We start from the raw sequence: 140,749 nt of genomic DNA on the forward strand, positions 1-140,749 counted from the left end.
AAAGTTTTGTTGGCCCTACATATTTAAGCTCGAAAAGGTATGAGCTTCTGCACCATTGGTGCTCTAGTTGACGTTTCCATTTTTCCTCTCTCACTAATGTATCTATATATATATATACTGGTCTAGCATAACGCGTGCAGTGTGTGTATGGACGCCTTGAACAATTGTTCAATTGTGCAATGGAACCAACTGTGGCTGGTCTTGAACTCGACCAAGTCGTCGGGGAACATGACGCATTTCGGGAAGGGGCGACCGCCCCCCCCCCCCGAGCAAATTTTCTCTATGATATCGTACTGCTTTGAAATGCTGCAAGCTCTGTGGATATAAATACATACACACATATACACATATATAAATTGTATATATATATATATATATATGTATATATATATATGTATGTATGTATATATATATATATATATATATATGAGGACCCTCCCTCTCATTTATCTTGAAATCCTGAACCCTAACAAATTGGCCACGTCTTCTTTCATCGTTCTGTATGCGGCTATTTTCCGCGGTACTGTAAGTCAACGGGAATGTGGTTACCCATGCAACCATATTCGTGAATTTTCATTGGCGTAATTTGATATTTATTCAGGTTAACCAGTAAAAATTATCACCAAACTGGCACTTTTGAATGAAACAAATGGGAAAAAGGCACATCTTATTATTTTGAAAAGATATATACTTGAGTTTTTCAAACTAGTGGGAGGAGAAAGGGGTGGGGCACCTGTCAACTCTGCCAACTCCCATGAAGTTTGTAAAATTCTTGACCAAACACAAACAGCTATAGGCCTACATGCATGATTTCAGCTTGTTCGGTGACGGATGAATTGGTTTGGTGGCGCTCCGCTTAGATAGTAACAAGACGCCCTCCCAGGAAATGGTCAAGGCCCCCCAGCACCACCCCCCCACTTAAGAAAATCCTGGCTACGCCACTGCTTGGCGCGGTATCTCAAGCTAACTGTTATTAGTTCCCGTATTAGCTGGGAAATGTCCGTCACTTGTGTTAAACTAAAATATCCTTTCAGTATAATGTTACATACTCAAAATCCAGGGTTTTACATGGTTCACCAAAAATACTTAATTTAGGCACAAGTATATGCACACAGAGATGCGAGTATTGGTATGACTTATCAGTTGTTTCTCGACTAAAAGTAAAACATAAAACAAAGCGTATACATGATAGGATCAGTTTGTCGTATAGAACAAGAGTATATATAAGCAAAAGATGAACGAAGACAATGCCTATAATCTAAATCTCTTTATCTTTCTTTTCTGAAGAGTGTCAAAGGGTATACAGAGCAATTTACAACATTCCCTCCACCATTTACTCCACCATTCTCTCCACCATTTCTATGTTCTGTGGTAGTCATGTTCACGTTCAAGTTTCGATCTTCGGTTCTTGCCCAAATCTGTCCAAGTATAGAGAACACAGAGAAGTTATTATTGGTATTGAACGATGACAATAACGGTATAAGTACCTACACCAACTTAGTAGACACTTAATCACGTGTTGCATATATTTGAATACCCCTATCAACATAATGGACTAACGTACAAAGCTTCGTGCACATTGGATTTTCATAGGGGATTACAAGGGCGTAGGAACCGAGGGGCTGGGGGGCGCCAGAGTGAAGGTTACTATATACTGTTTATTTGCATTCATGTTAATCCGTCTTAAGGTATAAACGTTTATTTTTTATTCACTTTAGTTGGATGAGTGCATTGCGCATTTGTGACGTAATGTAGGGACTGCGTGATAGAGTATGTCGGTACGGAATTCCGGGTTGTACGGTATCGCCCCAGCATCTCCCCTCTCTGTGACAAACGGCAGCAGAGGAGAGACCTACCAAACGTGAGACGTTTGCAACCCCCCCCCCCCCCCGCCACTGGTTTTGGTAGGGGCGTGAACCTTCCTTGTCGAAGGGCCAGAAACCCACGAAAGTTTATTTTCTATTTAAATAAGGTGACTTCTATGAAACGTTGCCATAGTCTTGTGATAGGGTGGTGGGGGGGGGTGGGAGGGGTAGAATCACAATAATCCAATAAAAATCAGAATTTTTCCAACACGGTGGATTCATAAGGAAGTGTGCCGTACCGCAAGTTAGTAGAATTGTTGGTGAGCAAACTGACCATAATTATGTTATGCAGACAATTTTAAAGTTAGTTTGTAATATTTTCAATTTTATTATGGGTTGTACAAGGAGATAGACACAAGATTTCGATTAATTGTAAGTTCGAATTTCGTCAAATCTTTTTATAATGTTAGAAATATTACAAATAGCCTAATATTAATGACTCAGAAATCTTGTCAAAAGTGCGATATCTTTATATCTGTTACAAGATACAAAATATCCAACTGTCATGTTTTGGACCACTGATTTTTCCAACTGTTGAAGATTCAAACCAATTAATTGGGGGGGGGGGGGTGAGACATCCCAGCATCCCACTGTAGGTAAGTATTAGTATTATTAGTAAAAGTATTATTGACATTTTTAAGCGAAACGAAAATGAATATAAGTAGAACGTTCTACTTGAACATGCTTCTAATCTTGTAACTTTAGGATACGTACTGACTGACATAGAAAATACAAATAGTCGAAATGAGGTGATTAATACATTTTGTAAAGCAAGTACTAAAGTAGGCCTATTTCACTGACCTGTATACGCATTAGCGCCCAACGAAGTACTGAGCAAGACAACAAGCATCAACAGGCAAGAAACCTTCATCTTAAAACGGCGTAGTAGTTACGGGAAGTGGGTGAGACGGCTGGTATATCAGACGGGAGGTCGAAGCAGAGCGCAAGAGTGAGATTATTGCACTTCACCGTCATCATTTATATTTATCGTCAAACAGCAGCGGAATACATAAGCCAATCACTGTCACGTTCTGGTCCCAACTGTATAGGTTACGTAAATTCCACTGACCAATCATAGAATAAACGAAATGGTTGGTAACTGCTGATTGGCTGAGGCAAGTAGCATTGTTTTCGAAAAGGTCAACCACTTCCCTGAATAATATGTTCAACACCGAAGAACCGTAAAACGTGTCTAAAATTTGACTCCAATTAGCAATTTGAACTGTTGGCCACGTTGTCAAAGTTAGATTCATTTTCATGCCTGTATTTCGTTCCATATCAATATTGTACGTAAATATCTACCGGCAAGTCTAACAATTGATGTATACACATAGGCGTACGAGGCGGGGGGGGGGGCAGGGGGGTAACCTGCCCCCCAAAATTTCCAGAGGACAAGAAATTCGGGCAAAAGTCCTGAAAAATTCGGGCAGCCTAAGAGGAGAAAATATATATATATATATATATATATATATATATATATATATATATATATATATATATATATATATATATATATATATATATGCAGTAGCTTGCCCGAATCTTTTTCAAATTTTTGCCCGACAATTCCGTGGAGAGTGTTTGTGACATTAATATTATATTAATATTAATATAGGCATAATGATTTTCTTTATTTAGCATCATGATGCCCGAATATTTACGTGTAACACCACCGTAAGCGCAGCTCATCTGGGCTACCACGCTTTTTGCAATATCGACCAAAATTATTAACAGAGAACGCCGCTCACAATTGTGGTGACATGCATGCATGGAGATTAGCAGTCTCTGAAGTGAATGACTAGAAGTCTAAAATGATCTTAAAAAATATACTGTCCTATTTTTCCCCTTCAAAGTGATGTTACCATTTTTCTTCTTCTAATTTACCAAATTTTGGGGAAGTGTAAATTTCTAAAACTTGAGATTAAAAAATAAAGAATGTTTAGATGAAACTTGCAAGGAGTTCATAAGTGCCATTTTCGGCAATCTGAGAAGCATTTCTTGCCAAAAAAATTCTAGTACGCTACGCGCCAACGGATGGTGGCGCTCCGCTTAGATAGTAATTCGCGCCCCCGGGTTAGAAAATCCTGGATACGCCCCTGGTTACTACCAGCAGTGAGCAATTCCCAACCCAACCCCCGGGCCTCGGTCCATTGTCAAACACTATCCGGGAGTTTTGGGGGCTTATATATGAAAAGCTCGAATCTTTTTAAAAGTCGGGAGGAGGTTATAAGGGCCAGGGCACACGACGACCTAGTGGTGCCAGTTTAACCGTCACCCTGACCCAATTGTAAATATGCTCTCGGAGTTGCCCGAGGGACCAGTGTATATGTTGAGGCCCGCGGGAAACTAAACTCGAAAAAAGACGGGCGTATCCGTCGCTGTATCCGTCTCCTAAAATTAACGGCATATGTCCAGGGGTATATTCGTCCGGGGGTTATTTATCCGGGGGGGGGGGGTAATTGTCTAGGGGGGTAATTGTCTAGGGGGTATTCGTCCGAGGGGGTAGTTGTCCGGGTGGGTACTTGTCCGGGGGGTTTTTGTCCTCGGGGGTAATTGTCCGGGGGGTTTCTGTCCGGGTGGTAGTTGTCCTGGGGGGTAGTTGTCCGGGATGGTATTTGTCCCGGGGGTATCTGTCCGGGTGGTAATCGTCAGGGGGGTTATTGTCTGGGGGGTAATCGTCCGGGGGGTATTTGTCTGGGGGGTATTTGTCCGGTCACGGGTGTATAAGGCCACAGTTACTTCCGGTGACGATGGCACCACCAGGTCATATGTTGGGCTTACCGGGGGGGGGGGGGGATTTCAAATCTAGATATAATAACCACACTAAGTCTTTCAGAAATAGTAAATACGAGAAGGAGTCTGAGCTGTCTAAACACATATGGGGATTGAAGAGACAAAAGGTAGATTACTCGGTTAGGTGGAACATAATTAGGTAATCCGACACTTATCAGCGGGAATCGGGTAACTGCAACCTTTGTATAGAAGAAAAACTGGAAATCCTACGCACAAGAGGTGACACGATCAATAGGAGATCCGAGCTTATTTCTTTGTGTCGCCATGGTAACCCCAAGCTATCGAACCGTAAACGGTTGAAAAAGAAGTAGTCTGTTTTGACCATCCAATGGCCTGAAGATCGTCGCTCTATGCGTGCGTGAAACCCAGGGTAGCAATATGGTGTAATTTGTATATCTTGTGTTATATGTGATAGCCTATTATTGCTCTACTACGGTATTGAGCACTTACTACTGATTACGTGTGATATATATATATATATATGTGTGTGTATATATATATATGTGTATATATATATATGTATATATATATATATATATATATATATATATATATATATATATATATATATATATATATATATATTTATATATGAGGATCCTCCCTCTCATTTATCTTGAAATACTGAACCCTAACAAATTGGCCACGTCTTCTTTCATCGTTCTGTATACGGCTATTTTCCGCGGTACTGTAAGTCAACGGCAATGTGGTTACCCTTGCAACCATATTCGTGAATTTTCATTGGCGTAATTTGATATTTATTCAGGTTCACCAGTAAAAATTATCACCAAACTGGCACTTTTGAATGAAACAAATGGGAAAAGGGCACATCTTATTATTTTGAAAAGAAATATACTTGAGTTCTTTAAACTTGTGGGAGGAGAAAGGGGTGGGGTACCTACCTGTCAACTCTGCTGCCAACTCCCATGAATTATGTAAAATTCTTGACCAAACACAAACAGCTATAGGCCTACATGCATGATTTCAGCTTGTTCGGTGGCGGATGAATTGGTTTAGGCTATAAATATTACTTTCCAATGTAGTTGGTACTTTGAAAGTAACGTCAAACTGGGTTAATAAGTTACATGCAAAGTGGTGACAGACGTTCTCGTGAAGACGGAAGGTTCTCGATCTATTCAGTACATTATAAACAACTGTGTATAGGTCTTGGCGCCAGTGGCGTAGCCAAGGGGGCATGGGGGCGACAGCCCCATGAAAGCTTGTCGCCCCCAGTCGCACTCCCTCTGGGATTTTGGGTGTCGAAAACAAAATAACATGTTGTGCGAAAATATATCATGACGTCTACAGTAGTCGCACTGTACTGAAAACACATGTTTATTGTTAACGACCGTCGAATGATATACTTTCTGCTCTAATAAATACAGGCGCGTAGCCAAGGAGGGGGGGGGGCGAAGGGAGAGACCACTCCTCCCCCTTGAGCATATTTTTTTGGTACGTTTTTATGATATCGCTAGTAATTTCAAAATAGAAAATGCTTAGATGCAACTTGCAAGGCCTGGGAAGTGCCATTTCCAGCGATCTGGGAGGCATTTTCGGCCAAAATGTTCTTGTACGCTTCGCGCCAACGCATGGTGGTGCTACGCTTAGATAGTTTTCAATGCCGAATCTACGGCTCTGATAATTTGCCTACAGGCTCACCCCTCCCTTGGCAAATTCCTCGCTCGACGCGCCTGAATAAATACTAATATAAACAGCCAATCAGGATCATGTAACCAGTTCTCATCAACTGATCAAACAAGCTAGTGGGCTATACTATACCCTAGTAGAAAGGTGGTTTCCAGGTACTGGAATGCCAAAGAAGATGTTAAAAGGTAAAAATGCTGACATCATACAGGTTTCTCACATCATTGATTGCGTCATTGCCTCGATACTCTGTTACATTTTCAATCGGGTTTTCACTTCTGGGACGTACCCTGATGCTCTTAAAACCGCTAAAAAACCAAATTTTCAAGAAAGGAGACAATACTATCGCATACCGGCCAATCAGTCTATCACCCAAATAATATTTCAGACGCAATCTTTGATGTCAGTTTGACATATAATTTGATCATTTCAGTATGCTACTTGCCTGAAAGCCCAGTCAATCTTTCCTTATTTTCCACGCGCAATTTGCAGATTTGTCGAAAAATGTCAATGCCGGTGTCAAACTCGCAAAAGATATGTCATGATATTTCAAATTAGCTTACCAGACTGTTTTTCTTTTCTATTTCACTAAACTATTTGATGACCATATCAAGATATGGGATCTCAAAATAAAGGATGTTGAGAAAACTTAAGAGCAGCTTACAAGGCCTGGGAAGTGTCATTTCCAACGATCTAGGAGGCCCTTTTATCTAAAAGATCTCGGTACGCTGCGCGCCAACCCATGGTGGCGCTCCGCTTAGATAGTAACAAGACGCCCTCCCAGGAAATGGTCAAGGCCCCCCAGCGCCCCCCCCCCACTTAAAAAATCCTGGCTACGCCACTGCTTGGCGCGGTATCTCAAGCTAACTGTTATTAGTTCCCGTATTAGCTGGGAAATGTCCGTCACTTGTGTTAAACTAAAATATCCTTTCAGTGATGTTACATATACTCAAATCCAGGGTTTTACATGGTTCACCAAAAATACTTAATTTAGGCACAAGTATATGCACACAGAGCTGCAAGTATTGGTATGACTTATCAGTTGTTTCTCGACTAAAAGTAAAACATAAAACAAAGCGTATATACATGATAGGATCAGTGTTTCGTATAGAACAAGAATATATATAAGCAAAAGATACAACGAAGACAATGCCTAATCTAAATCTCTTTATATTTCTTTTCTGAAGAGTGTCAGAGAGTATACAGAGCAATTGACAACATTCCCTCCACCATTTACTCCACCATTTTCTCCACCATTTCTATGTTCTGGGGTAATCATGTTCACGTTCAAGTTTCGATCTTCGGTTCTTGCCCAAATCTGTCCAAGTATAGAGAACACAGAGAACTAATTATTGGTATTGAACGATGACAATAACGGTTAGTACTTATACACCAACTTAGTAGACACTTAATCACGTGTTGCATATTTTAATACCCCTATCAACATAATGGACTAACCTACAAAGCTTCGGGCACATGGAATTTTCATAGGGGGTCAACCATTTCTGTATCAAACACAAAATATTTTAACATTAAAAGACATGTTAAGTTTTGTTAACTACATAATAGTATCAACGTTTATTAATTTAATAGTACCATACATTTTAATGTTCATTTGATGTTATTTTACCTGATGAATGTTTCTTCTAACATTGACAATAAAATACAGACCCTACGATTTTAGTAATGGCAACCTTTCTGAGAAATTACGGTCCAGCCGTCGCTGGCCAAATGATTTGCACTAAGTCGGCTTTGAGTACAGCGGTTCTTGATGTTGCTGTCATAGTACTTAACGACTTTGCGATCCGCGTTATATAGTCTTTGCCGACTTTGCAATTCGCGGTTTCTCTTACAAGTCTGCAAAGTCGGTAAGAGTGACTCCATAGTTTTTCCCTTTCGGGGACCTCCCCCACCCTCCAAAAAAGTTCTCTTGATGCTTTTCGGCACTTTTCCTGACATAGGAGAACACTCGGGCGGATTGATACAGGATCTATATGAAGTATGCCACCTTTGGAGTTGGCACCTAATGTATTATACTTACCTCACATAACACATGCTTCGATGCATTCGTTTTCTGATAAGAATTTGTTTCGGTTCCCCATACATCCTCCGTATACAAATACTGTACAGGAGCCATCTTGATATGTCCATTGTGGGAAGTAACCGAAGCACGGACCATGGTCAACAGGCAGAGAGCAAACTTCCCTGGGAACTAAATTTGAGACGGGATCATTTATTTAAAAACCAATCAATCGAAATCGATGGCAATTTAACATACACTATTTGAGATACGTGGACGAATACAATGCACGTATAAGATGCCATAAGTAATGAAATATACATCAGTTTCTGTCAAATGACACGGCGCCGTACTCTCATTGGATTAAAAAACGGCACATGTTCGAAACATTGACATACGACGAGTTTACTTGCATCATTCAGCTTCCAGCAATTCAGATTGGTAGAAATCGGAATATGTACAATAAAATTGGCATCTGCATGTCAGTTTATCGTGGAAGACATTGCCACACGTCAATCCCTGGGTGAAAGAAATTAACGGATGTCGAATTATATTGACATAAGTCAGTTTCTCATGTTCACAGTCAGTATCGAAACGTCTACATATTAACTCGTGATGTTACAGAGGTACTACCGCTGAGGCTAAGGTTAGGGTAGCTGTTCATGGAAGCCCGTCATTAAAACTGATTTCAAACAACCCTGGACTGTCTGGCCCCACATGGGCGGCTTGGCTGTTGTTTCGACCACGAAACTTAAAAGAGTGAAGGTTATATTACATACTGCTTATTTGCATTCATGTTAATCCGTCTTAAGGTATAAACGTTTATTTTTCATTCACTTTAGTTGGATGAGTGCATTGCGCATTTGTGACGTAATGTAGGGACTGCGTGATAGAGTATGTTGGTACGGAATTCCGGGTTGTACGGTATCGCCCCACCATCTCCCCTCTCTGTGACAAACGGCAGCAGAGGAGAGACCGACCAAACGTGAGACGTTTGCACCCCCCACCCCCCCCCCGCCACTGGTTTTGGTAGGGGCGTGAACCTTCCTTGTCCAAGGACCAGAAACCCACGAAAGTTTATTTTCTATTTAAATAAGGTGACTTCTATGAAACGTTGCCATAGTCTTGTGATAGTGTGGTGGGGGGAAGGCGGGTGGGAGGGGTAGAATTACAATATTCCAATAAAAATCCTAATTTTCCAACACGGTGGATTCATAAGGAAGTGTGCCGTACCGCAAGTTAGTAGAATTGTTGGTGAGCAAACTGACCATAATTATGTTATGCAGACAATTTTAAAGTTAGTTTGTAATATTTTCAATTTTATTATGGGTTGTACAAGGAGATAGACACAAGATTTCGGTTAATTGTAAGTTCGAATTTCGTCAAATCTTTTTATAATGTTAGAAATATTAAAAATAGCCTATTATTATTGACTCAGAAATCAGAATTTTCTTGTCAAGAGTGCGATATTTTTAGATCTGTTGCATGATACAAAATATCTAACTGTTATGTTTTGGACCACTGATTTTCCAACTGTTGAAGATTCAAGCCAATTAATTGGGGGGGGGGGAGTGAGACATCCCAGCATCCCACTGTAGGTACGTCCAAAAGTATTATTGATATTTTTAAGCGAAACGGAAATGAATGTATGTAGAACTTTCTAACATGCTTCTAATCTTGTAACTTTAGGATACGTACTGACTGACATAGAAAATACAAATAGTTGAAATGAGGTGATTAATACATTTTGTAAAGCAAGTACTAAAGTAAGCCTATTTCACTGACCTGTATACGCATTAGCGCCCAACAAAGCATTGAGCAAGACAACAAGCATCAACAGGCCAGAAACCTTCATCTTAAAACGGCGTAGTAGTTACGGAAAGTGGCTGAGACGGCTGGTATATGAGGCGGGAGGTCGAAGTAGAGCACAAGAGTGAGATTATTGCACTTGACCGTCATCATTTATATTTATCGTCAAACAGCAGCGGAATACATAAGCCAATCACTGTCACGTTCTGGTCCCAACTGTATAGGTTACGTAAATTCCACTGACCAATCATAGAATAAACGAAATGGTTGGTAACTGCTGATTGGCTGAGGCAAGTAGTGTTGTTTTCGAACAGGTCAACCACTCCCCTGAATAATATGTTCAACACCGAAGAACCGTAAAACGTGTCTAAAATTTGACTCCAATTAGCAATTTGAACTGTTGGCCACGTTGTCAAAGTTAGATCATTTTGTTTGTGCCTGTATTTCGTTCCATATCAATATTGCACGTAAATATCTATCGGCAAGTCTAACAACACATAGGCGTATGAAGCGGCGGGGGGGGGGGCAGGAAGGGGGACAGACTGCCTCCCCCCAAATTTCCAGAGGACAAGAAATTCGGGCAAAAGTTCTGAAAAATTCGGGCAGCCTTAGAGGAGAAAAATATACATATTTATGTAAATATGCAGTAGCTTGCCCGAATCTTTTTCAAATTTTTGCCCGACAATTCCGTGGAGAGTGTTTGTGACATTAATATTAATATAGGCATAATGAATTTCTTTATTTAGCATCATGATGCCCGCATATTTACGTGTAACACCACCGTAAGCGCAGATCATCTGGGCTACCACGCTTTTTGCACTATCGCCTAAAATTATTAACAGAGAACGCCGCTCACAATCGTGGTGACATGCATGCATGGAGATTAGCAGTCTCTGAAGTGAATGACTACAAGTCTAAAACGATCTTAAAAAATATACTGTCCTATTTTTCCCCTTCAAAGTGATGTTACTATTTTTAATTCTTCTAATTTACCAATTTTTTGGGGAAGTGTAAATTTCTAAAACTTGAGATTAAAAAATAAAGAATGTTTAGATGAAACTTGCAAGGAGTTCAGAAGCGCCATTTCCGGCAATCTGAGAAGCATTTCTTGCCAAAAAATTTCTAGTACGCTATGCGCCAACCGATGGTGGCGCTCCGCTTAGATAGTGTCACGGGAACTTTCGGGCACAAAAGTTTCTGCCCCCCCCCCCAAACTGAAATGGTCCCATACGCCTATGTGGATACAGTTCCCCGAATGACAAGATATGGAGGGTTTTTGCTGGAAATATCCCCCAAATCGCTATAACGACTTTGACGTTGTAACGGTTTGATCCATTGAAGCTTCTTGATGTTGATCCAAGGATTGAGTTCGTTGTCAGTTTACATGGGCAAAAAAAGTATAAAAAAATAAAATAAAAAAAATGCTGTGACAAAGGAAAACCTGATTTTTAAAACACTTTGATACAACAAAATATATGTCTAAATTCTAGCTACAACTGTCACATTGTTGATATTTCTTTGCTTGAAATTGTAAAAACCAAGGTCTGCGCTTTGAATTAAAATGTTAATAACTTAATTTCTCAATCAATTAAGAAAGTTATTAAACATCGATATCACCACGGCTTGGTTATGCGCAGGCAACCCCTACAAAATAGAGTAGTATTAGCGGCCCATGCATATACTACTAGCTATAAACATTGCCAATGAAGTTCATCAACATCTGAGAAGGGTAAATTGTGTTCGTTAACACAAAAACGTCAAGGAAAAAAATTTTTCGTGTCACAATGTGAGGGCGTTGGCAGTGGAATTGTGATCTAAGGATTACACGTTCGAGCCCTGGCCAGATTATTACGTTGTGTCCTTGGGCAAGGCGCTTTATCTCCACTGCCTCTCTTCACCCAGGTGTATAAATGGGGACTTGGGAGGTAACTTGTAAATATAGTCGTTTTCGCCGGTTTGTGGCTGCAACCTATGGGAATTCCCCCGGGGACACGTGGTTGTGGTGCACGGTGGTGCCCCAGGACAGATTGATTGAATTGTGCACACTTTGGTGTGTAGGTTACAAGTTACCAATGACCAGGGTTAAGTTGTAAAGTCGTGTGAGAGGGCCTTGGCCCTGAACAAGACTGTAAACCTAAATTATAAATTATATAAAAATTATTATAAATTATATAAATACCAATACACTTAAGGTGGCTAAACATCTCCTAAATTATTTCTTAAGGCATTTCATACATGTCATCAGTCTTAATGCTAGATATTTTTGCAAAGATTTTCATTCAACCAGTTGCGAGTGGAATGTGATGCTCTTTCAACCTTAGTTTGAAAGTGCGTAAAAGATTGCGTGTGAGTTGGAATGTCTGCATTTGACAGGGCACCATGACAATTTTATATCGAGCCTGCTATAGAGCTCAAAACCTACCCAATGACAAAATGAAGGTCTTACTTAGTCCTTCGTGATCACATATAACCTCACAATCTATTTGCAGCAATTAGCATTCGTGTCAGTGAGTAATGGGATCAGATGTTTCTTCATGGTTTCGTGTGCAATCCCCATCAATTTTTACCAGCAACAGGAAACAGGTCAGTGAACAGACTGTTGAATTGTTGGCTACTGGGATTTATCGAACTTGAATTAAATTCGTTTACAATTAAAGCAATATCACAGGCCGACAACAACTTTGTGCGATGAAAGTAGTTTAAATTCAGTATACCAATGTACTAAGTGAGTAACAGACTAAACTGCATGTAATTTTACAAAGTCGTAGCAAAATTTCCGCTTTCTTCGGAAAGCTTTTTGCAAATGTTGCAACTCAAGAGGAAGGATGAAAGTCCTCTCATCCTTTCATGACCATTTAATTAAGCTTGCTCCACAAATGGGATTGGGGGTGGGGTAGTTATATTACTTTTTCCTAAAGTAATGGGAAAATACAATTGACTAAATATTTTTCCATTAATGTGCTAAATTCTGATGTCAGAATTTTTAAGGAGATGCAAGTTTAAAGAAATTATGTCCACAGATATGAATAAATTAACTGCTAAATTATGAGGAGAAACAAAACTTGAAACAACAGAAAGACAAAAATAAGAGCAGAAAAAGAAATTCATAAAGTGACCGAAGACCAGTGGTGCATTGCTATGTAATTCTTCCACTGAACATTTTCAATACATCATTCTGTCTAACTTGAAGGCTGCCCTCCATTACAACGATTATACTTGAAATCTTACATAATTAGTAGAACTACCTGTCAAAGAAATTCATCTTCACAAAAGCAAATGCACTTTTCTAAAATGCTTTCCTTATTTCCAAAATCATGTATAAAAGAGGGCATTATTTTCAATGCATATTGGATTCTGTTCTCCCTGAATTTCTTTAATTTGGGAGTTCAGAAGGGTAAATTTAAAAAACAAGATTGATTCATTAATGAAGTAAAATCTACACAACATGTTTAAATTATTCTCATGACGTGTACGTAAGCATGTCTAATCCAGACACAAGCTTTCTTTCAATAGTTTTTTTGGCTTTGCTTAAGAAAGACTTTGTAAGATAAACATTGTAAAACTTGGGTCTTAAAGCAAATATTTGAAATACTACTGAAAGTATGGTTTGAAATACTTCTGAAAGTAGATGTTTGCAAGAAGTCTAGATTTCATATGTATGTTATTTATTATACACTGTGTCCTTTCACATACTGAAACCAAGACTGATCATTATCTTTTCAATATCCGAGGATGTCACTAAGTCTGAAGAAAGTTTGAGTCATTTTTAGGAAATTTGAAATGACCTTCAATGCATTTTTTCCCCACTACCAAGTGATAAACGTTGCCAACACTGATCAACATTAGATGCAGCACACATGATGAAGTTGAATTTCCAAAACGTTTCAAAGATGTTTAACACTGTGAACCCTTATAACCTTGGTGTAAAATATGACTGTCACTATTCCCATTTTGAGATATAATGTTAACAATGTTTTCAGCTTTCATCTCTGTTGACTTCATATTACATTTGACCTGCATAAAAATAAGAGTAATCTTCCATGCACATATTAACCTTGACCAAGTTTGGTCTTTGAGAGATACATATAGTTTTCACATTTTGGCAACTGCTTGCCTTAAATAACCATTGACCTCCACAAAAAAAAACATTAGGGATCTTGTACTCATTATAGGGAAGTCATATGTTAAATATGAGAACTCGTGAAGTTTCCTATCTTGAGATATTTTGCTTTCAAGGTTTTGAGGGTTTGACCTCTGATGACCTTTGACCAACACCAAATTGTGTAAAATCTTTACACTACATAAGATTATCCTACCATGCATAAATGAGCTCTTTTGAGTCCTGGAGATACAGCGTTTTTGAGATTTTCACATTTTGCCCTCTGCTGAACCCAAATGACCTTTGACCTCCACCCAAAACTACAGGGTTCTTGTACTAATTATGGAGAAGCCACATGTCAAATATGAGAACTACAAATGTTACCTATGTTGAGATATCATGTTACGAGCTAGGGCTTCACAAACACACACGCACACACAAATGCAGCACGATCGCAAAGGTCACTAGTTTAAAGAATCCCAGAGTGGAGAGGAATAAAGTTACATATTCCTAATTAACCTAGGAAATCTCCTTATTTGTAATCTCCACAGTTGTCTATGAACTGCTCTTCATCAAAGTTCTCTGCTTAAACATATTACTCTTAAGCATTAAGTCCAGAAGGCAAGGATATCTGTGTATATTTCTATTTGTATGGCACTCTCAACAAGTTGGCCACATTAATTACACTTATATACTTCTTATAACTACTTATCCTTCTTCTCATTCAAAGGCCTGGGCGTCATATATGATTTCACCACTTCAAGTGTCACATCCTTTCGTCTTTCTTGATGTTTGGCAACAAGTTTCTGTAGGATTGTGACAAGTTCTTTCTTGATCTCTCCAGTCAGTAATTTACCAGAACTGTAATCCTGCAACAGGAGGCAGAGAGAGAGAGAAGAAAATAAAAGAAAAAAGAGGAGAGGTATAAAGTTACTTAAATAAGGAATCCAAAGATGAGGGAAAACAGTTATGTAATTTAGGGACTCACGGTAAAAAGTTGGCTAAATTTACATAATTCAGGGCGATCCCCAGTGTGGAACGAAACACAGTTTACGTAAATATTTTAATGACATGCAAACAGCTTCCGTAAGTACTGATAAAAATTGTTTTGCAAAAAGGAGTAAACACTTCACTCCAGAATAAATAACTGTACATTAAATATATTTGTAAATTCATAAAACTAACTCTGTACCATAGAAAAAGGAGGGGGGGGGGGGGGGAATGCGATGGATAAACCATACCTGAAGATCAAAACCAACTCAAAATATAATCGTTTTACAGCAAACATCCTCTAAAATCCTACAGATTTTTTATGCTTTTAATATTGATTTTATTTTTTCATCCAGGTAAAATTACAAGCTATATCATTAAATGACATACTGCAGGATGAGAGTGGGAGACAAACCTGGCGAATCTGTTCCAATTTCTCATCATCTTCCAGAAAGAAGGTGAGATACTGGTATGAGACGTCTGATTCACAGTTTCCGCCCTTCTCTCTGTGTTCCTCAACGCTGGTGCCACCCCCAGAGAAGGCGTATTTGTTGATCTGCGGTGATTGCAAACAAACAAAATGACATTTTGACAAATTTCGATCAGATTTTTTTTTTTTAAATCTTTGTATGTGTAGAGCGAGCTTTGCTTATTGGACGATGCTGAAGTTTCAAGTGAATCAACTTTGGTGATTGGTCAATGTTAATTTAAGTATAGGTATCTAAATGAATCACACATAAACTAAATGCTTTATAAGTACACATGTTTTAAAACACCACAATGTCACTACTTTCATGTTAATCAATCCATTGCAATTAGCAAATTTTAGTTAAAAGAGATATATTTTTTCCTTTTGATATATTTCAAAGTATACAATAGTGCTCAAAACTGACTCATATTTATCAAAATTTGATGTTAACTTTCTCCAATTTCAAATGTTGCATTTTTAAGTTGTGCCTTAAAACTTTTAAACGTTTTGACTATATATAATAGCTGACATTATAAACCATTATACCTAAAATGATAATCTTTCTTGTCAATATAAAAAAAAGAAGATCATGTTAATTGATTGTCAGATTTCTCAATGAAGGGAAGAGTGAATCATTGCTGTCAGGTGATGATATACAGCAAGGCATAGGTTAATGCTTGCAATTTGCAAAGCAGTTTCAGTGGTTTGTAAACTTGGATGCTGGAGACATTCGACAATACCAAAGCTTTGCTTATAGAAAGTGTAGTATATTGATAAAGTTTGTGTATTGTGATGCAGTCTTCCAGGGTTCTTCAAAACCACCTGTTGGTCCTTCAGCTGACCTTATGACCTACATATCATTATACCAGCATGTAGCTATATCAATATGTATCATGTAAAACCAGTTCGGCATTTACTTGTTTAGAATAAAGACGCAAAACGTAAGTCCGTTCTCAAGTGTGTTTTGTTTTGCCTGTTTGGTTTGGTTAATTAAGTGAGTTAAAACAGCGGGAACTTCAGAAACTGTTGGACATCTTTGCAAGCTTTGTTCCCAACTTGGACACTCTTCAAATGTATTTGTTATGGCATTAACACATGCAGTATAAGTTTATGTAGAGTTATGAAAAGTTAATCTATACCGACCTTGGTTTTGATTTGTTTCTGTGTATCTGTTAGGAATATGGATGACGTTGGATCACTGGCACTCATCTTGCTCTGAGCTCCTTGGAGAGCGGGAAAGAAAGTTGAATGGATGAGAGCTGGCTTAGGGTATCCCAACCTTGGAGCAACATCTCTTGTCATCCTAAAATAAGGATCCTATTTAAATAAAGATGAGACCGAATGGAAAGCATGATTGAAATTATCTGACTGAACTTTTATCTTCTAATGATGCAACACAGAATCAATATTAGATTTAAGTCCCAAAATCACCTGCAAACTTATATAGGTAAATTAGGAACAAATTAAATGCAAAGAGCACAGAAAGGATTGCCAAAAATTAAATAAACTAGAGCACCAATGGTGCAGAAGCTCATACCTTTTCGAGCTGAAAAATGTAGGGCCCACAAAACCAATTTTGGGCCCATGAGGGATACCCCCCCTCCGTTAGCAGAATCCTGGCCACACCACTGGATATAATTCCTATTTTCCCCTTTAAATCCTATTTTACCCACTCTCTCAAACAATACCACTGACCTACCCTATTAAACTTTCTCCCCTCTACCTTAGCAGACATAACTTCACAAGCACTCCCTACAAGACATAACTTCACAAGCTGCCTACATACCTCAGGCTCAAAGACTTCTAAGAATCGGCAAGTGCTGATTGGCTATAGGCTCTCATGCTTACAGTTCAACAGTTAATAACAACTCCCAGTCCTGCTTTAATTCCACTAACAGCCACTGCAGAGCTTAACCACAAATGTAAACAAACACTGCAGAGACTGGGAGACAAATTAAAGGAGCTTTGGCAAAAAGTGAAGGCTCAGATTTTTTAAACAATGGGGATTAACTGTAATTAATTAACTTTTGACCAAAAATTTTTAGGCATCACCTTATTCATACACAATCCAACAATCATCAGTTCAACTTTGAATATGATCCATCAAAATCTTGAGGAGATTGAGTTATTTGAAAATATTACAAAGAATGACCCCCGATGACCCCCTAAATGACATTTGACCTCAATTTTCCGAACACCCCTCGTAACTCTCATCCCGAGGAACATTGTGACCAAGTTTCATTATAATTGGCCATACACTGTACGAACAGGAGCAATTTGAAAATATAGGGCCGCGGCCCGGGCCACAAAAGACCCGTAGTTGATCTTTGATCTCAAATTCATGAACACCCTGAAGGTAAAACTACCATAGTACTATCGTGACAAACCCTCAACATTGTACCATGGAATCTGTAGGAGAAGAAGCATTTTGCGTATTTCCACAAAATGGCCCATTACGGCCCACAGGTGACCTTTGACCCCAAATTTTGGACCATCTCTGATGGCCCTATACCCAATGGTCCTTGTGTCCAAGTTCCATGAAATTCCATCAAACACTGTGCGAGTGGGAGCGGTTTTACCAATTGTTGACGGATAGAGTGATAGACGCTGCACTGTAACAATAGCTCACACCAGCATGCTGGTATGAGCTAAAAATCAGGTCTTCTGCAAAGATTGGACCTTCCAGACCATAGTTAATTTTGAAATATTTAAAAAATCTTTGTTGAGTAGAGGCTGACTTACATAGAACTCAAATCGTTTGGGGGACAGATATTTTACAAGGTATTTGGAAGGTATTAAGAATAGGAGATGTTTGGTTGGATTTTCAATTCAATTTTACGGAGGCATAGAACAGCTACCATTAAAGTAATACCATACCTGAGCTGGTTATGCTACAAGCAAAGAAGAAATGAACATGGCTTGATGGCATTAAAATTAATTGCAAGACTACCTTGTTCCATTTATATCAATGTAACACTGAACCCACAGTTTTCTAACGAGCTAAGAATATCATGTTTGTCAAGAAAACTGTGTCAATTAGCCCCTGAAGAAGATCCTGGTATGGTTAAAATGGCAGGCTCTCCAACATTATAGCTAAGAATACAATAATTATGTTTCACAACTAACCTCCAAAGAAGATATTGGTAGGATTGAAAAGCCAGGCCCCCGAACACTATAGCTTAGAATATCAAACGTTATAGCTAAGAATATCCTGTTTTTCCATGTGCTTGTCAGAATTATCCTCTGAAGAAGATCCTGACCGTAGGATTGAAATGGCAGGCTCGCTAACATTATAGGAAAGAGTATCTAACATTATAGCTAAGAATATAATGTATTTCAACGTGTTTGTCACAAATTAAACTCTGAAGAAAATATTGGTAGGATTAGCACCCTAACTGTTATGATTAAGAATACCACTGTAGCAATTGTTCCGACACAGTCAGAGAAATGCTCAACGTGCATTCTTATTATTTGTTTAGTATTGTAACCATTTTAGCAAATCTAGAAATTTTGGGCTCACTATATAGTATATATAAGGTGCAGCCTGAATAGCAGGGTAACTGATCTTACCTATCAACGAGAAACGACAAATGAAGGTAAAAAATTTAATAATTGCTGATTGCTTTTGAAAAGTAAATAAAGGAAGACAGAAACCTAACCGTCATCACTGCTTTATTCCCAAACAGCTAGAAAAAAAAACAAGAAAATCATTCTATTTGGGACATATCAGAGGTATGATGTTCCTTCACAGTTCGTACACAAAACCTGATGACATAATCGACCTGCATGTGTGTCATTTTTAAAATATATTTTCTTTATTTATTACAATGTTTATCTTCTGTCATGGAGATGAGTTTTGCAAATGCTACAATCACCCTAAAACTCAAGTCATCACGTTGATAAACAGTCACACAGTTTGTAGTAAAGTTACGGTAACTTTCATGCTTACGATGGTTTTTTTTAGCTCAGGTTTATACTAGGAAACCAACTATCATTTTGCTTCTCCAACCAACACAAAAATGGTTTGCCAAAACAGGCACCTTAGTCAGAGGTTTGGAAAGCCAGGTCGGGCCCAGGGTACAGCAATGTCACCGGGCCCCAATCTTGCGCTTTCTTTTCTCCTGAAGTATAATATGAGAATGAACAATTCTTTGTCCCACATTTTCCTGGGTTTACCAATGACCTCTTGCCCTACGGTTGTAGAAACCTCTGATGCCCCCCACCCCACCCCCTCGTATTACAGTGGGTCTGGTTACAGAAACTTTTGCCTTGATGATATATTAACTTACCAATGCAATCACTATCTCCAAAGCCAAATATTCCCTTGACTTGATTAAATGTAACACATTTCTGGACTTTTAACATATTTCTGTAGAAGGCTGGACATGATCTATCAGGAGGAAAAAAAAACATACCACAGTTAACACTGTATGAAGCATTATGAACAAATCAGTTTCATATTTATGTAAAGACGCAATACACTATATAATAGCAAAGCTTCAACAGCTTGTTTCGCCCTTTTATGTTGAATGTTGAGACCGTCAATGTCTTCAGTGAGTGTTTCAGGATACAGTATCATACTGACCATTGTGGACATATGACAGACGAAGACAATAAATTATCAAATTATTCACATAACAAGGCAGCAAATTTGAAACGTTGTTGTGAGGCTGAAACATTTGACTTAATCGCACACTCAGAAACCACATCACTTTTCTTCGTATTGGGAAACAATGACAACTGTGAAAGCTGATCATTTGATGCGGTGCTGAACTTAAAAAGTTTGCTGGTTTGTCCCTTGGACAATAGGACTTTCATTGAAAGTTGTCCAACGAGGAAAATGAGTTATGGAATGAGATTGGTGTATTCTAACTTTAGCCTTCTGACACCATCAGAAAAACCTTAAACAGCAAAACTTCCAATATCAGAGTGTAACCTGACAAACTGACACAACGATATTAAAGAAAGAGAGTGACTAATTACCAGGTTGTTTGTGTATACATTTAAATCACAGGTGGGAAACTGAGAAAAAAGGGAAATTTCCCTAGCCTTGTTCCTTGTCCACAATTGAATAAATCAAGTAAACTTCTTATAGAAAATCTTCTGGATGCATTCAAAAGGAAACTTCTAAATTCACCAACCAGAAACAGTTAAAGGCACGTGCACACAAATGATCACGAGATGAACAGTAGTAACACATGGGTGAAAACAGACAGTTCATGGGATGGTGTATTTGTCATTACCAAGGGATATATGACTACAGTAAGAAGGATTCTGTAGGGTTCAATAGGAGGGCTTAAAGTTAAAGGGGGTTGGCCTACCAAATAACAATGCGACAAGAGCATAGTTTCCCCGTAGAATCATCCCATTATAAATCTGTGATATTCTCACCCAATATACTCCATATCAGAGAATATGAAGGTTTTATCCACGTCAAATCCCAGTGCAATTATGTCTTTCGCATTCTCGTATGTCAGCCGCAACGCTTCTTCGACTTTCAAATCTTTCCAAAGAAACTTTTCATCATCTGTCATCTGAATGACCAATGGTACATCAAACACTTCTTGAAGCCATCTACAAAATAAAACAGATTATATGTTATTTTATATACTTGTTTATTTTCTAATATTGTATTTATAAACATAGACAATCTCCCCCCCCCCCACCCCCACATGGCAGCAGCAGCTAAATAGCATCCAACTGAAAGTTTATCTCACATGATCTGGCCAGGACTCGAACCTGCAAGCTTTAGATCACAAGTCCACTGCCATAACCACTTGAACATAACACTATATTACAGCATATTAGATAGAGATAATTATTGAAACTTTGTTATTGAGCAAATTCCTGATTGATATTTTTTTTTGGCAATGATTGAGAGAGCAAAAAGTGATTGCAACATTTTTTGTTGTCTGTAGGGACCTTTATGGATGGATGTAGTTGCCTTTTTGCTGAAAACATAAATGGCACCAAAAGCTTTAGTTCATCTGTGCCCTTCATCTTGCTCTATGCTTGCGTCAAGACCATCATATGGTTTCCACTGTACATTCTTTCCAAACTTGAATAAACATCCAATCCTTTTGCAAATTGAATTTGGTCAGGCTAATAGAAAAGTTACTAAAACAAGTCAAAAGAAAATATTGGTCAATTCAAAAATCTATGAACAGCATATTCTGGACAATGTGTCATATTGGAAAATTACACTTTTAAGATACATCAATGGAATATAATTTTTTAAACTTAATAAGTAATTGCTTGTTTTTCACACTTCTGTGAACAGCTACAATAATTGATTAACTTTGTGAACAAGAATGGGATTAGATGCCCCAAGTGCATTGCATCTGAAGATGGTCCTCTGCCTGTGTACAGGAAGAAAGGCTTCTTTGTTTCGTAACAGTTGAGAATGAAATGAACATCTCTGGAAGGAACAAAGTTTTGTAAAACAATTAGTGGTAAAGTAATAAATTCAAAGAGAACCTCCACAATTTTCTGCAACATGATTTTTGTTTTGTTTTACCATTTATAAAGTCATTTATAACTAACAAGGCAAATATAGCAGGCAAGCAATTGAAAACCATTTTTACATTTCTACAAGGACAACGTAACAACAAAAACAATCGTGGTTTGGTTTTGCAACCTAAACATCATCTTTCTACTCTTAATATTTTACAAAATTAACAAAACAAAAGGAGAGAGAGACACAGGTGTTTGACATACATTATAACTTTGAAACAATATTTGTTGTACAATGATGGGTTGTAACACCTTTTCTTCTTCTGGCTATAACAAGTGAATGAATCTAAATTGTCATCTAACATTAACTAGTACAATACTAGAGAAAGAAAGGTTCCTATCCTGCCAGACTATATCAGTTTTGAAATTCAAACAAATCTGTTAACCTGGTCAATCAAGCAAGTTACACACAAACATTAGAATCAAATAGTTTACCTTTGGGAGAAAAATATGCCTCTCCTTAGCATGTGATGAGGTTTGTGACCTGTCACCTTTTCAAATCTGTCAAGAAGAGCTTGGTCTATCCTTGTGCTTCCAAATCTTTCTGTAGAGTAAACAGACATATACACCATAACAATGATTATAAACAAAGATAACACATATGCGCAAGACGGACTGCATTAATGCCTACATATGGCAAAATAGGTAAGTTTGATTACATATTTTAAATTAATCTAAACAGTAAAACTAGCAACTCCAAAAGAGATGAGGATATGATGAGAGTAGTGGGGCTGTGGGGGAGCGGTGGTATAAGCATAATTCTCTATTTGTTGACTGAACTGTTCTCATTAATGCCTCATTATCTGCAACATTCTTGTTGATACTGGCAGATCTCAAGAATGGATATGTTACACTTAAATTGGACTTCTCATGACTCATCTCATGTTTTCTGCAACACTCAAAGTTTTTTGAACTTCAATATCATAATTGTACCAAAATGCTGAGAATTTCAGGTGAAATTTGTTTCTTTAATCATTCTGGTGTATCTGTAGGGATCCTGATCGTCTGTAAGGACTTACTTATTAATTTATCATAATCTACTCCTTTCTCTGATTTTGATACCACCTCCCATGGGTTAACAATTTGATCGTCATCTTCAACAGCAGCCGGATCAGCCTCCGATTTCACTGTAAGGTCATTGACCTTGGCATCCAATTGGTCTGTCATCTCTGGTCATGAAAATGAGAACTAATAGAGAACCTTCTGATTGCTATCTGCTTGGTTCTTTGTTTCTGGGAAGAACAGAAAATTAATAGACCTTTAACATTAACACGTACAGCTTAAAATAGTTAATATTTTGATTTGATGCCAGGGATAGTAAGGGGGGTGGGCAGTGGGAAAGGGGTTTGTTCCCATAATTTGAAGCATGTGGCTCTGCAAATACCAGCTTAAAAGGACTCATTATAATACGTTTAGTAAATCCAAAGGGTAGTTGAAAAGTGGTGTTATTGTAACACAGTGTTTTGGACTAGTAAGGTAATAATATCAGTATTATTGTTTTATTATTTATTATTGTCTTGAACTCGACCGAGTCGTCGGGGAACATGACGCATTTCGGGAAGGGGCGACCGCCCCCCCCCCCGAGCAAATTTTCTCTATGATATCGTACTGCTTTGAAATGCTGCAAGCTCTGTGAATATAAATATATACATACACACATATACACATATATAAATTGTATATAAATAAATATATATATATAAATATATATATATATATATATATATATATATATATATGTATGTATATATATATATATATATATATATATATATATATATATATACAGAACTAGTATTGTTCGATATAGGTGACAAACGCCTACAGTGGAATTACGATCTTCCTTACCGGTTTCGAACCTCTGGACATACAATCAGCGTCCATAGCCTAGTGGTTAGGGTGTCCGCGTACAGAGCGGGAGGCCCGTGGTTCGAATCCCGGTGGAGGCTGAAAGTTTTTTCACTGTTCTTGATTTTCCAACTCATTACGATTTTCATTTATATATTTTCATTTGCCTTTGTCGTTTACCTCCATTGCATTAACATAAAGTCTGTTCAAAGTATCTCTTTCGAGATCCGGCTTTAGGAATCACAAATGATTTTCGAGTTGAATAGCATCATGTTTGATCTCTAGAGTAGGGCAAAATATGTCACCAAAAACAGAACTAGTATTGTTCGATATAGGTGACAAACGCCTACAGTGGAATTACGATCTTCCTTACCGGTTTCGAACCTCTGGACATACATTCAGCGTCCATAGCCTAGTGGTTAGGGTGTCCGCGTACAGAGCGGGAGGCCCGTGGTTCGAATCCCGGTGGAGGCTGAAAGTTTTTTCACTGTTCTTGATTTTCCAACTCATTACGATTTTCATTTATATATATATATATATATATATATATATATATATATATATATATATATATATATATATATATATATATATATATATATATATATATATATGAGGATCCTCCCTCTCATTTATCTTGAAATCCTGAACCCTAACAAATTGGCCACGTCTTCTTTCATCGTTCTGTATGCGGCTATTTTCCGCGGTACTGTAAGTCAACGGGAATGTGGTTACCCATGCAACCATATTCGTGAATTTTCATTGGCGTAATTTGATATTTATTCAGGTTAACCAGTAAAAATTATCACCAAACTGGCACTTTTGAATGAAACAAATGGGAAAAAGGCACATCTTATTATTTTGAAAAGATATATACTTGAGTTTTTCAAACTAGTGGGAGGAGAAAGGGGTGGGGTACCTACCTGTCAACTCTGCTGCCAACTCCCATGAATTTTGTAAAATTCTTGACCAAACACAAACAGCTATAGGCCTACATGCATGATTTCAGCTTGTTCGGTGACGGATGAATTGGTTTGGTGGAGCTCCGCTTAGATAGTAACAAGACGCCCTCCCAGAAAATGGTCAAGGCCCCCCAGCGCCCCCCCCCCCACTTAAAACAATCCTGGCTACGCCACTGCTTGGCGCGGTATCTCAAGCTAACTGTTATTAGTTCCCGTATTAGCTGGGAAATGTCCGTCACTTGTGTTAAACTAAAATATCCTTTCAGTATAATGTTACATACTCAATTCCAGGGTTTTACATGGTTCACCAAAAAAACTTAATTTAGGCACAAGTATATGCACACAGAGATGCGAGTATTGGTATGACTTATCAGTTGTTTCTCGACTAAAAGTAAAACATAAAACAAAGCGTATACATGATAGGATCAGTTTGTCGTATAGAACAAGAGTATATATAAGCAAAAGATACAACGAAGACAATGCCATTAATCTAAATCTCTTTATCTTTCTTTTCTGAAGAGTGTCAAAGGGTATACAGAGCAATTTACAACATTCCCTCCACCATTTACTCCACCATTCTCTCCACCATTTCTATGTTCTGTGGTAATCATGTTCACGTTCAAGTTTCGATCTTCGGTTCTTGCCCAAATCTGTCCAAGTATAGAGAACACAGAGAAGTTATTATTGGTATTGAACGATGACAATAACGGTATAAGTACCTACACCAACTTAGTAGACACTTAATCACGTGTTGCATATATTTGAATACCCCTATCAACATAATGGACTAACGTACAAAGCTTCGTGCACATTGGATTTTCATAGGGGATTACAAGGGCGTAGGAACCGAGGGGCTGGGGGGCGCCAGCCCCCAAGTGAAAAATGTGGAGGGGCGGAAGTATCATTCCTCCCCCCCCCCCGGTTCGCAAGTCAGAAAACCCCTTTTTCATTCCAAATGAGAAAAAAAATCTCATTTGGAGCACCAAATTGCATCTAAGGCCAGGTGAAAATACAAAATTAAGTTTACAAAATGGAGTGGGTGTTGAAGTGCGCTATATTGCACCAAATTGCATCTGAGGCCACCTGGAAATGCAAAAAATTCCAAAGGGGGAGGGGGACACCCCCTCCCCTTAGACCCCTCCCCCAGGCTGGCCATCAGTCTTCAGCCCCCCACTCAAAAGTACCTTCCTACGCCACTGGGGGATTAACAATTTCTGTGTCAAACACAACATATTTTAACATGCATGTAAGGACATGTTAACTACATAATATTATCAACGTTTATTAATTTAATAGTATCGAGTACATTTAAATGTTCCTTTGATAATATTATTTCACCTGATGAATGTTTCTTCTAAAATTGACAATAAAATACAGACCCTACGATTTTAGTAATGGCAACCTTTCTGAGAAATTACGGTCTAGCCACGGTCCCTGGCCAAATGATTTGCACTAAGTCGGCTTTGAGTACAGCGGTTCTTGATGTTGCTGTCATAGTACTTAACGACTTTGCCGATCCGCGTTATAGTCTTTGCCGACTTTGCAATTCGCGGTTTCTCTTATAAGTCTGCAAAGTCGGTAAGAGTGACTCCATAGGTTTCCCTTTCGGGGACCCCCCCCCACCCTCAAAAAAAAGTTCTCTTGATGCTTTTCGGCACTTTTCCTGACATAGGAGAACACTCGGGCGGATTGATACAGGATCTTTATGAAGTATGCCACCTTTGGAGATGGCACCTAATGTGTTATACTTACCTCACATAACACATGCTTTGGTGCATTCGTCTTCTGATGAGAATTTGTTTCCGTTCCCCATACATCCTCCGTATATAAATTCTATACAGGAGCCATCTTCATATGCCCATTGTGGGAAGTAACCTAAGCACGGACCTTGGTCAACAGGCAGAGAGCAAACTGGCACTTCTGAATGAAACAAATGGGAAAAGGGCTCATCTTATTATTTTGAAAAGAAATATACTTGAGTTCTTTAAACTAGTGGGAGGAGAAAGGGGTGGGGTACCTACCTGTCAACTCTGCTGCCAACTCCCATGAATTTTGTAAAATTCTTGACCAAACACAAACAGCTATAGGCCTACATGCATGATTTCAGCTTGTTCGGTGACGGATGAATTGATTTAGGCTATAAATATTACTTTCCAATGTAGTTGGTACTTTGAAAGTAACGTCAAACTGGGTTAATAAGTTACATGCAAAGTGGTGACAGACGTTCGCGTGAAGACGGAAGGTTCTCGATCTATTCAGTACATTATAAACAACCGTGTATAGGTCTTGGCATCACTGGCGGATCCAGAGCCTTTGTTTGGGAGCGGCCAAATTGGCATTAAAGTGATATGGGGGAGGGGTCTAAGGGGAGGGGGTGCCCCCTCCCCTCAGGCGCGGCGGAACGGAAAAATTATTGGGGGGCTAATGTGTGGAGACTATCTCAGCGGAGCGCCACCATCGGTTGGCGCGGAGCGTACAAGAAAATTTTGGGTTTTTTCAAACCCCCAGATGGCCGGAAACGGCACTTCCCGAGTGTTTTATGCTGCGAATACCTAGCCCTAAAATATGGGTCTCAAGTCTGCAATATCTTAGATTGAACGAGAAAGTCTGTAAAAACATTGTAATTTGTATTTTCGATGGTGTTTTAAGAGAGTAGCTATTACTCGTAGTGTACTCGCAAAGACGTTTTGAGTGTAGTAAGGGCAGTGGCGGAGCTAGGGGTATTGGTCGGGGTGGGGGCAAGAATAGTCTGTAGGGCGCTTTCGACACTATCTAAGCGGAGCGCCACCACAGGTTGGCGCAGAGCGTACAGAAAATTTTTGAGTAAAGATACTCTATAGATTGCAGGAAATGACCCTTTCCGGGCCTTGCTAATTTGCAGATAAACTGAGAATAAATAGGTGTCGTCGCCATTTTGTCGGAAAATTACACCAACAAAATATGACAAATGTCAATAGGTAGATGAGAGCGCAATAAAATAGTCAATAATCGCGAATAAGTAAAAAGTAGTGAAAAGCTGAAAAGGGCGCCAGCAGTCCATTTGAGTCCGTCAGGGGGGGGGGCATCTGCCCCCCTGGCTGTATGGACGCTCCGCCACTGAGTAAGGGGATGTTGGAGAACTGGCTGAAATGAGGCAAGTCATTATCCTAAGACGAAGTTGTGTTGCGCTTACCGGTACTCACACTCACTGCTTCCACTTTTCACGGGGCGTGAAGACGCGGTTGGGGTGACAATGTGGTCTATAGCCAGGGGACGGGCCGAGGGTCCCCCAGCATTTACGAAAATTTTTACACCTATATAGTATACGTGTGCATCAGACAGATCGACAAGTATGCATTGAAAAATGGGCAGATGCACGTTTCGGAGCCTTGGTAAATATTGGGGGGGGGGCTTATCATGCATTTGCCCCCTCAACTTTTTCATTGGGGGGCTGAGCCCCCCCCCCAAGCCCCCCCCCCCCGGTTCCGCCGCCACTGCCTCCCCTTTGGAAAATTTTCTATTGCTGAATGCCCTCAGATGCAATTTGGTGCGACAACAGTGTACAATGGTGATGTAAATTTACTTCTAAAAAAATGTTTCCCAGGTGTAATTTTCTAAAATATTTATGAAACAAAGTTGGGATCATCTTTCTCAAGAAATTTTATTTCTCATAGGTTATAAATTTCTTACAACCAGCCTGTAACTGCAAAATGGTGTTAAACTGTAAATCCTTATGCTCATACATTTACATAGCTCCCAACTCTTGAGAAGGCAAATGCTGGTCCATGACACGAATCGCCGTCCTGGGGGAGGGGTATAAGGGGAGGGGGTGACCCCCTCCACTTTTGATTTTTTTTGGAATCCTGGTAATGCCTACATGTAAAATGGTGGCACTTAGAAAGGCTTTTGTCACCCACAATTTTCTGAGAAATACGCATTTTTTTGTGTGTAACATCAATAAATTGAATAGTAGGTGATAATTCATTCTTTCCCGTGGCATGAAAATGTTCGCTGCTCGCCCCAATGAAAAGAAATATAGGCTAATTTGAGGTTCAAATGATGCTGTAAAGGAGGTTGTATACTCTATTATGCTAAATGCTAAAGAAATGATGGTTGCTAAGTCAAAATTGGATGCAATTTTTTTTTATGTATACTTGACAATTACAATGCGGTTTTTTCGGACGCTTGTGCGGGTCAGCGGGTTTGGGTGTTAGAATGCGGGTCTAATTCCCGCGAATTGCGGGTCAGTTGGGAGCTCTGCATTTAATTTTAAATCAGAAAACGAAAAGGTTTAGACTAGTCTACCACTGCTATTCCTCTCGCTTTTTTTAATTTCCAATCATATGATTTAGCGGATGTTCGGAAACACTTTTTGGCTCACCTTTGGGGGGGCCATGGCCCCCCTTGCCCCCCCCCTTGGATCCGCCAGTGCTTGGCATATATTTGAATACCCCTATCAACATAATGGACTAACGTACAAAGCTTCGTGCACATGGGATTTTCATAGGGGATTAACAATTTCTGTATCAAACACAACATATTTTAACATGCATGTAAGGACATGTTAACTACATAATATTATCAACGTTTATTAATTTAATAGTATCGAGTACATTTAAATGTTCCTTTGATAATATTATTTCACCTGATGAATGTTTCTTCTAAAATTGACAATAAAATACAGACCCTACGATTTTAGTAATGGCAACCTTTCTGAGAAATTACGGTCTAGCCACGGTCGCTGGCCAAATGATTTGCACTAAGTCGGCTTTGAGTACAGCGGTTCTTGATGTTGCTGTCATAGTACTTAACGACTTTGCCGATCCGCGTTATAGTCTTTGCCGACTTTGCAATTCTCGGTTTCTCTTATAAGTCTGCAAAGTCGGTAAGAGTGACTCCATAGTTTTCCCTTTCGGGGACCCCCCCCCCACCCTCCAAAAAAGTTATCTTGATGCTTTTCGGCACTTTTCCTGACATAGGAGAACACTCGGGCGGATTGATACAAGATCTATATGAAGTATGCCACCTTTGGAGATGGCACCTAATGTGTTATACTTACCTGGCATAACACAAGCTTCGATGCATTCGTCTTCTGATGAGAATTTGTTTCCGTTCCCCAAACATCCTCCGTATATAAATTCTATACAGGAGCCATCTTCATATGCCCATTGTGGGAAGTAAGCTAAGCACGGACCTTTGTCAACAGGCAGAGAGCAAACTGGCACTTTTGAATGAATCAAATGGGGAAAGGGCACATCTTATTATTTTGAAAAGAAATATACTTGAGTTCTTTAAACTAGTGGGAGGAGAAAGGGGTGGGGTACCTACCTGTCAACTCTACTGCCAACTCCCATGAATTTTGTAAAATTCTTGACCAAACACAAACAGCTATAGGACTACATGCATGATTTCAGCTTGTTCGGTGACGGATGAATTGGTTTAGGCTATAAATATTACTTTCCAATGTAGTTGGTACTTTGAAAGTAACGTCAAACTGGGTTAATAAGTTTCATGCAAAGTGTTCACAGTCAGTATCGAAACGTCAACATATTAAATCGTGATGTAACAGAGGTACCACCGCTAAGGCTAAGGTTAGGGTATAGCTGTTCATGGAAGCCCGTCATTAAAACTGATTTCAAGGCAACCCTGGACTGTCTGGTCCCACATGGGCGGCTTGGCTGTTGTTTCGACCACGAAACTTAAAAGAGTGAAGGTTACTATTACATACTGTTTATTTGCATTCATGTTAATCCGTCTTAAGGTATAAACGTTTATTTTTTATTCACTTTAGTTGGATGAGTGCATTGCGCATTTGTGACGTAATGTAGGGACTGCGTGATAGAGTATGTCGGTACGGAATTCCGGGTTGTACGGTATCGCCCCACCATCTCCCCTCTCTGTGACAAACGGCAGCAGAGGAGAGACCTACCAAACGTGAGACGTTTGCAACCCCCCCCCCCCCGCCACTGGTTTTGGTAGGGGCGTGAACCTTCCTTGTCGAAGGGCCAGAAACCCACGAAAGTTTATTTTCTATTTAAATAAGGTGACTTCTATGAAACGTTGCCATAGTCTTGTGATAGGGTGGTGGGGGGGGGTGGGAGGGGTAGAATCACAATAATCCAATAAAAATCAGAATTTTTCCAACACGGTGGATTCATAAGGAAGTGTGCCGTACCGCAAGTTAGTAGAATTGTTGGTGAGCAAACTGACCATAATTATGTTATGCAGACAACTTTAAAGTTAGTTTGTAATATTTTCAATTTTATTATGGGTTGTACAAGGAGATAGACACAAGATTTCGATTAATTGTAAGTTCGAATTTCGTCAAATCTTGTAATAATGTTAGAAATATTACAAATAGCCTAATATTAATGACTCAGAAATCTTGTCAAGAGTGCGATATCTTTATATCTGTTACAAGATACAAAATATCCAACTGTCATGTTTTGGACCACTGATTTTTCCAACTGTTGAAGATTCAAACCAATTAATTGGGGGGGGGGGGGGTGAGACATCCCAGCATCCCACTGTAGGTAAGTATTAGTATTATTAGTAAAAGTATTATTGACATTTTTAAGTGAAACGAAAATGAATATATGTAGAACGTTCTAACATGCTTCTAATCTTGTAACTTTAGGATACGTACTGACTGACATAGAAAATACAAATAGTTGAAATGAGGTGATTAATACATTTTGTAAAGCAAGTACTAAAGTAGGCCTATTTCACTGACCTGTAGCATTAGCGCCCAACGAAGCACTGAGCAAGACAACAAGCATCAACAGGCAAGAAACCTTCATCTTAAAACGGCGTAGTAGTTACGGGAAGTGGGTGAGACGGCTGGTATATCAGACGGGAGGTCGAAGCAGAGCGCAAGAGTGAGATTATTGCACTTCACCGTCATCATTTATATTTATCGTCAAACAGCAGCGGAATACATAAGCCAATCACTGTCACGTTCTGGTCCCAACTGTATAGGTTACGTAAATTCCACTGACCAATCATAGAATAAACGAAATGGTTGGTAACTGCTGATTGGCTGAGGCAAGTAGCATTGTTTTCGAACAGGTCAACCACTTCCCTGAATAATATGTTCAACACCCGAAGAACCGTAAAACGTGTCTAAAATTTGACTCCAATTAGCAATTTGAATTATTGGCCACGTTGTCAAAGTTAGATCATTTTTATGCCTGTATTTCGTTCCATATCAATATTGTACGTAAATATCTACCGGCAAGTCTAACAATTGATGTATACACATAGGCGTACGAGGCGGGGGGGGGGGGGGGCAGACTGCCCCCAAAATTTCCAGAGGACAAGAAATTCGGGCAAAAGTCCTGAAAAATTCGGGCAGTCTAAGAGGAGAAAATATATATATATATATAAATATGCAGTAGCTTGCCCGAATCTTTTTTCAAATTTTTGCCCGACAATTCCGTGGAGAGTGTTTGTAAAATTAATATTGTATTAATATTACTATAGGCATAATGATTTTCTTTATTTAGCATCATGATGCCCGAATATTTACGTGTAACACCACCGTAAGCGCAGCTCATCTGGGCTACCACGCTTTTTACACTATCGCCCAAAATTATTAACAGAGAACGCCGCTCACAATTGTGGTGACATGCATGCATGGAGATTAGCAGTCTCTGAAGTGAATGACTACAAGCTTAAACGATCTTAAAAAATATACTGTCCTATTTTTTCCCTTCAAAGTGATGTTACCATTTATTCTTCTTCTAATTTACCAAATTTACCAATTTTGGGGAAGTGTAAATTTCTAAAACTTGAGATTATAAAATAAAGAATGTTTAGATGAAACTTGCAAGGAGTTCATAAGTGCCATTTTAGGCAATCTGAGAAGCATTTCTTGCCAAAAAAATTCTAATACGCTACGCGCCAACGGATGGTGGCGCTCCGCTTAGTGTCACGGGAACTTTCGGGCACAAAAGTTTCTGCCCCCCCCCCACCAAACTGAAATGGTCCCATACGCCTATGTGTATACAGCTCCCCGAATGACAAGATATGGAGGGTTTTGCTGGAAATATCCCCCAAATCACTATAACGACTTTGACGTTGTAACGGTTTGATCCATTGAAGCTACTTGATTTTGATCCAAGGTTTGAGTTCGTTGTCAGTTTACATGGGCAAAACAGAATTAAAAAAAAACTGCTGTGACAAAGGAAAACCTGATTTGTAAAACACTTTGATACAACCAGTGTTTAGTAATATTTTAGCTATTCTTTGTGTCTATATTCTAGCTAAAACTGTCACATTGTTGAAATTTCTTGCTTGAAATTGTAAAAACCAAGGTGTTTGCTTTGAATTAAAATGTTAATAACTTAATTTCTCAACCAATTAAGAAAGTTATTAAACATCGATATCACCACGGCTTGGTTATGCGCAGGCAACCCCTACAAAAAAGAGTAGTTCTAGCGGCCCATGCATAGACTAATAGCAATAAACATTGTTCATCAACATCTGAGATGGGTAAAATTGGGTTCGTTTACACAAAAACGTCAAGGAAAAATATGTTTTGTGTCACAATGTGAGGGCGTTGTGGTCAAGTTGTTAAGGCAGTGGACTTGTGATCTAAGGATTACAGGTTCGAGCGCTGGCCAGATCATTACGTTGTGTCCTTGGGCAAGGCGCTTTATCTCCACTGCCTCTCTTCACCCAGGTGTATAAATGGGGACTTGGGAGGTAACTTGTAAATATAGTTGTTTCCGCCGGTTTGTGGCTGCAACCTATGGGAAGTCCCCTGGGGGACATGTGGTTGTGGTGCACTGCACGGTGGTGCCCCAGGACAGATTGATTGAATTGTGCACACTTTGGTGTGTATAGGTGTGACAAGTTACCAATGACCAGGGTTAAGTTGTAAAGTCGTGTGAGAGGGCCTTGGCCCTGAACAAGACTGTAAATCTAAAATTATAAATTATATAAAAATTATTATAAATACCAATACACTTAAGGTGGCTAAACATCTCCTAAATTATTTCTTAAGGCATTTCATACATGTCATCAGTCATAATGCTAGAAATTTTTGCAAAGATTTTCATTCAACCAGTAGCGAGTGGAAGGTGATGCTCTTTCAACCTTAGTTTGCATTTCCAGGTGGCCTCAGATTCAATTTGGTGCAATATAGCACACTTCAACACCCACTCCATTTTGTAAACTTAATTTTGTATTTTCACCTGGCCTTAGATGCAATTTGGTGCTCCAAATGAGATTTTTTCTCATTTGGAAATGAAAAAGGGGTTTTCTGACTTGCGAAGCGGGGGGGGGGGGGGGGAATGATACTTCCGCCCCTCCACATTTTCACTGGGGGGTGGCGCCCCCCAGCCCCCCGGTTCCTACGCCCTTCATTGCGTGTGATAAAGTGCACATAGCGTGAGAGCGTGTGAAGGGCTGGAAATGCGTGTCACACGCCAATTGCGTGTGAGTTGGAATAACTGCATTTGACAGGGTACCATGACAATTTTATATCGAGCTCAAAACCTACCCAATGACAAAATGAAGGTCTTACTTATTTCTTCGTGATCAAATATAACCTCATAATCCATTTGCAGCAATTAGCATTCGTGTCAGTGAGTAATGGGGTCAGATGTTTCTTCATGGTTGGTGTGCAATCCGTGTCAATTTTTACCAGCAACAGGAAACAGGTCAGTGAACAGACTGTTGAATTGCTGGCAACTCGGATTTATTGAAGAATTTGATAAATTCGTTTACAGCTACAGCAATATCACAGGCCGACGACAACTTTGTGCGATAAAAGTAGTTTAAATTCAGTATACCAATGTACTAAGTGAGTAACAGACTAAACTGCATGTAATTTTACAAAGTCGTAGCAAAATTTCCGCTTTCTTCAGAAAGCTTTTGCAAATGTTGCAACTCAAGAGGAAGGATGAAAGTCCTCTCATCCTTTCATGACCATTTAATTAAGCTTGCTCACAAATGGGGATGGGGGGGGGGTAGTTATATTACTTTTTCCTAAAGTAATGGGGAAAAAAACATTGACTATATATTTTTCCATTAATGTGCTAAATTCAGATGTCAGAATTTTTAAGGAGATGCAAGTTTAAAGAAATAATGTCCACAGATATGAATAAATTAACTGCTAAATTATGAGGAGAAACAAAACTTGAAACAACAGAATGACAAAAATAAGGGCAGAAAAAGAAATTCATAAAGTGACCAAAGATCAACAGTTCTTTGCTATGTAATTCTTCCACTGAACATTTTCAATACATCATTCTGTCTAACTTGAAGGCTGCCCTCCATCACAACGATTATACTTGAAATCTTACATAATTAGTAGAACTACCTGTCGAAGAAATTCATCTTCACAAAAGGAAATGCACTTCTCTAAAATGCTTTCCTTATTCTAAAATAATGCATAAAAGAGGGCTTTATTTTCAATGCATATTGGATTCTGCTCTCCCTGATTTTCTTTAATTTGGGAGTTCAGAAGGGTAAATTTAAAAACAAGATTGATTCATTAACGAAGGAAAATCTACACAACATGTTTAAACTATTCTCATGACGTGTACGTATGCATGTCTAATCCAGACACAAGCTTTCTTTCGATAATTTTTGTCTTTGCTTAAAGAAAGACTTTGTAAGATAAACATCGTAAAACTTGGTCTTAAAGCAAATATTTGAAATACTACTGAAAGTATGGTTTCGAAATACTACTGAAAGTAGATGTTTGAAAGTACAATTAAGTCTAGATTTCATAGCATGTTATTTATTATACAGTGTCCTTTCACATACTGGAACCAAGACAGATCATTATCTTATCATATCTGAGGATGTCCCTAAGTCAAAAGAAAGTGTGAGTCATTTTAGTAAATTATGAATGACCTTCAATGCATTTTTCCCACTACCAAGTGATAAATGTAGCCAACACTGATCGACATTAGGTGCAGCACACATGATGAAGTTGAATTTCCAAAAGGTTTCAAAAATGTTTAACACTGTGAACACTTATAACCTTGGTGTAAAATATGTCTGTCAATATTCCTATTTTGAGATATCATGTTTACAAAGTTTTCAGGTTTCATCTCTGTTGACTTCATATGACATTTGACCTGCATAAAAATATATAAGCATTTTGACAGCTATAAGAGTAATCTTCCATGCACATATTAACATTGACCAAATTTGGTCTTTGAGAGATACATATAGTTTTTACATTTTGGCAACTGCTTGCCTTAATTAACCATTGACCTCCTGAAAATCTTGTACTCATTATAGGGAAGCCATATGTTCAATATTTGAAATACTACTGAAAGTATGGTTTGAAATACTACTGAAAGTAGATGTTTGAAAGTACAATTAAGTCTAGATTTCATAGCATGTTATTTATTATACAATGTGTCCTTTCATATACTGTAGCGCTGAAACCAAGACAGATTATTATCTTATCATATACCTGAGGATGTCGCTAAGTCTGAAGAAAGTTTGAGTCATTTTAGGAAATTTTGAATGACCTTCAATGCATTTTTGCCACTACCAAGTAATAAACATTGCCAACACTGATCGACATTAGGTGCAGCACACATGATGAAGATGGATTTCCAAACGGTTTCAAAAATGTTTAACACTGTGAACCCTTATAAACTTGGTGTAAAATATGACTGTCAATATTCCAATTTTGAGATCATGTTTACAATGTTTTCAGGCTTCATCTCTGTTGACTTCATATGACATTTGACCTGCATAAAAATATGTAAACATTTTGGCCATTATAAGAGTAACCTTCCATGCACACATTAACCTTGACCAAATTTGGTCTTTGAGAGATACATGTAGTTTTCACATTTTGGCAACTGCTTGCCTTAAATAACCATTGACCTCCTGAAAATCTTGTACTCATTATAGGGAAGCCATATGTTAAATATGAGATCTCGTGAAGTTTCCTATCTTGAGATATTTTGCTTACAAGGTTTTGACCTCAGACGACCTTTGACCACCAAATTGTGTAAAATCTTTACACTACATAAGATTACCCTACCATGCATAAATGAGCTCTTTTGAGTCCTGGAGATACAGCGTTTTTGAGATTTACACATTTTGCCCTCTGCTGACCCCAAATGACCTCTGACCTCCACCCAAAACTACAGGGTTCTTGTACTAATTATGGAGAAGCCACATGTCAAATATGAGAACTGCAGATGTTACCTATGTTGAGATATCATGTTATGAACTAGGGCTTCACACACACACACGCACACACAAATGCAGTACGGTCGCAAAGGTCACTAATTTAAAGAATCCCAGATTGGAGAGGAATAATAATACATATCCCTTATTAACCTAGGAAATCTCCTTATTTGTAATCTCCACAGTTGTCTTTTAACTGCTCTTCATTAAGGTTCTCTGCTTAAACATAGAACTCTTAAGCATTAAGTCCAGAAGGCAAGGATATCTGTGTATATTTATATTTGTATGGCGCTCTCAACAAGTTGGCCACATTAATTACACTTATATACTTCTTATAACTACTTATCCTTCTTCTCATTCAAAGGCCTGGGCGTCATATATGATTTCACCACTTCAAGGGTGACATCCTTGCGTCTTTCTTGATGTTTGGCAACAAGTTTCTGTAGGATTGTGACAAGTTCTTTCTTGATCTCTCCAGTCAGTAATTTACCAGAACTGTAATCCTGCAACAGGAGGCAGAGAGAGAGAGAAGAAAATTAAAGAAAAAAGAGGAGAGGTATAAAATTACTTAAATAAGGAATCCAAAGATGAGGGAAAACAGATATGTAATTTAGGGACTCGCGGTAAAAAGTTGGCTAAATTTACATAATTCAGGGCGATCCCCAGTGTGGAACGAAACACAGTTTACGTAAATATTTTAATGACATGCAAACAGCTTCCGTAAGTACTGATAAAAATTGTTTTGCAAAAAGGAGTAAACACTTCAGTCCAGAATAAATAACTGTACATTAAATATATTTGTAAATTCATAAAACTAACTCTGTACCATAGAAAAAGGAGGGGGGGGGGGGGGGGGGAAATGGGATGGATAAACCATACCTGAAGATCAAAACCAACTTAAAATATAATCGTTTTACAGCAAACATCCTCTAAAATCCTACAGATTTTTTATGCTTTTAATATTGATTTTTTTTTTGTCATTGAGGTAAAATTACAAGCTATATCATAAATGACATACTACAGGATGAGAGTGGGACAAACCTGACGAATCTGTTCTAATCTCTCGTCATCTTCCAGAAAGAAGGTGAGATACTGGTATGAGACGTCTATTTCACAGTTTCCGCCCTTCTCTCTGTGTTCCTCAACGCTGGTACCACCCCCAGAGAAGGCGTATTTGTTGATCTGCAGAGATTGCAACAAACAAAATGACATTTGGACAGTTTGGATCGAATTTTTTATTTTTTTAAATCTTTGTATGTGTAGAGTGAGCTTTGCTTTTTGGACGATGCAGAAGATTCAAGAGAATCAACTTTGGTGATTGGTCAATGTTGATTTATGTATAGGTATCTAAATGAATCACACATAAACTAAATGCTTTATAAGTGCACATGTTCTAATACACCACAATATCACTAATTTCATGTTACTCAATCCATTGCAATTAGCAAACTTTAGTCAAAAGATATATTTTTTCCTTTTGATATATTTCAAAGTATACAATAGTGCTCAAAACTGACTCTTATTTATCAAAATTTGATGTTAACTTTCTCCAATTTCAAATGTTGCACTTTTAAGTTGTGCCTTAATACTTTTAAACATTTTTACTATATTAGCTGACATTATAAACCATTATACCCAAAATGATAACCTTTCTTGTGAACATAAAAAAATAAGATGATATTATTCGATTGTCAGATTCCTAAATGAAGGAAGAGTGAAATATCGCTGTCTGGGGATGACATACAGCAAGGCATAGGTTTAATGCTTGCAATTTGCATAGCAGTTTCAGTGGTTTGTAAACTTGGATGCATTGAGACATTCGACAATACCAAAGCTTTGCACATAGAAAGTGTAGTATATTGATAAAGTTTGTGTATTGTGATGAAGTCTTCCCAGCGTTCTTCGAAACCACCTGTTGGTCCTTCAGCTGACCTTATGACCTACATATCATTATACCAGCATGTAGCTATATCAATATGTATCATGTAAAACCAGTTCGGCATTTAAGTCCATTCTGAAATGTGTTTTGTTTTGCCTGTTTCGTTTGGTTAATTAAGTGAGTTAAACCAGCGGAAACGTCGGAAACTGTTGGACATCTTTGCAAGCTTTGTTCCCAACTTGGACACTCTTCAAATGTATTTTGTTATGGCATTAACAGATGCAGTATAAATTTATTATGTAGAGTTATGAAAAGTTAACCTATACCAACCTTGGTTTTGATTTGTTTCTGTGTATCTGTTAGGAATATGGATGACGTTGGATCACTGGCGCTCATCTTGCTCTGAGCTCCTTGGAGAGCGGGAAAGAAAGTTGAGTGGATGAGAGCTGGCTTAGGGTATCCCAACCTTGGAGCAACATCTCTTGTCATCCTAAAATAAGGATCCTATAAAATAAAGGTGTGACCGTATGGAGAGCATGGGTGAAATTATCTGACTGAATTTTTATCTTCTAATGATGCAACACAGAACCAATAATAGATTTAAGTCCCAAAATCACCTGCAAACTAATATAGGTAAATTAGGAACAAATTAAATGCAAAGAGCAAAGAAAGGATTGCCAAAAATTAAAAAAAAATCAGGTCTTCTGCAAAGATTGGACCTTCCAGACCATAGTTCATTTTGAAATATTTATAAAACTAGTGTTGATTAGAGGCTGACTTACATGGCACTCAAATCGTTTGGGGGACAGATATTTTACCAGGTATTTGAAAGGTATTAAGAATAGGAGATGTTTGGTTGGATTTTCAATTCAATTTTATGGAGACATAGAAACAGCGGCCTTTAAAGTAATACCATACCTGAGCTGGTTATGCAACAAGCAAAGAAGAAATAAACATAGCTTGATGGCAATAAAATTCATTGCAAGACTACCTTGTTCCATATATATCAATGTAACACTAAACACACAGTTTTCTAACAAGCTAACAATATCATGTTTGTCAAGAAAATTGTGTCAATTAGCCTCTGAAGAAGATCTTGGTATGGTTAAAATGGCAGGCTCTCCAACATTATAGCTTAGAATAAAATGTTTATGTTTTTGTCACAATTAACCTCCAAAGAAGGTATTGGTAGGATTGAAAAGCCAGGCCCCCGAACATTATAGCTTAGAATATCAAATGTTATAGCTAAGAATATCCTGATTTTTCATGTGCTTGTCAGAATTAGCCTCTGAAGAAGATCCTGCTAACAATATAGCTAAGAATATCTAACATTATAGCTAAGAATATAATGTATCTTGACGTATTTTTCACATATTAAACTCTGAAGAAGATATTGGTACAGTAGGATTAGCACCGTAACTGTTATGATTAAGAATATTACTGTAGCAATTGTTCCAACACAGTCAGAGAAATGCTCAAAGTGCATTCTTATTATTTGTTTAGTATTGTGACCATTTGAGCAAATCTAGAAATGTTAGGCTCAATGTATAGTGCCTATCAAGTATATGGGTAAAGTACAACGTAACAGACACTACGAGACAGTAACACAGACACAACGCAGACTTACTTGATCTATTGCACATGGTATAAGGCATGGTATCTTGCCAGTGTCTTTCTCTCCAAAAATGCCAGGAAAGGAATTGCTAAAAGAAGGTGCAGCCTGAATAGCAGGGAAACTGATCTTACCTATCAACGAGAAACGACAAATGAAGGTAAAAAATTTAATAATTGCTGATTGCTTTTGAAAAGTAAATAAAGGAAGACAGAAACCTATCCGTCATCATTGCTTTATTCCCAAACAGGTTAAAAAGCAAAACAAGAAAATGATTCTATTTGGAACATATCAGAGGTATGATGTTCCTTCACAGTTCGTACACAAAACCTGATGACTTGAGCAAGTCTTAATAGGACATAATTGAGCTGCATGTGTGTCATTTTTAAAATATATTTTCTTTATTTATTACAATGTTTTATCTTCTGTCGTAGAGATGAGTTTTGCAAATGCTACCATCACCCTAAAACTCAAGTCATCACGTTTGTAAACAGACACACAGTTTGTAGTAAAGTTACGGTTACTTGGTAACTCTTCTGTCGTAGAGATGAGTTTTGCAAATGCTACCATCACCCTAAAACTCAAGTCATCACGTTTATAAACAGTCATACAGTTTGTAGTAAAGTTACGGTTACTTGGTAACTCTTCTGTCGTAGAGATGAGTTTTGCAAATGCTACCATCACCCTAAAACTCAAGTCATCACGTTTATAAACAGTCACACAGTTTGTTGTAAAGTTACGGTTACTTGGTAACTCTTCTGTCGTAGAGATGAGTTTTGCAAATGCTACCATCACCCTAAAACTCAAGTCATCACGTTTATAAACAGTGACACAGTTTGTAGTAAAGTTACGATAACTTTCATGATTACAATGATTTTTTTTAGCTCAGGTTTATACTAGGAAACCAATATCATTTTGCTTCTCCAACCAACCCAAAAATGGTTTTGCCAAAACAAGCACCATAGTCAGAGGTTTGGAAAGCCAGGTCGGACCCAGGGAACAGCAATGTCACTGGGCCCCAATCTTGCACTTTCTATACTCCTGAAGTATAATATGAGAATGAACAATCTTTACTCCACGTCTTCCTGGGTTCCCAAATTGACCTCTTGCCCTAGGGCTGTAGAACCCTCTGATGCCCCTCATCTACCCCACCCCCTCGCATTAGGTCTGGTTACAGTAACTTTTGCCTTGATGATATATTAACTTACCGATGCAATCACTATCTCCAAAGCCAAATATTCCCTTTACTTGATTAAATGTAACACATTTCTGGACTTTTAACATATTTCTGTAGAAGGCTGGACATGATCTATCAGGAGAAAAAAAAAAATACCACAGTTACTCTTAATGAAGCATTATGAACAAATCAATTTTTCTATTTAAGTAAAGAAGCAAATGCACAATATAATAGTAACACTTCAACAGCTTGCTTCGCCCTGTTATGTGGAAGAGACTATAGTTGTCTTCAGAAGTTCAGAAAGTGTTTCAAGATACAGTATCATACTGATCATTGTGGACATATGACAGACGAAGACTATAAATTATCAAATTATTCACATAACAAGGCAGAAAATTTGAAATGTTCTTGAAAGCCTGAAACATTGTACTGTATCGCACTCAGCAACTACCTCACTTATTCCTTACCACATCACTTATTCATCACATTTACTTTCTTCATATTGGAAAACAATGACAACTGCGAAAGCTGATGATTTGATGTGGTGCTGACTTTAAAAACAGTTTGCTGGTTGTCCCTTGAACAATAGGACTTTCCTTGAAAGTTGTCCAACAAGGAACATGAGTTATGGAATGAGATTGGTGTATTCTATCTTTAGCCTTCTGACACCATCCGAAAAACCCATAACAGCAAAACCTCAAATATCAGAGTGTAACCTGACAAACTGACACGACGACAACAGAAGAGAGTGACTAATTACCAGATTGTTTTAGTAAACATATTTAAATCACAGGTGGGAAACTTAGAATAATGGGAAATTTCCCTAGTCTTGCTCCTTGTCCACAAATGAATAAATCAAGTCAACTTCTTATAAAAAATCCTTCTGGATGCATTCAAAAGGAAACTTCTAACTTCACCAACCAGAAACAGTTAAAGGCATGTGCACACAAATAATCACAAGATGAACAGTGGTAACACATGGGTGAAAACAGACAGTCCATGGGGTGGTGTATTAGTCATTACCAAGGGATACATGACTACGGTAAGAAGGATTCTGGAGGGTTCAATAGGAGGGCTTAAACTTAAAGGTGTTGGCCTACCAAATACCACTGCGACAAGAGCATAGTTTCCCCGTAGAATCATCCCATTATAAATCTGTGATATTCTCACCCAATATACTCCATATCAGAGAATATGAAGGTTTTATCCACGTCAAATCCCAGTGCAATTATGTCTTTCGCATTCTCGTATGTCAGCCGTAACGCTTCTTCGACTTTCAAATCTTTCCAAAGAAACTTTTCATCATCTGTCATCTGAATGACCAATGGTACATCAAACACTTCTTGAAGCCATCTAAAAAATAAAACAGATTATATGTTATTTTATATACTTGTTTATTTTCTAATATTGTATTTATAAACATAGACAATCCCCCCCCCCCCCACATGGCAGCAGCAGCTAAATAGCACCCAACTGAAAGTTTATCTCACATGATCTGGCCAGGACTCGAACCTGCAAGCTTTAGATCACAAGTCCACTGCCATAACCACTTGCACATAACACTATATAACAGCATATTAGATAGAGATAATTATTGAAACTTTGTTATTGAGCAAATTCATGATTGATATTTTTTTTGGCAATGATTGAGAGAGCAAAAAGTGATTGCAACATTTTTTGTTGTCTGTAGGGACCTTTATGGATGGATGTAGTTGCCTTTTTGCTGAAAACATAAATGGCACCAAAACCTTTAGTTCATCTGTGCCCTTCATCTTGCTCTATGCTTGCGTCAAGACCATCATATGGTTTCCACTGTACATTCTTTCCATACTTGAGTAAACATCCAATCCTTTTGCAAATTGAATTTGGTCGGCTAATAGAAAAGTTACTAAAACAAGTCAAAAGAAAATATTGGTCAATTCAAAAATCTATGAACAGCATATTATGGACAATGTGTCATATTGGAAAATTACACTTTTAAGATACATCAATGGAATATAATTTTTTAAACTTAATAAGTAATTGCTTGTTTTTCACACTTCTGTGAACAGCTACAAAAATTGACTCACTTTGTGAACAAGAATGGGATTAGATGCCCCAAGTGCATAGCATCTGAAGATGGTCCCCTGCCTGTGTACAGGAAGAAAGGCTTCTTTGTTTCGTAACAGTTGAGAATGAAGTGAACATCTCTGGAAGGAAGTTTTGTAACACAATTAGTGGTAAAGTAATAAATTCAAAGAGAACCTCAACAATTTTCTGCAACATGATTTTTGTTTTGTTTTACCATTTATAAAGTCACATATAGTTTACAAGACAAACATAGCAGACAAGCAATTGAAAACCATTTTTACATTTCTACAAGGACAACAAAACAAATAAAACTTTCATTCGTGGTTTAGTTTTGCATCCTAAACATCATCTTTCCACTCTCAACATTTTATAAAATTAACAAAAAATAATTAGAGAGAGACATATCAGGTGTTAGACATACATTGTTAGAGTTCAAACTTTAAAGAGGCCATGACACGAAAAATCCAACTCATCGAGAGTAACTTCCTCTGAATCTATGAGAAAATCTATGTTCAAAACTATCCTCAACACCTTGAAAACCTCAAGGACTAATTAGTAATTAACGTTTTAATATTCGCATTCGAAAATAGATATCTGAGAATGCGATTTCACAACAAGACAATGATGACGTCATGTTAGGAACACAAGTGCAAAGCCCAGGCATGTATCGGATGCGCGACGATCATACCGTTCCATATACACGCACATTTACACTGAGAGAACAACCACTGTATTACGCTATATCGTTAGAAATTTCAAGTTTGTTTTACAACTGTTGTAAACTATCCGAGAGAAATGCCGGTCCGTTGTGTTGTTGGGGGCTGCATAAATATCATTACCCATGCAATTAGCCTTCATCCATGGCTGAAGGACGAAAAAAAACCGGCGATTATGACCAAGTTAGTGCACAACACCAGCGCCGATTTCACTGGGCCTAGCCAGTATGCAGCTCCGAATGAAGCGAACACTTCACGGAAGCATACTACGATCCCTCCTTTTTGTTAAGAAATAAAACAAATGGACTTTAACGGTTCGACATAAAAGAGTCATTCTTCTGTCAAGTAATCCACAAAACACTACTCTGAAGACCAGATCGGGGAACAGGAAACCTCCAATGGGGCAAGTGGCGAGCCTTAGGAGGTAGCGCGCCGAGCACTAGTAGTAATATAGTAGTAGCGTTACTACACTGAAGTCGCAATAGACGAAGAGATTTTACTGCATCATCTAAATTAACACCCCCTTCATTGCTCTATTGTATACTAATAAGCTATGAGGTTAGCTTCAGAAGCGATGGGTTACATCTTCTTGTGAACAAATCTCTGTGCCCCAATTTATTTCTGGAATATGCTGGATCAGTTAGTTATAGCAATAATTTCTTATTCCTATTCCAGGAAAACCATTTTTATGTTGTGGAGGGAGTGGGGGTAATGGGGATGGGTCAAATAGGTAGGTAAAAAGATTTTATTCCAAAGGGTGTTTAATTAAATCTCAAAGCGATTTATTTTAAAGTCACAGAGCCAAAAATTCACACAACATAGTTCAAGTGTTAAATCATTGAACAAAATTTATTCAATATCAGTTCTAGACAGTCATTATGGACAATCTAAAATTACATTAACAACAATCATTGTATTATATGACATAAAAGTAAAACTACTTTTCATAAACATTATCATTCTTAAATTACACTAATGTAATTTGTGACATCAAAGGAGGTTAAAAGAAAACAACTTACATGAATTGTTTTGCTTTAAGCCTACAAAGCAGTTGCATGTCCATCGCTATCAATCGTTGTTGTGACAAATTAATTAGAATAATCCAGAAGCAAATACAATAAAGGGTTATTTAAACCAAGAAACAATGCACGAAGTAACTCACATGCAAAAATGTTACCCAAGCACGACGACACGTACAACACTGATGGGCAATGTGAAACACAGCATCACACGCATTAAAACAATCGAAGACCATTAACAGGGTGTACTGCTGAGTTTTTGAAGAAAGACTACAAAACAAACCAACTGCTGCTGAAGAAACAAAGTCTAAACATTCAAGAGTTCTGCTGCCTCCATTGGTCTTTATTATGACTTTTCTGTCAAATATCATTGGTGATATGGATATTTTGGCTTCCAGATTAAAGGTACGAATCAAACGTCTGGGAGGTAAATGCCCCTTAAAAAGGTCAATGCCCGTTCCCTTATGCACATATTATATGACATCACGGTCACGCCAATACTTGTGTCCAAATGCTTCAAAACATGCCTTTTCTTTCATTGTTGATGTTGGGTCTGGAAAATAACCTTTTCATCCTGAATTAAAAGTCTTGAATTTCAATATATCAACACTGAGGGAACCCTGACGGATTGATAATCCAACACAATCGTAGTTTAGAAAAGGTGTTTCTGGAGGAATTTCTCAACCAAGGCTTCCTATACAATGAGTTTTCTCCTGGCAACTTGAATCCAGTCTAATGACCATTGGCTGGAAAATCACTTCTGATCCTTTGGACTGCACATGATGGTAGCACAACCCTAACGTGTCTTGCTAGGAACCCCAAGTATCATTGAACCTGTTGACCGTAGGCTATGTATCTGTACTGCCTGGGAAAAATTTTATGAAAGTTCAAAATGTATTAATGTTGGCCCATGATGTCCACAATAACAAGCAGGCATACAATGTACAGTTATGGTTACATTTGTTGTGATTCATTTTACACCTTCCATGTATCATGAAACATTCTTTTGTTTCAGAAAATTGATTTGCAAAACTCCAGGCCAAAGTACTAGCCAAGTAATAATGAGTATGAAATAACACATATGCCTACCTAGTATGGCTGCATAATGCAACTTACAGTACATCCCCGAGCCAAACTTTCAGTATGCAACCAACCCTACTAGTACTACACACTCTACATATGGGTTGTAAGTTACCGTAACACAACGCACAATACGGTTTAGGGTGTTCCGCGAATTCCAACAACACATGCACAAAATGGACTGGATTTTGTTTTTAAATGCTTCGTTAATAAATTCTTACCACGTTGTATGTTCCTTGCAATGGTTTCGAACTGATTTCTTCTTCGATATCTTGTGGAGCTTCAATTTCGGCTCGTTTAACAGGCTCGAACTGATACGGTTCTAACACCTCCGCTCCACCCTCAACATTCGGTTCAATATTGGAATGATCATCGCCTTCACTCTCTGCTTCGAATATGAGAAAGGGCACTCTAATTATAGCCCAATTTCACTGCCTGGTGAAGAACCATTATCACTTTGAACTTCGGTTGCCGCAATTGGTTCTGGATCCGCCATTTTACAGGAAATTTTGATTTGATATCGCACTTGTGATCGGTGTTTTGTTTAGTAACTACTAGTGTACTTGTCTACTGTGTACGTGAATGGCATGTTCGGAGGATCGTAAGCAGCGACAACAAATGTGTTCAAAACGTGACGTCACATGACGTCATGCGAATCGGAAAATTTTCGAGTAAACAAAGTTTCAAACGCCGAAAAGGGTAAATTCATTCTCAATTTTCGACTTGAAAAATCAAGTTTTAAACTGGCAGATTGGTTGATACATGTTCTAGAGAACATCCTTTGATGGATCCCAAAAATATAGGACTTTGAAATTTTCGTGTCATGGCCACTTTAAAACAATGTTTGTTGTACCATGATTGGTTGTAACATATTTTCTTCTTCTGGCTACAACAAGTGAATCTAAATTGTCATCATCTAACATTAACCAGTACAATACTAGAGAATGAAAGGGTCCTATCCTGCCAGACTATACAGTATATCAGTTTGAACGCTTAACAAATCTGTTAACCTGGTCAAATCAAGCAAGTTACACACAAACATTAGAATCAAATAATTTACCTTTGGGAGAAAAATATACCTCTCCTAAGCATGTGATGAGGTTTGTGACCTGTCACCTTTTCAAATCTGTCAAGAAGAGCTTGGTCTATCCTTGTGCTTCCAAATCTTTCTGTAGAGTAAACATATAATTAGTAAGCTAGATACATATAAACCATTACAATGATTATAAACAAAGATTACACATATCATGCACAAGATGGACTGCACAAATGCCTACATATGGCAACATATGACAGTTTCATTGCATACTATAAATTAATATAAACAATAAAACTAGCAACTACAAAAGAGATGAGGATTTGATGAGGGGAGAGTTGTGAGATAAGCATAATTCTCGGTTTAATGACTGAACTGTACTCATTAATGTCTCATGATCTGCAACATTCTTTCTGATACTGGCAGATCTCAAGAATGGATGTTACACTTAAATTGGATTGCTAATGAGTTGTCTCATGTTTTCTGCAACACTAAAATGCTGAGAATTTCAGGTGCACTTTGTTTCTTAATCATTCTGGTGTATCTGTAGGGATCCTGATCGTCTGTAAGGACTTACTTATTAATTTATCATAATCTACTCCTTTCTCTGATTTTGATACCACCTCCCACGGGTTAACAATTTGATCGTCATCTTCAACAGCAGGCGGATCAGCCTCCGATTTCACTGTAAGGTCATTGACCTTGGCATCCAATTGGTCTGTCATCTCTGGTCATGAAAATGAGAACTAATAGAGAACCTTCTGATTGTTATCTGCTTGGTTCTTTGTTTCTGGGAAGAACAGAAAATTAATAGACCTTTAACATTAACACGTACAGCTTAAAATAGTTAATACTTTGATTTGATGCCAGGGATAGTAAGGGGGGTGGGCAGTGGGAAAGGGGTTTGTTCCCATAATTTGAAGCATGTGGCTCTGCAAATACCAGCTTAAAAGGACTCATTATAATACGTTTAGTAAATCCAAAGGGTAGTTGAAAAGTGGTGTTATTGTAACACAGTGTTTTGGACTAGTAAGGTAATAATATCAGTATTATTGTTTTACTTTGTAGTAGTATTTTGCAAGCACTCTTGTGTTGCACTCCAAGAGAGCAAATTTTTAACTTAACTTGTTCTTATTCTGTTGGTCTAATGCCTCGGTACAATTTCCATGAACTAATAATATATCTGCATTCTAAACCTTAGCTAAGTGTTATGCCAAGTGTCTCCTCCAACCAACGTTTCATTATATGATGCAATTTGATGAATTAGTTGTACCATATGTAGTATATAGACAATATTATCAACAGTGTAAGTTGTGGAATACATATGGGCTAATGTACACTACACCGTGGTACCAATGAGTGACCGAAGCTTAGCACATAGACCTAACGCAAACCAACAAAACACAAATAAATATGAAAACAATGTCTTACCAAGTTTGGTGTGTCGTGTGTCAGAATGCCAAAATAATTCAAACCAACCTGGTACATTTGATCATTACTTGGACAAGCACTTATACATACAAAGTTGGCTAAGCCTGTACAAACTTCGTACCCTGGTAATAATAGTGTATCACGACCGATGCGTTGTACACATGTTCTAGCGTAGTCAGTAAAAATGATGCAATGTACATATATGTTTGGCCATAACACTACTTCCAAATTAAGCTAACAATTAGATGCGAGATGAGACTAACTGAGCAACAGCATGTTGAAGGGTCACGGAGACTGAACTTGAGTCAAAATCAATTACAATGGTTCTATTCGACATTAAAATGAATTAAGTGACTCGTTGCAACACTGATATAAATTGTCAACGTCAACTTGAAACTGAAGAACAAAGTTGAAGGCATAGTCCGTTAACATCAAATCCGAAAAACTCGATTTTGAGTGACCTTTTCGATTTCTCCAACCGTGGGTCAAGTAGGCTACATGGGTGGGCATGAATATGCTCTACTCGTGGGCCACAGTGGCATTTGATACTGCCGTTTGCAACACTTAAAAGAATAGTCCAGGTCAAAATTTCTTTTTGATATGTAAAAGAGGAATATAATCTTAGCATTCTATTTATATTTGCATTCAATTCCTATGTACATTTTTTGAGGTATTGACTGTTGAAGTCACGGTTATGTTCTACCATAAGTGAACGTAAAGCAAACAGGTGTGATGTCATAGTTGCACACTGACAAATAATGTTTTGTTTTTTCTTTATTTTTCAGTCTATTAATTTGAGCTAGGATTGGATAGGGTTACTTGTTTTGTCTTACGGGTATGTGAAGTTTATAAAATACCAATACCTATGGTACATACTACAGTCACATTATAGATGCATCCATGATCCAATTGTGGAGTATAAAATAAGACGTACATCTGATTCACGAGATTAAAATGAATATAATTTCTTTAGTATTTCAGGAAAATAATATAATATTCAACTCCATACAATGGCGTGCACAAGGGGTAGGGGAAGGGGAACCATTATCCATGACTGCCATGACCATGATCATACATTTGCCTTTTTTTCGTTCAATGCGCATTTGAGCGTCGTACACGCCACTTTAAAGCACTGGCGCTATTTCAGTTTACAGTTTGATCACTGCTCGTACATAATTGATTGACCGACTGCTGCACAAAATAAATTGGTCAAGTTTTGCAGAACTGCTAGTGTTAGACCAGGCCGACAGAGAACAGGAACGCTGACGTGACTGGGTAAAATTATTACAAGGCCCACGTTTGGTCATCACTTACTTAAGAAAATATCTAACTGTCGAAGCTCGTGTTTAGACTTTTTGCAATATTCTCTTGCAAAGTATCAGCTCAGGAGAAACCTAGCCTAACCGCCCTAGGCTGTACTGTAGTAGGGCTAAAGTTAGGCCTACAGTAGGGTTACCTGTGTTTGTTAGAGTTAGGCTTAGCACTTGACTTGAGAATATCGCAACACAAATGTATAATGCCTCGTAGACCTAGACTCACTTAAGGCTTGGCTAAACACCCAGGCCAACTGGTTTTTTCATGTTATCGTAAAAACAAACCGACGCCTAGACAATGGACTTTGGCATGGTAGAAATAAGAATACGGTTATTTCGTGTGTTCCCTAAATTCGCGTAGCCTACTGTTATACCCATTAGTACATGTATTAACTATTATGTAATAACGTAGCTTCACAGATAGGCACTGTGGTTGCTGTGTTCATTAGTCAAAATTTAACAACATACTCAATCGCAATTTAATCTAGGCTTAGAGAGTCTTAAAGAAAAAGGCAAAAGTTCCCTCATTGACACTAGGCCTAAGTAACATCAATTTTGTATTTTGAGACACCCTCTGGGATGATTTCACCCATTAAGTGGAATTATACAGTAAACTTCAACTCATGCTCAAAGTTAGAGATATTTTTCCTTGCTTCATGCAGTTTGACAACCAACCTGTACACCTAACTTTTTTTTAAATATTTTTGTTTAGTTTGTGTAGTTCTGTGCTGGGATTTTCTATGGTTGAGCATTCCATGGGACATGTGCCCATCTTGACCCTTTAACCTGTTATGTTAAGTAAAATTCTCTCTATTTACGGTGGAATTTGGTCAAACCAATAATAAAATCATATCACTATAAAGGATAGCACTAAATAGCTTGACAAAATCAACGTGATCCTCATCATGGATATCCTTGAAAAGGACATTAATGCTCATGGTTACTATCGCAAATTGTCCATATACCATCACTAGTACTAGCCTAAATTTAGACAAGTTCCTAGCCCAGCTATGGATCAACAAATTTAGGCAACACATGTGCAGCTGCAGACTAGACACTGAAGTGTGAGGCTGACTTAGTTTTAGGCCTAGGCCACTGTGTTAGTCAGCCGTGTTCTCAAATTGTAACTTTTGTTGAATGCAAGTTTATTTATACCTGGGCATAGATACTGTACACAACTCAGAATTGTGTAGTTAAAAGGAGAAGAGGTACAAAGAATAGAATACCCTGCCAATTTGAATCTCAGTTGGCCTCTGGGGGCACACTAGGATGGAGGCACAGTGGACACTTTTTTTTTTTTTATTATTCTCAGTAAATGCAGTCAACATTAAATCATCAATACAGTTTAAGACTGCCACTGGGACTATACCCAGAACCAGGACAAAGTGAACTTATATTTTTGTAACACATTTTGTTTTCAAAATAAGAAAAATTTCATCTCTCCACTGGAACTGCGACTGAGCCTTCACCCCAGACTGGGGCCCATTGGAATTTTGTTGTTATTGTATGTATCATGTTGTGTTGTTTTCAAATGTAACTTTCATCTCTAACTGAGACTGAAAATTCTATGGAATCACCTACTTGCAGGTTAAAACTAAATATAGGCTAAAGCAAACTCAGAGAAATTGTTGTATCGCTTCAACCTTTAAAAAAACATAAACACCATAATACGAATAGTGACACTAACAACTGTCTTGTGTACAGAAGTCCTTAGGCACAGAAGTAAAGTTGATCTAGCTGGCTTGCAATTTTGACAGACAAGGAAAAGTTTGTTAAAACTTAGGGTAGATGGTAGACCTAGCCTAGCCCACCTTTAGCACATACAAACCCAGGTAATTAAACTAATTCAATTAGCAATATAACTTAAATATATATATCTCATACTACAGTCTTTCAGTTGATTCTATCATGCCATGGCATATATAGGGAGGCCTAGATTTAACCTGGGAGTTCACCAGTTTTACTTTAGACTTAGTTATTTAAGCAAAGCAAACCTACCAGTTTTCTTTTCTAATTAGGTAATGATTTTTAATATCATTTATTGATTCCTTGCCGGAAGCAGAAGGAATCTATGCGCGATGGTGATGGTGTGTTTATGTATGTGACACTTGCTGGTAAACATGGTAACTCAAAAAGTTAATGGTGGATTAACTTCATACTATGTATTTGGATCCATCTTTTTGAGTACATGTATCCAGTATTGTTTTCTGTGAAGTTCAATGGTCATTTGAGGTCAACAGATGTCACATCTGAAAACTTTGTGAACACGATAACTCCAAAAGTACATCTTTGTTGAACTTCATAAATGGTATGCAGATACAGCTTGTTGAGTACAAGAACCCCATATTGAAATTGCTGGAGGTCAATGGTCAACATTTTCATGCAAGTCTGAAAATTGTAAACACAAGTACATCTTTCTTGAACATAATATTACTTAATATGTAGATCCAGTTTGGTGAGTGCAAGAATCCTATCGAAATTGGTAGAGGTCACATGAGGTCAACAGGCATCAAAGTCTGAAAACCTTTGAAACAGAATAACTCCAAAATTAAAGGTACAATTAATCTGTGAATTCTTCAAAACTCTGATTTTCTTTTGGTGAACAAAGTTTGGTCAAATTCAGTTCTGTGAAGGGGCTCTATAGGTCTTCAACAAAACATACCTGGCATCCAGGTAATGAAAACTGCTTCAGAGTTCATACTCTTGCTTTAGATGTGCACTTCAACCTCCTATAAAGTTTTCTCCCTCTGAGCTTCAAGGGGTCAACAGGTTATCTCAATTGGGCCCAAACTGGCTGAAGGGGTCAACAGGTTTTCTCAAATGGAGGTCAAGGTGGCCATTTTCTCAAAAATATTTCACATCATATAAACAATGTCATGTAACTCTGAACAACTATTTTAAGAGATTTGCCAGCTCAAAGTTGGTAGACTATGTCTATATTTCACAAAGGAAGACTGTTCTTTCTGGATATTGAAACATTTTGGTTTAAAATTCTATACTGTAAAATCCTTCATGGGTGAATGACATGGTTGATCCCTTTTAAGGATTTCTACAAAATCTTTTCTGATTCACATTTAATTCTTGGACAAATTGAACACACTTGTTCTACGTAAGTCAGATAGTTACAGTATTTTGACTTTTGAGCTAATTGTATGGCAAGGAATCACAAAGCTAACTGGCTGTCATTGTGGTATAATCTGACCGTCACACATAATCTGCAGCCCAGTAAAATTATTACTAGAATAGTTAATTGATTCAGTGATTGATAATATTGCTTATCTGTTTGCTCTCTTTTGCTTGATTAGGTCAAGATGGTTCTCCACTTGGTGAGGGAGTTTTGGTGGCTTTCAGTTCCCTTTACAGCAGCCGCTATTGGAATGTATCTTGATAAACAGCAGTCTGTGAGGTACAGTGGTCTGAAGAACCAGACAAAACTCTACCAGAGACAAATCAAGGAAGGAGAAGATGTGTGGAAATAGAAGTATTGAACCAAACAAAACAATCTTGAAATAATATGTAAAATGTGTGGCTTCAGAGGACACCGATGAATTGAGCTTTCATAGTCTAGGAGTGGAGCTATGAAAGATTTATTACCATCACAAGACCTGTGGAATCTCGTGGGTATTTCTTGAGTGACAATTCCAGCTTGGCAAAGGCACAGAGAATGAAAGGCAAAAGGAACAAGAATGGATGGTTCTGTAAAGGTTGCAGAACTTCAGATGGCTTTATGCAATTGCACTTTATGCTGTTTTAAGTTAATCTTTCAATGTCAAAGAAACTGTACCAAATGAAAAGTTCAATGAAGAATTGATAGGGATGAGCCCCATGGTAGAAGTGCAAGATAAGATAACATAACATTGGACTGTTGGTTACTGGTTGGAATCCTATTCTAGCCATTACATTCCTTGTTTCACACACCTTTCTGCTCCTTTAAGAAAGATCTTCTGTACAGTCAAGTTACCTCAAATTGTATGTCAAAACTATCTTGTTTTCAAGTGTAAGTTTAATAGGCATGACACGTCATTACCATGATTGTATGCATATGCTTGACGGTGGATTGTGCTTCCTTCACATCCTCAAGATGTATACCCATTTATGAGGTTGACTGGAACATTTGCCTGGATATTTAACAAACCAAAATTAAATGCTTTCCTCTCAGATAAGGTCCTAATCCTATGTACCTGATTGCAGTGCTTATACCCCCCTCTCTCCACTTATTGACCCCCCCCCCTTCACTTATTGAAGTTTTCAAGCTATGAGCAGTCCTGATTATAGAAAGTTACAAATGTTCAAAAAACACTGAATTAACATGTACTTTCATAGTGATTTATCTATTGGTATGAATACCATAATATTGTTGAACTATGTATTCTTGTTCCTTTGTGTGTGGAAGACTAAAAAAAGAAAATAGAAAATATTTTAAGAAATGTTTGAGCATTTTATTGAAATGATCTTGCTACTAGAAAAGACCAAAGAAGAATAAATATTCACTTCCAAAGCAGGACTTGGACAGCTGTTCTAATGATTACAGTGGGTTAAGGAGACAGAAGTACCAATGGTTATACATAAAATACGTCATATGAAAATAAGCCCTCCAAAGTATGATTTATTAGTGTAACTGACTGACTGTTTTATCCAACATAACCTTAAAACAGGTTTACCTGGTAATCAGGTATTACAAGATAGCAAAACATGAAAAGTCGGTGATGAAATGTCTACATGAGACATACCTAATTGTTCTAGTCGTAACACATTCTACGCTCTACCAAGATTTTAAAATAACTTGCTGCATAGTTGGAAGGCTTGTGAAGTGAAGGCTAGCAGGGATATGATCTACCAAAGATTTGCCATATCAGGAACATGCTAGTTCAGGTTGTATTATTGGAACATGCTAGTTCAGGTTGTATTATTGGAATAATTTGCAACAGTTCCTTATTTTCTACTAGCTTTCTCAAATTGGTCACATAAATATAAAAACTTCCTACCAGTAAAAAATCTGTTAGGCTATACACGCAGATGAAATTTGCAAGTTAAAGTCCAAGGTTTGATTAAGGAAACTTTCTTGAAGAGGTGATAATGGTCTTTTATACAGCACAGAGAATACATTAGGCGGTAGGCTATGGAAGGTAGGTTCAACGCATGGAGAGTAGTTGTTTGCTTTTATATTTAGCTGATTGTTCAATCTGTTTTAAGGCAGCACCTCTGATCTTAGCATGATACAGTCTCTGTTGTAAACTGTCCTGTCTCTTGAGCTCTCCTCCATTCAGATTTCTTTCTCTCAGAGGGTGATGGCCATTCTCTTTACCCTGAGCAACAAAGCGAACTTTGCGCTTTCCTTTTTGATCGGCACAAAGGGCAACTGGATGTATCTCGTCCTGGAAATCTGAGCAGTGTACAAAACAAAAAATAAAATTGGTACATAACGAAACATACTTCAAGTAAAACGAACATTTCGGTGACTCATATTACAAAAGATGAGCCAGGGAATAACTTATCTGATATCTCAATCCACAAATGAGTTTAATTGCTGCAGAGATGTTTTGCACTCAGGCGTTCAGTATTTTATATTGAGCAAAATTTATGCATCTCAAAGTGCTAGAATAGTACCAAAGGTGCTGCAATTCCAAATTTCTTTGTATATATAATTGATTCTTGGGTTCCATCAAAAGTTCTATTTTGATTCTTAGAGATGTTTCATTTCAATTAATTTAAAAAATTTTTTTTTTTTTACTATCACTTTGTCAAGGTGGTAGACTAGCATTCGAGTTTAGACACATTGATGAAGCCTATAGTGAGCCTACAAATATTGTGAAAGAAATGGCTGTTCTGATGGATCTCCAACTTTCAGAAAGTCATTTGCGTCCCTCAGCTAATTCAGACTGTCACATAAAATACTGTGTAATCACAACGAATGTGTAGTCTTTAATTTGTCATCAGAATGCCAAAACTAAAAAGCTGAATATTTTGGTGAAGAGCTAATTCAGCTAGGAATTAGACCTAAGCCATAAGGCATTTAACAAACATAGCCCTGCGTTGCTAAGCAAGGATTTAACTACTTCTTAAAACAGCTGTATCATCCACTGCTCGCTTGTTTTTGCAATTTTGTCAAAAATTGTAAGAACATGGATGTTGCGATACAAATTAGTGGGAAATAAATTCCAACTTTATTTTAGCTCTTGAAAAGGTGTTTGGGTTAGAATTATTTTATTTTAAGGGGCTTGGAGAAGGATTTTTCTATGTAACTAATTGTTAAATGCATTGAGAAATCCGTCTAGATATCTCAACTTGTGTCCAGATTAATGCAATGGCGGGTTTGTCATTAAAAATCACTTGTACTGTAACAAGGCTAATCCTTTCAACCATTCCTCCCTCCCCTGCCCCCCCCTTCCCAATGATAGTTTCTAAATTCTAACAGTGATGTAACCATGTTTATCCTGGCAGTCCAATTAAGTTGGTTCACCCCACTCTTGGACTAATTTCGTAACCATCCCATTTCTTCAACTTTTGGAATTTGATATTGAATCAATGATAATATTTCACCGAAAGGTAAATATTCATGTTTCTAGCACATTGTTCTTTTGATATCAAACCAAAATAAGGTTGCAACTAATCAGAGGCCAAAATAAAACTTTCATAAGAGTATTATTGACATGTATAAAACAAAAGTGCAAAGTGTCAAACTTTACAATCCTCAAGTTATTAATGAAATTTGATATGACTTTGCCATCCAAAAACAAAAAAGTGATGAAAACTAAAGTAAAAACCTACTCCATGTCTTTTGACTGTACATGATAGGTGTTGGGAATTTTCAAATCCACAAAAAGACGAAAGGAATAACACAATAGAGAACACTGATTTCAACAAATGCTGCAAAATTACATTTACACAAATACAAAGCTAAATACAAGAAATACAATGATAAAGTAAAGACTGACAATAGGAATTAATCACATTGTGTTCAATTGCCCAAGAGTTGACATTGAACCAGATATTTAGTGTATCGTGGGATTTTTCATATTATCACTGAATATCTTATTGTAAGGATTTCATCAATTGATAAAGAAGATGAACAACAAAGGAAAACAAAGGAAACAAACCATTTAACAAAGAGTGGAAACAAAGCCACCTTTTACAAAGGAGTTCACAAGCAACACACATACATATATATATGTAACATATAAATAAAGCTATGTATTTGGACATTCAAGTTCTTGGAATTGGTTTCATATTCTATTTTGAGGAAAAATAAGAAGATACAAAAATTTACACAAGAATAAAGAAAATAATAATACTAGTAATAGCACCAAAAATATATACTGTATTTACTTGGTTCAAACTAATAGTCTCAAGAAAAATCAGAACTGGAGAAGTTATGAACTAAACTTTCACGCATCCTGAAAATGACTTTCAAATTGTCAAGCCTAATAATTTGATTAAATCACCTTAAAATGATGACTGGTCAACAGAATGGCAATGTCTTAGCGGAGAGTTGTGTTTGATTGGCCAAGTTTCCGGGACTTTCCGGGAATAGTGACCAATGTGACTGAGTTATGACAACAATGATTACACCTATGTTATTTATAAATTGGCTTATTTACATTCTTTTTTTGTGTGTGTGTACAAGGTGACAGGGTTTGACCTTCTAGTCATAGCAGGATCTTCAAGTGTATTCCGATGAAGTTCACAGATTTATGCTAAGATATGGAAGGATTGATTGTTGCTGCTTTTATCACTATTTAGATAAAACCTGTTTACAATTGAGGTGACTATTTTGATTAAATACGGTAGCGATGTACTATAATTGGAGGTCATATTTTTCAAATCAATCAAATCAAACATAACCAGTATTGTGAAATACAACACAAGAGATCATACAATCACTACAATAACCACTCTCCATCGGTAACCGTTTTCTTCAGTCAATGAATTGGTCAAATTTCGATGGGAGACACCAATACGATTGGTAGCAAAAAGCATTGATAGAAAGATCAGTCTACATACAGTCCCCACAAATAATAGTGTCTCGCATCTGTGAATTTATTTCTGTGAGCTGATCATTTGGACTCAAGAAAATAGGGAAGATCTACGAAAGGGTTTTGAAGATGGAGGTAACGGTCTTAGAGGTACGTGGTTCAAATCATCGGGAAGCGAACATAATCTGAAGGCTCTACCTGTCTGTTTGCGGAGCTCCATGACTCTGTCGTTGGTCTTCAGCTGCTGGTATTCCTTCAGCAATGACTCTGCCCTGTTTGGTGAAAAATGGAATAGGTCTGAGAGTGGGATAGTACTGATGTCCACTAGTTCAGATCACTTTGAAATTTTCAATACAAGAAATTAAACCAGGGAAAAACAATTTCTACAGTTTTTGAAATTCATTCCTTTCATTCTCACGCAAATGACAGATCTTAGGATTTCTTTGCAGGGAGAAGGACAACACAGATCGGAAAGATTTTTTTCCCAACCTACATCAATAAACACCGATGTGTACTATTACCCCGGACAACTGACACAAGACATAACTATTTATTGCTAATTGTATTTATATTGCTATTTTTAGTTACCTGGTGCAATTTTTTGTATTGTTTGATATATTTTAGGTATTTATTTCTGTACAGCGCTTTGAGATTTTAATGGAAAGCGCTTTATAAATAGCATGTATTATTATTATTATTATTATTATCTGTATACTCTTTGCTTGTCACCTGCTCAGCTTTTCTCGTGCCATATTTTCTCTCAGTTCTAGTCGTTTCTCTTTTGCGTCCAGTTCCTGCTGTCTCTCGTTGAGTTGAAACTCTCCGAGTCTCAGCTGTTCTTCCCTCCGGTGTAAGTCCTCTCTCTTATCTTTGTCATCGGACCTTGGGACTGGACTGACTCTCTTTTCCTCTTCTTTGGGAACGGAGGGTGCCTGGATCTTTGGATGGTGGAGTAGTTCCTCGATGGACGGTCTTAATATTGGCTGGGTAGTGTCACAAGAATAATTAACACTTATTTAGTTTGGATTTAAAAAACTTTGGTCATTATACTTATATGGTATTGATGCTTCAGCCAGAGTTTACAGAGAAAGTAGTAAACCCACTTCAGAATTGCTTGCATGACTGACATAGTCAAACTCAAATACTATTATTTTCGCAGCAATTGTTTCTGAATGTCTTTCTCTGAACTTCTTTTTACAATTTAATATCTCAAACCAAACATACTTCTACCCCCCCCCCCCCCCTTACCAAATGACAAAAAAATAAGGGAAGAAATAAAAAACACACCCATACAATACCCAAAATTGTTTGTGGCATTGATAGCTTCACAGGAGATGTGTGTGAGAATGTTTCTGAGAATCTCAAAATTGCCATTTGGTTTTGGGATTATAACTTCAATACGGAACATTTTGTATTCGACAAGCTTAATGTATTTATTTCCTTTTAAAGTTTGTGCCAGATTCTTTGAGGTTTCTGGTGTGACTTCCATGGACTAAACTGACCGATTATCAGTTAGACGAGGCTATTTTTCATGAGCAGATTACGTGTAATGTTAGCTTCTAGTTTCGAGTTATCGCAACTTAAGTTTTGAGCGCGATTTATCAAACTTCCAAAGTGTAATCGCGACTACTGGCGATTAATTGATTATGACTATCAGGTACTCACATTGACTCTTAGCATGGATGAGATGATATCGTTAAGTACATTAGAATACTGAGATGGTAGCCTCTTAAATCTTCCTTCTCTTATCTTCGTCGCTAATATCTTCTGATCTGGTGCAGTGAATGGAGGGCTGTGAAGAAAGAAGAAAAAAAGCTGTTTATCTTCCTTCAAGTTTCACATTTTTATTCAGTAATGTTGGTTTCCTTGAGAAGCTAACAATTTTTTGGTATATATATTTCTAAGCTTAATGTTGCATTCAAAGCAGCAATTTCCCAAATTTGACACATTTCAAGAAACTCTATATGCTCTGTTAACAGTCCCTATTAATAAACACATTCATCATTACCAACCTTTTGTTCTTTAAAGAAAACCATTAAACAACAGATCTATGGGCTCACTAATCTTTAAATATAATGGACAAACTTCTTCATGAAAGACAAAATCCTTCAATCTCAAAATGTTACAAACAAATCCTTTTCCCCATTAAGTGTGCTGAGAATTTGCTGCCCCACAGAGAAAACATCACTAAAAGAGCAACAGAGAATGGTTTATCCAATATGGCAATGAAAAATGGTCAAATTGCTTCACAAGTGGGTGGATGGATCATAGACCTACCATTATTTTTGTTTTATTTCAGTATCTTGAAAGTGATGGAAGGTGATACCAATGTATCATTTTACCAATTGATTTTAGTTACAATGCACTGAATTTGATGTCAACAACAAGTCGTCCACCAGATGACCTACAAATCTGATTTTGGTCCTCCTAATCGAAATTTGTTCGTCTCGGGCAACCTTAAAAAATTGCCATGCAACAGTAACATGGTACTTAATATTTCTTGTGTTTTCTAATCAGACCCCATTCTCATTCCAAAAATCTCAAATTCAATATTTGATATCTGTCATGCTTTTAATACTGTTCAGTAATTTAGAATAAAGTTGATACCAGTTTCAATAATTTGGGACAAACCTTAACGAACACGACTCATAAAGTAAGCATCCCAGAGACCAGATGTCAGACTTCTCGTTATAAGAGGCGTGGTTCATTTGTTCCTGGAAGAAAGAATCAAAGATACATATGATCAAATATATTAACAATGTTGAATGGAAGAAGAGGGATATGAAAAGCTCTCAGTGAGTGCAGGGTTCCCTCTGAATCTAAAAGATATATATAAACTCACCTTAAATGATCCTGCCATGAAGCCTAGACACCAACATTTCTATAACATTGATGGTTTTGCCACCTAGATTATATCCTTGATCATCTTTGTGCTTTTCAACTCAACTGATAATATATTTGATGTTATGTTATGTGGCCTTCATGCTTGTCAACATTCAAAGTAGGAACTGGCTCTTGATTGCAATAATTGACAAATGTCATCCAGCAAAGAACAACAAGTTGAGTCCTATACTGCATTACTACATATTATCCCAAAGACAATAATATCAATATAAACCAGTGTTTAATTGTTCGGTTGCATTGTACACCGAACACACAAACTATGATGATTATGATAACCTGGGGAGTAGTGAACAAAGTGTCCGTCATTACCCCACAATTTCTCACAAACTTTGCACCCAAGATAAGATTACTGTATCTGGTGAGGCAGGCATGAAGACAGAGACCTTTGTTGTCAATGTTTTAATAAAAGAAGAAAGCAAGTTACTTACTGGTGACATATAATAAGGCGTGCCAACAAAAGTCTTGGCAAAACTTGTTTCGTGATTTAGCACTCTGGCCAGTCCGAAGTCTCCGAGTTTGACGTTGTGTGTTAGATCCAAGAAAACATTTGCTGGTTTCAGATCTCTGTGTAGTATTGCTTTACCCTGCACTCTTTTATGACATTCTTGTAGTGCCAAAGTGACTTGCTTTAGGATCTTCCAAATGAAATCTTCTTCCAGAAATTTTCTGCAAAGGAAAATTTAAGCGGGCATCATCTAGTATTGCCTCCAAATATGCCAACAAATATGACAGAAGGGCCACGCATGTAATACATTTCATTCAGATGAAGTTATTGTATTATCTAAATTTAACTGTTCCTCTAAGTTTCTCAAATAATTTGGAACAACTGCCATTTAGGGACTTTTCATATATTTGTTTTCCATTTTGTATGTTTTTGGTACCAGTAAATAGCCTGAATTCTGAGGTGTGCATACTGTACAGTATAACAAATCTGTGATGTAAAATGTTACAGGGGGTCTCATTTTTTACTCATCAACCACTGCAAGACAATTATGACAGAATTCTCAAACACAACGGTTTTGGCTCCTTGTCCCTTGCAGTGACTCACCTATCTTTCCTGCACTTTGTGATGAGCGAACCAAGATCACCACCTTCGCAGAACTCCATGATAATGTAGATGGTGGTACCTGCTCGGTCCACAACTCTGTCATAATACCTCACAATGTGCTCATGTTTCAATCCTCGCAGAAGATTCACCTCTGACACTAACAGCTGCTTTTCTGCATCTGTCATTGTTCCATAGTCTATCTCCTTCCATACTAGAACCTAGTGAAAATAACAGACTGTACATGTTAAATCATTATAGACCCGGATCAGTGTTTAACAGACCTGTGAGAATAGGAAACTATACGTAAACATTTAAAATTAAGCCTCCCGCTGGGGTGTGCTGGTCAAAAGTGTGCTGATAAACATGATTAGAGAGCAGGTTTAACAACGCAGAATGTAAGACTTTCAGTTCATACTTTATCACGTTTGTGTTCATAATGAAAAGGTCCTATAGTCTATATTCACACATTATGTCAGAATTCCAGAGCCAAATTTTACCAAACTGTATTTCATACTTTTACAGAATTTTTAACCTTCAAAGCACTCAATTTCCTGTAACGAGTGGTAAATGTTGTATAAATGCATTCTTTAAAAACAAATCAATTGATCAGTTTCCAGCACAGCTTGCTTGAAGCCACAGCTTGCTTGAAGCCATACTATGCTTTGCAGAATAAGAGTCCAAATGAGGTCTACTGCTTACACTGTTACAGGATAAAATTTTACTTTTTTATATTTATGGTGAAATATGGAAACAGATCATGAGATCTATGTTACTTTGCACTAAAATGATGACCCTGTAGAAGCAGGATCACTACTGTAGCCTTTGGATGCCTGCTGTGTCAACAACTCTTAAGCCCATCAAACTAGAATAAGGTCTAGGCTACTAAGTTTGTAGCCTAAAGCATCAAAAGGCCTTAGGCTATGATGTATTGTTATTAACACTCACACTTTCAATATGAAGTTTACCATATAGTCGTTAAGGATTAGACTAGAGAAGGCAAGAAGCTTGCACAATAGAGTAGTATTAGGTAACAAAGTGGCTATTGTTACGACTAGTCGTAAGAATAATTCCCTACTACGCATGCGCAGTTGCTATTTTCATGACCAGGAGTACTATTTTTACGACGAGGAGAAACAATAATTTCCGGTTAGGGTTAGGGTAAGGGTTAGGATTGAGGTTTAGGGTTATGTTTAGGGTTAGGGTTACCCCTACTACATGCGCAGTTGCTTTATTTACTTTACTTCGCTTGAATTTGCCTTTGTCGTAAGAATAGTTTATAAATAATTGTTACGACTCGTCGTAAGAATAGCCACGGCCATTAGGTAACGTTCTGCAATTAGACTTAAATGGTTAGGATTACACTTAATTATAGGCTATATGGTGCAACTTGCAAGCTCATGACATTTTCTAGTGTAGCCTACATTAGCATCTGTGATTAATAATAACTAACATGTGGGTGTGCCATTCTACTAATACTGTGTAATAATTTAGTAATAAACCTAGTACGTAACAGATTGGTGAAGCGCTTGTGATGTTGGTATCGGAGGTTAGGCCCAGACTAGCCTTACAAAGGTAAGAATGGATGTTAGGTTTAAGCCTAGGCTATCCCCAAACGTTAGGGTAGCTAACCAAATATTTACCTTTCCGTCCGTTTTTCTGCGAATTTTTTTACAAGTTCCGAAAGTTCCGCTGCCGATGCCTGCTATAACTTCGTAGTCACTTAATTTTGATGACGGCATTTTATCTCTGATGAAACTTCAATGAAATCCAAGTAATATTCCTTTCTGGACGTCTTAATTGGTAGTAGTTAGTGCTTTGCAGTATATATATGGTATGGGCCTAGGCTATGTTAAACAAAAACTGTGTTGAATCTTTTAAATATCCCTCTCGTCGTCTAACTAAAAAGACGGCGCTATTCATTTTTAAGTATTTTTTCCTGGCAACGCCGAACCTGTTGCCGTTGCGTACACAAGATCTATCGTTAAAATTAACAAATTTAGGTTTTCATGAGGGCGAAAGCTCGGGGAGGGGATGGGGCGAGTCTCAGAGACTTTTAATAGTCGCAAGTTCATGACCTTCCAGTAACACAAAAACAGTGATCGTTTCTGTAGAACATGCCTATATGACCGCGAGAATAGGCGAAAACCGTCCACACATTATTTGTACCTGTTCAATATTTGATAAGCATCTTTATTGTCTACCCTTCCACTTATGCAATTCTTTAAATTATCTTTTGTGTTAGAGATACACTGCTATTTTTGAGCTCAAAAGCACTTTGGCAGTGTATATATATATATATATATGTAGCCTAGTAATGAGATTTTTAACGCAAGATTCTGAATACTCCACACGTTAGATTATTAATTAGTGTTAGACATCAGCTGATTGAATGATTACCAAACATTTGTCTTTTTGTTATTCATGGTTAAGATTCAAGTTAAAATTAATTGCGTAAGAATTCCAAGTAAGAAATAATCCTATCGATATGTTTTGCTTCTGTACGAAAACCTCAGTTGTCATAGAAAGAAATAAATGCTGTAAGATATTTTCTCACCATATGGCAGAGCTCTTAGGATCACTTTCCTTTATAATCATTGTAAACATGAAAAAATCTTTTGTTTTCGTGGCCTACGCTTGAAACACTGTCTCTAGTTTAATTGAGACTTCCCCCACCTTACAAAAATGTTAAAGTATTTGCCAAGCCCGAACATCATAAGTGTACGCATTGAAACAGAAATACTGTTTTTGACATTGCATTAACAAATGTAATAAACTAATGGATACTTTGTAGTGAAACGTGACAATTCGTAGTGATTTTATCCTTGAACAGTCAGTGTATGACCAGAGGCTGAATAATTGTGTTTCATATAAACAGTGGAAAGCAGGAGGGGGGGGGGTAGGGGTGAACACATTTAAGATATGATAATGAATAGAGGTAGACACTGAAGACTAAGGGGGAAATTATATTGACAGTGTTATTATTATAGCAACAAAAGTATTTCCAGTTTGCTCATGTAGTCTTTGTTAGCTTCAAAATATAGTGGCTTATATACTCTGTCTATATGAAGGTCTATGCCAGTGTTGTGTGGATCAATTCGGGGGAGAATGGAAAGTAGGGATATATATATATATATATATATAGATAGATAGATAGATAGATAGATATATATATATATATAACCTTACCTGCTTTCATCTGTTGAATCTCTCGAAATGTCAACGTATCCCTAAACACCTTATACGGTTAGATTACAATCATAAAGTCACTGCGTGATATAACAATGTCTAAATTGTCTATAAAGCTGTTGCATTTGATTAACACTTGTGTTATCATGGAAAAATTTACTTTAACTTTGTTTTTCTCCCTGTCTTCAGCAGCCTGCACCCACGCCCCCCCCCCCACCTCATATAAATGAAACAACCACGAGCAAAATTAATTCAGTCTATTGAACAAACCTTACTTATAGCTATACAATATGAGAAACGGGATTATACGCGCATCACAAACTGAAAATTTTATAAAGTGGAAGGGTGGACAATAAAGATGCTTATCAAATACTTTTAAATTACTGCTTGCTGTATCACTTATTCCGCCTCAGCGAGTATATACTGTGAGAGTAATTGGCATTAGTATAGAACCGTCTGCATGGCCCTGGGAAGACAGTCGAGTTGTAAACTGACTTTGTTAGTATCACACGATAACACGGTAAACATTTTAACAATATTTGACGTGTTTTCAAGTTACGCGAAACGCAGCAACTCGACTATTTGTTAGTTATGGCCAATATATAATAATATTATCGTCGCTGATACTTGTCAACTCAACAACAACAACAACAAAAATCGACTTGTTTTTATCTACCGTGCAACACGAAAATTAGGCCTGTATGTTTGTCATCTAGCAAAAAAGATCGTATTTTTGACGTATTGTCAAATAACGTGCGTAACTGGTCGTCAACGCGACAAAAAATATACAAATTTGTCGAAATATCGCGTTATAAGAAAAAGCTAAATCTACAGCTCGCATGTCCCTACAGAACCGCACCGTGGTATATATAGGATTGCCTCCAAGACACTGATTTGTATAGATTAAAGTGAATTAGCATAATATATAGTTCAGCACGCATTTTAGGACCGTAGGTGTACGAATTTGGTTAGACATAATAGCAGCACGATATCAGCGTGATAAATTGACTGGAATTTATCTACTGTCAGACATTTCCCATGCATATATAGTTAATTATTAGAGCATATAATGATTGGTATCATCAAAATATAAACGGGTTCATCCATTGAGAAACTTATTCATGTTTTATTGATCTCGTCAATTGTTAATTTGCATCGTGTGAGACAACAAGCCGATCAGAAATCGAAGTGTATTCCCTTTTAACTTGGATTAACTAGTCAAGACGGTTGGACAACAGGAAACAGCAATAGCCTATCGCAGTCTCTGCTATAAGCCTATGTCCAAATGGTATAACCTGCAGTATCATACATGTTATCAGTTCCACACTAATTATTACAATACTGGGGCTTCGAGAACAGTCCAACCCGTCAAAGGATGCATACCAGTTGCGTCCGCTGGATTTCAAAGATACAGGAGGAGTGGAATATACCCCTAGACTGACATAGGAAGGGCATATTGAACCTTTATGGAAGGCGAAGAGAAGGTGTATGGGTAGCCCTGTTCACATGAGCATATAGATATGTTGCTGGATCAACTACCCAGTCACTTGGCTCTGATGTTCAATGGCGGTACCAGCCTAGGCAATCTGGGAGGGGAAACTTGGAGGCAAGGGAAATTTTGGGGTGCAAAATATACAACACTGATATGGGGAGCGGTCCTAGTAAGGGGAGGGGGTGTCTCATTTGGGAATTTGTCTACAAATAAAGTGACTTAGATACAAAATGGTGCTATCATTTGACAATTTTTCACATAGGGCTTTCTAACCTAAAATATTGCAATTTTATGGCGAGCGAGAATTGTTTTCGAAGTTTGACAAACTGAGTGTTACGGTACGTTGCACACACCTCACACTAGATATACAATCACACTGTGTCATACTGCCTCATACGAAGCTTTTGAAATGTTGCCTACTGTATAGGTCCGCTATTGTGGACTATACATTAGTATACATACCCACTTGTAAGAGTCGTGACCTATAGTGTAAACACCTTTTGTAAACATGTCAGAGAATTAGTGGTCTGGTCTACTTTGGAAGTAGCTACAAGTTTATGGTTTGTTTATAACTGGCAGAGATAACATAAATAAATGCACAAAAGGCATCATGATCCACTTGGTAGCTGTGTTTACTTATACATATGCCTATAGCCTAGGCCTATATTTTGGATTAGTACCATACAGATCTGGGTGGGGATGAATGGTTTCAGAGTCTAATGCATTGTATTGGAAGCTGTTTCTCATACAAAGCTAGCTCTATATATTTTGGATAAGTAAAATTGAATGATTGAATGGGGAGGGGTAACCTCCCCCCCCCCCGGCCCCGGGTAGCGCCGCCACTGCTGATGTCGAAACTGACGTCTGCGTTATAGAAATATTTGACCTGCAATGAAGGGTGGAACTTTATCGAATCAAAACTTAATGTTGTTGCGATATTAAGTCACCCACCCTGTGGCGACCTTCTAAACTATAGAAATACTGTACAGTTAATTCACAATAAAAAACGTTCCCACGTGCATGCAGTTCACCTTGACTTTCCGTCTCATCTGGGAATTCATTTCGCTGGCAAGTTGGGACCCTTAATCCGTGAACGTAATACTATACTGCGAACCTTTTATCGAAAGTGCACATGGCGAACACTTTAATGGGCAGAATTGACAATAATGTTATTGTAAATCCTAACAGGCCATTTCCCCTATTCGTTTCGAGGTAGTTGCTCAAGTTACACAAACATCTTTTTAGAAAGCGACCAAAGTTCAAACTGCTCAGACGTTACAGTGCACAATTGTATACAGGCTATAGGTATATGAGCATCTGCCATACACCTTGCTGCATGTAATGGTATAGACCAGGAGTACATATTATTTGTGTTATACGGGAGTGTCGAGTTCTTGTGTCAATATAAATCTTTTAGTATGAAATTCTGCATGTTTACAACGTTTTGAAGTTCGAAAGCTTGAAAAGCGAGGACGGGTCTTCTTATCAAAGAGGTCAAGGTCGGTTCGGCATTGAGGATGTTAACGTTGTGTATATTATAAGAGCTCACGTGAAATGCTCAATCATGTACCGGTATTCACTTGCTGTAGATTAATAATACCCTTGCTGTAGAATATTGTGTGTTTGGATGCTCTATATACACGGATATCTGACGTCATAAGCTGAGGGCGACCTATCACCTTTAACGTGAACTTATTTACGCCGGATGGTTTCCAGATCAAAACAACGGACGGCAAGCCACATGTTTTCCATGCAGTCGTTTTTCGCTGTTTTTACCTCATGCATATGGAATAAACTCCGCATTGACTATACGTCATAAATTGTAGTACTTCATGAAGTTGTATATATTGAGATGTTTTCTCAACTGTTCACCATATAAATTCTGAATTAACCACACTGGGAACCAGCCAGATAACTTATGCGTTTAATTATAGCATACGACTACATGCACGCACGCATTAACCCGTCGATATGTCATCGCCATTTATTGCTAATTCATAAAGAAAATATTTACGGTAGCATAGATGAACTGAGCTATACTCGCTGTAGGTAATTATATCAATGATTTTATGATCTTAGCGTACTGTCTTTATTATCTTGTATTAAAATTTACTTTTTGAATTCCATCTACATGCAATGGTTATATAATATTATATTTCATCAGGACAAATTGATTCCAGCTGAGAGCTGTCGCACAACCTTTACGTGGAGGTATTCATTACCCGTCGATAGCTAATAACTTGGACCGTTTTTACGCAATGGTTAACTACAAACAATACAGGGGAAAATGAACGCGACCCAATGACCACAGTACGTGATTCTTCGAATCCATCTTTACATGAAAGTAGGCCTAGGGCCTATACAAGCGTACCATGCATGGGTGCATAGCGTTGTTGAAGTTGTGGATATGTTGTGCATGGATATCTGTTGAAATCCAGTAACTTAGTGGAAGTCAAGTTTTCACTATAACACCCCCCCCCCCCACTCACATTTTACTTCCATTATAGTAGAACACTGCATATGCTGTAGCCTGTCATCACCTATCGGTCAAGCCACCCTGTCTTACAATTTGTAATTTGAATTTTTCTTTCGGCAAGCTTTCCGCGAAAAGTACAATGGATGGCTTACGTTGGCCACTATAGTACTGGACTTGGGAAATGTTTATGATTGTTATAACTTTATTATTTATAATATGTTGAAAGCAATGAAACAAATTGGCTAGAAACGCCTGTACCAGCTGTACGGGAAGACCTGGCGGCCGGAAGTATATTTGGAATATTCACTAATGATACATAAGCACATATTAAACCTGTCAGGTATTTACGTCTCTTAACACATTTAATACGGCGTCATCATTTCCAAGTCGAGACCTTTCCACTGACGCACTGAATATTTTAACGGTATGTCAAGCACGCAGTTTGTTGGGGGAACTACGAGGGGAAGGCTTTCGTAAAACAGAAGCTCCTTAACAACAACCTTTTCATTACAAGTTTACGTATAGTAATTACTATGGATATAGTATACCCTGGTAATTGACTCAAAACAATCCATTGAACAACTTCAGACTTAGCGCCAATCGGTCTGTCCAGTGAAGTTCACTCAACCATTCTTCGCTGTATGATGAACAATTGATATTCTTTGCTGCTGATATTACGCAATCTGATATATAGTCAACGGATCGAAGACCAATATATAATTACTGGACTCCATCTGCTTATTTTAATTTCATCGAGGTATAAAACAATCATTGTTTTCAATACCCGTGGATTCGTATGTGTATACACCGCATGAGACAAATCTTGTTCTTTCGAAAATCATCAGACCGATCGTCTATATCTGAAGCTACTCCGGCTAATAGCATTCTGGAAACAATAGCGGGTTGATAAAATCAATGTAAAAAATATTGCAACTATACTTACAACAAAACCGTGTGAAAAGTTAGTGGATATTCAACAGATATTGATTAAAACGATATACTATAACAGCTAGACGAGCTCCGTTTGGATTGTGTGACATAGTAGTTATAAGTCGTGTCGCGGACGATTTGTCATGTTATATGACTTTATCTTTACATATATATGTATATACATATATTTATAGTTGAATGTGTAGCCTATATATTGTATTGGTTTCTCGTACACCGGTGTCACGCTTTGGTGTTAAGTTCGAAGTGACATGAGTTATGCCTACACAACTCACAGCGTGTTAAGTTCGTTTGTTCGTGGACGGTTTTCTGTTACGGCATGTCTTTTCTCTGAGGTAACGCGTATTCACATAGGACAGGTTTGTTTTGAAGTTGGATATCAGAGTTCGCTTCGCTGTAGCCTAATTGTCGAACATTTCATAACATTTTCATGACCCTCGAGTTTCGGAAGGAAACCGCCTACGTGCAAGTACGTTTACATTCTATGCTGATCAAGGCCTATCATTCAAATTGCGGAATCTCTATAAAACAAGACGTTTGCATGGATGCCGCGACGCACTCGGCCCAGATCTTATCCCGCCTCCGTTGGCGAACTGAAAGAACAAGACAATGCGCGGGCTGTCGCCGCGGCGGAGGCGGCCGCGGCACTGGTACCGAAACCACCATTGGACCAACAGTTCAGCGAAGAAGGAGTCGAGAAACGGATAACATTCCCAACACAGGTACGTTTCCATTCAGCGGTGAGGCAAGAAGACAATGTGGAATTATACAAACTTTTAGAACTAAACGGAAACATATTAGACGTAAATGCTACCAACCATCAAAAGATGACCCCGCTTCACCAGGCGGTGGCCAATCGAAATTTAGATACAGTGAAGATTCTTCTCTGTCATGGTGCCGACTGTAATATTCAAGACATTAGGGGACATTCTCCACTTCACGCAGCCGCAGCTAGTGGTTTTAAGCAAGCTGTCAGCTTGATGATTCTCTTTGGCGCCAATTTATCGTTGCTAACTAATGACAGGTTACTTCCGGCCGACGTTGCTAAGGACACGACCACTACCAATATGCTTATGAAGGAAATGTGTAGGCAAATTCAGCACGAGCTGTTCATGGACAAATATGGATTTATCTTTCGAGGAATAGAACAATGGCAGAGGTTTTCGTCTTTTTGTTGTGAAGTAATTTTCATTACTTGGTCTACATTAAAATCTTTTGCTCTTGACATTTATAATCGTGCTAAAGACGATGGGGGAGGGGATAACACGTAGGCTAGTGTATGCTGTTGTTAGCTCTTGAAAAGTGCATGTGTGTGTGATTTACGGAAAGTCGAATGGTGGCTGTGGCTAGCTAATTACTTTCGGTTACGTAGACCAGTTTAAATATCATCAGTAGCCTATAAACTGCCACAAAATATGTTAGAAAGTGCGGTTATGGTCACCAATGCACAAATAGGGCAATAAAAACGTTACAGAAATACAAATTAAAATTGTCTGTTAGACTCGCCTGAGCTGGGCGCTAGTACAAAATAAAAGTGTTTCCTTGAAAGGGTCCAAGCCTCACGGGCTTTTAAAATGTCAGGAAAGTCCTTTATACTCAAAGCAGTTAGCATATCAACTTTGATCATAATTCTTTAAGATCTAAACGCAATATACCGTGCAGTTTGAAACTTAAAATAACCTAGGAAATTTCTCTTAGATTCAGCAACATAACAACAACACCGATGAAAACTTTGCAATATAGTACTGTATTCAATACCAGCCACACTATATACTACTGTTACTGTTGACCGATATAGCAATATAACGCAGTATAGAATTGTGATTTGAGAAAATAATCAAAAGAAAAACAAGACCGCCCTGTTTACCGTACGGTTTAAAAAAAAAAACTTCTTTATACGAATTACAGTGGTATACGCTTCTCAACACATAAGAGGGCTTATAGGCTAGTATAGGCAGAGGTCAACATCCTGACTGTTATCATCGGCCTTTCCTATAGCGCGCTAAGAATGACTTTTCAAAAGTACTTTTTTCTGGAGGACCTTTAACCTTTTCCACAGACTTCTAGGAATGTTAAACTGAGATAATAAACTATCTCTGAGATAGAAAGTGCTGTTGAGAGTGGTATATGACCGTAAAAGAAGTCTATAAAAGTTTTAAGTAAGCGGGGTTATTTGTTTGCTGACTGTTTAGACCATTTGGATGTGATATTGATGGCTTGAAACACATTCCCAGGAGTATGCTCATTTTCCTGCATGTATTCAACAAATTAAACTGTAATACAAAATGTGTAATACGTTAACAGAGTGGATGGTACGTTTGGTAAATTCAGATTTACCAAACCCGAGTATTTCAAGATTTCAGTTTATCAAACTAAGTGTGACCCCCCCCCCCCCACCCTAGATGCTTCTCCAAATTTAAGTATTGATTTCAGTCGGTTCTCAGCAAAGTTTGTCGCCAAAACACCTTTCTAGTGAACTAAACATTGTTATGGAATATTATTCAACGACCATCGAAAAAGGTATGAAAATTAACTGAAGTAGCTAATTTAAGCTGTAACACAAAGACCAACATATTGTAGTACACTGAGACTGAGACGAATTGATGTCTGATTTTTGTTTACGGAATTGTGAACGATTCCATATAGACACAGGTATAATTTAATGCACCAATACTATTTTATTGATATATACCACAAATTCTTTTCCATATAAAATTCATTTAAAATGACACATCTGTGTAATGCACTCTGCAAATGATTTTGTACCATTAACGTTAAAAAACAACTCCCCCCCCCCCACACACACACACACAATCACACACCACAACCTTCCATAAGCCCTAAAGAAAAGAGTGCTGTGGATTTGTTTATACAGTTATTTCGCTTTTAACGATAGTCAGGTTTTAAACAAGCTCAATCAAGTTCAATATTTTTTTTATTAGGCCAGTTCCTCTCTGCAGGCCCAATATTAACGTTAATTTAGTGTTTTTCAAATTATAATAACTCAACTACCCAATGTTCTTTTAACTTCAAATAAATAAGAAAGTATTGGATGACATTCAATGCAATTTGCCATTGACAAGATTGAGGCATTACATGTCTTATAAATTAGCTGTATTGAGTTTTGTTTACATCTGAGAAACTGACGTCATGATCTGCGAGTTAGACTTATATCGTATAGTCCAGTCACTTTAATCAATGTGCCTCATATGTTATAAGAGCCATTTCTCGAAAAAAAGAAAAGTGACATGTGGAAAAACGACATGGACTGTACTTTCAAAGGTCTACACTGACATATTATATCAAAAATGAATTTTTGTGCCTATAAAGCATCTACCTGCATCTACCTGCATATAGATAAAGTAATAGTTGAAATTTCAACAGTATTAACCACAAATATGCTAGTAAGTCAGAAAATGGTCACCCATGGTAATATTTCAACAATCGTTTTACTGCCCTTCTGAAAGCAGTTACCCTAGCCGGGATACATAATTGTGTATTTTAATAATAGCTCTCAATGTCTGGGAAAGATATGACGAATCAGAGCCTCTACGAAAGTACTTTTGACACTTCTAGCAATGTTGAGTATTCTAGAATCTCTGGTCACTCAATATGCTGATGATCTGTAAACTATTCTCTCATCATGTGTACAACAGAAAGAAATGTGCAGTTGCTTTCTCGTACTGTCGAACGTTATATGTATGAGCCCTTATAGAGTGCATGATTAAAACTGACCTGTTCGTTTATTACTCTAAACTTATCATTTCTTCTTACCACAGGTTGTTCAAGGTTGACATTGAATACTTTTATTGGATATTCCTGATCACCTCTCCATGATAGGCTTTAAAAGGGGATAAAATAATTAGTATCAGTTTTGAGGGTTCTTCTAGCATTATTTGAGTATTTTTCTGATATTTGGCCAAACATATGCAAGCCATTATATGGTACATATATATGAACTATATTTGTTTTACCTCTTAGTTTAATTCATTTTTTATTTCATTTCACGCATAACCTTGCCGTAATTGTCAATTATAAAGTTATAGTCAATAATTAGGTCATATACGGCATAGCTGGATATGAGAAAATCTTAATATAAGCAATTGAACACAAATATAAATAGAACCAGAATGCAATGGTCTTTTAGACTAATTATACTGGTTAATTGATGCGGGAAAAGAATAAAGAGTAAAATATAACAAAATCTCAACAGTTATAGGAATGTTAGAATTCCTTGTTAAACAAGATTGGCAAACTCTACCGTTATCTGTCTCCGTGGGAGTATATATATGTTATCAAACTACTTAAGGTCTATAAATTGTAGCAGAAAGGATCGTCCCTTGTCAAGATTGTAGACTGGCTCGCTCAGTTTATGTTACCGTTCAACTTTGCAAAAAAAAGGCGATTTTCATCAATATTATGGGTATATGTGGTCGACCTGGGTTAGATATATAGACACAGAGTGAACCCATGACGTCATATCCATGTTCGTAACCGTACCGTTAACAATTTTCGGAGGGTTGTGGTTATATTCAAATGTTATTTTCTCTTAATCTGTAATCCATACAGTCACATGAGTATCAATATATGTTTTGGGTGAAGTGTTTTATTTTGCATTTGTCGAGTTATTTGCGACTTAATATGAAGAAGAAAAAAACGTTGGCAAACAGTGAGAGAATTTCGGCAGAATCGCTCTGAACTACAATATGTATTGTAGGTTGCTGCATCTACATACTGCCTTCTTTTGACAAAATGTGACGAAGAAAGAAACAATATAGGCTAAATGGAGTTTCTAATTTAATTATTTAATTTTCAACGGTAACCAGCGAAAAACATTGGTTGGAACAAAGGGCAACGAGAGAGCAAAATTCATCTATGTCTTGTTCGAGGAACGTAAAGGGTATTGCCGGTATCGGGTGCTGAAGCGCAAGGCCTGTATACCCGAAGTACAACACAGTGGGTCGGTTTTCTTTTATTCGTGGGCCAGTTGGAAATGTTAAGCGCGCTGGATTTAGCCAACGGGTCACTTATTGAGAAGATATAATTGCCATAGGCTACACCGACATGCAATCATCCAACTAAGATTAGCAACGTGCAAACAAACAAAGACTACAAGTACCGAACGAACTCCCTTAGAAACATTTGAAAAAAAAAATCCGTGAATGACCGAGCAAGTGACTTGTAATAGACTCTTTTAGCTGAGTCAAATATGAAACAATAGCTTGAACAGCCTCTTTCAAAAATTAGAGTATATTAATAAAAGGGATCACAGGTTGTGTACCAGTCAGGGGTGCCATGCCACAACTCCCCACCCCCCCCCACAAAAAAAACATAAGAGGAGGGTGGCTCGCTTGCGTACAGTTACGGATGGAGGTAGCCACTTGGAAAAGAAGCCCCCGAATCTCATTATTACTAATGTATTGCCCAAACATTTCAGGAAAATATCCGATATTTTTGCCGAAATGTATAGCCGAGTATAGAAATATAGTCTGTTTGGCAATAAGGTTTGACAGCTATCTGGCAACTCTGATCAGTGTATGAACTACGCCTAGGCGCATACCGGTTGCTAATCGATAGGATTGAAGAAATAAGAAAAAACAACAGTAAGTTTAGGGATTTAAAAAATATATAAGATATTATAACTCTAGAAAAGGACGCTAGTGGCGCAAGCTATAGAGGAAAGGTGACATTTTCCCCTATTTTTGTAAATCATTGTGGTAGTTTATGCCAATTTAAATTGTCTACTAAAAATGAATATTTTGAACAAACAATAAGAAAAATTAAGAAACATTCACTGATGAATGACAATTCCTAAACATAATCAGTTCAGAGCTTTGCCAAAGATATCACCATTTTGTATCTAAGCCACCTTACATAAACTTTCACCCCTCCCCTAAGACCCTTCCCTTAGACCCTTCCGCCCAGGACGGCATCCCCTGCACGGGGTTACAAAGGAAGGATCCGCCCGGGTGCCAACTATATTCTAGGTACGCGACTGCATCGGTATAAACAGCATGCCCTCTCATATGCTGGACTTTCCGAACCCGCGTTTGTATGATGATGTTATATATGTGTGTTTACGTGGTAGGGGCAGCGTGTAGGTTATAGTTTGAACTGCTTCAACTAAATGGAGTCAGGTGGTTCAAAACAGGACTGTGCAATAGCAGAGATTTTAGGCAGGCAGCGAGAGTGGGTGCTGAGCGGTATAACAAGTTGAACGTGTATAGAATAGTAAACGTCTTCTACTGCCAACTTTCACTCTTCTAGCTTCCAAGAGGAAGTTTATAATAGAGAAATTGAACTTTCGTTTTCGTTAACAATTCATATAAATATCATTGCTGTATAATATCCCGTCATTTTGTCTGTCTGTGAGTCCTGCGGATTTATCTTACTGCATAAACTACTGACATAAAAATCATGCACTGATATCTTAAAAGTATATGACCCATGCATTCTTGGTTCCCGTTACATAGGCTATACGTTTGTTTTGCTTCCCGAATAACGCCCAAGGGTGCATCCGAATTAAAAGGATTTCGTATATGCACAAGGACTTGTCATTGTGCAAGTTAGGAATGCTTATAGGTTGCGCTTAAGGCTATCCTAACGTTGAAATACATAATATCTTCTAATACGAGTGTTGATTGACTTTGTATATTACATTTCGCATCGGGGAGTACAAAAGTTTACACTTTGTCCCTTTTTCAATCACTCAACGAAATGAAAAATACATTTTGCCGTCAGCAGTCACTACAAAATGCTTTTAAAAGAGCAAGAGATTACATGCGGATACAGTAGGCTAGGCCTTTATACTATACTCAGCGATTTTTTTTAGCATGGCATATTACTTGACACCGACAGGTTGGTACACAATTTATAAACCCCTTTTTATAATTGCTGTGCTTAATTTTTGCTTTTTAATGAGACGGCTTTTTGTTTTTAATAAGAGGCACACAACAGTGAACGTTTCTACAATGTATACTGGTTGTACATGCGTGTTTAAGACAACTAAGATGCTTGCACGGAGTTCAATACGTATAGTGATGATTATACGTATATTGCAGTTTCTTAGAAATTGGCCCCGCTGGATCACACACGGACACAAATGATGGCATACCGATATATAAACATACAATTTCTTTAAATCAATCAATTACACAAACGTTCATTTAGCAAATATTTGTTTCCGTTTTATTACATCCTCATTTCCAGTGATATTGCTGGTATTGATTATAATTTATTACGTACATATAGTATAGTGAGTTTATATAGACAAAGGACCATATATAGATTGGCTCATGACTGTTAATTCACGTCAGAGGCAGCGCGCGAACTGGAACAGCTGTTCATCATTTAAGATTTGTACTGTATATATTATGCGGTTTGTTTTTTAATCAATACATTATATATGTACTGGTGACACGACAAATAATTAACGGACCGGTATATGATGACGTTAAAAGTATGCACCGTATCAGCAGCATATGTCACAGTTCTCATCAACTTGGTAATCGTGTAGTATCAACAGCTGTTTAATACTGAGTGACCAAAACTCCAATTGACGACATTCTTTTATAATGTTTTACGTGGTGGTACCATATAGGCCTATACCGGCAACCAGCGTTTTCGTCCTCCGCGACTTTATCAACGCACTCTTGAAATCGAGATGTTAATTACAATGAAGATTGATCAAGGGAATTACCTGTCACTTTTCATTTGTAGTAAATACTGGTTATTAGTTATCAATTATCTGCCTCAATCACCACAGAAGACTTGTTGTGCGTGGTATTATACTGCTCATGATTGCCTCAACATGTTGTCAAGGCTGTGGAGAGACCCACGCTAAACGAAATGTCAAAGGTCACATTACTCAACTCGATATCAAGAAAGAGTTTCACCATTTTTCTATCAAATGACAAAACAAGAAGAAAACAAAATAAAATAAAAATTAAACACTGCGGCATAAGCAACTTTTTCTGCAGCTATATACGCAATGATATTGAACGGTAATATAAAAGCGCAAAGAAGAACAGTAATTGGGAAACTAAAGCTAAAACTTAAACTGGAGTATATAAAATAGCTTGGTGCAAACATATTGAAATATGCTAAGATTCCTCCGTGCATGCGAACGAGGAACGCAAATATATACCGATTGTTAACATTTTAGGTTTCGGAATAGCGAGTGGTAAAAGAACTGAACACATCACTGTCAAATAAAAGCATATTTTCAACCGTTTATAAGTGTTCAACATCAAAGCAAACTGACTCACGTGCCTTATATCTATACAAGGCCACTGAACAGAATTTCGCATATAAGTTCATTCAATTTATGTATCACAACCTATATGTGTTTTACAATCTTTGGAAAATGTCGGGATGTCTTGAAAAATTATCAGTAAGTTAATATTTAACATGAGCACGCCATAGTAAAAATCAGTATGTTATATATCAATATCTGTGTATCAGAAATAACATCGACATGTTACGTCACGGCTTCAACTTAAGGAGCCGTGACGTAATATGTCGATGTTATTTCTGATACACAGATATTGATTTATAACATACTGATTTTTACTATGGCATGCTCATGTTAAATTACCCTATATTCATACTATTGGATAGCATGTCAAGAATAAAACTGAGAGTTTTATTCAATCGAAGAAACGAATTTTGGTTTGAAGCTATTGGCATTCATAAAAGGTGTCATTCGTCTCCCAAGTTCAGAATGTGTATGAATATGCCCGAAGGAAATTCTGTAGGCCACCTTATAGAATTTGACACCAGCATGAGTACGATATCACTAACTATACCAGTACCCTATATATATCACTGGATTTTATGCATGGCTTAACTGCAGTGATTCCCCATGGAAGGAATTCTTCGCTTGAACGAAATTGAAAATGGAAATACCAACGATGACCAGTGGCGTCGCCAGACAGTCGGAATTGGAGAAGAGGGCGCGGAGGGGGACAGCAAAATGAGAGCAACATTAGGTCGGCATCGAATGCACGGTAATGCAAGACGGCGTTGGGTCCAGGGGCACACCACAGGGCACCTACCCTGGGTCAATAGAAGTCAAAGATTAGTGTACCTTCCTGCCTGTTTTCTTTTTTAAAGGAAAATGACATGCCAAATTTCAATGGGGGTCCAAACATATTTGGAGAGGGGCATGTGTCTCCATGCACACACCCTTGCACATGTCACTGATAAGCAAGTGATATACTTAATGGGCAGGCTACAGTACATTGTTCTGTGACTGTTATCCAATGCCTAGGTTCTTAACCTTTGCCTATCCACCAGTACTGCTATACAGTATCCACGGAACCATACTGGGACAATTAAATGAACTTGATCACGTACCCCTGCACCCCCCCCCCCCCGACATTGCTAGTGTTATTAATAACCTTTGTCGTTCGACGTGGGAGAAGAATCAACAAAGATAAATCGTAACAAAGAATACATTCTGAAATTCGGCGTGTCAGGTTCATGTAACACCCGTGACATTACCTCCTAGGCACGATTCAATTGAACAAGCGTTTTAACGAATGCCTAGATATATTCAATTTATGTCCTGCCGCATTAGATAAACATTCCTAGCTACTTTACCTTCGAGATAAACAGAAAACTATAAAGAGAAGTGTGAAAGTTAATTTCAACTGTATACATATACATTCCATCGAATGACATAAAGCATCATGCGAACATTTGCACTTTTTATGACAGACGGATGCTCTTGAGATTGTTATTCGAAACATCGTATAATACAATCCCCTTAAATCAAAGCGATGTTCTTACCGGTGAACATTTTTAGCAGCCTATTAGGGTGTCATATCTGTTACCTCACGTACAAAACGCAGGTGAAGAGGTCTTATACATGAAAAACGTTGTCTGTTGTAAAGGAAGATTCCCCAAATATCATGGCTGTTTCATATACCTTTACTTACATATGCATATTATGTGCATTCCGTATACACTTAATTGGAATTTTTTGTATTCTTCTGTCTGCCAGTGGGGGTGGGGTGGAGAGGGGGGGGGGCTGAGTCGCCAGATTTTTTGTGGGGAATGGGGTTTAATCTCTGGAGTAAACGTGGTTGCGCCCCTGGCTTCAAATACATATATAGCAACCGTCAACATTTAAAACAATGTAATCCATCGACCTATAATTACTATATAGACGCGACCATTGCTTACAGATTAAAAGAGAAACGGCACATGACGGTTTTTTTTTCAATATCAATTTGCTTTCTGTGGTTGAGGAACAATGACCTTTTGAATCATGTGGAGACATACCTTTCTTTGTAGGTACCACTTCGCCCTACCTCTTTAAAAAAAAAAAAACAGTAAAAAAAAAAAAACTATTTTGTACCGAGTTACAGTCACAAAACAGGGCATATATCATAACAATAGGCACATGAAGAGGGATGGAGCATTAAGGGCAGCTTTCCTATTAAGCCGGAGGAGGAGGGGCGGGGGCATGAGTAGGCTTCTGCCTCCTCCATTTGTGTATGTAGAGATGGCACTCCACGGCAGACCTGGATCATTCAGCTGGATCCTCCGTAAATTAAGATTGTGCCAGGAAAATGAAATGATAATATTTGCATATACTCCATAATCTGCCCAATGTTCGACGGACGTTCTCTCCAAATTTCTATGAAAACTCAAAATGTCGCCGAAACACCTAAAAGTCAACAGATTCATGTGAATTTTCCGGTTTACCCTCAATTTCCACCCAACAATATACAGGAGGCATGCATGTCTCCGCCTTAATTAATGTCGACTATATTTCTACAATTCAAGAAAACGCTTGGATTAAAAAGTCGACCTTTATAAAAAAAAAAAAATTCTCGAAAGTACGGAGGGAATATTAGACGAAATTTGAGATGAGAGACAATATGAAGTCCTGCACCACCCAAAACGCACCTATACTTCAGCCTTAAAGTAAAGTTAGTCACTCACTTAAAAGCAATGGGGGGGGGGGGGGGGATCAACGCAAAGCGTCTGGCCTATTCCAATGCTTGCTTATGGGTTTTGTGTTCATTGCTGAGCTCTGAAAAAAAAAAAAAAAATCGAATTACAAGAAACAAATATTACAAGGTAACATGGTACCAAATCTTAACATGGAAACAACTGCTGTTGAATCAATAAAAAAAAACCACAATGTCAAGTCGACTTTACATAATATACTAATAAAGTATAAAGAACAAGTAACCAGCAGCTCCCTCCATAAACATTGGCTGTGCGGAAAACGAAATGGCACTGCGACAAAACTCAAAGACGAAAACTGCTTTAGTCCGAATTTATTTACGTATAGTTTTTAAAAATATTTCGTGAGAAAATATACATAGAACCATCCCTTTACTTATGTCAAAGTCAAAATTTGGAGATATGATAGTTGAGTTTACCAAAAATGTCGTTGGTTGCAAGGAGACTAATATGAAAGTTTGAATGAGGAGGGGAGGGGGAGGAAGGGTTAGTCTGGAGAGAGGATTGAAAAGGAAAGACTGAAAGGAAAGAGAGAAAGAAAACTGGTGGCCAGTTTGGGTATCTTCGACAGACGAATTTCACTTTTTTCTAAACATTACGATGGGACTAGATGGGACATAGAGAAAACTTCAACACACTGTGTGGATGGGGTAGGGGAGGGTTACCCAGCCCACGAAATAAGGAAGCAGGGACGTAAGCCAGTGGACTACAAGTTAGCATATTACGACACGCACAGTTCAACAGAATGTGCAAAGAAATAGACTAAAGCAGGTATCCCATTCTGGGCAGCACGAGGATAAATTTTATATCCGGTTCGTAGAAATTCGCCCAAAACCTATCGATTCCTGGACACAGCTGATGGTTTAGTTAACGCTCAAAATGTCATCATTAAGAGACTTTGAGGTATATTTGGCTATTAGGTGATAGTCCATATCTTTCAGTGACACATATATTCTCGAAATGATCATTGTCACTCTGAAAATGATCTGTCATGATTTATCGATCACCATTAGGGTCCTTTACGTACATAACACATATCTATTGTAGTTTTTCCCGTAGGCCTATGCTTTAGACTAAGAATTGCAGTTATTTAACTTTAGTTTAAGGCAATATATAAAGGCCTAGGTGGGCGAATCGCATAAAGTAGTTAAGTCTGAGAAATTTCCCCAATAATTGTTATTGTATCTGTACTACCAGAGTGGGCATGGACTGGTTTTGTGTTGTTCAAGTGCTACATTGCACGCTAAGGCCTTTCCTTGAAAGCGTACACTTTTAACAGAACTAGGCCCTAACCTAGGCCTAGAACACATCCAAAATATGGATGTGAAGCTATAGTGTAAGCAGGCAACAATTTAATAGATTTGGATCTCTTGATGCAGAGATCTTTCTCCACAGTGTTTGTCTACACAATATCTCTCAGTTTATTTGTTTCAACATCAAAATACCATCAGTTGAACCTATTGTTTACTCATTTCCATAACAACAAAAATTAATTACTGCTTGTGAAATTAACTACGCTTTAATTTCAGATGAATGTGGACTACTGTGGTTTTCCCAGTGAGCTATAATTCTTTATCATCCTTAATAATGGTGTTTATGAGTATACAAGTTATTACAACTTCAAAATTTTCAAGAATTTTTTTTCCATATCCTCTCTCAGAAGTCAGACACAGACTTGCAAGAATAGAAGGCTAAGCATATCATAATTCACATAAAATCATATCACTGAACACTGTGATCTATATTGGTGTGATTTTGCTGTGGATATTCAATAATTAGATGCCATATATTTGTCTGCCAAAGCAACTTGCCCACTAGGCTTATATCCCTTTTGAGATCTACCATCAAAAAACTAAAAGCTTCATTCATGATTCTACATGAATATGTTACAATGTACACTCTTATTGTTTATCATTACAAGGGTGGTCGTCTTCAGTCAGAACTGATTACATTTTCTCAGTATACCTGTTTGTCCTTTGAATTTGAGTAGCACACCAAGTAGGCAACATCTGATTCTTTGCCTGAGAATGAACGTAATAAAAGAAATCCTGTCAAATTGCTGTTTCATGTGTTTTCTGCTTTGCTATTAAGTTTATTGTTCAGTTTCATTTATTTGATTACAGAATCCTGAGTTTGATTCCCAGCAGTATGTGGAACAATTGGCTTGGCGTGTCATGGGTGGAGATAGGAAAGAGGGTCCAACCATGTTTGATCCTCACAAAATGCTGGAATCTTTTCAGTACAGCATTGAACAGCTGAAAAAGATGAGTGAAAGAATGGACGATAAGATCAAAAGACTAGAAGATGATCTGCAAAGTGAAACAAAAGCTCACAGTCAAAGGATTTCACAATTACAAGACTCAAACAAGGTTTGTTTCTGGCAAAAGATGTCAATTGTATGATCCCTTTTTTTTCTTCATAGTCCTTTTTAAATTGCTTATTTGTGATGGTCAGTGTTAATAAAAGATGTTGGTTGCATTTCTGAACTATTTCAAGTAACATAAACAAGTGTGACTTAATAACAAGGTGAAAGTTGCGATTGTAAAAGTAGGGTAGAAGGGCAGTCCACCATGCAGAATAACCTATTAGGAAGTAAGGCTGTGTTTGCAATTGTAATTTAGGACAAATTTTGTATGTGTTAGTATACAGAGCAAGTAGTTCAGGGGTGTAGGTTTATTGTAAATGTTTCATTAGTATGTAAGTTGCAAATAGATCTTGAAAAAGTGTTATGTTCAATAGCTCAATATTATCAGTTACAAGAGCATTTAAAGTCAAGAAGGTTGGTGAAATTTGACTTGTGTGCAATGTCAATTTAATTTGATATTCTAGTAATAGGAATGACTAAGATGTTGTCTTGCTGGTTTGCATCTGATAAAATTAAACTCAAATATAAGCTCTCCTCTTTTGTTTTGTTTTTGTATTTTTTTGTCTGTTTTCCCGACCTTGTGTAGTTTTGGTAAACAATTGATTTTTCTGGTTATCTTGATCACAGACGGCTTTAGCTCATTTCCAAAAATTAGATGACCGTATCAACAGTGTAGCCACAAAAGTAGTCCATCTTGGAGACCAGCTTGAAGGGGTCAACACTCCTAGGGCAAGAGATGATGAAGCACAGAAACTCATCAAATATTTTGCCAAATTCACAGAAGAAGGTCCCTTGGTTGATGAGCTGTTTAATGATCCATTTCAGGTATGGTATAAGCAAGTCTTTCAAGGCCAATATTAGAAACACTCTCAAAGAGAGATTGTGATTTGGTGTTGTACGGTATATTGTCTGCTTTAGGGGAAACCTTTTGTTAAGATCTCAGTTTGTGTTGGGATGTGAGAATTTAACATGCTAGCTCATTAAAAATATGTCATGAAAGTAAATGTGATACTTTGTATACGGCTCTCTGGGAGTATGATCACCGGAAAAATTTGTCATGTCAAATTCAATTATTTGTGTAACAACCATTCTATCCTATTTTATGGCCCCATGCATGATTGGACCTCTAGGCTCTTACATTGTAAATACAAAATGAAAAAAAAAAAATCCAAATCCAAAGCAGTGTTGTATTGAGCGTATCTTTCAAACTTTACCAGCTCCAGCAGTAATATCCCTGTGCTGGTTATTTTTGTTTCAAACTTGTGCTTACACCTTTTTCATCCAATGAAAGAATATATGTCTCCCAAATAAATTTATTTTTTCTGTGGAAGTCTTTTTTTGATATAATCTCTATCAGTTATTAAGGTAACAATGATAGTTGGATTTATGTAAATCTTAATGTTCTTCTTTCCCTTAGCAGAACAATCATGCGTCATTAACTCTGAAATCTCTAGTATTTGATTAGTATATAATTATACTATAGAGTGTGCTTTGTATTGTTTCTTCTTTCAAAGTGGAAAACTGAGCAGCTGTTCCCCTTGTTCAGGAGGACAGCCCTACGTAGAAGAATTAAATATCCCTCACAGCAGGAGGTATATGATACCCATATGAAGCCTCTTGTATTAATACCTTTAACATTTGCACGATAGATAACACTAACCATTCACAAAGAACTATAAATTGAATTGGTGCATACTGATTGGCAAGACACTATGAATGGTCATTTTGACTCAATAGTTGTAATCCACCAAATTGTTAGAAGCAGTTAAAATAGTGTCAAGTAGCAGCACAGGTACATAAAAAAGCCAGTCAATTTGGCTTTAATGTGTCTTAAAAGGTTTGGGTTGTAGATGGCCAATTTTTGGTCTATTCTTGATATCTTTGTTTTCATTTGAAGTGTGTAAAATATGGATAAGATAAAGTTGAGATTGGTTTTAAGCTTCAGCATTAATTATAAACTGTTGTATAAGATACAAAGGAAAAGGAGATGTCGGAAAATAGTTTATTATTATCAACAGCATACTGCTAAATATTGGAATTCCACCCTACAGTACGTACTGATGAACTATTGATGATTCTGCTGCATTGTATGGGGCTTCTCAGTCAGCTGTCCTTGAGTTAGAAACTTCTCTGCATGCTTGTTTCCAAGTTCTGTCTTTCGAATATGAGTCTTCGTTGAAATTGGAAAAGAGAAAGAAAGTGTTTCAGACATTTTGTTGGTTGTTAAAATAGTTTAAATGTCAAGCACTTTTGCATTAAGTCTTCCTTATTGGAAGGACAATAGCCAGTTGGAAGGGCACTAGTCTTTAAAACTGATAACTGGATCATGCATGTTCTCAGTACATCTGCATGTTGTACATCCAGTTTAAAGGCGCATTGAAGACTTGCCCCAAACCGTGTGCGGCCATTTGAAAAAGTTAATGGTTGCAAGTGATGTTTTGTTCGTGTTGCTACAAAATGCAGACATTAATGAAACGTGATACCTTGTTATCTTTAGCTGGACCTGAGCTGTCCATCGCTGTATCGTTTATACACTGTGCTGTGGGTATTGACTGCAGCTGTATGTACTGACTGTACACTAGTGTCTAATTACCGACGGTAGCAAGCTGTGTGTATTTTCTGGGATCGATGGTGGTGTCTAGTACTTCTGTTACACCTCATTCGAAACTAGGTCAGATTACCGGCATTAGACGTTTCTTTTTGCGCGAATCTTCACACCCTTTAATCTAATAATGGTGCAGATATCTAACAATCTAGAGAACATTATACATATAAACTGTGTAGTTGCATGTTAACCTATGCATGGAACCAAGCTGTTCTTCAGTGTCACATTCTGTGCATGTTTGTTTGTGCTTGACCGCATTCACATGCATCATATAGTTATCTGTCTAGAGTTGCGAATAAGTAGTGATGTAAGTACAGCTAACTACCAGCGAAGAAAACAACACCTTTCTGGTATTCAACATGTTTTACTGTTTGGTATAGAAACTATACTGGTACACCAAATTTGCAAAAATTTGATATATTTGCAAACCACCCTCTGTGGGCCTCTTGTCTGAAAAATTTGTGAGAAGTTTCATCCCTCTTATCAAATTTTCGAGTGTGTGGATGACTACTTGAACAGTGAAATTGTTTTATGGAATAAATAAAAGATGTGAAAGTGCAATATGCTTTGAAAAAGGATAGTATCGACAGAAGAATTTGCGATAAATGTAATGTGCTGCTGTAAATTACATTCCTTTTCTGAGAGTAGCTCTGTGTGTGTTTGTAATGTCAAATTTTGAGCAATCCTATGGATTTGAAAACACGATATATTGCTACCACGTTGCTACATTGACACGATGGATGCTTTAACTTGATTGTGACCTGTTGAGGCTTCCCCTTATTAACATAAAAGTGTATCTAGCAGTTTCAAGGAATTCTTCTGATCTGAACTTTTGACTTAGCTTTGTCCATACTGTTGGCTTGGTCTATTCTTATGGGTCTTTTGTCTGTAAAGTCCAAGTCAGGTTTCTTTCAAAATAGACATACTGTAAATGTCAGACAAGACTGTTATCAGGCAGCAGATAATACTACTACTACTACCTGCTTAAAGAGATACGGAATACATGCATGGACTAGACTGTTTGCATGCTACTCCACTTAAAGACAAGTGTCTGCCTGTTCTGAAGCACGCCCTCAAGACCCTTCAGACATTTCAGCCATTGTCCAGCCATTGTTGAAAGGGATAATATACAGTAATGCTGACATGCTCCTCTGACTAAAGACAAATCTATTCCTGTTCCTAACTATTTGCAACATCCTGCAGACATTTCAGGTTTGTCCAGCCATTGTTGAAAGAGGTGTCAGGTATGAAATGTCACCATAGGACATAGGACATAATTTCAGCTATCATGAGCTGTTTTATTGAGAGAAATGTGATGTGATGCTAGCATTTTTGAGATGCTATCCTAACATAAGACATGCATCTTCCTGTTCCTAAAGCATGCCCAAGACCGATAGGATCTTTCAGCTATATTCAGCTGTCCTTACTCATTTTATTAAAAGAAAGAAGACTGAACAGTGAAAGCTTAAATTTGGATAAACCTAGAAAGGTCTATGTATGTTTATAAATAAGTAAAGAGGAAGTAATGGACAAAATATAGAAGCAAGTATTCAGTATTATATTCATCCAATAATTCAAAATGGTCTTTGCCGGTTTACACTGCGGTATCAGAAATGGATACATGTGATCCTTGGAAAGAGTTTTGTTTCTCAAAGTCTAGTCAAACATTTGCCCTTTATCTGGGAACTATCATCTGGTGTATGATAGGACTTTTTAGCCTCATTTTACTGATTTATATCAGACATTTATCCGACATGTCTTTGCATAGTCAAATGATGTGTTTCAACATTTTCTAAAAATTTGGAAAAAAAGATGAAAGGTAGATAATGTAAATTATTAATTCCTGAATATTTTTTGGAAACCATTGTTTTTGTTACCATAGAGAATTTGATATGCATTGTTATGAAATTCAGTACTGCCAAATCATGACGTGGCAATTCATTTAATCCTGGCGCTGTATCACACAATGCCAACAACTAAGATTCTATATTAACTGCAACACTGCATAAATCTCACCTAGACATACAAAGTAAGATTTAACATACAGTACAATGTGCATACATAGTATTACCAGATGCTTGATGATTAATTCAATATTTCATACAATTTCATACAAGTACAAATATTTAATATTGTGTAACTTACTGTAAGGCTGTTTTAGAGTATTGAATATTATTAATGGTAGCTAACGGGCTAAGTCATATTTACTGTCATAGTAATACATCAACCCTCATGTCTTTAACCATCTGCTGTTAGTTAACGGTAGCACAGCTGTCTAAATTGAACAACAAATTCAATTTGTAATAAGATGAATTGCTATACAGTATTTACATTTGTTTTTTATCTGATGAAATGAAATCTATTGTAGCTCAAATTTCAGTGTGCTTAAAGGTCCACGAACATCTATGAACGACATCATTCTAGTCACTCTAATAGGCGTTAGAAATCATAAAAATACTTGCAACTCCCATCAAAAATTGACCATTTACAAGTCTTTTCTTAATTCTAGTTTAATTCTAGTAATTATGCACATTGATAATGTAAACAGAGTTACTGCCTAAGTTTCTGTTATGCTATTCCTTTGTTTTTACAACCTTCATTTCAAGGACACTGAACACAAGTTTGTGGCCTCAGTCAGTTTTTGGAAATATTTTATTGTCTTCTTTAAAAAGAGGTACATTACATTAATCGATTGATCTATGTGGGCTAGTAACAAGGGTTAACTTATTAAGGGCTAAAATAAGAAATTTTGGTGAGCGCAACACTCTATGTCATAGTTTTCACATATTTAATGTGTTTCCCAGATTTATCAAAACTTTCAAATGTGTATATCTTGAAACTTTTCAAAAAACAATTCAGATTTTGAATGAGATTATCACACACAACCAATGTACTGAATATGGAGCAACTTGGCTAGGTGTTCATTGTACTTTAATAACATATTGTGCGATATCTTTTGTATCAAGTCAAGTATCATCCTCCACACATGCAGGGTGGGTAATTTCTTGCTGAATTTCCGGTGAAGAACTTTTGCTAGTAAACTCAACTTTCCACTCTTGTTTATGTGAAGTCACGGGTAAACTGAGCACTTGCAATACAAAAGCCTAAATCAACAATGAAAATTCAACACTCTGTTGATATTTTATTTATGTTCATTGCTTTTGTAGTACCTCTTGGTTTTTTTTTATAAGGTGATGATTTTGTCCAAACCATTTGGACCTGATAGTAAAGTGGTTGCAGGAATGATAAAAATAACAAGCACTCAGTGGTATTAAGAAATGTGGTGAAGGAGACAGACTGATAGAAAGACTGTGCTATATTTGGATTAAATATAGGAAGATCATCGCATTTCTTTAGATATATAGGGGTCTACCAAGCATTTATGCAGACCCTTTTGTTGATTGAAAGGGGCCTCCACCATTCATAGTTGATTTTATATACACATGATAAGTGTTTTTTTTTCCTTCAAATTATCTGCTATCTATTTGTATGCCCTAATTGGAATTCTTTGCCTGTGTACATCAAGTGGATGCACTTCTTGTGAGGGCGCATTAAATGAAGAAGCCTGTTCTGTTTGGGGTTCCATTCAGGTTTCAATTCTCTGAGCAAATTTAGAGTATCTCTTCCTGTCAACAGGATGCTAAAAATAACGTCCAATCCTACATTAAAGTAATTTGATCATGTATTTTTTCACGTTAACCAACCTACACACTCAAGATTATGTGATTGGTCTGGTTGCAGAGCTTTTCATTGGTAATATTTTGAGAATTCAGATTCATTTTTTTTTTTTTTGTATTTTCAATCAACTTGATCAGATACAAGATGCTGCTGATGTTATACAGAAGTTGCAATTAATTAGCCAAGAATTGCCACAGGATCAGTAAGTATACATTTACGAGCCCATAGTTTGTTCAGATATGTGAAGCTTTCAAAAGAGAGATTCCCTTGTGGAGAAGTGATGATATACTTTTTAACAACTTTTTTGGTCTGTGATCTGATCAAAAAGATAGTGCACAAGTTTTGAGAACGTTGATATTTGTACTATTTTGTAGCTTTTTTGTATCATCTGGCATTTTATATGCACACATAAATGTGTGTTTCAAAAAAAGTTCAAACTTGGTATGGTGATGTAACTACATAGTAAGTCTACTAGTTCTTTGCAACAACAATTTGTACCTCATTAACATTCATTAGTGGGTGGGGTTTAATGGTAAATCATCAAAAACAGCTTGTAGACATGATATATCAACAAACATATGTTGGATCAATGTCTTACTTGGTAGGTAGATGTCCCACGATGTGTCATTATGCCCTATTGTGTTTGGTTCCTACAGTAGCTTGTGAATATGAATGAGTGGTTGTGTCTTAACATAAAATTGTTAAATGTCAATATCTCTTGAACCATATGTCCCAATTAGTTCATACTTTGTGTGGTGATGTAACTACATAATAAGTACTTGTTCTTAGCCACAACAATTTTTCTCATTAATATTCATGAATGGTGAGGCTTGATGGGAAATTGTTAATAACAGCTGGTAAACACGACATCTCAGCAACCACATCTTGAATCAATGTGATACTTAGTAGATAGATGTCCCATAAGGAGTAGATGTGACCTATTGTTCTTGGTTCTCATCTCATGAATATTAATGAGTGGGCGAGACTTAACATAGAATTTGGTTCATATTGGTATGGTGATGTTGGTACATGTAAATAAGCACATTTTCATGTCATCTCCAACCTTAAGTCATTAATACTCATGAAATTGCAAGAAATGACTTTTAAACACAAGACAAGAACCCACTGTTCATTGGTTTTCATCCTTGACATATAAGGTTTGTCAAACTACAATCATACAATCAAACATGCTGTTTTTTGTGGGTATATTATTAATATTAATCAGTGAGCATAAAATTCTTAATCAGATATCTCAGAAATTATGTGTCGAATTAGTTTTATACATATATACATGTAAGGATATAGATACATGCTTATGAGATAATAAAATTTGATCTTATTAATATTCATGCATGTATCTGGTTTTATACTATGTCACTAACTAGACATTGTCAACATGATAACTGATTCCTGATACCTTCCTTTATGTTTCCACATTAGTCAATAACAATAGATAATCCTCTTCATTTTGGTGTGCCCAAGTTCATGAATATTAACATGTATAGTATAGCTTTCTGCACTATGAATATGTTTTGTCATCGGAATTAACCATTAAATGTTTTCATTTTCTGGTCTTTAACAGTGTTGGTCTGATGAACTTGACTATTCAAGTTTTGTTTTGAATATGATTAAACGGAAGAATTCTCATAGTTTTAAGTTTTGCTTCGTTTATGTAAATCATAATTATATGAAGAAATATAGGTTGATAATACAATCTACTATTCATCACAGAATGATTCATTTAAAATTGAAAATTTCCATTGATGAGTCTAGAAGAGGATGTCATTAAATTTTAGTGAATAATCTGTTAATCCTTAGGTTTGACAATATTATAAATAAAGACATTTTCTTTCCTTTGCTCTCTACCTCTTTCCCCCCTCACCCCCCCCCCTCTGTGGTGTTATCAATTTTTTGGAAGATACAGTAATCAGTCACAGAGTACATGTTGGTGACAGTTGTTTATGAGATATCCATCAAACTAACAGAAATTCTGAAAGCTCTGGATATCCAGGAAGTTTTGAATCAGGATTTCCCAAATTGACAATATTTGATGACACCCAACATCTGCAGGATCTAATCAGGATGGTCAATTGTCCATCAAATTGAAGAAATTAAATTTGTTAAATCGTAGTCAACTCGAGTATTTTTTTTTTTTATATTCCCCTTGCTAGTTTGACAAAGGGTGGAGGAAGTGTCTTTGTCACCAGAGAAAGTGAATTAATGGTCAGAGAGGAAATAACGATGATAAAGGATAATAACTGAATCAATTGTTTGAGAGAGGGAAATTAAAAATTGGCTCTATGTCTCCGGTTTCAATCACCTCACAGCATGCATACAATTGACACACACAATTAAAACAGTATACACAATCAAGTACAGTCATATTCATCATACGAACTGAATATATTAAATATATCCAGTTTATTACAGTACAACGGAGGATGCATGAGCAATTTGATGTTTTCATCGTGGAGAAATGGAACTAATTTAGACTACTGGTGCTGGGCAAAGTACAAAAACTGTTATATAACTGTGGTTGCCTTTATTGTACTTTCTTATTAAAAGTGTTTGGATGAATTCTTAAATACCTTCAAGAGACTTAAACTTGTTCTGTTATTTAAACTTTTTCGTGGATAAACCAATGTTTTCTGTGTTGTGCAACGTCTGACATTATTTGCGTGTCTTTTAATCTACGCCAGTCGCCTCTTGATAAACCCTATTGTTGGGAGCTGCTTTACATATACATGTGCCTGTGAATTCTGTGTTACAGTTCACTTAATACAACAACAACAACAATTTTTTTTTATAGAAAATATGGGTCCATTGGTGCAAACTTTCCTCAAATTTGAGTTGCACATTCATTAATTTTGTGATATTTGCATAATACATCTGTGTGGATTAGCTACATGTCACATATTGGTGTAATTAAGTGTGTTCATTTCAGCTTGTCCATGTCACACCACATTTACAGCTTATATGGAATAGCTGCAAATAGTGTTGTATGTGAATAGTGTTGCTAACTTACTAACTGTGTATTTGTGTGCATTAGCAATACATCATATCAAGTGCCACATACAAAGTATAGCACATTGGATTCTCTAACTGATCTGTTACACACCTCACTTACAGTTGTGTGTATTAGCATACAGTAATCTATTATCCATGTAACATGTGACTTAGAGAACATTTGTGTCCATTAGGTTTCAGTGTCAATTACAGAACATAAATGTGCCATTTTTGATGCATAGCCTATATCACAGTGCACATTACAGCTGATGGTTCACTTCCATACACTAGTCTGTACCAGTTAACTTTTGAAACATATTCAGATTGCCTCAGATCTGTACCACATGTCCACTGGAAATAGGAAATGTCTGCTTTCATTAACAGCACATAAGTGTCACACACGACATAAGTAACATTTTACTTATTGCTGGCCTCAGTTTATATCTTGCCTCTAAAGAGCCTCTTACTAATTACCTGCTAACTTTAGCAGGTTTACACTGAACCCTTGGAATAGTTTTTCCTGTTACTCAGTCATCTTCCGACAAGATATTTTGATGTAGTATGCTGATGGCAACTTTCTTGACTTCCTGTCTATGAGCAGGCAGACCTTAAGAGGATTCGACGTATATCAGTGCTACTATATTGCCGAGTCGCTTCGAGGTTCGCCATGTAATCGCCTTGTTTTTCTGTACTTTCTTCTTGCAGGTTTGAGAAACCTAAACGAAGAATACAAGGTTAGCATAATTTTTAGAAGCCTATTAAAATGGATTATTTCAATTTGCAGACTTTGCCATTGAATATCTCTATCATGTGAAAGTGTATGTAACCGTTTTTTTCTATGGGAACGTTGATACAAACGTTATAAATATCATAGTACCATGTATATGATGATCAGGAAATTTTCGAAGAGGGAGAGAAAGAGTTCAAAGAAAGTTTCTGAACCGTCCTCACTTCAGAGAACTCCAGAGGTACGAGATGGCCGTGGTAAGTTTAGAATGAGCTTCATTCAAATGTGGATTCATCATGTCAAAGTTGTGTGATAACATATCCTCATGTAACATGGCAGTATGAACTTGCTTGTATCTGCAAAAACCAGCTATACTTTGTGTCTCTTGCATATTTTGAACAGTACTCAAAAGTTACATTTGCTACGTATATCAGTGGTAGCCTAGCTGCCAGTTCGGTGTAAGGATTCTCAAATAATTTCCCTGGGAGGTCCAGAGAGGAAAGCATTGGTTACAGAAAAGGGCCAGAGAGTATCAAATTCTCACTCTGCCTAGATTGAAGGATGTTACAGGTAGGCCAATGGGGGTCCTCAAGACTAAGGCCTTAAGAGTCTGCAGGGAGACCTAAAGTGGGAGATGGTGGCCTACTTTTCATTTTCATGGGCCCAATTGAAATTTTCACAGGCTATATTTGGCCTACAGGCCACTTATGGAGATCTCCTGCTTGACTTCTATATAGTGTTGCCTGGTGTACATTATAAAGTTCTGCAAAAGTGTCAGGAGTCATATATGAAAACCAGCACTAATTCAGTTTTATTTTTCCAATATGATGATATAGTTAAAAAAAAATCATTTATACCTTTGGATGTTCTCATTTACACAAAACAAAACCTGTTGACAAAAATACTTATCTAGAAATATGAAAGCTTGTTTGCATCATTCACTCATCCAAGAGGGGTGGGGGGGATAGGAAGGGATAGGGTAAATGTGGTGGCTAAGAGAGATTGCCCACTTCAAATTTAAATTGTTTCCTTGGTTAGAATGAAATTCAAATTGGTGACCTCATAACTAATGGTTTTCTGTCCCAAATGAGTTGTTCAGCCGAAAGTAAGGACCAATGCAGCATTACCAAGCCACTTTAAAAGTCTGTTTAATGTTTAATTCATACCTATGAGGTTGTTACCGTTAATGTTTAATGTTACAGTTAATGTTTACGTAACTCCTTGAAGTGTCACCTGTTTCTTGCATTGCAATGATCACTCTCGAAATCCAATAAATGTTCAGTATTGTCATAACTTCTAACCCTGGACATAAAGCCGATTTCACTTTTGTAGATAGCATCCCACCCTTCCTCCCCCCCCCCTCCTTTTTAAGGCCAGATAAAAGACTGTTTTGCTGTCAAAAGTTATAAACATTCCCTTTGTCTTCTTCAGAGAAATATAACAAGATCGAGGAAGACCTGATTGCGGAGTTCCGAGCAGCCTACAGAAGTGGCGACAAGGGCAGGATGAAGGAGCTGGCCTCGATATTGACTCATTTCAAGGTGAATAGAGTAATATGGCACAGACAACAGTAATATAGGGTTGTATATATGTACTCCAATGCTGGAGAGTAGAACCTTTACTCATTCCAGCTGTACTCTAAATGCTGGAGGGTACCTTAAAGAATTTTTACTCGTGCAAGGCTGAAAAAGAAAAGAAAGAAAGATTACGTTCTGTGATATTTCATCTGTTTGACTGTAATTGTAATGTAATACATGTAAAGCACCTCAAAGATAAAGGACCCTAGCAGTGAGAAAACAGTTTTGACTGTGGAATATTGTTAAATTGCTTTTAATTTGTTATTATGGGTATATGGAATTAGCAGTAGTGGAAAAAGAAGGAAGGGGGTGGACTGGATAGAAGAGGTTGAGGGTAGGATTGTAAGCAGTGAAAGCTGCCAACTGGCAATGAAATGCCTAAAAATATTTGGGGTCCCAACAATTGTTATTGCGAGTTTTAATTCTTTCTTAGTACTTTTCTATATTGACGCCAAGACCAGTGGGTCGAGTTGGCATCATCTAGCTTCCCTGGTGTATGTTACAATCCTCTGTTGCGTTGCACTTGTCCATTGTTGTAATGTTGTCTTATATTAAACTGGTCTCTAAATAGCACTGGTTCATCATCATTTGTATGGGTTTACCAGTGCTTAAGTTTTAAGTTTTTAAGTTAACAGTTCTGTAGAGCTCGGAGATTTGTGCATGAGTATCTGTACTGGATTTCCAAAAGTTTGGAGTACAAATCCATCAGAGGAAGTACGGGGTCAAGTACAAGGTTATTATAAGTCTGCTACTTGAAACAGCTGTTTTCATAAAAGCTGCTTCTTTTTTGATGTGTTTATTTTTTTGTATTTGTCCCACAGGGCTACAACAGATGTATTGATGCATTCATTGAAGAGAGTCAATCTGTAGGTCCAATATATATTTCTTTTCATATTAAAAATGTTTTTTTTTAGGTTAATAAGGGGTTTCATTCAATCTCACACAAATTTAAATAATAAATCTGTTATCACTATAATTTAGTAGCTAGGTTAATGTTTATATTAAATTTATATTTTATATTATATTTAAGTATAAGGGCCAGTCTTGAAGAATGCTTGCTATTTGTTATTCTGAATACCTGCACATCATACAGGTTCTTGGTAAACTCTGCATCTACAGTTATTAATTAAATAAAAACAAGGAAGCAGGAGAATTTAGCCCGAACGAAAACTGTCCTTAAGATATTGATTTTAATATGTCTATTCATATCAAATAGGGCTTAAAACAGTCATTCAATGAAATTAGTAAAGGAATTGAAAGGCTAGCTAAAGCCTACATGTGTTTTGATATATGTTTATAGTTACACAATTGCTTTAATTTACCATAGTTACAGAAAGAAATTGATTGGTCAATGCAATAGTAAAAGCAAATGAGAACATTTATCATTTTAATATATTTATGTAGCCAATTGTCCGATCCAAATCAGGAACTCGACAGTTTCGTACGTTAAGTCTACAGCTTTTAATATGCTTCAGACTTGATATTTTTATTTTTTGTTGAGGCTCCATTAACAACAACTTCTCATCTTTTTTTGTTTACAATTCCTCAGCATGCCTATATCATTTCAGATATCTGTGAAGACCTCTTACCTATTTGTGAAAAGGTATGTTGTTATTTTTTCCCCCCATTTTTTTCATTTGCCAAAACCATAGAAATGTTTAAATAATATAATATTTGAGTTCAGGGATGATTGTATTATTCTATGTTATATTAATACAAGAAGCTCAAGAGTCAAGAGCTCTCAAATTCAGCAAAAAGTAATTCCCAATTTCCAGTTGTATTGTCATGAGGATTTTGTGAATCTATTTTAAGATTTTGCTATTGAATGGTATATACACATATAGATGCTCTTAGTGCACTTGGCCGTTAAACCTACAATAATTTATTCAGGTAGAAGGGCTTACCAAGGAAATTGGGGATGAGCCAAACACATTGATTATGACTTCTCATTAAAAGTTTGATTTGTTATTAATGAGGTAGCTGCCATCAGAGAAACATATCAGCAACTTTTGTTTCAATCGTTAATAGGAACCAACCCTTTTGCCTGTTGGAATCTTTAGTCGATATCAGGAAGAAATTAATAAAGGCTATGGCTATAAAGCTATGAATATTTATATTAGTATACTGTCTATCAATTCATACAGTATCTTGTGATCTGCTGGGCTTAACAGTGAAAGCATACTAGATACTGTCAGTTACCATAGGTAACTACATTCAAAGTCTGATTCCATCTCATTTCCCTGGCATCCTGTACTGATTAAGTTCTTCCTGGAATTGATAGATCAAGTAGGCAACAATCTGTGGCCCTGGCAAAGGTTGATGCAACTTGTGCAACTTTAGTGTAGTGTACAGTACAGTACGTTATTCCTAAACCTCCAGGCTATTCCATAGGTAGCATGGAAGTGTTAGAAATATTGTCGTTGCGTTGTAAAATACAGTTTTAACACAAAGGTCACCTTTGACCTTTATCTAGTTCCTTCGGTACGAATCGATAAAAGAACTGGATCTTGTTGATTAGGTGTCGTGCAGATGCGCAAAGTTCGTACGAGTCAGCCTCTAAATCAGAAAGTGGGCTGTTGAACTTAATTCAAATATTCTAGAACACTTCTATCCAATTAAATTATTAGATAGGACCTTGTTCAAGTGCCAGTCATCATATTCTGTGAATTCATGATTTGCCAAAATTCATTTGGTTAGGTGTCATGGAGATTTGTGTACATTTTCAGACTAACTCCATGGTCTGATATGTGAAGTATCATAGTACATGTATGGTTGTTGTTTTCCTTATCATATGCTGGTTGTCACTGCAGTGTATACTGATGGATGGTGATTTGAAAGGGACAAATTTTCATAAAATTGTCAAATTGTGTGTAAAGTCATTCTTGAAGAATTGAATTTTTCTCCTAAAATCCTAAATGGTCATCTTTGAAGTAAAAAATATGGTTACAGATTGTAAGTCACATGCTGGATGCCATGGCAGCATATTAAATTCATCAGATAGTAACTGCTAAGGGTCTCTCTCACTAGGCTGTGAATTAATTTGTAATTGACTATAATCCTGATCAGTAAAATATCAAGGAAATATTTGATTTCAATCAGTTGCAATTTTTCTGTGGTGATATTTACTGAATATGTACTTGGACATGTTGAGACTCAATGGAAAATAATGTACCAGTCTGATAGTGCTGAAACAATGCTTCTATATAGATTCACTTTGTTGCCTGTAAACCAAATGCTGCTTGATGCTCATATTACAGGAAGCCAAACACTCTGAAGAGGCTTAATGCCTGGATTGAATAAACTCTAGGCTTCATATTCATTTTGCATAATTTGGAGAGGCCTATTAAAAAGGGATAAACTAAATCTCAACATCGTAAATTTTAAAATTGAAAATATGTCTAGAATAAGGAACAGAGTTGTAGACTGACTTTATCACTCTATCTAGTATTCTATCTAGTATGATAAAATATGGTAATTCATTTAAATAAATAAAAAAAAAGGGGGAGAAATTTGCAAAGTTTATTTTCGTGTTGGTTCCCCCCAAAAATGTTTAAACATAATTTCATCTAAGACGTTACCATAGAACATTATTTCCACATTTGTTATTCCCTCAACCAAAAGGGCTGTCAAATTACGCATGATATATTGTAGTTAATAGCCTTACTAAGAAAATGAAGTCGAACGTCATATATCCACTACTCCCCACAAATAGTGAAGCATTTTAGAAATCAACATAACAGATATATATGTTAATACGTTATGTTATCGCATTTTAGGAGTTCATCATAAAAATTGATGAGTAGTAGTAGAATTTGCAAGATGTATAGAGACCCATTATTTTTATATTTTGATATTCCAGTGATGTATTTGTAAAATATCCTGTAACCTAATCATCAGTTAGTAAGATGGTAAAAAGTATAAAGATATGAATCACTGGTTGTCATGACAATGTAGATTTAGGAGATTATGAATATCCTGGCATTATAGTTTAGTGAATTCAGAATGAGCTTGAAAGCATGTGATTTATATTTTGCAGGGTACTGTTGCCTTGCCCACAAGTAAATATCATGGGAGCACTGTTAAGAGTATTTTTTCCTCGGTTGTTGCCCAAAACTATAACATGAAAATAAATTAGATACAGCTATGATAAAGGTGTTGCTAAGGGGGATTAACAAATGTAGGTTGTTTTGAGAGGGATCCCTAAGATCGCTGATTGTTGTAATGCAATTTCATTGTCATAACAATAGCTTTCTTTGTTTTTATATTGACGATGAAATGCCCTTGGTATAAATGGTAAATATTATTTCTGAGGGTCTGTTTGTGCTTTGCCTCAAGATGTTTGACTAGAGAACAGACACCGAAGAGCATGTTTAATGTGTCACATGTGTTATTTATAGTTTTAAAGATATCTCAGTACATATTTTGTTATGAACAATAGACTCCTATGAAAATAAATGGAAGTGATTTCCATACAAAATGCAAAAAAAAAAAAAAAAATTAAACAGAATGAAAAGAAGTGAATTGATAATGGTTGGAACTTGGAAAGAAAAGAAAATGTTATGTATTGGTGTTATGTTGTTAGAGGGAGAGAATCAATAATTTGAAAGACAAAAGATCTTATTTGCTTGATGTTTGTAATTTACCAACTGTTAATGAATGTTTAAGTATCTCTTTAATCTAATTTTCATATTCAGGCTAATGAGCTGGTTCATGAGGTTTTCAGCAGTCCAGAGAGTGTCATGGGGAGATTTGTCCTGAATTTATACGAGAGTAAATTACAGGTACAGTAGGTCGGGCTTTTTAATGGTGGACGGTTTTTGTGTGATTTAAAGACTAGACTGAACCATTGAAACCATCTATTTTATGAACTGTGGCCATGTTAACTACTAATGGTTAAGAAGTATGCAAATTAGGGTTGTAAATTCTACTTATGTTGTCACCATTCCTGATCCCTGGACTGCCACTTCATCCCCATCCCTCCATCCTAGAGAGAGGGAGAAATAGCGTGTGTAAGAACCAGTATAAATCCATGTTTAACCAGTTTGGCAAACACCGATTCAGGTAAAAGCATGTTGACAGCATGGCCGTATTCTACAACTGGGCAGAATCACATGCCTCAAAATCAGTGACAGAAGTGTGCTAGAAATATTTAGTTCCGCGTGGGGACTGACTCGGAGATGAGTGAGTCCCCCCACCCACCCCACATATGAAAAGTAAACTTATTAAAGATGTCAGGTATGTTTGTTCTCTGTCTCTTCCGTCACAGGAGTATGTTATGCAGACTCTACGTGCGGAGAATGACTCTGAGATGTACCTGAAGCTGCTTCATCGGTTATACAGAAGGTTAGTATGTTCATCTAAAACAGTGGTTCTCAAAGTGGTCCCTGCCACTTGGGAAGTGGTCCCTTCAGTTGGGAAGTCTCAAGGGGGTGCTACAGGGTACACGGGGAGTAGGGGGCGTTGGCACTGATTTGGGGGTCCCCGGCAATTTCTCTCTATACCAGTTTCACAGTATGCCTGCCTTCTGCAGGTTTTTGTTGTTATTGCAAACAGAAAAAGTTACATGAGAAAAAAATAAATATTGTTGAAAGAAACTTCATCATCTTGTAGGGAATGTAGGCTATTTTTTAATTCCTATATGCATATCTTCGGACAATCTGATTGCTCGCTTGAGCAGCGGACTATGAACGGTAGGTCGAGGGGAGGGGGTAGGGGGAGGGGGACATTGGGACAATTCAAGATGGTCGAAGGGGGCGGTCTTCTTAAAAAAAACCAACTGCAAAGGAATTAAATGTCTTAGCCAGTAAATTTAATTACAGTAAATATCAAAAGCAAGTTTAACATCATAGAGGATCATTCGTAGATACACAAAGCATTTTATAGTTGTTGATGTTAAGATGTCAAAGAAGTAACTATAGCCTATTTAAAAGTTAATAGAAAGATTAATATATATTTGATTGTCAGCTCTATCCAGAAGAATTAAGAGTTTAAAGCTTAGCTGCTGAGGCAAAGTGAACTATCAATGCTTCTTCTACGAGTACTTGCTGATTGAGCAAAGAGCTCTCTGAGTATCAGCTAGGCTCAATATTTAATAGCTCAGAGTAATATCATCATTATTTTGTTTGTTTTCAAAAAACGATCAGCTCATTGACCAGAGAGCTGTCCGATTAAACAGCTAGTTTGAAACATTTCAAGATTAATTTAGAGTTATATCACTGCTAATGTTTCTTCCTTCCGATAGGACCAGATCATTGACGGAAGAGCTGTCTACGTATAAGCTAGGTTCAGACGCCCATCTTCTGTCAAGGTTAACCAAACACATCTTTGGGACTTATTTGGATACTTACATATCAAAAGAAGAAACTTACTTGGCTGAGAAGATGAATGAATACCTGGATATGTACTACAAGGGCCATAATCACCTGAAGAAACCTGTGCCAACTGGAGACAGGTGAATTTAAAATTCAGCAGTATTCCACCCAACATTTAGGTTGCCAAATTGCCAAAAGTTTTCTGAAATGTTTCCTTGGAAATTTTGACCCCTAAAATTGGTTCTGTTTTAATGAGAGTGCATTATTAGTCTTTGTTGTTTTCAGCATGAGTGACAGTTAAATGATTCTCTAGTATATTTGGATATCTGTAGTACTTTAAATGATTGATCATTAAAATGATCATTTGCATTACATGAATAATCTATTATTGACTCTTAGGTAGTGGCATTGTTAGTTACACAGTAACAATATTTCAAGAGTTATAAACCGATTCAAACCTTAACAATATAAACAATATATAACTATATTTAAAATGTCCCATAGAGTAATGTAAAATATTGCAAGCTAAAAAACAACAGTAATTTTCGATATTTTTGTTTATTTTAATCAAGGTTACAAGAATTCCAAGCTTTCTTGACCAAGACTCCCTTAAATATTGGAACATCTTCTCAGCAAGTAGACTATAATGGAGAAACCTTCCTCTCCCAAGAGGTGGCTATCAACATCCTCAATGAATCAAAACAGGCATTCAACAGATGTCAGCTGGTGAGTGGTGTTTATTAGATTTGTATTAAATGAAATGGCTGAAAGCAATAAAGTTATGTATTCAACAAGATTTTGGGTTTCTTGAGAGGCTTAAGAGCTAGAGATAGAAAGGCACATAGAGGGAGTGACGGAGAGCAATATGAGGTCAGTATTTGAGGTCGAAAAAAAGTAAAGTGACATATCTGTTTGAGTGAGAGAGCTGTCGGAGACAGAGTAAGGAAATATGCAAAAAAATAAGTAAAGCTGCAGCAAATTATTATACATTTTCATTGGGTGTCTGTTTCCTTACAATGTTTACCACAAGGCCTGGCAATATTCAGAGGTCAGTGAGGTGGGGATGGGGGTGGGGGGGGGGAGGTGCATGTCTCTGTTCACTATTTTGTAGCCTCAATTTCTTCAACTATTTTTTAGCTGGTGGTGTATCATGGTATTTTGATGGATGAATTTTCTCATCTTAGCTTTCTGGTGAGTCATCCTTGGCAGACAATGCTCAGCGAATATTCGAGGTGCTGATGAAGTACCTCTGTGATGAGCACATCAACTATGCGTTGGACCTCGGCATTCACATTCTGCCCCTTCTCGAACCTCGGGTCCCTCCCGAGTGTTACTTCTTTGAAACTATCGGTCAGGCTAACGCCATATTTCACCTCTTGGAGAGGCAATTTGGTGATGTTCTGGTGACGTTAATCAGGTAATTCCATAAAAAAAATCTTTTTGTTTTTAGTTTGTTTTGTTTTATTTAAAGATCAACTGAGACCAAGTATTTTTTGTAAAATTTGGTCTTCACTTTCATCTGTAAATTACTTTTGTTGTTTCTTGAGGAGGATGGGAGTTTGTATCAATATCTTTCTCCATATGTCAGTGCTATGAAAGTCTAAATATTCTGGCAATGTTGAAGATGCTGTTATTAATATTTAATATAAAGTTTGAATTGAAAGTTCTCGCACATGCTAGAACATGGAATTATTGTGTTTTCTTAAAGTTGTTAATTACTTTGAGTAAATATGACTTCCACCTGAACATGATGGTGTTATTGTAAGTGCTATTGTCTCTGAATTTAAGAATGACACATTTCTTAAAAATAGTTAATGACTTTGGAGGAAATCCAGCAGATTCCAAGAGACACTGTCTGTGTCTAACTACTTGTTAAGATTCTGCCACTAAAACAAAAGGATACTTATCAACACTATTAAGATAGTGTCACTCATATCAACAACCTTTGGCCTAACTTTGAAGAAACAAAATTGGGTTTCATATATAAAAACATCCATCTGTAAAGAAGTAGTCCAAATTTTGTTGTTGTTGTTGAAAGTTTAGGTCTCCCCATCTTGAATTAATATCAGTTTTAAAACTGCAAAAGGAAAGTGTTGGTGTGTTATACAACCTTCACTGTCTTGTGGATGACAATTCTTTTGTCTTTTTCTTCCTTTGTTCTTGGTTGATAAACCAAATGCATTCTGCTTTTATTCAGGAACCATAACAATCGGTAAACAATGAAAAAACTTTTCTGCATCTTTAACAAGGATCATATTCATGATTTTTATTTTGTTTTTCATTTCTTAGCCAAACTGAAATATATACATATTTCTTTGTCATTAAAGTGAATTTAACATAGCGAGAGCATTTAGAGTAGGCCATTGTTTCAAACAATCCCAGACGGAAGTCTGATGCAGTGTTACAATAGTCTACAATGCTCTTCTTTGTTTTTCTTTGCCATTCACACATTTTTTCTCCAAAATGAGTGTTACCATTTGCTGCAGCTTTTGTAAAGCACAGGGGAAGAGGAAAAAACAAGAATAACGGCCCAATAGCAATTGACAAATATTGTTATAAACAAATTTAAGTGTATCAAAAATATTAATTTGCCAGGGAAAATTCAGTTAGATTTTTACACAAAACTTTTTGCAAAAATCTTTGTCTTGGCAGTTTCTGGGTTGTATGGAATGAAACTGGAGTTTGATTCCGGTGTACATAATATGTCAGGGGCTGTGGTCTTTGACTGATGCTCCTTTCTCTAAGCAAAGAAATGGTTATACCTATGAATTACCACCCTCAGAGGGGCTGCACAGCTCCATGTTAGCAGAGTGCAGTGCATGTTACCATGAGGCCGCTGGTTTGAATCCTCTTCTAGTGAAAAGTTTCTTAGCTCTGTCAAATTTGAAGGAAAAAAAGAAAGAAAGATAAAACTTGAGAATGAAGAATGAGCCTACCGAGATGCTTATTGCAGAGTTATCAACTGGCACATAGTGTTTATATGCAGTGTGTGGTTATGATTTTGGAAAACAGAGATGCAGAGATGTTGCTAGTTAATAGGATTACATAATGGTTTAATATTTTAGGTATTTAGGGTCGGCATGAGGTGATTGTTGATAGGGGGGTGCTGATGTAAGTGCATCTTGGGTCATGGTTAAATACAGATGACAAAGCTAAGTTTAAAGGTGCAGTGAGGATTGGGACATATTGAATGCAACTTAATTTATCTTTTCCAAATTCATTGGCACAAATTTGCAATAGCAGCAAAGCATTAGAATGAATTTAATAATTTGTAATTTTTGTTTCCATTAGTCTTTAAAATGTTTCCTTCTTAAGAAAGATAACTTCATATGCTCTAACATATCTAATTCATTGCTGTACATTATGTGGGATGAAATACACAATTCATTCAAGGAATATAAATATGCCTATCTTTTATATAAAACAAACAAGAGCTTTTTTTTTTGTCTATTTAATTTCTCATTTGCTCCTATTAATAAAGAGATGTAGTGTTTTGTACCATCCTTATTGCACAAGTTTGCTAATTTGAAAACACTGCAGTGATATCTTGATAATTTGCACTCTACAATTTACAGTTGGCTTGAAGCACTCGTAAGAAACAAAAAGGAAGGCAAAGAAAGGGGGGAAAAAAACATTTTAGTTGAATCATTAATCCATATTTGGATTATCCCAGGATCCAGATAATAAAGGTCCTGTTAATGTCTAGTATTATACAATGATGTATTGCTGGCTTCAGATCCAGATGATCCAAGATTTGGATAATCCAGGGTCCAGGTTATAGAGGTCTGGATAATGACAAGTGTTATACAATGATATTTCATTGGATATCAGATCCAGATAATCCAAGATATCGACAACCCAGAGTTCAGATAATAGAGGTCTGGATAATGAATGTCCAGTGTTACACAATAATGTATTGTTAGATATCAAGTCCAAATAATCCAAGCTGCAGATAATCCAGGGTCCAGATAATTGAGGCTTGGATAAGCCAGGGTTTGAATTAATCTTTCTTTATTTTCTGTTGTCCTCATTTTCTGTTGTTTTGTTAAGCATCATGTTCTTTTATCCTTGTCTCATCTCAGACCTAAGTTTAATTTAGCCAGCGATTGGTTCAGGTAGGTTTGAAGCATTCCACGTTATCTGGATTAACCCATCGGTGGTGTTTGGGTATATTAATAATCATGCCAGCAACATGTTTAACCTTTCAGCACCTGCAGATATACTGTGCAGACAATCACACAATATGCAGTATTGTTAATATTCATTTATAGTATTCACGATTCTGCAAATTATTTCAAATGACAAGGTAAAGACAATGTAAACTGTTTTGGATGCAATTGTAAGTTATATGTATTTATCCGCGATGATGCAATCTTGAGTGTTACAAACAAGTTTGCTGAATACAGCGTCACATTTGGTGTAACGACTAACCAAGAGGGTTGGGTGGAGAGGGGCGGGGGTGCAACCTCTTATAGTTACATTTTTCCATTGTTAGTTGATGTGTAGTTCAGTGGTAGCAGGTGACAAAAGAGACAATGACTGAGAATTTGCTCTCTAGACAATGTTTAATTTTTTTTTGTTTATATTAAACTCTTTGCTAACATGAGTATACAAAGCCATATATATATATATATATATATATAGATATATTCAAATACATCAACTTTTGATAACTTTTTGTATGGAATCCCTTCCCTATGAATATTTGTGGTTGTATCAAAATGACCCGAGTTGAATCATTTGGTCAACCTTTTTGGGTTGCTGTGGTTCCTGTCTAGCACCTCTTGTAAAGAAATGGCTTTGTCCTCATAAGGGGGGAGGTGGAGGGGAAGTAGGATGGGGGTGAGGAGTGGAGGTGGACAGCTGAACTAGTTGAACACAGGATATATCATTAAGTCACAGGGACAACTCTCTTCCAGCCAAAAAGCCATTTACCCATTTTGTCCTGTGTAGCTTTGATTATGTCACTACATAGATCGCCCCAATGCCCGCCCTCACTTGCTCCTTGGAATTCTTGGTTACACCATTGCTGCAATGCAAACATTATTTTCCAGTCATGCAAATATTAAAGCTCCTGCAGTGTGGAGGTACTATTGTGGAACACACTCTAAGAATTCTGCAAAGGAAGCAACCAAACTATTATCATGTGACTATTTCCAAATATGTACTTTTAGTACTTTTGGATCCTATTAGGATCATCTAATACTCTGCAGAAATTGAAATCATATTTCTAAAATGAAGAAATCATAACTGCACATAACGTCATTCAACTTTCCATAATTCTGTGTACTCCCTGGCAGTATTGTAACCAGTATATTAAATTTATGAAGAATCTGAAGTCATTTGTAAATAAGTAATATTGCCAACTCATCAAATATGGCAATGATCAATCTTGATCATCTAGTTTAGAAGACGGCCTGAGACATTTTTTGCCAAACAGTACACAACGGAATGCAATTACTTGAATAAATTCTACAGAATTCTGATGTTATAAATCTTCTATTTGGATAAGAGTTATTATGAGAGATTAACTAATGTCTTCCATCGATGTCACATTCATGTATATTCCTTTTTCTGAATCATAACAGATAAAGGAAATTATCAGACAATATTTCATGATTTCATCTTCTCTAAACCCACGTTGGCTGTAGCACTTTCCTGTTATACCTTTTCTTTATGACTTTTATTCCACAAAGGCTCAAATCAGATGGGAATTCCAAATAAAATATACAGAAGTAACTTCTCTAAACTGTTTCTTCTCTATAAAACATATTTAGTCATGGTTGTGGGTGCACTGTAAAACCTATTTCTTGATTGTTTATGAGAGAGTGCGAAGATGCAGAGCAATATATCATTAATCACAAGCCCTTCTCTTCTTCTTATTATTATTTCATTAATCATTCATAAATTGCAAACACTGTTTACCTCAATAACAAATATCATCAACACTGCTCCTCAATATTTCCTTTCTTTTTAATATTGTTTTAAATGACTTTAAATAACATTAACAGTAAACATATTCAAATGATATGACAAGAATAATTAGGGTGTTCTCATTAATTTCTTGGTGATGTGGGATTAACAAAGACAATGTTCCTAGCAAATTAATAGACCCCCGGCAGAGCTGTTAAATATTCTTCAGGTCTGTATAAAACTTGGGAAGTGAGAAAGTGGGGCAGTGGGTTGAGCCCACTCGCCCCCCCATCATTCCCAATCCTCCCCCTACCTCCCCCTCCTTTAAAATGTTCACTAGAAAAGTCCAAAATGTGGTAAACATTTGCCTGTTACTCTTTAAACAAGAACTTGGAGACAACTGCTTTTTATTCTATCAATGAAGAATTCAGTGTTTACTGTTACCTGCATATCTTAGTGTACTGCGTATATAACTACTGATTGGTACTATCCTCCTCTTCCAACCATCTAACCAAGTTTCTAATGTTGAACTCCCCAAAAATGTAGATCTACCAGAGTTTAGTGAATAGCATTGGCTCCGAATATTTTCACAAACGATTTACTTGGTATGTGTCACTTTTGAGTCATTCATAATAAAAATCTGGCCATCAGAATGAGGATTGGAAATTAGAATCTTCTTGAAGAGCCACGAGACTTTTAGATTATATAACATTTTCACTGCTTTTTTGTTGATATTTCTCTTTGTTCATTCTTCAGTTCCACAGCACAGCACAGTGCTTGTGTAGAAAAGAAGGTCCAAGTCATGCAAAATATGGAGCACAAGATACAGAATGGTCTGGACAGGTGAATATGTAGTACCAGTGTTATGTTAATACAGATTTTTGTGATTAGGTTCACCATTCCATCATGTCATGCCATCTCAGTTACAGTACTTGTCACGACAAGTCAAAGTTACATATCATTTGCCACCAGTGGCACATTGTCTGCCACTAGTACAATATCATTTGAAACCAGTGGCACATTGTCTACCACTGTTCCCATATCAATTGCCACCAGTGGTACATTGTCTGTCAGTAGTCTCATATCATTTGCCACCAGTGGCACATTGTCTGCAACTAGTCTCACCATTTGGCATGAGTGGCACATTGTCTGCCACTAGTACCATATCATTTGCCACCAGTGGCACATTGTCTGCCACTAGTCTCATATCATTTGCCACCAGTGGTACATTGTCTGCCAGTAGTCTCATGTCATTTGCCACCAGTGGCACATTGTCTGCAACTAGTCTCACCATTTGGCACGAGTGGCACATTGTCTGCCACTAGTTTCATATCATTTGCCACCAGTGGCACATTGTCTTCCACTAGTTCCGTATCATATACTAAATTGTCTGCCAATTGAATACTCCTTTAATAACCTGAATTGTCTGCCAATAGAATACTCCTTTAATAACCTGATCTCGCTTCTGCTCTCCTAGGTTATTGACGTCCATTGTTGGTTACATCAAGTATGTCCTTGCTACAGAACAGAAGAAAAATGACTTCAGACCTGAAGGGGAAGAGACAGAAATGGCTCAGTTTTCTCCAGTGAGTTTGCATTATTAGCAGAAATTTGTTACGAGAAATAAGATATTTCATAGAGTCTTAAAGATAGAAGTAAGATTAAAGGAAACTCCCAGAATTGGGAGAAAACTGAATGCAAAATTTTCATTATACTTCCCTGTCAAGTTCTTACTTACAACTCAAGGTGGCCTTAGCATCAATCATAGGATATACCAGTGTTAGATAGAGAAGATGTGTCGAGTACGTTCAACTACTTTAAATTGTTTCGCTATTCACGACCCAGTGGGAATAAGGAATCCACATCTTGACCTGCATGCCTGTATTCACTTCCTGGTCATGGCTGAAAGATCTCTAGGTTTTTGATGCCCTTTTAATCTCATGTTCTCTAAAGATATTATAAAATTTCATGCATAGATTTGACACATAATTGATTACAATGGTTGAAAAATAATTTGCCATCCGTCCATCCATTTTTTTTTCACAGGCCTGTGCAAAAGTGATGGCATTCTGTGAGAAACACATTGATGCAATAAAGAGTTGCTTGGATGGCAAAAATGTCAGCTCTGTGCTCTTGGAGTTTGGTATTCGATTCCATAGAGTGATATTCGATCACCTGCAGAACTTCACTTACAATCCTAGAGGTAAGGCCGTACCTGTATCAATCATCAAAAATATTGATAGTCAAATTCTGTTGTTTGTATTCATTCAATTCTGTAAGACCTTTTTTCTTTCTTTCTTGAATGCGTTTCTAAACATTTTTTTCATTTCGCAGGTGCTATGCTTGTCATCTGTGATGTTAATGAGTATAGAAGAATGGTGAAAAGTTTTCAGGTGAGTTTAGTTGGTACAATCAAGTTATTTTCATGACTTCTTTTTCATTCAGAGAGTTAAAATTTGAAGGCAGTTGAAGCATTTTGCCAGGTCTCTGATTTGTCTAGCTATTGTAAGGTGAAGGTGTGCAGTAGCAGTCAGAGTGACTGGCCATCACCCTCTCAGTACCCCTTACACAACCCTGGCAGGGAACCAGATTCTCTTGATCTATCAAAACTTGCTGCCGTACAGTGTCGTTTCAGTGGATTCTTTCGTGGATTTGATAATTTCCTGGTTTGTGAATCCGGGGAAATGGGGTTTAAGAATAACTGTGTTCACTGTTAATGCACTTCCTTATCATATAACTTCCTGGAATTAGAGGAACCATCTTCTTTTTTTTTAACCACATAAATCTTTTGGTTTAGAATGAGTGGTATTAAATTATGGTTGGATATTTTATGGTTGGAGTAGAGAGACACAAAGTTACAATCCAGTGCAAAAGTGTAGCTTTAAATAAAGCTTGTCATGCAGAGGTGTACAAATACATACAATTTTTTTTTTTTTTTAATTTTCATAATTTTGTTCTTCAGATTCCAATGGTGAACAGTCTCTTTGAGATGCTTCATTCCCTCTGCAACCTCTTAGTGGTCAACTCAGAAAACCTGAAGATGATAATCAACGGTGAGCAGCTGGTAAGTATAGAGTCAGTAGTACCTCACTGAATTATGTTTCTTTATCTACCTAGAACGTTAACAGTATATGCAATAAGCAGCCCCCCACCCCTTCTCTTCCCCCTCTTGCTCAAATGAGAATTCCCCTCTCCTACCCCTTTTCTCAGTCAAATTCCTGCCGATGACTCTTAACTAATATCTCTGCCGTAGAAATTACATTAAGGCAGTGTTGTTGTTTTATTGGCTCCCGTGGCATGTATCTTTCTCTGCAAATTCAGTATTACAGGACAACTGAAAATCAGATAATGGCATGTCTAGTTCCTGCGAGATTCATTTTCTGCAATTAATGCAACAGTTGTTAAAGATTTTATGAAGTTTTCAATTTCCCAAATGCTATATTAAAAGAAGCTGGTATACTGGACTTATGTTAAACAATGCCATATTAACAAGTTAAAGACCATCTTTGAAGCTCCTGATTATATTCTGCCAGTTAAGTTGCCAGACAATCAAAAATAAAAAACTCCCAGGATGCTGCCAACTTGCAACCACTCAAACTATTCTCAGATATCTGAGAATCATTTATTTAGACTTTAAGATGTTACGGCGGGACAAACGCTCTGTGAGTAGCATATATAGTACATGCTGAAGTTTGAAAATGAGTGACCGTTGTTTTAAATTTCTAGCATAATTGGAAGCGACAGTTATGGCCTTTAAATCTTGTGTCCCAATCTATACTAGCAATCCATTGGGTTGTCTATTTGACTTATAAGAAACAAAATGAGAGAATCACGTTTCATTATTGCTTTGTCTTCAAGGCTTCCATCGAGAAATCTGTCATCATGTCGTTCATTCAACTTCGATCAGACTTCAAGACGGCTAAGATCGCCCAGCAGCTGCGGTGAACCTTATGCTCAAGCACATCATTGGAGATGAAAAAATCCAGAGAAGTTACGGAGAGCCTCATGATATAGCTTTTGTGTGCAATATTTACCATCTATCTATATATCTAACAGTCACAAAGATGTCCAATTATCCCAGAGTAAGAACACTCAGAGAGAGACAGCAAAGAAAAAGATTTTTTTTTTTAATACTTTGTAAAATTATTTAAATGTTAATTTCAGAGCAGGAATAATGACAAGCTTTTTGTTACACCATTTATCCTCCAGGAAAGTTGAATATTTTGCAAGAAGCAACATATTTTCCCTGTTGTCTGCAAATGACATTTATGGACATGAGGTACATTCATTATAAATATCATATGTGAAAGTGATACCAATGCTGGATATTATCTCATGGCAACCGGTAAGAAGCTCTTCCACAAATAATTCTAGAATTGAGAGTTGTAAGTCATTGTAAATGAACTGGTACGGTTCAGATTTTGATAAATTCTACAATACTACTAAATATCTCATAAGAGCGTAGGTCATTCGCTTGCTTGACTGGTTGAGTTTCATTCAAATAAATTTAATGTTGAAAAATTAGAAATTTTGCACATTACATGTAGATTAAAACTGGTATGAAACTTTCCAGGCTATGAAATGAAATAGAAAATCGCAGAGGGTGTTAATTTGATAAAAATTTCAGTCATCCTTAGTCTTGTTTTCTCTTGGTTGAGAAATACTTGAAAGGTTTGGTAAAATTGCTGACCAACAGATATCGTTACTTACATTTTCAACAAAGTTTTCAACTTTTCTCTTTGAATGTGTGTTGGAAGGAGAATTGGGTGATTGTTACACATTCAGTTAAATTTATTCAAAGTAGGAAAGAACTTACAGGATTAGTGAGATAGGGATTGTGTAGTTAGGTGATCTTGTGTTGGGGAAAGTGTTGTCCAAATATCCCAGTACCTATTGTTTGCTGAGTTTTTGTCTGATTAAGTTTGAAATCCTCAAATGTTATTGATTGATTTGATAGGCAGATTTAGTTTATGTTAAATAATACACGATTTTTTGGTCACAAATGGTTAACTTGCGGACAAACAAAATTATTGACCTTTTTTGGCACGTTTCCATTTGACCAACTTGAGTATGCAAAAATATCATGTTGGTGAGGAAACTTATCCATTGTATGGTGTTAAGGGGTTGCATGTAAGTGCAAAAGTTAGGTCATTTTTATACAAAATGCCGAAAAATGACAGTATTTTCATGAAAGGTGATATTTGGGCAGCTTTTCAAACATGTGCAACCGAGGTGTACTGTGCATGGTGATTGGTTGTGGAAAATAATGTCATGATTTGTAATTCTCTACCATTAAGCAACATACTCCTGTAAGGCACTGTTACGTTTAGATTCAAATGATTTCACTGCGATTTGATTTTATAATGTTGTTGATAGGCTTTTCCCAAATTTGATATTAATTTGACTAGCTTAAAACATTTACTGATTCTTAAACTAGTATGGACTTTTTACTCTTGCTGTTTAATGAGATGCATGTCATGTATGTCTGAATTAAGAATACTTACTCTTCTAGATGCAGCAGATTGCCTTGAGCTTAGGGAATTAAACAGGAAAGTTGAAAGTGGTCAGGGAATGGTGTATAAAAGTATGTCGAAGTTTGTATGGTTTAATTCACTCAAGAATCCGAAATAAGATAAACTGGGCTAAAATAGTTTAGCTATGTAGGGATGGGATAACGATGGGGATCTGTATGGATTAGAAGGAGGATTATCTACCCTTTAGGTCCCTTGTAATTAGAATGCCAAACTTTGCATGATTGTCACAAGCTGGAATATGACAGGACAAGTTTAAAAACTTTCAGTTTTATGGAAAGAGTAACTTTATATTACAATAATTTGACCAAATTTACTAATTTTTAATGAGTGATATATAAACACAAATAATGCATGATGGAGACAAGCTATAGAACAGGATGATAGCCTCGTTGTAGTGCATTCATTTCTTAGCATTGTAGTTGGTTAGAATGCAGTGTAAAGATTGCTTGGTAGTTGAATCATTTCAGGGTGATTGACCAATCATACCCTCCTTTCGTTCAAGTATCATGCAGCTCAATATTTCAGAAGAAACAATATTTTTTCTTTTAAATGATCTGTGTACTGCCTATGAAGAGATCTGTTCCATTTTGAATTCTATTATAGTTCATGATATTATATATAACTATCAGCAGTTTGTTTGTGAGCAGTGAAATGACAAGTTTATCATACTCTTGCCATGGCACAATATCTGCTGATCTGGAAATTTAAACTAATATAAACGTGGAAGAAAGAAAATCATGTTGTTTGATGGTGTTGTTTATAGTGTTATAATATTGTGCTGTTTGTGTGCTCGAAGTTTTGAACATTCACTCAATATTTGTACAATCTGATTCCTAAAAGACACTTCCTTAACCCGAGAAAGAGTCAGTTACGTATCATAAGATAAAGCCTTTAGTGGGTACCAGTATTTTCACAATTCCCCACTTCCTTCCCTATGAAACAATCTCAGTATGAAGTTACAACAATGCATGTTTCATTATATCAGCTGTACCTCTTGAGTTACCTAGCCTCCCATTTCTAGATCTTACAGGCTCCTGCATGCCATGGAAAACAAATTTATAACTGTTTCACTGTGATTTTGATTCAATAAAATACGCTCTATGAATATTCATAGTTAGTCTGTCTTAAAGCATACTTGTGGAGAAATACAGTAATGGGAAGTCATGGATGTCCAGGGCATCCATACTAAGCATAGAAATATAGTCATGTGAAGTCATGGATGTCCAGGGGATCCATACCAAAAATATCAAAAGAGAAGATTGATCATATTTTCCTGTAATAAGTCTTGTGGTAAGATCTCACACAGATTGTATTCTGTTAGCACATAATACTGTCAACTTTATGTCAGATGCAGATCTCAACACCAATGGCAATCATCTTTTGTTATCTCTTGTGAGTGATCTTTTGTTAATCACCTAGCAACAGAACCTATATCTGCTACATGTCTGTCTTAAATCGGTCAAGAATCATCCAGGCCTGATCACGTTCCTCAACAAGAGCCCAATGGGCACTATGGGTGCTTAGTGTTGTATGTCATCCGATATCTTAATGTTTTAGCCCGCGTATACCAACTATTAACCAACAACTGTATTCCAAGTTTGAATACAATCTGATTTAAAGTTGTGGAGCTATTGCAATGTTGGCCCCTCCCCAAAACTTTGGCCTGATTAAATTTTGTGCCTAAATGGTCCCAAAAGTATTTGGCCCAATCAAAGTGGCTCAAAAACATATTTGCCCCCAAAATTGAGCCCCCAAAAGTGGGCCCAGAATTTTTGTGCCCCGGATGGCCTACATGTACCAACTATTGACCAACAACTGTATATCAAGTTTGGCTACAAACCGACTTAAGGTTGCAGAGTTATTGCAATGTAAAGCTTTTTAGGTTTGACCCCATAACCTCATTAATATTCATAAGGTCAGGGTCAAAAATGATAGGGCACACCTTCTCACTATAATACATCTGCATAGCAAGTATGACAAAATCCATCACTCCATTGTTGAGTTATCGCAGACCCAAGCAAGTGTCACAGACGCACACACACACAACATACAGTCCAATTTGACTGCATCTGGTATTTTGCTTCCAGCAAGGAACTAAAAATACATTGCAAACCAGTAACTGGATGTTTCATCCCCAAAATTTGGTTGAATTAACTTCAAATTAAATGCAGGTTATACATCTTAAATTGACATGTATGTGTGTATGTATGTATGTATGTATGTATGTATGTATGTATGTGTGTATGTATGTATGTATGTATGTATGTATGTGTGTATGTATGTGTGTATGTATGTGTGTGGGTATGTATGTGTGTGTGTGTATGTATATGTATGTGTGTATGCGTGTATGTATGTATGTATGTATGTATGTATGTATGTATGTGTGTATGTATGTATGTATGTATGTATGTATGTATATAAAAACAAACATACCGTATTCATGAGGAAACATAAAACAAAGGACACTTTTAACAATGCAAAATGAGCTTCATCTGCCTTTGAACAATATAAATAACAACAGCAAAAAAATCTGGTTTATTATTTTTCACTGTCTCTCAGTATTGGAGATTTATTGACCATAAACAGGAAAAATCAAATTTGTGATAATGATCATTTCATCAAGCTGAAATACATCTTTGCCAAGTCATTTTTTTCCAAGAATACTGAAGTATTTATACCTGTGAATTTTTCTTTATAGCACTCTGAATATGATCTTTGGCAATACCTGTAACAGTAGACTACATATTTCCTTAGAAAACACATGTTTACCTGGTTACTGAACACAATATTTGCACATTCTTCATCATAGCAGATTGCTGCAAATATACGTAAAATGTTCATGTAGGGTGTTATGATGTTAATAAAACCAAACGGTGCCCCTCAGAAGTTATGTCAGAACTTGAAGAACTACAAACATGGTCAGGTTTCAAGGAAGGTACAGTATATATATGAATTAAAAGATTATTCTGCATAAAGGTACATCATACTAACACATGAATCAATACACTGGATATATCTACTGAGCAGCTTTCAATGCAAACAGTTCAGAAACTTACCTGGAAAATTATAAAGAAACTATGATATAGCAAAGAAATTATTGGCTAGAAAGGTATTTGGAATAGGGATGTCTGATCTTGTGCTGTACCAAATCTAATCATTTGAAAGCAGCCAAACAAGAAATATGCTAAATTTTGTAATGGATCCCATACCACCCCTTCACTCTTGAATCCCCTTTATCAGTTATTTCATTGCAGCCAGTAACAAACCATGTGTGAACATTGTCAATTTGTAATAGCTTAGGTTGGTCTTTCATGCATTGCCACTAGTTATGTACAGTACTAGCTTAGAGTAATATATGCATTGCCAAGTGCTGTGTAATGCTAGCTTAGGTTTGACTCCCATGCATTGTAACTAGTTATGTAATAGGTTAGGCTTGACTTCCATACAATTTCATTGTGTAATATCCTACTGTACGTATCATATACTGTCATTATGTGATAACTTAGGCTTGACTTCCAAGCATTGTCACTATTCTGTATCTTAGAGTTATCTTCCATGACCTCCCACTGATGCATGTCAATTGATACTGAAATGTAGTAGCCAGATTATTGCTTCTCTCCATCCAGAAGTGCTGACCTGATTCCAAGGTTTTGAAGTTCTTCCACAAGGCTTCCATTTTGGTGCATTTCAAGCATTATGTCACTGCCTCCAACAAATTCTCCTTTGAAATAGATCTGTGGTATGGTGGGCCAACTGGAGTAATCCTTGATCCCTAGAAAAGTAAACATGGAAAATAAAATATGATGGCCCTTCAAGTGGTTACTTGCCGAATATGGAAAACCAGCTATGAGTGATAATTTATGAAGGGAACACATCAATTTGTCTGTTTCTAAAGGCAATTGTCTCACATAAGTATTTAAGAACAGGCTGTTGTGATAATCAAGAAAGCTAATGTTGAAATTCTATTTCAGAAATTTTACTGCCTTTCTCTAATGGTCAGAGAATAACACCATTCAAAAGTAAATTTTGGCAGATAATTTTGTCCTATGCGAGGCAAAGAAATATTGAGAGATTGCGACAAAAATCTTTCTGGAAAAAGGAATTGAGATCGATAGTTCAGTAAGTATGTTGGATAAATCTCTCTTTGAAGTACAAGAGTCCTCGTTTCTTATTTGACTATGTATTTCAGTGCCACTATGGAAGTTGAATTTACTTTTAGGCACATGACTTTGGTCAACTTTCAAGACGATTGGGTACTGCATTTTCATAAACAGTGTACTTTTTTGCAAATATTAGCTGATGGTGGACGTACAAACTTAACAGCATCAAAGCATTTCAGCTCTTCTGAAATACAGTGGTCCCCTATTCAAACAATATTCACACAATTCTTTTCTTGACCAAACTTGGATATCTAATGAAAATAACATGGACCCAATCTTTGCTAAAAAGACTAGGCTAACTCTCAGTGCGATTAAAAAAAAATATTGCCTAGGCCTAATAGTAATAATTTATAAAGAGCTTGTAAAATGGTGTAGGTCTGGTCTACATCAAATGCACAGCTTCATAGCTTGTTCCATTCTTGCGATATATAACATTAAAATTCATTCATACTAGCTTGATGAGGTATTTGTGCAAGTATGACTTGGGTCATGGACGTACACCTGATAGAAGTGGCTACAGCTGTTCGTAGAATTCAATGTCAGGACTAGTTCCACGATAAAGTACAGTTTCAATAGACTTACTGTAGTAAGCTACCTTCCTAACGTTTAGATTTAAACTTGCAGATTGAAAATCTCAAACTCAACTAGTGACATATAAACGCACCTTGTCTCAGTGAATCGTCATCTAATACATTATAGCTGCCGAATTTTTCGACCCCATGCATGCGAAGGATCTGAACGACGGCATTGCTAAAACCGCACATTGGTTGTTCAGGGACACCTTTTATGAATATCACTATGTCATCTTTCTTGACAAGGTCGTCGATATGTTCTTTTGAGCCTGATTCTGCTGATGAGTAACTAGAAAGACCTCTTGCAAAACTGATGCCATTATTCTTGCCATGGAGTCGATATCCAAGCGAAAAAAACGCCCTTCTGCCAATAAAACTCATTTTATACTTCTTATTCCGTAACACACTATCGTTTGCGCTGTTTACACGAACTTCAACAAATTACGCAATCATTATATTCTTATGAATAATCTTTGAAACATGCCGCCCTCTATTATGAAAGCTGTTTTTTTTCCCTCCCCTAGTACCAGTTCAGGCTTTGTAGCATAATCAACAGGCTCATTTCTGAATCTGAATGAGTTAAAGGCATTGAAGACTCGCCCCAAACCGCGTACGGCCATCTGAAAAAGTTAACTTTCTGTTGCTTGCAAGTGACGTTTTGTTCGTGTCGCTACAAAATGCAGACAGTACAATAATGAAACGTGTTACCTTGTTATTTTTAGCTGGACCCGAGATGTCCATCGCTGTATCGTTTATACACTGTGCTGTGGGTATTGACCGCAGCTGTATGTACTGACTGTATACTAGTGTTTAATTACCGACGGTAGCAAGCTGTGTGCGTATTTTCTGGAATAGATGGTGGTGTCTAACACTTCTGTTACACCTCATTCGAAACTAGGTCAGATTACCGGCATTAGCCGTTCCTTTTTGCGCGAGTCTTCACACCCTTTAAGTCGGCAAAAATCCTACTAGAGGACATAAACGCCAACCGAGCGCTACACAGTATGAGTAAGAGTTATAAGTTATAAGTTATTCGATAACAAAACAAGAGTTAGTTAGCTTGTCTTTGAAACATTCTATACTAGGTGCACTCACAATGTCTGATGGCAAAGCATTCCATTTGATTCCAGTATGTATGAGAGAGGCGAAAGGTTGGACTCAGCACTCGATTGAATGGGACCAAAACCAAATTGCTAACATCAGTGACTTTTGTGTGTGTGTCTGTGGAACTGAAAGGAGGAGGAGGAGGAGGCGGTCCGGAAACCCCACATATCGTCTGTATAAAATAATAATATTATTTGTGTCATGTGTATATACAACACGGTAATGAAGTACAGGGAGTTTGCAGGCAATTGATCCCAACACTGTTAAGAAACGTGTCTTAACAGTAGCATATCCGGAATTCATGCACGACGCCTGCACTAGTATACCGTGTAATTTAACGGCGGTTTGCTAAAAGCATGGCGACATTTTTTTTTAACGGGTACCTTGAAACCTTGAATTCACGTCTTTAGAATGCTACGAGACAAACTCTACCATTAACACTTTTGGTTGATTAATATTGGAATCTTCACACAATATTCACACAATTAAACTGGCAATGTACTTTCGCATATACCCTTTCTTTGCAAAACCGAATGGGCACCGATTCTGGTAAGGATACCTTTTACAGGTGCGTATCCAGGGGGGGGCGTTGGGGGCGCGCGCCCCCCGGGTAAGAAAAAGAGGAGAGAAAAAAAGAGAAGAAAAAAGGGAAAAGGAGGGGGAAAAAAGAAAAGGAGGAGAGAAAGGAAGGAAAAAGAAGTTAGAAGAAAAAAGAGAGAAAAAGGAGAAAGGGAGGGAGTAGAAGATAGCCAAGACTTCGGGAAGAGAAAGAGGAACAGTCATAGTTAGGGCGCTGATCCCTATTATATACACAGGGTAGCCAGTGACAGATCAAGGATTACGGAGGGGGTGTGCGCCTCACCCTACCCCTTACACCAACAACTCCATTTTTGACGTTTCCATGTTTCCTCTCTCACTAATGTATCTATATAAATACTATATATGATCTATCATAACGCGTGTGTGTGTATGGACGCCTTAAACAATTGTACGATTGTGCTATATGGAACCAACTGTGGCCGGTCTTGAACTCGACGGGGTCGTCGGGAACATGACGCATTTCGGGAAGGGGGCGACCGCCCCCCCCCCCCGAGCAAATTTTCTTTATGATATCGCTAGTAATTTTAAAATAGACAATGCTTAGATGCAACTTACAAGGCCTGGGAAGTGTCATTTCCAGCGATCTGGGAGGCATTTTCGGCCAAAATTTTTCTTGTACGCTTCGCGCCAACTCATGGTGGCGCTTCGCTTAGATAGTTTGCATACAGGCTTCGCCCCTCCCTTGGCAATTACTCGCTACACGCCTGTTCGAATTTGTAAAAGCAAAGAGCAGATATAACATCATATCAGTGAGCATTGAAATGCCTGTTCCACGGTGAACAGCCTCAAAAACTGTCTATGTGTGTAGTCGAAGGCGTAGCCCAATTGGATTTTGGGCTGTAACGACTTGCCCAAAAAAAAAGCCAAAATTTTTCGCGCGCGAAGCGCGCGTTCAACATATCGATGCCAATATCATATAAGCAAGCATCGGTCATTACATTGCATGGCATCGTGTACCTTACGGTCCGTCAAAGTAGCACAGTATACCGCCGGATGCTAATGTAAACAACCAAATGTCTTATGTAGATGGAGAAAAACCATACAGACCCATTTATGTCAAACTCTCTTTTACAGTAGTAATGTCGGCCAATCTTAGAACTTTATTTTACAACAACAATAAAGGAGTTTACCCCTGTTCGACCTCGCAAGAGGTCCTACGGGGGATAATATTTAAGTTTTGTAGAATAGACACTTTTTTTTTTCTAGGGAAAGTTGTCTATTACTCAAACAGGGAGATGCTGAGAAGTGAAGTATTGTTCGATTAACATTGTTAAGAAGCCATAAATACACAGGAGGTCGGAGCTGAGGAGCCAGTTAGGTATGGATCACTAAAGGGGGAGGAATTTCTAATTAAATGGGAAACTTTATTTTAATTACCAGGAGATAATTTTTAAGCTATTCATTGCTATTTATTTTTCTTTCAGTAGGTGCCCGAAAAAAATGGGAAAAAAATTGGTTGCGGGGGGGGGGGGTGGTTGGGGCTGCAGCCCCGCCTCCTACGGGACCTACACCTATGTGTGTAGTGTTCGGTTTCGATATACCTGATATCGGAAATATCTGCTATTTTTTCATTTCCTTCAACCAAGTTTTATAATAGCCATAATAAGAGGTTGCAATATTTGTACACCAACAAATTAACTGTGTCTGAATTTTCGAAAATTTCCAAAACCAACATTCTTCATCATACTTTCCTCTACTCGTGCAATTTGTACCTGTCTATTAGGGGTTGAAGGAGGTTTTTCCATATTGGTTGTCCATAGATTGAATTTTGTGCAACATTATGGGTATGTTTTGAAGTGATTTTTATTCACGAGAAATGTGAATTTTCAAATTCTCAACAAATAATGGGCTTAAAACCTTGAAAAGTGGGGCTTTCGGATATTGTGGGGCGTGACGTAGAATCGCCTACAAAAACAATGATCCATAGGACATGCAATGAGGTCGAACATGATGTGTGACTGGTGACAATCTTCAAAAAGGTTATGGATGGAAAAAAAATGGGAAATACTTGGTTCTCAGGCAAAAGTGTACATTTGGTTGCTCATTTTCAAGCCCGAGAAGTGTCATTTCCGGTGATCTGGGGGGTATAAAAACCAGAAATTTTCTTGTACGCTCCGCGCCAACTGATGGTGGCGCTCCGCTTAGATAATAATTCGCGCCCCCCGGATTAGAAAATCCTGGATACGCGTCTGTTTTAAGTTAAGTTACACAAGATAGAAATCTGGGCACGGAAACCAAAAAGGACATAATCGATTCACTCACAGTTTCATACCACCTTACATCCCCGACCCTTGTGACCGTGTGATTATGACGATGTGATATATGACGATGTGACGATGTGATATATGACGATGTGATTTATGACGATGTACCGATGTGATTATGACGATGTGATTATGACGATGTACCGATGTGATATATGACGTTGTGATTTATGACGATGTACCGATGTGATATATGACGATGTGACTATGTAATTATGACGATTGTAGTAAGGATAAATCATGCACGCAAAATTTGTTTGCATACCAGCAAATCCAATATTTTGCCATCGATTTCCACGGCAGTGTTTAGTAGATTATTACGCTTTCGTCTCCGATCACATGTCACGTTGCTTTCCATGCAGGTCAGTGAGGTGGGCGTGCACCATCATATGATATATTAAATAATGAGCAAAAAGACCTGCACCGTTTGTATGCCTATATATATCTCAAGGCAATAAATTCTGTAATACTTTTATATACCCGGTATATGCCGTGACTAACACTGTGATACTTTCAACAGAGGTTTGGGAATCGCATAATACTACGTTAGAATAAAAGAAGGGTAAGCCAGAGCGTGGTGTTTGATTTCATCCAAAGCCAGTTGTTTAATACAGAGTTAAGTGTCTGGAAACTAGTACTGGGCCAGGGTAAATTTAATTCTGTGAGTGCCTACTGCAAAGGCGTATACCTTGAATAGTTGGCACCCTGGCGCATCCTTCCTTTGTCACCCCGTGCAGGAGGTGCCGTCCTGGGGGAGGCATGTTAGAGGAGGGGTGTCCCCTCCCCTTTGAGAATTTTGGTTTTACATGAACTGGCTTAGATAAAAAATGGTGCTACAGTTTTGGCAAAGCTTTGAATTGATTAAATGTTTAGGAATTCTCATTCTTTAGTGAATATTTCTTTAATTTTTCCTATTTTTTGTTCAAAATATTCATATTTTGGGGCTGTGACATGACAACCCCCTCAGACTGGTACCCGGGCGGACCACCCCCCCCCCAGAAAGAAAAAACACCTAATTATTTTGTTTATGATTTATATGTTCAAAGGTTCAAAAGACTTCAGATGCTGCCAATGCGGTAAGCCTGGCCACATTGCTCGTAATTGTGTAGAAGCAAACCTAGTAACATTAACAATCATTTGCGGTATAGCAATAACTGTTGTTCCACCACACACACTGACAATATATGCCGTCGTAAAGGTATAAAGGCAAAGCTGGCACAGATAAAGTCAGTCAGATGGCTGTTCATCCTAATGAAGAACATACGTTTCATTCAAAGCTACCTGTAGTGAATCACGTGACATCGTTGCATGTGATGTAAACGAGAAGTTGTTGGTTGTTTGTGGTGCGACTTCACACATCATTACAGATGAATCCAAGTTTGTCTCATTCGATGAGTCTTTCCGGCCAGAAAACCATTTTGCCGAGTTGGCTGATGGGAAGATATCTAATGACGTAGCCTATAAAGAGAGGACATGCGTCACTCGTGGGTGTATGGCGCGCCATCAGTCTCATGTGGTAGGGAATCGACATATACTGCTTTAAATCGACATATACCAATTTCCTTCGACTATATCAGTTTCTAGCAGATTAAATTGACTTCTATCGATTTTTAATTGACGTATCATCAATTTAAACTGGTAGATGTCGATTTCACTTGACTTATACCAATTTAATTCGACATATCATCGATTTAATTCGCCATATAAGATTTATAAGATTTAATTTATTGTTTTAACACATAGTAATACAAGGTGAACAAGACAATATAACTGCAAATAAGTAAATATGTGAAAGGAAGTAAACTAAGAAACCCTTGTGGGCTTAATCGAATAGAGTACTCCCATCAAAGAAAATGGAAAACCTTAACACCTAAAAAAATGAAGAAGAACCCCCCCCCCCAAAAAAAACAGAAAACCTTAACACATAAGACAAATAACACTACCCCGCCCCCCCCCCCCAACCACCACCACCACCTACTCCCACCCCTTACAACGGATACAATCAATAAAGGCTTTCATAGTAATTTTTCAGATGTCGCCTGTACGAAGCCACGGAAGTATAAGATTTCAAGTTAATCGGAAGATTGTTCCACAAAGAAATAGAACGATAACGGAGGCTTTGCATGCTCTCTGAATTACGACAAAAAGAAGCACGCAACTGACCAGCTTGTCTAGTATTATAATTGTGAATAGAATGACCAATTGTATAAAAGGTAGCAAAAGAATTTGGAAGCAGATTGCTCATAGCACGATAAGCAAACGTCAGAACATTTAAAGAAATGAGATCAGTGAACTTGAGCACGTTTAAGGAGGAGAATAAATGACTGGTATTATCACATGGAGCTGAAGACGTCATGTGCCTCACAGCCCGTTTTTGGAGAATGACAAGCTTATTAAGGTTAGTATTGAAGGTACCAGACCAAACTGAAGAGCAGTACGATAGATGAGGAAATATAATACTATAGTAAATAGATCTCAGAATTTTCCTTGGAAAAATATATTTTAACTTAGATAAAATACCTACACCTCTAGAAACTTGTTTACAAACATGTTTGATATGGACTTTCCAAGAGAGCTGAGAGTCAATATACACACCAAGAAATTTAATATTATCGACTCTTTTAAGGCAAATACCATGCACCATACCTTTTTAAATCAATAATATGTACAATAAATCGGTATATGTCAATTTAAATCGATATCTACCAGTTTAAATCGATGATATGTTAAATCGGTAGAAGTCAATTTCCATGGACTTAAACCAGTTTCTAGCAGCACTAAATTGACATATACCTATTTAAATCAACATATCATCGATTTAGCTCATTAACATATTCCATATCCCGATTTCGATGATGATTGACATGTGAAGAAATATCTATGTGATAGAGCTCTGTGGTACCCACACATAACTCACGCCTATAGTATATGGATATGCGAGGAAATGAAAGAACGTATGGCCCAGGTTATTAGGATTAAGCTTATATGTGTGAAATGCACAGCTTGTGATAAAATTTAAAAATTTTGAGATTAGTCATATTGTTTCTCCTTTCTTATTATTGTGCTGCAAATTTGTGTTCTTTTTTCATAAAGATAATATGCTGCATAGAATAAATCCTGGCACCATCTATCCATGTTAAAAGTTTTAACGCAATAAAAAATGTCATTTGAGACTACAAATATATCCCATAGTGATAATGAGTTTTATTTATTAATTTAATTTTTTGATTTCAGACAATCATCCTTTACATCAAATTTTCCAAAATTATCATCTCACTTGTTTTGATTTGCTTAGAAAGTCATGTTTTGTAAAAAAAAAAAAAAAAAAAAACACTGGATACAAATACAATGAAACAACCAATATTATTTTAATGATTATTATTATTTCTGTATTCTGTATCTTCCAGAGAAATGTAAGAAGTGTTAAATAAAATATACTTATATGCCACAATAAACTTGTTAGTCTTAAACCATATATAGTAATAAAAGTCTCAAGTATGATGGACATTATAAGCTACCGTACAGAGCGCTAACAAAGTGAAAAGATACCACCTACACCTCGAGTATAGCTTGATTTCTTATCCAATATTTGAAGAAACATATTACCCAATTGTTGAAAAAAGAAAGTACTAAATTCAAATGAGAAACAAAATCATAAACATGTTTCAAGTGCTATATGTTTCCCCAATTTTAGAGGACAATTTGCACCAACTAGTGGTTAGTAAGTATACTAATCATTTCTAAGAGTGTGCTATATATGTTTCTATTCAATGACATGTTCACTCCAGTCTATCTACTACGTGTTCCCTGTAGGAACAAGTTTCTCCCATCTGTTTGGTCAAGTTCTCTCTCTCTCCTTTCATATATAAACGGACAATTTTGCCTATAAAATTGTCTTTTGCGCTGACCATTTCGGTTGCTAAATACTTGAGCAAGGTTTAATGCTAATGAAACGTCTTGAGAACGTTAAGTTAAACTATACGTACTATAAGTTCAAAAATTCGGTGAAAATCGAAAATGTTATTCTCAGGTATCTAAAATTAATAATAACATCAACAAACATTCAAAGGTATCCTCCTTTTACAATTTGTGTATAAATGGCTCCCGAAAGTTACCGCATTCGTATAGAAGACCCAAGGACTGCCGTATAAGTCACGATGTGTGTTTATACATGACGCAAGTTGAGTCCGTCCATAAGCTAACGAACAACATGTTCTAAGGTATACAGTATATAACCTTAACTCATGCATGTGGACTTTATTCATATGTGAATATTGACCTATGTACTGGTATCGTGCCCGTATAAATGAAAGGTTGGGGTGTGGTGGGATGGCGGAGGAATATCAGCAATAGACCCTATAAGTGTCACCACTAAGTATCAAATTTTTTTTTGAAAGTTTTATTTTATTGTACTTTTTGTTATTATGTTTTAGTATTATTTTATTATAACGTTTAAGTATTATGTATTTTATAGATTCCTATCCCTAATTTTATCGGGGTTGCTGCATGCGCCGTATCCACCTTGTGTCTTTTACTTGATTAGAAACCCTTCACCGAATACATCGTCAGCCTCTCTGATGAAGGTTGCTTCGCCGCAGAAATGTCCTCGACCTTTGACCTCTACGATAATACCTTTGTGTTTACCAACAGTCGATTCACGCAGAACCGTTCCAGTAAACTGAGATCCGGTTTTACCGTTCTGAAATACTCGTTTCTGGCCGATGCTGATCTGGCGTTTATGGTATTGCACAGCTAACCGTGATGTAAGTCCAGAGCCACAAGGACTTCTGTCAACCTATCAAATGTTTTGTAAAAAATCAAGAGAAGAATAAGATTTTTTTAAATTTTTTTATTTCTTAAAACGGAGATCTTATATTGTGTGAGGTATATTAATATGTATAGATGTTATAATGAATTAGCTCAATGTCTAAACATTTCACTCACATGATAAACTCTTATTTATGATATATTGATGTAAATATTTACAACTGGTATCTAAATGTATGAATCCACAGATATGCATTTGAATACATTATATCTTAATCCTATATATACTAAAACTGAGGCAAACGTTATAACCTACTATTGTGAAATTATTTTCTGATCACCTCAACATAACAACAGCAACTCCGTACTTTCTTCAGCGTCCTCGTATAAGTTTCATTTACGATTTCTTTTATCATTTCCGTATATCAGTTTCTAACAAAAATCTTAATGACGTTACTACATTAAACTGAACCTTTTCATCTCCAAATACTGAAATATTCAAAGTTGGTTGCTCCGACCATTCGTCGTTTCCATCAGTGATGACAACGCCACAAATGAAGGACAAGTCGTCATTCGATGGATGACGAATGGTTATGGTTCCTCTCACTGCGTCGAATACAGCAGAAGCCGCTTTACTAATGACGTTAACCGGAGACGTTGAGACGTTAATCCCTAAATCGGAATCGCGTACGATTGCGAAAAACGATCCTCCATATGAAACATCGACTGATACTTTTCCATAGTCTGGAACTTCTACTTCCACGTCTATAAATATATTGATGAAAATTTACAAAATAATTGATAAATAAATAAAAACATTTTCATTTTAATATTTAACGAAATACATTTTCTCGGTCCTCGCACATCTAAATCTGCAGCTAACCGTTGCAGAACTCCAACACCCCCGGTTCCTACGCCCTTGCACTCCACCTTGTAGTCTCAGGTTATCTGTTTTATGGAAATTTATATAAGAGCAGTCATTGTAAACCGCATACGATTTTTCTTAATTTGCCCCCGAAGCATTTAAATCAGAATGACTCTAATAGCTGTGAAGGGGAACGTATACGTTCGAGGAGTGTAGCATATCACTTAGCTCTTTAAATAATGACAAATCTCCTGGCAGTGATGGCCTTTCAGCAAATTTTTATAAAAAGGTTTGGTATCTTCTGGGGAACTATGTAGTTGACTCTTTAAATTATTCCTACAATAATATCCATCTCTCTCATGAACAATCCATAGGCATTATTACCCTCATTCCAAAACCGGAAAAAGATTCTACCCACTTTAATAATTACCGCCCAATTTCTTTACTGAATACGAACTCTAAGATTGGTGCAAAGGCTATCGCTGCTAGACTGAAATGTGTCATTGAAACTATCATTGGTCCAAACCAAACAAGTTTTTTACGCGGGCGGTTTATTGGGGAAAATATCCGGTACGTTCTTGATCTTATTGATCACTGTAATTTCCACAAAATGTCAGGTTTTATGTTGTTCGTCGATTTCGAGAAGGCTTTCGACAAACTAGAGTGGAGTTTTCTTATAAGATCTTTAAGGTTTTTTAACTTTGGTCAAAGTTTCATAAATTGGTTTCGTACTTTTTACAGCAACTGCACAGCTTGTGTTTGCAATAATGGCTTTTCAACCGGGTTTTTTCGGTGCAGCGAGGCGTGCGTGAAGGCTGCCCGCTTAGCCCGTTTATTATATGTACTGAGGTTTTGGCTATCTATACAAAGTGTAGCAGATTACATGGTATTGAAATTGGTGGTATCGAAACTAAGCTTCTTCAGTATGCGGATGACACCACATTCTTTCTGGACGGTAGCCAGTCATCCTTAAATGAAGCTCTCCGTATTCTTAACATTTATAAAATTTCGTCGGGTTTGACTATTAATATGGATAAATCCATTTTGTTTCCTCTCGGGTCTTACGTCCATCTCCACCCTGCTTTTGTAAACAACTATAATCTAAAGTTTTCCGCTGGTCCTGTTAGCATGTCAGATATTTGGTTTACGCACAATGGGAACGATCTCTTTAGATTAAACTATATATCCAAACTTTCGAGGCTTAAAATCTGTTTGTGACTTTGGTCTACAAGAGATCTTACCCCGGTGGGCCGCAACGTTCTGGTTAAAAGTTATGCACTATCACAGCTTGTGTATTTGTTTTTGGTTCTTCCCAACCCACCGCGTAACTTTATGAAGGATGTAGAAAGTACCATTTTTGATTTAACTTGGTCAGGAAACCCGTATAAAGTCAAGCGAAACAGTGTCATTAATGGTTTAGATAAAGGAGGTTTAAATGCTGTGCATATCCCAAGTTTCATTAATAGTTTAAAATGTACCTGGATAAAGCGTTATTGCGATAACACTGAAGGAGTCTGGAAGCTATTTTTTTACTGACAGTTTGTCCAAGTTAGGTGGTAAGCTGCTTGTTCAGTGTAATTGTAAGGCGAAAGATCTCCCATGCTTGTCTAATATGTTTGTAGACCAAACAGTTAGAGCCTTGTTGGAGGCTTCTTTTAATTCTCCCTCTGATAAGCTCGGTAATCAAATAATTTGGAACAATCATCATATTCGCATCAATAACAAGATTTTCTACTATGATTTCATGTACAAAAAGGGTGTGAAGTTTGTTTCGGATTTTTTTGACATTAACAATAAGGCCCTAAGTTACCACACTTTCAAAGAAAAGTTCCAGCTGGCACACTCTCCCTTTACTGTTACTGGGGACTGATCCGCAGTATCCCTCTTCAGTGGAAGCAGAGTGGGTGTGGCATAAATGACATTACTAATTTAAATATTGATTTATTTGATAACATATTGTACAGGTTTTGTTTCTCAGTATCTTTATCGTAATTTCTACATGACTAAAATCGCCGTGGAGCCAACTGCATGCTATGGCCAAATGGAAAGCAGAGTTTAGGGGTTTCAGTTGTCACGATTGGAGTAACATTTTCAGTATGCCCTGGTACTCTATTTCTGAGACGAGACTCTCCTACTTTCAATTCCGTTTCTTACATAGAATTCTTCCAACCAACAGACTCCTTAACCTCATGGGTATCTCTGACAACACGTTATGTTCATGCTGTAAAATTGATATTGAAACCATTCTTCACCTTTTCTGGGAATGTCACATCACTTCTTCTTTTATAGGTGAAGTGGTCAGTAAGGTTATTGGTATAAATGTTCACTTCACAAAAGAGGGTTTCTTCTTCGGGTTTGTATTAAAGAAACGTCACCCTTATAATTTTCTCATTCTTCATCTTAAGTTCTATATTTTCAGTAACAAGCGTCAAAATAAGACCTTAAGTTGTAATGAATTTATTCATAAGTTCGCGTTTGCATTAAAGGTGGAGAACTATATTTTTCGTCATAACAAAAAGAATAATAAGAATAAAATTAATTTCGAGGAACTCAAGGATGCTTTCTCCTCATTAATAAAAACCTCAAATATTTATTTTTTCGCAATTTCCGCATCTTCAATTGTTATATTTTGCTGTTATTCATTGTAATATTTTCTAGTAAGTCTGGGATTCTTCTTGTGGTTATTCTTCTAATTGTTCTTATCATACTTATTTGTTTCTATCCGCCACGTTGGTCGTTATTATACTGCATGGTGTTGCTCAATTTCATTGTTATTTAACGTTTGCTATTTTTGAATGGATACGTTATTTGTATATTAATGTATAGTTGAAATAAACGGAGCGGGAAAAAAAAGTCTCAGGTTATCTCACTTTTAAGAAAGTCATCAGCAGGCACAAAGTATATACAGGAGTTCTTATTGCTATAAACAAACGCTATTATTTGTATTAATAATACAGACCTGAATCATCATTATTCCTTTCAAGCCTCATAATGTCACTACTTATATATATCTTGAATATCTTGTACTATAATCCACGTGGATCTCCCCTTTCATAAATCCATCGTTCTTAAAGTGCAAAGATAAGAAAACGATACTCCTTGACCTCGATAGACATGAACTTTCAGACTACAATATTACCAATCACTCTCTAGCTACCAAAACAAGTTACCTTCAAATTATTGACTATACATGGCTTTACTGAACATGCACCACATTATCACAATTACTTTCTCACTCAGACCGATTTTGTTCGACCAAACAATTACTACCGCTCGCCTATAGACACCAATGGGACGAATTTTAAGACCGACATTGACAACTAAATGAACGCGGACCCTATACTCTGTCAAACTTCGACAACATTGGCTCAACTCATGGACGCCATTGCTAAAACCCGTTCCTGCGCAGTTAGTAACAGTGTCTTCAATAATTGCCCTCTCAAGAAAGCCCCCCTCCCCCCCCCCCCAAAAAAAATAATAATAATAGGAAGTGGCCTCTGAAAAACAATATTCTGACATTTATCAAAGCCAGGAGAAAGATATAAGGAGAGAGTATACTGCACTACTAGAGACCCCAGACTTTACGAAGAGAAAAATAAAATAAAAAAACAAACAAACAAATTTGATATGATCCGTCGGCAGAAAAACAAGTAAATTAAAGACAACTTGTAGCGAGATCGCATGGTCAATATGAGGCTGTATTTTATGAAGAAAGTTAACAGTCTCCCTAAGCCATTCGGCCTAGGGAGACTGTTAACTTTCTTGATCCGAGCCACGGTAATAAAACCAGCTATTTCTAATTATAACACTACAGTACTGGCCATCGTATTGTTAACTTGTGTGACCAATTGATCTCCTCGTTAGGACTTTCCCTACCATTTTTTTTGACATCTCTAAAGGTGTAAATTACGACAAAGCTTTCAAAAACCGCATTGATAATGTGTTAACTCCAACCCGGTGTATTTTACAACACGATACCGTATACTAACCTATACAGGCATTGCCTAGCTATAGATTGGCTCAGCCACCGTTCAGTGGACAATCGACGAGGTATAAATATTACATGTTATCGAGGGACTGTATACTAAACATTCAACCCGCTTCATGGCATTGGTTCACCCATTCCCCTGTGCAACACTAAAGTATTGAAGTCAATGTCAAAGCCTGGATGTTCGGATTCTTATTTCGTCGTTACTTTCCCCGAATCTCACCTGAACCGTTCGTGATCTTGTTGGTAGGGCGAAATTCGTTCCCTAAACAATTTAGCAATTTCGCGATTGTAGATTGTTCTAAAGCTATAAATAGCAAACTTGTGCTCACCAAAATAGGAAATTTCGTAAAAATAAAATCGCGCAATTGTACTTGACCTAGTTTGCCCATGCAAACTGTATTTAGAGTTTAGGAACACTGTAACTTATGTTGCACTCGCTGTGACACACTTATTACATTACGTGACAGGCGGAACAACAAGTTACTTGACTAGAACGGCGACCATGGCTTACTATTTCATTGAAAAACCATCACATACATAAAGTCATATACGCTATTCCTGAAATTACTAAATTACCTGATATTTTGAATGTACTTTAGATAACAAAGATTGAGTGAACAGAAACAACCTGTACTCCCGATGGGTTATACCTTCGATGCACCCTGCTGGGAGTTACCGTATTGGTTTGTGGCCATGTATATGCATGATAATATGTAATTTAATTCTACCTATCATGTATAGCTGACTTGTATGAGCTATAAGCAAATAAGAGACATGATTGAACCCTGCGATGCCATGGTTAAATCTCTTTACCCTCTTCAGTGCAAACGGCTAAAACCCCTTCCCCCTCCCACCCCGTGTCCTTATAAGAAAATGCCTCGCTCGTGCATGCACGCTGGGGACTCACCTTGATGTGACACGAATGCCGTTACACTTTCAAAGCGCACGTCTCCTGTCTTTCCGCCTGTGTATTCTACTAATGCTCTCACCAATCCACAGGGGCATTCGATATTGACTTCTGTTTCTGGTTCAATAGGGGTGACGTATCCGTACTCAATCGCAAAACGACATAGCGAAATCACTCCATGGCCACACATGGTACCGTATCCATTGTTATGCATAAAGAACACCCCAAGATGAGCCAGTGGATGGCGAGGCGTGACAAGGACTGCTCCGTACATGCAGCGGTGTCCTCTGGGCTCTAAAATCAACATCTTCCGTAAATGGTCCTCATTCTTCTTGGCAAAAGTCATTTTCTCTAAGACTGTCTTACCTTCCAATATCGGATAACCGGAAACAATTATTCGAACTGGTTCTCCTCCAGTATGCATCTCCACAGTTTGTAATCGAAATTCACTTGATTGTACAGTGGAACCATTGCTTCGTGGTACGAGCGCCATTATTATAAGTAGTTGTCGTATGTATAGTTCGTGATAGCAATGCGAATGAGCAACTAGGACAACTGTATTTGTTTACAAATACGGGTCATTGTAGTGCGCGGTGGAGGTGAAAGTTATACAGTTGTACTATAGATGTATGCTCTTTCGCATTTCTATCACGAACTATACATAACTATACATACATAAATACAGGAAGTTGTTGATATTCAATGGAGGGATCTTTGTTACGAAGAAGCCAGATCGGCGTTTTAGTCAGGTGGCTTAGCAACTTTAACGTTACCGGCCGGACAAAAGTACCAAATTTGGCATGGAGTTTCTTTTCGACCTATCTATCGATTTTATCCGTGGAACCCACTTTATCGGTTCCGATTTTTCAAGATGGCGGCCAAAATCCAAGATGGCCGCCAGAAAAAAAAAGGAAATGTCATATATCTGGCTGTAAAAATCGGAGATGAACAAATGAGGGGTCAATTCAGGTGTTTCCGGGGCCACTGAAACAGATGATGATCATGGCATGTTGCTTGAGTAACCCACTTCCAAGATGGCGGCCAAAATCCAAGATGGCCGCCAGAAAAAAAGGAAATGTCATATATCTGGCTGTAAAAATCGGAGATGAACAAATGAGGGGTCAATTAAGGTGTTTCCGAGCTCACTGAAACAGATGATGGTCATGGTATATTGCTTGGGCCACCCACTTCCAAGATGGCGGCCAGAATCCAAGATGGCCCCCTGGAAAAAAAGGAAATTTCATATATATTCATTCCCCAGACCCCTGTGCCCTTTCTGATCGGGACCATCAAACCTTCCATCCTCAAACGTGTAAATGAAACCGGGCTAGCACCCTGACTATATGTTATGGCTGGTATTCTAATTGTGTCACTTTGGTTCAGGAAGCCACTTAGGACTTATTGTGGAACTTTGAGGTGTGATCGACCGTGGATAGACACTGTCGCAAAGCCCGTTCTTATATGGGAGTTACGAGTGTCATGTGACTGATTACATTGAGTCAACTATATAATAGGGTAACCTGAGGGAAAACCGACCAGATGTGAATACCGACTCATTGAGAGATTTTGTACGATTGTGCACCCTTCATAAACACAACGTCAATTGTGCGAACAACACACGCTAAGCAGGTCACTAGTCATCTGAGGTATTAAAGTAGTCTTTTCGAACCTGTACTCCAGGGCTACTGTTAGCGAGGATCTCCAGGAAGACTTGTTGTCTGGTATAGCCAAGGCCCCCCCCCCCCCTCATAGTAAAACGATAGCTTGGGTTCGAATCCCTCCGTTGGTGAGCTCTGGACAGCGGTAGCAGCGATGAAGAAGGGAAAGCCCCCGGTCACGATGGCCTCCCTGCTGAGTTCTATAGGACCTTCTGGGAGGTTCTCGGTGGGGACTTTAGAGACGTGTTCGCTACCGCTTTCCAATTGAATTACATAAGCCAAACACAGAGGGCTGGAAATATTGTTCTCCTCCCGAAGTCGGGAGACCCTTTAGACCCTAATAGGCGTGCAATAACGCTGCTAAATCGGAACTACAAAATCCTGGCCAAAGCATTAGGAAATCGCTTAGCGGATGTGATGCCGGATATTGTAGGTCCTCTCCAGACTTGCGCTGTGCGAGTCCTTCGGATTGAACTCGAATTTACTTAACGAATTTAATTAACGAATTTACTTCTGGTCCCTTCCCGGTTCGAAGGGGAGTCCGTCAGGTTTGTCCCCTCTCCCCGTTGTTGTATGTTCTCTTCAGCGAAACGCTCAGTACCTCGCTGGACAGATGCTTGGGATTTCGGCCTTTCAATGTACCGGGTGGGGCTAGAGTTAAATGCGTGCAATATGCCGATGACGTCACTTGTATTGTGTCGGACCTCGTCTCCTTCAAGCCTTTATCGAAGGTTTTGGCCACCTTCCAAGAGGCTTCTGGTGCCAGACTTAACAAGTCCAAGACCAAAGGACTGCGTTCAGGAGGTTGGCGTGGCCAATCCCTCCCGTTCGATGCTACTTGGTCGGATGTCATGATCAGGGTAATCGGTATCTGGCTAGGTTATGGTGCCCCGGAGGCCACCACTTGGGCCGAGAAGGCTGATCAGGTGGAGGCAAGGCTCAACACATTCAATCGGAGGTGACTCTCCCTCCCTGGGAAGGTAAGTTGTCAATCGTTTTATTGTTCCTCTCCTTTGGTATCCTGGTACGGTGATCGCTGCACCAGATTATGCCTTGGTGCGATTGGAGAGGATCATTTTTTATTTCATTAAGGGAAAGTGCAAACCAAACTTTCTCAAAAGGACCGTTCTGTAAAAGACCCCCTTGAGCGGGTGGGCATGGTTTGGTACACCTACCATCTTAACTGCGCTTTCTCCTTTTGAAAGGTTTTTTCGTTGCGTTTGAGAATCCCTTTGCCGTTTGCCTTTTTGTTAGGTTCTGGGGTGGTTTTCTTTTTCGCCACTACTGGCCCGGATCCTTTTCCAACAACCGGCTTCGGGGGTGTATACTAAGATTGGTGACTCACTTAACAGAATCAAAGAGGAGGGTGGGCCAGATGTTCTGCTGAACGTGGCCCCCTCGGCTTGCCAAACCATCATCTCTCCAGGTGTGTGGCAGTCTGTGTGTTGTAAGTCACTAGATAGCCGTCTCCTGGACTTGGCGAGGAGGATTGCACATGGGGTCCTCATCACTAACCATTTCGCCTAGTCAGGTGGCGATTAGGTTATGGGATTTGTCCCTGTAAGGGCTGTAAAGCCATCAGGACTATTCAATACCTTTTGCTGGAGTGTCCCTTTGTCCGGTTGGTGTGCCTTCATTATTGGTGTTATTGGTTGTTATTGTTGTTGTTGTTTTAGTTATTAGTGTTATTGGTTGACCTCAGATGACTAGTGACCCGACTTAGCGTGTGTTGTTCGCAGAATTGACGTTGTGTTTATGAAGGGGGGGGGGGGGGAGGGTTGTCTATACCAGACAACAAGTCTTCCCGGAGATCCTCGCTAAAAGCAGCCCTGGAGTACAGGTTCGAAAAGAACGACCTAAATACCTCAGATGACTAGTGACCTGACTTAGCGTGTGTTGTTCGCACAATTGACGTTGTGTTTATGAAGGGTGCACAGTCGTACAAAATCCCTCAATGAGTCGGTATTCACATCTGGTCGGTTTTCCCTCAAGTTACCCTATTATATAGTTGACTCAATGTAATCAGTCTTACATGACACTCGTAACTCCCATACAATAACGGGCTTTGCGACAGTGTCTATCCACGGTCGATCACACCTCAAAGTTCCCCAATAAGTCCTAAGTGGCTTCCTGAACCAAAGTGACACAATTAGAATACCAGCCATAACATATAGTCAGGGTGCTAGCCCGGTTTCATTTACACGTTTGAGGACGGAAGGTTTGATGGTCCCGATCAGAAAAGGGCACAGGGGGTCTGGGGATTATAATATATATATATAATATATATATAATATAATATATATAATATATATATATATAATATGAAATTTCCTTTTTTTCCAGGGGGCCATCTTGGATTCTGGCCGCTATCTTGGAAGTGGGTGGCCCAAGCAACATACCATGACCATCATCTGTTTCAGTGAGCTCGGAAAAACCTTAATTGACCCCTCATTTGTTCATCTCCGATTTTTACAGCCAGATATATGACATTTCCTTTTTTTCTGGCGGCCATCTTGGATTTTGGCCGCCATCTTGGAAGTGGGTTACTCAAGCAACATGCCATGATCATCATCTGTTTCAGTGATCCCGGAAACACCTGAATTGACCCCTCATTTGTTCATCTCCGATTTTTACAGCCAGATATATGACATTTCCTTTTTTCTGGCGGCCATCTTGGATTTTGGCCGCCATCTTGAAAAATCGGAACCGATAAAGTGGGTTCCACGGATAAAATCGATAGATAGGTCGAAAAGAAACTCCATGCCAAATTTGGTACTTTTGTCCGGCCGGTAACGTTAAGCCCCAAAATTGTTGCTAAGCCACCTCACTATTTGGGTCATTAACGTAGACCAAAGCTAGGCTATATTGTGTAATGTTTGTGTAAGGTTTCAAAGTTGTTGTTTTTGTGGTGGAAGACCCTCTAATCCCCTTCATAGGAGTCGATTGCAATGACCCCAATACAGTCCCCTCCTTTATAGAAAACAGACCCCAATTCAGCCCCCCCCCCCCTTTATAGAAAACAGACGGCGTTCGAATATTTCATGGCAGCTCTTTCCTAATGCATGAAGCTGCTGCTGTTATGACCGTGGCGCCATTCAAGATTACGATTTCAAGTTGGTTCTTAAGTCAGGAAAATAGGACTTAATACTCTGGTCGCCTGAACATGTCTCTGTGCTGTATAGTGTCGGGAGCTAGCTGTCAAAATCTCACTTCGTTCCAGTTTGCGAGCGAATTTGGGAAGGGGGGGGTGGGGGCAGTATCACACTGTGACATAAAACCATTGTTTCCACCGAGGGAGTGGCCTGCAAAAATATGCATACGTTACTACATATCATATGATACTGGGTGCCAGTTGTATTGAGTCGGGCTTGACCGTCCTGCTGATATATGCCGATCACGTGTAACGTGGCTTTCCATGCATGTCAGGGAGATGGGCGTGCACCATCTTTTGATATATTAATTAAGGGCAAAAAGACCTCCACCGTTTGTATTCCCATAGATATCTCAAGGCAATATATTCTGCAATACTTGTACGTACCCGTATATGCCGTGAGTACTCTCTCCACCTCTCTCTCTCTCTCCACCCACCTCTCGGCTCTCTCTCTCTCTCTATATATATATATATATATATTCAGGGCGTATCCAAGATTTTCTAATCCAGGGGACGCGAATTACTATCTAAGCGGAGCGCCACCATCGGTTGGCGCGGAGCGTACAAGAAAATTTCTGGTTTTGATACTCCCCAGATCACCGGAAATGACCAACCAGATGTACACTTTTAGCCTGAGAACCAAGTATTTCCCAATAGTTTTTTTTTCCATCCATAACCTTTTTGAAGATTGTCACCAGTCACACATCATTTTCGACCTCATTGCATGTCCTGTGGATCATTCATTGCTTTTGTAAGTGATTCTACGACACGGCCCACAATATCCGAAAGCCCCACTTTTCAAGGTTTTAAGCCCATTATTTGTTCAGAATTTGAAAATTCACATTTCTTGTGAATAAAATCACTTCAAAACAATTCATTATGTTGCACAAAATTCAATCTATGGAAAACCAATATAGAAAAACCTCCTTCAACCCCTACAGACAGGTCAAATTGCACTAGTAGAGGGAAGTATGATGAAGAATGTTGGTCAGGAAATTTTCGAAAATTCAGACACAGTTAATTTATTGGTGTACAAATATTAAAACCTCTTATAACGGCTATTGTAAAACTTCCTTGAAGGAAATACCAGATACCAGATATTTCCGATATCAGATATTTCGAAACCGAACACTACACACATAGACGTAGGAGGCGGGGCTGCAGTCCCCCCCCCCCCACCCAACCAATTTCCCCCCTGAAAATTCGGGCAATATGCTGAGAATTTTTCGGGCACCTACTGAAAGAAAAATAAATAGCAATGATGTAGCTTAAGGAAATGAATAGTTTAAAAATTATCTCCTTGGTAATTAAAATAAAGTTCTAAGCTTGGCCGACTAATTCGCCATTACTAATGTATGCTGTATGCTTTTTCTCCATCTACATAAGACATTTCGTTGTTTACATTAGCATCCGGCGGTATACTGCGCAACTTTCACGGACCGTACGGCACACGATGCCATGCGATGTAATGACCGATGCTTGCTTATATGATATTGACATTAACAACACTTTTCGCGCGCTATATTTTTCGGGCAATTCGTTCCAGCCCCCAAATCCAATTGGGCTCCTACACCTTTGACTACACACATAGACAGTTTTGAAGCTGTTCATCCTGGAACATGCATTTTCATGCTCACTGATATGATGTGATATCTGCTCTTTGCTTTACAAATTCGAACAGGCGTGTAGCGAGTAATTTGCCAAGGGAGGGGCGAAGCCTGTAGGCAAACTATCTAAGCGTAGCGCCACCATGGTTGGCGCGAAGCGTACAAGAAATTTTGGCCGAAAATGCCTCCCAGGCCTTGTAAGTTGCATCTAATCATTGTCTATTTTGAAATTACTAGCGATATCATAAAGGAAATTTGCAAGGGGGGGGCGGTCGCCCCCTTCCCGAAATGCGTCATGTTCCCCGACGACTCGGTCGAGTTCAAGACCAGCCACAGTTGGTTCCATAGCACAATTCCATAGCACAGTTGGTTCCATAGCACATATCCTCGATCTGTCACTGGCTACCCAGTGTATATAATAGGGATCAGCGCTGTAATTATGACTGTTCCTCTTTCTCTTCCCGGGGTCTTGGCGTTTATCTTCTACTCCCTCTTTTTCTCCTTTTTCTCTCTTTCTTCTTTTTCTTTTCCCTTCCTCTCCTCCTTTTCTCTTCCCCCCCCCCTCTTGTTCCCTTTTTTCTTCTCCTTTTTTCTCTCCTCTTTTCCTTACCCGGGGGGCGCGCGCCCCCAACGCCCCCCTGGATACGCGCCTGATATATATTTATATATATATATATATATATATATATATATATATATATATATATATATATATATATATATATATATATATATATATATATATATATATATATGTTGAGACTAGTTGAGACTAGTGGAACACTAGTAGTTGTAACTCAGAGTTTCACGCGTTGAGCGATCATCAGACAACTCTGTATAACAACATATATTCCGCTCTGTCCACCGGACATAGAGCACTCTGCGCCAAGATAGACGCCAACCAACCAACTATATATATATATATATATATATATATATAAATATATATATATATATATATAAACCAAACATTGGCTGTTTTACTTCCAATCACTTACCTAATTCAATTATTGTATCTCACTCGAGATCCAGCCTTTCTCTAAATGCAGCATAGTTGTTTAACAGTTTTTCCGTTATTCCTATATATATATATATATATATATATATATATATATATATATATATATATATATATATATATATATATATATATATATATATATATATATATATATATATATATATATACACACATAGCGAATGTGTAGCAAGTGGTATGACAGATATATTTTACATTAATAAAGATCAAAACACAGAAACAATCCACTTCACGACCGATTTCGTCCTTTTGGGACTTATCAGGCGGATGTAGAAATCAAACCCGGACCTTTGTGTCACAGAACGAAGTCCGTAACCCTCGACCACAGTGATTCTACTGGTGTGTGAAGGCACATAAACTGGCTCTGTATAACTGTCAAAGAGGGCGTGAGTATCTCTCCAGCTGTACGCATACAATTCAGGATATAGTAGAAGCATGTCATACCTGTCATAAATGATAATGCCAACATTTCCAGAGGTTTGCTAAATTACTAATTTGACGTAGAATTAAAACAATTTGTCAATTTACTTATTCTCTTCCTTAACAATAGTTCACAAGCCTGACATATATACTTAGCATGGGCTAGTATGATGGTATACGATAGATTCGGCATTAACTAATAAGGGAATTAAAGCTCCTTTGAAGATTATCGGTGATGACTATCTCTCTGATTTTAGCTGGATGTGTGGTTAAGGTCTATCCTTTTTTTCCAGCTATGTGATTTCATCGACGGTTAGACCGTATTCTGCCCGAAATAGAAAGAACCGTGTTTGTAGAGGTTGTACTATTTTGTCTTGGGGTTTTGAAACAAATATGAAATGACTTTAGAGTATAAGTTTACCATGCAAT

The 140,749-nt window shown here is 37.5% G+C and overlaps 8 protein-coding genes and 2 long non-coding RNA genes across 16 annotated transcripts; 3 read left to right on the forward strand and 7 right to left on the reverse strand.

The window, feature by feature from the left end:
• Nucleotides 1-7,456: 7,456 nt before the first annotated feature.
• LOC139971185 (tryptophan--tRNA ligase, cytoplasmic-like) lies at nt 7,457-17,179 on the reverse strand. Its single transcript, XM_071977438.1, has 5 exons — nt 16,833-17,179; nt 15,636-15,776; nt 10,108-15,099; nt 8,344-8,514; nt 7,457-7,620 (listed from the first exon to the last, which is right to left on the reverse strand). The coding sequence occupies exons 1-3, from the start codon at nt 16,989-16,991 to the stop codon at nt 14,935-14,937; spliced, it is 465 nt and encodes a 154-aa protein (XP_071833539.1). The 5' UTR covers nt 16,992-17,179; the 3' UTR covers nt 7,457-7,620; nt 8,344-8,514; nt 10,108-14,934.
• A 2,182-nt stretch (nt 17,180-19,361) lies between these two features.
• On the reverse strand, nt 19,362-23,369 carry LOC139970551 (tryptophan--tRNA ligase, cytoplasmic-like). The gene is made up of 5 exons (XM_071976335.1): nt 23,222-23,369; nt 22,638-22,746; nt 21,081-21,263; nt 19,979-20,079; nt 19,362-19,375 (listed from the first exon to the last, which is right to left on the reverse strand). The coding sequence occupies exons 1-5, from the start codon at nt 23,367-23,369 to the stop codon at nt 19,362-19,364; spliced, it is 555 nt and encodes a 184-aa protein (XP_071832436.1).
• A 2,128-nt stretch (nt 23,370-25,497) lies between these two features.
• Nucleotides 25,498-32,036, reverse strand: LOC139971189 (inter-alpha-trypsin inhibitor-like). Of its 3 annotated transcripts, none has more exons than XM_071977446.1 (4): nt 31,725-31,922; nt 30,051-30,218; nt 26,765-26,932; nt 25,498-25,662 (listed from the first exon to the last, which is right to left on the reverse strand). In XM_071977446.1, the coding sequence occupies exons 1-3, from the start codon at nt 31,789-31,791 to the stop codon at nt 26,766-26,768; spliced, it is 402 nt and encodes a 133-aa protein (XP_071833547.1). In that variant the 5' UTR covers nt 31,792-31,922; the 3' UTR covers nt 25,498-25,662; nt 26,765. The 3 variants fall into 3 exon arrangements, with proteins under 3 accessions (XP_071833547.1, XP_071833548.1, XP_071833549.1); XM_071977447.1 differs by having other exon boundaries at nt 30,051-30,215; nt 31,725-31,890; XM_071977448.1 differs by lacking the exon at nt 26,765-26,932 and having other exon boundaries at nt 31,725-32,036.
• Nucleotides 32,037-35,176: 3,140 nt separating this feature from the next.
• LOC139971175 (tryptophan--tRNA ligase, cytoplasmic-like) lies at nt 35,177-49,317 on the reverse strand. The gene is made up of 10 exons (XM_071977422.1): nt 49,180-49,317; nt 48,326-48,538; nt 47,773-47,881; nt 43,897-44,016; nt 42,998-43,180; nt 41,859-41,959; nt 40,666-40,784; nt 39,369-39,542; nt 38,201-38,341; nt 35,177-37,662 (listed from the first exon to the last, which is right to left on the reverse strand). The coding sequence occupies exons 2-10, from the start codon at nt 48,471-48,473 to the stop codon at nt 37,498-37,500; spliced, it is 1,260 nt and encodes a 419-aa protein (XP_071833523.1). The 5' UTR covers nt 48,474-48,538; nt 49,180-49,317; the 3' UTR covers nt 35,177-37,497.
• On the reverse strand, nt 45,444-47,738 carry LOC139971193 (uncharacterized). The gene is made up of 2 exons (XR_011794329.1): nt 46,934-47,738; nt 45,444-46,497 (listed from the first exon to the last, which is right to left on the reverse strand). It is a non-coding gene; the product is annotated as an uncharacterized lncRNA (long non-coding RNA).
• A 175-nt stretch (nt 49,318-49,492) lies between the features above and the next one.
• Nucleotides 49,493-54,919, forward strand: LOC139971192 (uncharacterized). The gene is made up of 2 exons (XR_011794328.1): nt 49,493-50,454; nt 53,798-54,919. It is a non-coding gene; the product is annotated as an uncharacterized lncRNA (long non-coding RNA).
• On the reverse strand, nt 54,910-64,275 carry LOC139971174 (serine/threonine-protein kinase Nek2-like). The gene is made up of 8 exons (XM_071977421.1): nt 64,058-64,275; nt 62,418-62,635; nt 61,798-62,035; nt 61,097-61,179; nt 60,131-60,257; nt 59,195-59,448; nt 58,664-58,737; nt 54,910-55,875 (listed from the first exon to the last, which is right to left on the reverse strand). Exons 1-8 carry the CDS (start codon nt 64,154-64,156, stop codon nt 55,625-55,627), a joined length of 1,344 nt encoding a protein of 447 aa, XP_071833522.1. The 5' UTR covers nt 64,157-64,275; the 3' UTR covers nt 54,910-55,624.
• Nucleotides 64,276-67,987: 3,712 nt separating this feature from the next.
• Nucleotides 67,988-75,125, forward strand: LOC139971194 (uncharacterized). The gene is made up of 2 exons (XM_071977450.1): nt 67,988-68,439; nt 69,260-75,125. Exon 2 carries the CDS (start codon nt 71,065-71,067, stop codon nt 71,788-71,790), a length of 726 nt encoding a protein of 241 aa, XP_071833551.1. The 5' UTR covers nt 67,988-68,439; nt 69,260-71,064; the 3' UTR covers nt 71,791-75,125.
• A 7,117-nt stretch (nt 75,126-82,242) lies between these two features.
• On the forward strand, nt 82,243-113,292 carry LOC139971243 (exocyst complex component 5-like). 5 transcript variants are annotated; one of them, XM_071977536.1, is made up of 21 exons: nt 82,243-82,402; nt 83,623-83,868; nt 84,492-84,689; nt 90,285-90,349; nt 93,859-93,887; nt 95,312-95,421; nt 96,279-96,323; nt 97,007-97,060; nt 100,152-100,238; nt 100,724-100,800; nt 101,699-101,908; nt 102,341-102,494; nt 102,953-103,185; nt 103,966-103,980; nt 105,851-105,883; nt 108,438-108,524; nt 109,159-109,267; nt 109,728-109,884; nt 110,016-110,074; nt 110,644-110,745; nt 111,540-113,292. In XM_071977536.1, the coding sequence occupies exons 1-21, from the start codon at nt 82,379-82,381 to the stop codon at nt 111,624-111,626; spliced, it is 2,181 nt and encodes a 726-aa protein (XP_071833637.1). In that variant the 5' UTR covers nt 82,243-82,378; the 3' UTR covers nt 111,627-113,292. The 5 variants fall into 5 exon arrangements, with proteins under 5 accessions (XP_071833637.1, XP_071833640.1, XP_071833639.1 ...); XM_071977539.1 differs by lacking the exon at nt 105,851-105,883; XM_071977538.1 differs by lacking the exon at nt 103,966-103,980.
• Nucleotides 113,293-126,361: 13,069 nt separating this feature from the next.
• Nucleotides 126,362-133,108, reverse strand: LOC139971371 (trans-L-3-hydroxyproline dehydratase-like). The gene is made up of 3 exons (XM_071977737.1): nt 132,446-133,108; nt 127,155-127,447; nt 126,362-126,710 (listed from the first exon to the last, which is right to left on the reverse strand). The coding sequence occupies exons 1-3, from the start codon at nt 132,936-132,938 to the stop codon at nt 126,447-126,449; spliced, it is 1,050 nt and encodes a 349-aa protein (XP_071833838.1). The 5' UTR covers nt 132,939-133,108; the 3' UTR covers nt 126,362-126,446.
• Between the last annotated feature and the right edge of the window lie 7,641 nt (nt 133,109-140,749).

Source organism: Apostichopus japonicus, chromosome 8, assembly GCF_037975245.1.
Source record: "Apostichopus japonicus isolate 1M-3 chromosome 8, ASM3797524v1, whole genome shotgun sequence".
In the NCBI taxonomy this organism is placed as follows: domain Eukaryota; kingdom Metazoa; phylum Echinodermata; class Holothuroidea; order Aspidochirotida; family Stichopodidae; genus Apostichopus; species Apostichopus japonicus.

Excerpts from the sequence above, each read along its gene's own strand:
- LOC139970551 (XM_071976335.1), bottom strand. The coding sequence starts at position 23,369 with ATGACAGACCAATTGGATGCCAAGGTCAATGACCTTACAGTGAAATCG. Across the intron at positions 21,264-22,637 it reads GGCATATTTTTCTCCCAAAG|ATGGCTTCAAGAAGTGTTTG; the intron begins GTAAACTATTTG and ends TTTATTTTGTAG. Across the intron at positions 20,080-21,080 it reads TCTGATATGGAGTATATTGG|ATCATGTCCAGCCTTCTACA; the intron begins GTGAGAATATCA and ends TCCTCCTGATAG.
- LOC139971174 (XM_071977421.1), bottom strand. The coding sequence starts at position 64,156 with ATGCCGTCATCAAAATTAAGTGACTACGAAGTTATAGCAGGCATCGGC. Across the intron at positions 58,738-59,194 it reads GCACGAGAAAAGCTGAGCAG|GGCAGAGTCATTGCTGAAGG; the intron begins GTGACAAGCAAA and ends TTCACCAAACAG. Across the intron at positions 55,876-58,663 it reads GGAGCTCCGCAAACAGACAG|ATTTCCAGGACGAGATACAT; the intron begins GTAGAGCCTTCA and ends TACACTGCTCAG.
- LOC139971185 (XM_071977438.1), bottom strand. The coding sequence starts at position 16,991 with ATGACAAGAGATGTTGCTCCAAGGTTGGGATACCCTAAGCCAGCTCTC. Across the intron at positions 15,777-16,832 it reads AGAAACAAATCAAAACCAAG|ATCAACAAATACGCCTTCTC; the intron begins GTCGGTATAGAT and ends CAATCACCGCAG. Across the intron at positions 15,100-15,635 it reads AATTGGAACAGATTCGCCAG|GATTACAGTTCTGGTAAATT; the intron begins GTTTGTCTCCCA and ends CTCCTGTTGCAG.
- LOC139971194 (XM_071977450.1), top strand. The coding sequence starts at position 71,065 with ATGCCGCGACGCACTCGGCCCAGATCTTATCCCGCCTCCGTTGGCGAA.
- LOC139971371 (XM_071977737.1), bottom strand. The coding sequence starts at position 132,938 with ATGGCGCTCGTACCACGAAGCAATGGTTCCACTGTACAATCAAGTGAA. Across the intron at positions 127,448-132,445 it reads GGCATTCGTGTCACATCAAG|ACGTGGAAGTAGAAGTTCCA; the intron begins GTGAGTCCCCAG and ends ATATATTTATAG. Across the intron at positions 126,711-127,154 it reads CAGTATTTGGAGATGAAAAG|GTTGACAGAAGTCCTTGTGG; the intron begins GTTCAGTTTAAT and ends AACATTTGATAG.
- LOC139971189 (XM_071977446.1), bottom strand. The coding sequence starts at position 31,791 with ATGAAGGTTTCTTGCCTGTTGATGCTTGTTGTCTTGCTCAGTGCTTCG. Across the intron at positions 30,219-31,724 it reads GTTGGGCGCTAATGCTACAG|AAGTGCCAGTTTGCTCTCTG; the intron begins GTCAGTGAAATA and ends TGATTCATTCAA. Across the intron at positions 26,933-30,050 it reads CGAAGCTTGTGTTATGCCAG|AAGTGCCAGTTTGCTCTCTG; the intron begins GTAAGTATAACA and ends TGTTTCATTCAG.
- LOC139971175 (XM_071977422.1), bottom strand. The coding sequence starts at position 48,473 with ATGACAGACCAATTGGATGCCAAGGTCAATGACCTTACAGTGAAATCG. Across the intron at positions 38,342-39,368 it reads AGAAACAAATCAAAACCAAG|ATCAACAAATACGCCTTCTC; the intron begins GTTGGTATAGGT and ends CAATCTCTGCAG. Across the intron at positions 37,663-38,200 it reads GATTAGAACAGATTCGTCAG|GATTACAGTTCTGGTAAATT; the intron begins GTTTGTCCCACT and ends CTCCTGTTGCAG.
- LOC139971243 (XM_071977536.1), top strand. The coding sequence starts at position 82,379 with ATGTCATCATTAAGAGACTTTGAG. Across the intron at positions 84,690-90,284 it reads TGTTTAATGATCCATTTCAG|ATACAAGATGCTGCTGATGT; the intron begins GTATGGTATAAG and ends CAACTTGATCAG. Across the intron at positions 109,268-109,727 it reads AAATGGCTCAGTTTTCTCCA|GCCTGTGCAAAAGTGATGGC; the intron begins GTGAGTTTGCAT and ends TTTTTTTCACAG.